Below are 144,179 nucleotides of genomic sequence, written 5' to 3' on the forward strand. Positions count from 1 at the left end.
TTTTATTTCTAAACTTTTTTTGACTGTTTTATTTAGTCCCAGGGTGGGACAGAATCAAGTGATCAATTTATCACTTGTTCAGTATAAGATACTGCAATACTAATGTATTCCAGCATATTACATAGTAAGTCTATGCATTCTGCATAGGCTGACATCAGCACGATCCTAACAGGCTTTAATGAAGGCAGCCCTGGGGTTCTTCATCGACATGACCACAGTGTCTATAGTGTTAAGCAGCCAGGATCACCATAGTCACAATCCCAGATCTTGCTGCGAGAACCCAGCTCTCACATGCTGCTGAGAACCTGAATTGATCACAAAATCTCAGCTTCTCTGCCTGGGTGATCACCATGACATAACTGTACGTCATGGTTCAGCAAGTACCCGCATTTTATGACGTATAGTTACGTCAGGGTGCGAGAAGAGGTTAACACTTATAACCATATTGATACAAAATTTTTAAATAAATAAAAATGATTCCACTTCAATCTTGCACCATATTGATTTGATGGGCCCAAACAAACCATCTGTGTAAACAGGGACTGGTTCTCTAAGCAGTAAATTTATATAAAAGGGTTGTCCAGTTGCTACAAACTAATGTTCTTGCTTGTACAATAAAAATAAGTTCTACAATTTTTCAATTTACTTTTTCATATCAATTTCTTACAGAAATAAACTTGTCCTAATGTGTACTATTATTTATTCTTGCTACTTTGTTATGTGCCATAACTAAATAATGATCCTTTTTTACTTTGTAAATAAAATGCAGTCACAGGTCAATGCTACAGTTCTTATTCAGCATATTTCGCAATAGTTAAAAATAAGCAGTGTCCCAATGAATTCCCTGATCTTCTGTGCTTGATGTGACATGCATGCTGCAGGTATTCACCACCTTGTATTCAGTAGAAAGAATGACGCAAATCTTAAATCAACAATGTTGGCTTAAATATTCCATTATTTACTTTTTTAATGTTTTGAAAGCTAAATCCAATAACTTTTAAGCCTTGCATGCAATATCACTTTGGCTAGACTAATAAATGATGAATACATATGTGAACAGTATATTTATCAATTCAGAGGACTATCACAAAGGACAACAAATATCTTCAAAGAGTAAGACAGTGACTTACAGCAAAATTCTAATGTATATATCAAGAAGATCCGGGAATAATGAATATATGGGGACAACAAGCAATAGAACCTTTATAGTTGTTTAAGAATTTCTATTCACTAAAGCAAAAATAAGCAAGTACAGTTTATTTATGTAAAATATGTTCCACGGGGAATTAAAAAGTAGCAAGAGTAGCCATGCCCATACACTAGGGGCTGTATGCCAAATACCATCCAGGTGTAGGTGGTGTTAACAATACAAGTATCAATAGCCAGCAGATGCTTACTCTTAAAGGAAATCTACCATTTGTTTTCATGCATTGTGAATCAAACATACTTTGAGGATGCTGATGCTACACTGATGCAGAAACATATCTTATTTAATCCTTGAACTGAGTGGTTTTGCTGAAAAAACTATTTTAAAATTCAGGGCCTTGGGAAAGCTGGGTTGCATGCTGGCTGCCTTCATGAAGACATTACATGGAGCTTCCTGAACTATCCAGGCAGGACTAACCAACCTGAGGTTGGTGACTCATACAACAACTGGGGGATGGTGCAGCAATTGATTACTTCTGCCTGTCAGGGACAAAACAGTGATGACGTATTCTCGGCTTATACTGGGCAGGACAAGGCTGAAGCAGTACGGGTAAGAGGAGAGCGCTGGGCAGCCAAAGGAGAGAGAGAGCCTCATTAGCATAATTGTATAATAGTTTTTTCAGCAAAACCACTCAGCATAGTGATTAAACAAGATATGTTTCGGCATCAGTGTAGCTACCGCATTCTCAAGGTCCGTTAGGTTCAGAATGCATAAATGCAAATGGTAGATTTCTTTTAAAGGGATATTCCGGGAATATGAACGTCTGTTACAAAAAAAACCTTAATGCTATAAATAAATAATTACAATAGAACTCAATGGGGACATGTATCATAGTTTTGTCTCTCTGTGGTGAATTTTTGAGACATTTGGCAACTCTTTTTTTGTGCCTTATGTATGATCATGACTTTTTACTTGTGATACATGTTCAGTTTTGCATATCCTGGTATGCGCAAATTTTGGCTTCTTTTTGAGACTTTTTTTTGCAAATGTCTCAAATCCACATGGAGTGGAGACTACTGTTAATTTCAGATTTGAGTCTGTGTCCTGCATTTTTAAGCACTGTAGTCACACCCCAGGAAGATGATGACATATGAGGCTGCGGTCACACGTGGTGTTAAGGGTGCGGTCACACATTGGGGCTCATTTACTAAGGGTCCGCAGCCGCGAATCCGTCGGGTTTTTCCTGAATATTTCCTCTTTACGCTGTATTTCACGGAATTGTGGCGCACGCGATCGATTTTTGGCGCAATCGCGCCGACTTTCGCGCGACAGAAATCGGGGGGGGGGCGTGGCCACCGGACAACCCGAAGGATTCGGAAAAACCGCAGAATTTAAAAAGCCATTTGTGTCGCAAGATCAAGCACTCACATACACCAGAAAAAAGCAGGTGAACTCCAGCGGACCTCGGCGCAGCAGCGACACCTGGTGAATATCGGCGCACGGACCTTAGTGAATCGAGGCAGAACCCGAATCAGCGTCGGAGAACCCGCCGCTGGATCGCGACTGGACCGGGTAAGTAAATGTGCCCCATTGTGTTTTGATTGCGCTTTGAAACCTATTACAACATCTGAGGAGAGGTGATTTGTCTAATTACATTACTGTTAACATTTGCATTTACAAAACGCATAGTAAACGTGATGTTAACACATGCGTTAACGTCATGTTTATATTGTGTTTTGTAAACGCAAATGTGAACAGTAATGTAGTAAGGCAAATCACCTCTCCTCAGATGTTGTAATTGGTTTCAAAATGCAATTAACCCCTTAAGGACGGAGGGTTTTCCGGCTCATTTCTCGCTCTCCAACTTCAAAAATCCATAACTTTTTCATTTTTCCGTGTACAGACGTGTGTGAGGGCTTATTTTGTGCGTAACAAATTTTACTTTCCCGTAATGTTATTTATTTTAACATGCCATGTACTGCGAAGCTGAAAAAAAATTCCAAATGTGGAAAAATTGAAAAAAAACCGCACGTGCGTCACGTTCTTGTGGGCTCAGTTTTTACGACTTTCACTCTTCGCTCCAAATAATACGCCTACTTTATTCTTTGGTTCGGTGCGATCGCGGTGATACCAAATTTATATAGGTTTTATTGTGTTTTAATACATTTTCAAAAATTAAACGAATGTGTACAAAAAAGAAAAAAAATTTTTTGCCATCTTCTGACGCTAATAACTTTTTCATACTTTGGCGCACAGAGATGTGTGAGGTGTCATTTTTTGCGAAATGAGGCGACGTTTTCATTGCTACCATTTTGAGGTCTGTGCGACATTTTGATCATTTTTTATTTCATTTTTTATGTTATGTAAAAAGGTGTAAAAGTCGCATTTCGGACATTTGGGCGCCATTTCCCGCCTCGGAGGTCACCGCCGCCTGTAACCGTTTTTATATTTTGATAGATCGGGCATTTTGGGACGCGGTGATACCTAATATGTTTGTGATTTTTACTGTTTATTATGTTTTATATCCGTTCTAGGGAAAGGGGGGTGATTTGAACTTTTAATATTTTATTAATTTTTTTTATTTTTTAAACTTTTTTTTAAATTTTTTTTTTCACTATCTTTTAGACCATCTAGGGTACATTAACCCTAGATGGTCAGATCGCTGCTACCATATACTGCAATACTTCTGTATTGCAATATATGGCATTTTTGCAGCACATTCATTACAATGAGCCACTGGCTCATTGTAACGAATCTGCAGCTGCCAGATAGCCTTGTGTCAAAAGAAGACACGAGGCTACCATGGCAACCGATCGCCGCCCCCCGATGACGTTCGGGGGCGTGGCGATCAGAAAAAAGATGGCGGCGCCCGCGCGCCGCCGTCTTTTAAACGCCGCCGGCGACTTTGCCGGCGGCGTTGAAGGGGTTAATAGCCGCGATCGGTGCAAGCACCGACCGCGGTTATTAGCGGTGGGGGTTTTGTGCAATATGCAAAAACCCCCACCTTTGTATGAAGAGGACTCAGCCCGTGAGCCCTCTTCATACATCCCTTACACCTCTGCGCCGTAGAGCTACGGCGCAGAGCGTTAAGGGGTTAAAGCACAATTAAAACGCTATGTGTGACCTCACCCTTAGAAGTAACCAATACATTTTAAAAAATATAAATCCAAAAATTTCTGAATTGTCAAAAAACAGGTTACTGTGCAAAATTTTTAACATTTAAAGCATGTGAAACAATTCAAATTTACCGTATATTCCGGCGTATAAGACGACTTTTGAAGACATTAAAATCTTCTGTCTTGTCTGGGGTCGTCTTATACGCCAGTTACCCCGACCGCCCGCCGTGTATTCACGGCGGCGGTCGGATCGCGCTGCATGGAGAGGGCTCACGGGCTGAGCCCTCTCCATAGCCGGTAAGTCTTTGCTAGCACTGATCGCGGGTGTTTTCACAGCGATGGCTGCCGGCAAAGCTGCCGGCAGCCTCAAAAGATAGCAGCGCATGGGCGCATACTCACCCTCCGGTGGACCCGATGTCTGCGCGGCTCGTCTTCAGTCTTCCGCGCCGTCTTCTCTCTTCTGCTGGGCGCCGCCATGTTTTTCCCTGGGGCGGCGCCAGTATGACGTCAGCAGCTGCGCGTCATACTAGGCGCCTGCCGGGGAAGATCAATGGCGGCGCCCAGTAGAAGAAAGAAGACGGCGCGGAACACTGAAGACAAGCCACGCGGACATCGGGGGAGCAGCGCAGCACATCGGGGCCACCGGAGGGTGAGTATATAAGTTTATTTTTTTTTTAATGCTGGGCTGGGCTGTGCTGTATACTACTGGGGGCTGTGCTGTATAGTACTGGGGGCAGTGTTGTATACTACTGGGGCAGTGCTGTATACTACTGGGGGCAGTGCTGTATACTACTGGGGGCAGTGCTGTATACTAATGGGGGCTGTGCTGTAATGGTAATGTTGTTGTTGTATGCCTTATGTTTATGAGCGACAGTTTTCCAGTTTTCCAGTCTTATACGCCGGAATATACGGTACATGTCAAAGTAGGATCCATGAAAAAAATCCTTCCTTTGCACCTGCCCTGGACCAGGTGCAGATTTGCGCCTAAAATGTTGTAAAAATAAGCAAATAAAAAGTGATACATAAGTGAAAAGTTGCACAGAACATCTGGGAAACTAAGATACATAAGGTACACTGTACAAGGTGAAGACCAAGGCGTACTTGAAAAATGACAAGTGAAAAGTCGCAAAAAAGTCCCAAATATGACTAGCATAGACAATTTGACTAGCAGAAATAATGATACATGTCCCCCAATGTCATTAATCACAAAACTGAGCCTAAATAGTTTGCTTTTATGATTGACAAAATATTATGGGCTTTCTAACGTAGGTGGAGTTACCTCCAACATGTCCGCCATCTACAACAACAACTCGCATGATCCTTTAGTTCTCAGTAACTCCTCCTCCCTCCTATACTCTGCTCCCAGTGATGAACTAACAGACTGTCCTGCTCTGTTACCATAGTAATGATGTGTAACTGCCATCACTGCATATTACCTCACTGAGATAATGTCTCACCACAACACTGGCCATACTGGATGCACTGCATCCAACCGACTACAGCCAAACATAGTGGTGATCACATGACCTTCCCAGGCAGGTGCAGGACATGTGATGTGGACATGTGACCAACGGCCATCTTCTGTCCTGTGTCTTCTCCGCGCAGAGGAAATTAACGGACTGATTAAAGGGCCAGTAGCATTTTAATTCTTCATTACAGTGAATGTCCACAACATTTTTCTGCTAAGGGGAGCAAAATTTTAATTAACTACTAATTACACATTAGCTTATATATTAATGAGCCATGAATATGAATTATGCTTATTCCAGGAATACCCCTTTAATCACGGAATTATATCATGTAACAGGAACAATTGTTTGATAGCTAGGATGAAGATATTGACTAAATTGAAAGTACAATTAGACTTCAATACTAACACCAACAGTAAAAACAAAGCACTGTGCATTACTGAGATAAAAGGCTGTCTATCTCAAAATGTAGTCAATAAGTTTGCACTTTATGTATTACTCGATTCGGCACAAATATCAGCATAATAATATTTTACACAGTGATAAAATTTGTAATAATTAATTATTTGTGTGACATGTTTTATGAATTTCCCCTGTATTTTAGTATATTCAATTTTGGCCACACATTCCCAAAATGCAATGCAGCTGTCGGCTTAGCTCCGTACTATTTCTCATTCTACTCCCTCCATGGGGTGTTTTTGGCAAATTCTTAAAACACAAGCAGACACACTTTAAGACTGGTGTTCAAAACTCCAATCTTAATGAGCTACCCTCTACACTCTGATGATATTAGGTTTTATGATATTAAATCATCCTTACCAGCCACTTATCCATAGTGGTCATTTCATTTCCAAAATCATTACCTTGTGAAAATTGTACTAAAATAAATGAAAATTGATTTAAAATAAATGTACAGTAAAGTGATTAGGTTTACATGCTAGCCTTAAAAGAGAGTGTATACCAAATGTACATGACAGTAAATATATTCCATAATTGTAGAAAAGAAAGTTGGAAGCGTGGGTGTAAAACAAGCATGTAGTCACTGAACACGTTAGGACAGTGGCATGTGCTGAGCACATATTGAGGCTTTAGATTTTCTCCACTCCTTTGTTGGTTTAGAAAGCAGCTATTTTGACACATCACGTCTCCTTTTGAAGCTGAATATTTATCGGAGATGAGACACAGACCAACAAGGAGAAGAGTTTTACAAAACTGATGGTTTGCAGAAACCTGAATCACATTGTTTATGGTTTCCTGCATGTACCAAAATGTCAGCAGTAAGGTTGCAGTTCTAGTCTTACAGATTTTTTCAAGGACCTTACAATTGACATAAAGATTCATGCATTTTTTTTTACTGTGAATAGAAACAGGACTTGCACTCCCTTCAGTCCTAAACATTATAATAAGAGCTGAACACATCTCAAAGAAAGAGATGTGCCAAATTGCAAACAATAAAAATATTTAGTTATAACAAAACAAAATAACAAAGATTTTAAAAAAAACTTTAAAAGATACACATTAGTATACACATATGTATGGGATGTATGGGATATACAATGGTGCCACAAAAGACATAAAAAAGAGATCAACTAGTATCATAAACTCATGGCCTTTGATCCCTCCTACTACCTTATATTGCCATGATATTTAGGTTTATCTTCTGTAGGGTTTGTGCCATCTAGAAGCATTATGTACTATTGGCATATACTATTAGGCATTATTATATCTTGCTGTTTATTTTTGCTTGACATTTTGGTTAAATTAATTTTGCTCTATATTTATCCTTTATGGAGCTTATGATACTAGCTCATCTCTATATTGTAATTTGTGGTACCTTTGTATATCCCAGACATCCTTTTGCGTAATATATGTTCTCAGGGGAACAGACTTGAGAACAGTACACAATCTTGTGGAGCTATCTTGATTACAGGTTTATGTGTATCTTTTGTTTTAAAATATTTGTTATGGTATTTTGGTATGACTAAATGTTTTATGAATATGCATATAAATACATAGAACACGTTAGGGCCGCGGAGGAAGCTAGGCTTTTGGATGTGATACACCTGTGGCAGGGTTGTTTTGCAACACAAAGCACATTTTCATATTGAAACTTATGGTGTAACCAGGTACAATGTATCTCTGTTGTAAAGTGCCATATACAAATGTACAGCAGATATACACACATACAGTATATACACACACCATATTTCATATACACACACATCATATACACACATATACAGCATATCTATATCACTTATATGTGATATGTATATTATGCTATACAGTGTCAATTGTCCGCAAGGCAGGAGTACACTACCTTCCTCGCAGATCTGAGAAAAATGACTCCAGGGCGCACACCGATCCCCTGATACCGGAGATCGGTGTGCGCCCTGAAAATAGTCATTTTTCTCGGATGTGCGAGGAAGGTAGTGTACTCCTGCCTTGCGGACAATTGATGCTCTTGTCGCCCGTGGCATATGTCTCTGGTGTGTACTAGGCAGCACCCGATGTGTTCTACAAGAGTGGTGAGCGTGATACCTTATCTATAAAGACGCACTTGCGGTATCCCAAAATTTATTGCACCAGGGAGCGCTTGTTTTTCTTTGTTCTAGTATATGCTATACAGTGTGCAGCATAATATGTATATAATGGTGTGCATCCTCCATTCTTTAGGGCGGCAGGTCGGATTACAGGGCCTCTTGACCCTGCAGGCCCCATATGGCTGCTACCACTGCATTGTAACTTACAATAAGAGTCATATTGGATAGGGCTAAAACAAAATTTAAAATATTTCTTTTTTAGTTTGGAAAGCAGATGATGAGAAGGAATTGGACTCCTATTAAGAAGTGCGTCTTAGTTATTAGCGGACTCAGGGCCACACCCTTACAGAGGACTGACAGCTGTTGATGTTTACCTGTACAAAAGCACATAGTACACACATTAAACATACAGCATGATGGCAAAGGGAACCACAGATCAGCACATTTAGCAATGAGTATACTTACCAGGCATGTTAAATCTTTTACCGTGTGACGAGTTGCGGATTTTCACTTTAAATATTTACACTAGCTGTTCCAGGTGCAGGTAGTGTGGGCTGTTCCATGTTGATTCAAATAACTCACTATAAAAGGAATATATAAAACCAGTGATTCTTTTTGCATGTGTCATGATCCAAGACAAAAATTGGGTAGGGTAAGAATTTCTAATGTTTTTCCCTGTACTAGTCAGATCCTGAACTTAATTAATCAAGTATTTGTATCAATTTTTTTTAGGAAAATGTTCTGAAAAGATCTGATAAGGATAACTTTATCGGTCAAGTGGAAAATAACAAATATCATAGTTATTTGCAGTTTTAAAAGGGTTGTCCAGAATTAGAAAATAGGAAATGGATAAAATAGGAATAGCTGGAAATAGTTTCTGGAAATCTTGTCCACAGGATGAGTGATTATAGGGGTTCATTAAATGAATGTTATTATTTGCATAATGAAAAGTTATACAATTTTCCCACATATTTTCTGTATTAATTGTCCAAAGTTTTTTAGATCTCTGTTTGTTATCATTCACTGGGAAACTTCATTGCTTACTTCCAGTGAATAGAAATCTGTCCATGGTCATGTGATGGATGCAGGTGCACTGCTCGTAATAATCACACTGCTCTCATTAATCTCTGTGCTTAGCTATCCACCTGTGTCACATCACATGGCCACGGGAAGTTTTTTATCCAATGGAAGCAGACAATGAAAAATTAATACAGAAAGAATATTGGAATATTATATGATGTTTCATTATGTGAAAAAAATCTACTTGCTGAAACTGTACAACCCCTATAACCCCATTTTCAGTTTTCTGACCAAGGACCATCATTTTTAAAATGATCGCGTTATGCAGTAACAACTTTGGAAAGTTTTAACATACCCAGTGAATTTGAGATTGTATTTTGTGACAAGGTGTACTTTCTAAAAATTTGGATGGTAAATTTTGCATTTTTTAAAGTATGACAAAAATGTAATTCCTAAAATATCACAAATAGGCAAAATATTAGTCCATGCATATGATATAACTAATATATTATTATAATAACTGTTTAAGAAGGGGCTAACAGACTAAGAAATGGACTGAGAAACTTTCAAGTTAAGTGGAGGAAGCCTGATAATATGGAGTTATTTCAAAGCCAAAGGCCTTGAATACTCGACCAGGAACCCTGGTGCCCTCAATGCTGAGCTATATGTGAGTATCCAACAAGAGGAGATTCTTCATACATTTAAGTTCTACAGGTACAAAAAGGATGACATAGCATTACATCAAGACAAAGACACAAACAATAGATCAAGATTGGCAAAGAAATAGTAAATTTGCAATGACAATGAAGAAGTTTCTGGATTGGACATCACAATCCCCAGACCTTAACCCACTGAACATTGAGTAGAATTGAAAAAAAAACTGTATTCATAACCAAGTGTGTACCTAAATTGGGGTCAGATTTGCTTGAATCTGATCAAGAGTATGTCTAGATGGATTTAGGAAGTGTTGAAAGAGAAAGGTGAATTTACAAAATACTAACAAAATAATACAAAATGAAATTTAGATTTTTAGGAGCAAAACAGTATGACATGTCAGGAATCTGCATAATTAAGCATATGCTAAGTCAATTTTATGTATGAGATGATTGTCTATAAAATGATGGTAGTCTCATTCAAAGCTGTATTAAGAAAAAGAGATTTGTAATCGAAAAATATTTTTACAGGTTTTTTTGTGGATCAGTTCATAGGTTTGATAGGTAATATTCCAGGCATCCCATGTTATGGTTGTCTTCACCCAACTTTTAGTTGTTTACATTGGTTATTGCTATACATTAAATAGTGTCCCTTGAAAAATGCAGCTCAAGCCTTCATATGGCTTCAGGATCTGATTAGAGAAAAATGACATAGCCAGTAAAGTATGCCAATGAAAAAAGAGCAATTAGCAAGTCATATGATAGTTATCTTGTTTTTATCTTTAGGTCACCTGTAAAGGCTTTATGCATTTTTTTTTTCATTTATTTGGCTGCCATCTAGTGTTTACTTGAAAGACTTGTAAGACTTTGAAATTTCTCATGCATTTTATTGGTTTATTTATATTTGGTATATTGGCACTCTCTAGTGGTTTATTAGTGTATCACCATCCAATGTAATAATTGGTAAATAACTACTAATGCTTATTTGACCTGATGCAATGTATATACATGAATATACCATGCAAAATGTAGCTACAGTAAATGTACTGCATACCAGGGCTGATCTCTTACTGTTTTAGTCTTAGCTTCTGCCTCCTCTTTCTATGCTAGCTTTGTCCATCCTGGTGGACTCTTCACAATTCTTCATCTGGTATGGACTAACACAGAGGTCGCATTAACGCCTCACCACGCGTCATAGACGCGTGATGAGGCGCCATTACCCCCCAAAATAATTGCCATGCGTAAAGTTACGCTTGGCAATTATTCCCTGTAGCGCGCAGGCTGAGCGGCCCGCCGCGCGCTGCAAAAGAAGTAAGTGTCGCGCGATCATAGCACGCGCCGGGCCGCTCAGCGTGACACTTGACACAGTGATCTGTGTCAGCAGCGCTCCGGAGCGAGAGCGCAGGCCCCGCGATACCTGTGGACAGCGGGGCTGCTGCTCCCTGTCCTGCTCCATCTCTACCTGCCCGCAGATCCGGACGGGTGAGTGTGCAGTGTAGTGTAGTGTTCTGTGTGTGCAGTGTAGTGTAATGTTCTGTGTGTGCAGTGTAGTGTAGTGTTCTGTGTGTGCAGTGCAGTGTAGTGTTCTGTGTGTGCAGTGCAGTGTAGTGTTCTGTGTGTGCAGTGCAGTGTAGTGTTCTGTGTGTGCAGTGCAGTGTAGTGTAGTGTTCTGTGTGTGCAGTGCAGTGTAGTGTAGTGTTCTGTGTGTGCAGTGTAGTGTAGTGTTCTGTGTGTGCAGTGTAGTGTAGTGTTCTGTGTGTGCAGTGTAGTGTAGTGTTCTGTGTGTGCAGTGCAGTGCAGTGTTCTGTGTGTGCAGTGCAGTGTTCTGTGTGCGCAGTGCAGTGTTCTGTGTGCGCAGTGCAGTGTTCTGTGTGCGCAGTGCAGTGCAGTGTTCTGTGTGCGCAGTGCAGTGCAGTGTTCTGTGTGCGCAGTGCAGTGTAGTGTTCTGTGTGCGCAGTGCAGTGTAGTGTTCTGTGTGCGCAGTGCAGTGTAGTGTTCTGTGTGCGCAGTGCAGTGTAGTGTTCTGTGTGTGCAGTGCAGTGTGAGTGTAGTGTGTGCTGTGTTCTGTGTGTGTGAGTGTAGTGTGTGCTGTGTTCTGTGTGTGTGAGTGTAGTGTGTGCTGTGTTCTGTGTGTGTGAGTGTAGTGTGTGCTGTGTTCTGTGTGTGTGAGTGTAGTGTGTGCTGTGTTCTGTGTGTGTGAGTGTAGTGTGTGCTGTGTTCTGTGTGTGTGAGTGTAGTGTGTGCTGTGTTCTGTGTGTGTGAGTGTAGTGTGTGCTGTGTTCTGTGTGTGTGAGTGTAGTGTGTGCTGTGTTCTGTGTGTGTGAGTGTAGTGTGTGCTGTGTTCTGTGTGTGTGAGTGTAGTGTGTGCTGTGTTCTGTGTGTGTGAGTGTAGTGTGTGCTGTGTTCTGTGTGTGTGAGTGTAGTGTGTGCTGTGTTCTGTGTGTGTGAGTGTAGTGTGTGCTGTGTTCTGTGTGTGTGAGTGTAGTGTGTGCTGTGTTCTGTGTGTGTGAGTGTAGTGTGTGCTGTGTTCTGTGTGTGTGAGTGTAGTGTGTGCTGTGTTCTGTGTGTGTGAGTGTAGTGTGTGCTGTGTTCTGTGTGTGTGAGTGTAGTGTGTGCTGTGTTCTGTGTGTGTGAGTGTAGTGTGTGCTGTGTTCTGTGTGTGTGAGTGTAGTGTGTGCTGTGTTCTGTGTGTGTGAGTGTAGTGTGTGCTGTGTTCTGTGTGTGTGAGTGTAGTGTGTGCTGTGTTCTGTGTGTGTGAGTGTAGTGTGTGCTGTGTTCTGTGTGTGTGAGTGTAGTGTGTGCTGTGTTCTGTGTGTGTGAGTGTAGTGTGTGCTGTGTTCTGTGTGTGTGAGTGTAGTGTGTGCTGTGTTCTGTGTGTGTGAGTGTAGTGTGTGCTGTGTTCTGTGTGTGTGAGTGTAGTGTGTGCTGTGTTCTGTGTGTGTGAGTGTAGTGTGTGCTGTGTTCTGTGTGTGTGAGTGTAGTGTGTGCTGTGTTCTGTGTGTGTGAGTGTAGTGTGTGCTGTGTTCTGTGTGTGTGAGTGTAGTGTGTGCTGTGTTCTGTGTGTGTGAGTGTAGTGTGTGCTGTGTTCTGTGTGTGTGAGTGTAGTGTGTGCTGTGTTCTGTGTGTGTGAGTGTAGTGTGTGCTGTGTTCTGTGTGTGTGAGTGTAGTGTGTGCTGTGTTCTGTGTGTGTGAGTGTAGTGTGTGCTGTGTTCTGTGTGTGTGAGTGTAGTGTGTGCTGTGTTCTGTGTGTGTGAGTGTAGTGTGTGCTGTGTTCTGTGTGTGTGAGTGTAGTGTGTGCTGTGTTCTGTGTGTGTGAGTGTAGTGTGTGCTGTGTTCTGTGTGTGTGAGTGTAGTGTGTGCTGTGTTCTGTGTGTGTGAGTGTAGTGTGTGCTGTGTTCTGTGTGTGTGAGTGTAGTGTGTGCTGTGTTCTGTGTGTGTGAGTGTAGTGTGTGCTGTGTTCTGTGTGTGTGAGTGTAGTGTGTGCTGTGTTCTGTGTGTGTGAGTGTAGTGTGTGCTGTGTTCTGTGTGTGTGAGTGTAGTGTGTGCTGTGTTCTGTGTGTGTGAGTGTAGTGTGTGCTGTGTTCTGTGTGTGTGAGTGTAGTGTGTGCTGTGTTCTGTGTGTGTGAGTGTAGTGTGTGCTGTGTTCTGTGTGTGTGAGTGTAGTGTGTGCTGTGTTCTGTGTGTGTGAGTGTAGTGTGTGCTGTGTTCTGTGTGTGTGAGTGTAGTGTGTGCTGTGTTCTGTGTGTGTGAGTGTAGTGTGTGCTGTGTTCTGTGTGTGTGAGTGTAGTGTGTGCTGTGTTCTGTGTGTGTGAGTGTAGTGTGTGCTGTGTTCTGTGTGTGTGAGTGTAGTGTGTGCTGTGTTCTGTGTGTGTGAGTGTAGTGTGTGCTGTGTTCTGTGTGTGTGAGTGTAGTGTGTGCTGTGTTCTGTGTGTGTGAGTGTAGTGTGTGCTGTGTTCTGTGTGTGTGAGTGTAGTGTGTGCTGTGTTCTGTGTGTGTGAGTGTAGTGTGTGCTGTGTTCTGTGTGTGTGAGTGTAGTGTGTGCTGTGTTCTGTGTGTGTGAGTGTAGTGTGTGCTGTGTTCTGTGTGTGTGAGTGTAGTGTGTGCTGTGTTCTGTGTGTGTGAGTGTAGTGTGTGCTGTGTTCTGTGTGTGTGTGTGTGTGTGTAGTGTGTGCTGTGTTCTGTGTGTGTGTGTGTGTAGTGTGTGCTGTGTTCTGTGTGTGTGTGTGAGTGTAGTGTGTGCTGTGTTCTGTGTGTGTGTGTGAGTGTAGTGTGTGCTGTGTTCTGTGTGTGTGTGTGAGTGTAGTGTGTGTTGTGTTCTGTGTGTGTGTGTGAGTGTAGTGTGTGCTGTGTTCTGTGTGTGTGTGTGTGTAGTGTGTGCTGTGTTCTGTGTGTGTGTGTGAGTGTAGTGTGTGCTGTGTTCTGTGTGTGTGTGTGAGTGTAGTGTGTGCTGTGTTCTGTGTGTGTGTGTGAGTGTAGTGTGTGCTGTGTTCTGTGTGTGTGTGTGAGTGTAGTGTGTGCTGTGTTCTGTGTGTGTGTGTGAGTGTAGTGTGTGTTGTGTTCTGTGTGTGTGTGTGTGAGTGTAGTGTGTGCTGTGTTCTGTGTGTGTGTGTGTGTGAGTGTAGTGTGTGCTGTGTTCTGTGTGTGTGTGTGTGAGTGTAGTGTGTGCTGTGTTCTGTGTGTGTGTGTGTGAGTGTAGTGTGTGCTGTGTTCTGTGTGTGTGAGTGTAGTGTGTGAGTGTAGTGTGTGCTGTGTAGTGTGTGCTGTGTGTGTGGTGTGTGTGAGTGTAGTGTGTGCTGTGTTCTGTGTGTGTGTGTGAGTGTAGTGTGTGCTGTGTTCTGTGTGTGTGTGAGTGTAGTGTGTGCTGTGTTCTGTGAGTGTAGTGTGTGCTGTGTTCTGTGAGTGTAGTGTGTGCTGTGTTCTGTGAGTGTAGTGTGTGCTGTGTTCTGTGTGTGTGTGTGAGTGTAGTGTGTGCTGTGTTCTGTGTGTGTGTGTGAGTGTAGTGTGTGCTGTGTTCTGTGTGTGTGTGTGAGTGTAGTGTGTGCTGTGTGTGAGTGTAGTGTGTGCTGTGTGTGAGTGTAGTGTGTGCTGTGTGTGAGTGTAGTGTGTGCTGTGTGTGAGTGTAGTGTGTGCTGTGTTCTGTGTGTGTGAGTGTAGTGTGTGCTGTGTTCTGTGTGTGTGAGTGTAGTGTGTGCTGTGTTCTGTGTGTGTGAGTGTAGTGTGTGCTGTGTGTGAGTGTAGTGTGTGCTGTGTGTGAGTGTAGTGTGTGCTGTGTTCTGTGTGTGTGAGTGTAGTGTGTGCTGTGTTCTGTGTGTGTGTGCGTGAGTGTAGTGTGTGCTGTGTTCTGTGTGTGTGTGTGTGTGTGTGTGTGTGTGTGTGAGTGTAGTGTGTGTGTGTGTGTGAGTGTAGTGTGTGCTGTGTTCTGTGTGTGTGTGAGTGTAGTGTGTGCTGTGTTCTGTGTGTGTGTGAGTGTAGTGTGTGTTGTGTTCTGTGTGTGTGTGTGAGTGTAGTGTGTGCTGTGTGCGCAGTGTGTGAGTGTAGTGTGCGCAGTGTGCTACCGAAATTTTCATACTCCTCCTCGGGTAAAAATACTCCTCAAAAATGGTGAGAGGAGTATTTTTACCCTTCTGGAAAAATGTTAGTGCGACCTCTGGACTAACATATTATCACTACAGATTTACCACCAGATGCCTTCTTTGAAGCACATTTCCTTACTACACTCCAGGAACTCTGGATAACAACTATGTCCCACACTGCGCTCCTAGATAATAGATAGAGAGGCGAGAAAGGACAGACCGAATAGCGCTCATAGAGTAGTATTACTGGGATACCAAATGAAAGTGTTAGAAAAACAGTCGACAGTTCACAACTCCTTTGTCAAGTGAAATGACTAAAAGGTTGTAAAACATAGAATAATAGAAAATTTTAAAAGTTTGTATATATCTGAAGTGGAGCAATCTGGTATGTGCAAGCTGAGTAGGTATTTATTTGAAGAACTATAACGTTATTGCTATAATTACTAATTACATGGTTAATATATACATGATTAAATAAATAAATGTATGTATGTATATATAAAGATAGTGATAGTAATAATACGCGAGATAGTGATGGTAATTTCAGTAGAAAACACACAAAACCATATGTTAATTAGAAAAACATCAAATCTTTATTGCAGATACATTTATTTATACACACCAAAACAGACTATTAAAAACACTTAAAAATGGGGGAAGAATGCCCCAAATGCAAGATCCTGAGAGGGACTGGGACATATTATAGTGTCCCCAAAGAAGTCCCCTTAAAGACCCACATCCAACTCACTACTGAAGAATATATACCTGAATGGAATGACAACAGGGGGCATGCAGTATTGTAATATAGTATGCGTATGCAAGTAAAGTGCTGCAAACGATATAAACCACAGTGGAACGTATCCGGACCACTGTCAGGATTTGCCAAGCGTGAATCCACTGGACCGCCGCGGGAGGTGGCACTATCCGACACCTGGGACCGGAGTCTAAGTGGCACCTTGTCTTCACAATATGTCTAGGAGCAGGATCCTCCCCAACAACATCCGAGCCTCGATAGAGAGCATCGGCCTTAACATTCTGCAGGACGGAAATGTATCAGGAAATCAAATCGGGAGAAGAAGAGAGACCAACAAGCCTGTCTTCGATTGAGACGCTGTGCAGTCTGCAGGTACAGGAGGTTTTTGTGATCAGTATAGATGCTGACTGGATGACGAGCTCCCTCCAGAAGATAATGCCATTCTTCCAAAGCAAGCTTAATAGCCAGAAGCTCCCGATCACCAATAGAGTAAAATAGAGTGAGAACGGCTCCCGCTCCAACGGATGAGGAATCGACCTCTAGCAGGAATGGTTTCTCAGTATCAGGCCGGGTGAGAATGGAAGCAGACGAAAAGGCAGACTTCAGCTTAGTGAAAGCTTCATCAGCCGCCAGAGGCCATAGCTAAGGATTGGCGTTCTTCTTGGTCAGCGCCACAATGGGAGACACCAGAGAGGAGAAATGTGGGATAAACTGCCGGTAGTAATTGGCAAAGCCCAGGAATCTCTGAATAGCTCAAAGCCCCGCTGGACGTGGCCACTGAAGTACTGCAGACAACTTTGCAGGATCCATCTGTAGTCCCTTGTCCGAGATAATATAGCCTAGGAACGGGAGACTCCTCTGATGGAACTGCACTTCTCGAGCTTGGCATACAAGCAATTGGCCCTTAAGTGTCTGAGAACTTGCCGTACATGGACTTGATGGGACTAAAAGTCTGTGGAGAACACCAGGATATCGTCTGGATAGACCGCGACACAGGTATAAAGCAAGTCCCTGAATATTTCGTTGACAAACTCCTGAAACACCGCCGGTGCATTACAGAGTCCAAAGGGCATAACAAGGTACTCAAAGTGGCCATCTTGAGAATTGATGGCGGTCTTCCATTCATCACCTTCTCGTATGCGGATGAGGTTATATGCCCCTCGCAGGTCCAACTTGGTGAAAACCTTGTCACCACAAAGACGGACAGAGAACCATCCTTCTTGGCCACAAAGAAGAATTCCGCACCGGCAGGGGACGAAGACTTGCATATAAAGCCCTTCTGAAGGTTCTCCTTCATATAGGCCATCATGTCCGCGGTTTCGGGAACAGATAGGGGATACACTCGACCCCCAGGAGGAGATGCGCCCGGCATCAAGTCTATTGGAAAGTCATAGGGTCGTTGTGGGGCAGAGTCTCAGCTTGCCTCACTGAAAAGACTTCAGCAAAGTCCACATATGGAGCAGGAAGACCTACCAAAGGCTCGGAGGACTTCGGAAGTGAGGCAGCAGATGCTGGATGCCTGAATCCACTGGGCCACAGTGGAGGTGGTACTAGCCAACACCTGGGACCGCAGTCTATGTGGCATCTGGTCTTCACCAGAGCCCGCCGCAAAGCGGGTTGGACTTACTGCAGCAGGTTACCACCAGGTCGTTGAACAGGTGCAACTAGCCCGCAGTGGCAGCCGAGGTACCTTAGCAGGAGACAGCATCGGGTCAGGTCCAGGCACAAGGTCAGGGCAGACAACAGAGATGCAACATCAAGTCCAATCCGGGGTCAGCAACGGGAGGTCCAGGCAGATGGAAAAGGGAACACAGGCACACAGGACAAAGGGGAACTCAGGAGCAGAAACACGCGGGAGCAGTAACGCAGGATACACAAGAACGCTGGAGACACAGGAATTCAGGATAATTGCTAGGGAGCTTTTTCTAAGGCTGTGACTGACTGTGCCAGTTTATCTAAAGGCCAGACATAGTCCCAAATTGATCTAGAAGATATACTTCAGTGTATTGCAGTATATGGCATTTCTGCACACTATACGTTACAATGAGCCGCTGGCTATGGCACTGAGCGTTAAGGGGTTAATCTCTGAAGAGTTGCATACTGCCGCTGCCATGGGCTTGATAGCTATTGCAAATAGCAACAGAGACAGGGGGCACCCCTGCCTCGTGCCCCAGAACAATGGAAATGGTTCAGACAATGCACCATTTGCCCTAATTCGCCCTTGGGAGCTGAGTACAATACTTTAACCCAAGAGATAAAGTTAGTTCCGAACCCCATAATCTCCATAGTATGCCACAGAAATACCAATCCTATGCTATAAAATGCTTTGGCAGCGTCCAGCCTTAAAATGGCTCTCTTATCTACATTATCCGACGGGATCAGGCTGAGAAATCTCCTAATATTGATTGAAGTGGAACCGGTTTGGTCTATGTATTATAGACCTTGGGAAGAAGCTTTATATCCACTGTTAACAATGATATGGGCTTCTATGAGTCTGGCAATAGAGAGTTTTTGCCCTCCTTTGGCAGCACCACTATGATGGCTTACTGCATTGACGGAGGAAGCTAGCCTTTTGCAAAGGTATCCTGAAACACCTCCAACAAATGAGGAAGAAGGGCTTCTCCATATTGTTTGTACAGTTCAGCTGGCAGGCCTTCCACCCAGGGGCCTTGTCATTTGCCCTGGCTCCCGTCGCCGAGTACACTCTCATCTGAGGACTGTACCCTTGACTGGTAGAGTGGGCTGTAAAAGCCTTCCAGCACCTCCATTATACCCTCATCACAATGTATTTACGCCTAATGCTGTCTCGCAAGGCTGCTATGTGGGAAACCTCTTGCTGTGCCCTGGTGATCACCGATCACCGATAGGAGGTGCCCCACTTTCTCCCCTTCTTCAAAGAAGCACTGTTTGGCGAACATGCGTTTTCTATTAGCTACCTCTAACACTTGGATCTTTAGAGATGATTGCGCTTCCTGCAACATGTCCTCCGTGTCAGGGCATGGTGCCCCTACAAATTGTCAGGCTTGCGGGTTGTGGATCCTCTGGACCACTGCAGATGATGACTCAAGCCACTACCTGGGACCGGAGTCTAAGTGGTACCTGGTTTTCACCAGAGCCCACCGCAAAGCGGGTTAGACAAGCTGCGGCGTGGTACCACCAGGTTGTTCCTCAGGCGTGACTTGTCTGCAGTGGTGGCCAAGGTTGAGGTACAGAAACAGCAGACAATCTCGAGGTCAGAGTCCAGGCACAGGGTAAGGGCAGGCGGCAAAGATGAAACGTCAGAGTCCAATCCAGCACACAGGACAGCAGTACGGAGGAACACTTGTACACGGGAACACGGATGAGGTCATGTAACACAGGAACACGGAGGGACTCAGGAACGCAGGAGTCACTGGAACGCAGGAGACACTGGAACGCAGGAGACACTGGAACGCAGGAAAATCGCAATAGAGCTTTCTCTTAGGCTGTGAGGCACAAAGATCCGGCAGGGTGAGATGGGAGAGGCAGATATAAATAGCCTCATGGGAAATGGCCAGCGCCAATTAATGGTGCGCTGGCCCTTTAAATTATCTAAGGCTACCGCGCGCGCCCTAAGACACGGGGACACGCGCACACGGAACGAGGCCAGGACTCAGGAGCGGGGAGAGGTATGAAGAGCTGTCGCTGCGCCTGCATGGAGCGAGAGGCATGGGTGAGCCCGCAACCCGGGATATGGGTCGCGGGACCACCCGTGACAGTTCCCCCCCCCCCCTTTGGCTGGAGAAATTTCTGCAGAAGATCACGGGGTCCAGGATATTGTCCTCCGGCTCCCATGACCCCTCTTCCGGTCCGAACCCCTTCCAGTCGACTAAGAAGACACTCTTCCCCTTTACCGTCTTCATATCAAGGATGTCCTTTACCTCATAGGTGTCGTGGAGTCAGCCACAGGGGTGGGAGAAGGTACTTGCCGGGAGAAGTGGTTTAGGATGACAGGCTTTAGCAGGGAGACATGGAAGGAGTTTGGGATGCCCATGGTGGGAGGAAGGCGCAACTTGTAGGATACCGGATTAATATGGGCCAGGAGCTCGAAAGGACCCAAGAATCAAGGACCAAGCTTGTACCCTGGTATCTTCAGCCGTATGTACCAACAAAATAACCAGACCTTGTCCCCAGGAGAGAAGACGGAAGGAGGTCTGCGTCTCTTGTCCGCCTAGATTTTGGTGCGAGCAGACGCCCGAAGTAGAGATAGACGAGTCTGTTTCCAGACAGAACTGAGGTCCTGCACCAATACTTCCACCACAGGAATATCTGAGTGAACTGAGAGAGGGAGTGGTCGGTGTGGAATTCTTCCATAGACAAAGAATGGAGCTGCACCAGCAGATTCGGAACCAGAGAGTTGTAGGAGAACTCTACCCAGGGCAACAAAGTGGACCAGTCGTCCTGACGGGCAGAGACAAAATGGCGAAAGTAGCAGCCCAGAGTCTGGTTGACCCTCTCCACTTGTCCATTGGACTGAGGGTGGTAAGCTGAAGAGAAATCCAACTTCAGCTGCAGTTGGCTGCAGAGAGAGCGCCTGAAGCGGGAAACAAACTGAACTCCACGATCAGAGACGATGTGCAGTGGGAGACCATGTAGCCGGAATATATGTTGGAAGAAGAGGCTGGCAAGACGTGGAGCAGACGGTAGACCTGGAAGAGGGACGAAATGAGACATCTTCGAAAACCGGTCTGTCACCACCCAGATGACGGTATTGCCCGAGGAGGATGGAAGGTCCGTGACAAAGTCCATAGCTAAGTGTGACCACGGGCGACTGGGTATCGGCAACGAAAGCAAGAGACCGGATGGTTTTAGACGAGAAGGCTTATTACGAGCACAGGAGGTGCAGGATCCCACAAAGTCCCGAACATCTTTGACCAATTCAGGCCACCAGTAGTAGCAGGAAATGAGGGCCACGGAGCATTGCACCCCAGAGTGCCCAGCCGGGCGGGAAGAATGTCCCCAAAACAAAATCCTCTTCCGCAGAGCAGGTCTGACATATGTCTTGCCAGGGGGAAGCTGCCGAAGATCCACAGGAGCGGCTGCAACCAACTGTTCCGGAGAGATGATATGCTGAGGAACCGGCTCTTCTCCAACAACATCTGAGGCACGGGAAAGGGCATCAGCCTTGATATTCTTTTCTGCAGGTCGGAAGTGGATCATCAAGTTGAAGCGGGAGAAGAATAGTGACCAACGGGCTTGCCTGGGGTTAAGACGTTGGGCTGTCTGGAGGTACGAGAGGTTCTTATGATCTGTGTAAACACAGACTGGATAGCGAGCCCCCTCCAAAAGATATCGCCATTCTTCCAGGGCAAGTTTGATAGCCAAAAGTTCCTTATCTTCAATAGAGTAGTTCTTCTCCGCAGGAGAAAAAGTTTTGGAAAAGAAGCTGCACGTGAGCGTTCGGCCCCTGGGCCCCTTCTGGGTAAGCACAGCCCCTGCACCGACAGAAGATGCGTCCACCTCCAGGATAAAAGGCTTCTTCTTATCGGGTCTAGAGAGGACCGGAGCTGTGGCAAAGGCGGACTTCAACTTTGCAAAGTCCTCTTCAGTTGCTGGAGGTCAAAGGCGAGTGAGTGCCACGATGGGAGCGACTAGAGTAGAAAAATGTGGAATAAACTGTCGGTAATAGTCTGCGAAGCCCAGGAACCTATGAATGGCGCGAAGACCTTCTGGACGTGGCCACTGCAGAACGGCAGATAATTTGGTAGAATCCATCTGGAGACCTTTGTCAGAGATGATGTAGCCAAGAAAAGGTAGACTCTGTTGATGGAAGAGACACTTCTCGAGCTTGGCGTAGAGACAATTAGCTCAAAGGCGGCCAAGGACTTGCTGTACGTGAGACTGGTGGGTCTTGAGGTCTGGAGAGAACACCAAGATGTCATCTAGGTAGACCACTACACACGTATACAGTAGGTCTCTGAAGATGTCATTGACAAACTCTTGGTAGACAGCTGGAGCGTTGCACAGACCAAATGGCATCAGAAGGTACTCGAAATGACCATCTTGGGTGTTAAATGCTGTCTTCCATTCGTCTCCCTTGTGGAAACGAATGAGATTGTAGGCCCCGGAAGGTCTCCATGGCTGTGGTTTCAGAAACGGAGAGCGGATACACCCAACCGATGCGGTGGCAAAGACTCAGCCTGCTTCTTAGAGAACACGTCGGAGAAGTCCTGGTAGCACGTTGGTAAACCTTCCAAAGGCTTCGTAGACACGGAGGAGGCCAATAAAGGTACAGGTAGAGACGCCATCATACAGCGGGACCGGCACTCTGGACCCCAATGAAGGATCTCCCCTGTCATCCAGTTGAGAACTGGTGCATGGAACTGCAGCCACAGTAGACCCAACAGGATAGAGGAAGTGGACCGAGGTAGCACATAAAAGGACAGTCTCTCCTTGTGCAGCACTCCGACCTGCAAGAACAGAGGCTTGGTGCAGTACAGGACCGGGTTAGAGAGGATTTGGCAGCTTACAGAGGAGATGACCAAGGGCTTCTTCGAGACGAACCACTGGGATGTGATGCCAGGAGACCAGAGTGGCATCCACTAAATTCCCTGAACCAGAGTTCAAGAAAGCGGAGACTTGGATCTGGGGCTGGTGCCAATGCTGAGAAGCACCGGGATCATCAGGCGTGGAGAAGCTTTGCTTACACCTAGGGACGCTTTTCCCAAGAAGCTGGAGTTTCCAGGACGCTGGGGACAGATAGGACAAGACCCGATGAAGTGCTCCGGACTAGCACAATAAAGGCAGAGGTTGCCCTGGGTCTTCTGATGCGTTCCTGGGAAGAGAGTCTAGCTCTGTCCACCTCCATTGGCTCCTCTGCAGAAGGTAGGACCAGAGGCTGGAGTGGTCTTTGGAAGCCCGGGGCCTTGCGAGGCAGGCGTTGAGGATGAACATGAGGTTGCTCGAGGCGTGACTCCTCAGCACGCTCCCTAAATCGTACGTCTATCCAGGTGGCCAAGGAGATGAGACCACTCAGAGTAGATGGCAGATCACGAGCGGCCAGACCCTTTTTGAAAGCTGCGGACAGGGCCGCATCGTTCCAGGAAAGTTCCTAAGCCAAAGTGCGGAACTGGACCGCATACTCTCCCACGGAGTAATTCCCCTGACGTAAATTCAGCAAGGCAGACTCGGCTGAGGAGGCCCGGGCCAGTTCTTCGAACACGGACCGGAATTAAGACCGCAAAAGGCCGCAAGAGAAGCCGTAACTGGGTCGTTTCTGTCCCAAAGGGGAGTAGCCCAGGCCAGGGCTTTTCCAGAGAGAAGGCTGATTATGAAGGCCACCATAGATCACTCCGTGATGAACTGGGACGGCATAAGTTCTATGTGCAGGGAGCACTGAGTAATAAAGCTCCTGCACATCTTGGAGTCACCATTGTACTTGCTGGGCATGGACAGCCGTAGTCTTGGTTCAGCAGGGGGAAGACAAGCCAGAGCAATAGAAGCTGCAGGGACAGTCTCAGGAATCTGTTGCTGTTGCTGGTTAGCTAGTAGTTGCTGCAGCATGGTGGTGACTTGTTCCAACTGATCACGTTGTGCAGCAATCTGTCAAGATTGGTGGATCACGATGGTAGCGAGATCAGGCTTACTGGGAGGCGGAACCTCAGCGGGATCCATGGCCGCATCTTACTGTCAAGGCTTGCGGGTTGTGGATCCTCTGGACCACTGCAGACGATGACTCAAGCCACTATCTGGGACCGGAGTCTAAGTGGTACCCGGTTTTCACCAGAGCCCGCCGCAAAGCAGGTTTGGCAAGCTGCGGTGTGGTACCACCAGGTCATTCCTCAGGCGTGACTTGTCTGCAGTGGCTGCCAAGGTTGAGGTACAGAAACGGCAGACAATCTCAAGGTCCCAGTCCAGGCACAGGGTCAGGGCAGGCGGCAAAGATGCAATGTCAGAGTCCAATTCGGGGTCAGCAACAGGAGGTCCAGGCAGAGGGGTACGGGAACACAGCACACAGGACAGCAGCATGGAGGAACACTGGTACACGGGAACACGGAGGAGGTCTGGTAACACAGGAACAGGAGACACTGGAACGCAGGAGACACAGGAACAGGAGACACTGGAACGCAGCAGACACTGGAAAGCAGGAAAATCGCAATAGAGCTTTCTCTTAGGCTGTGAGGCACAAAGATCCGGCAGGGTGAGATGGGAGAGGCAGATATAAATAGCCTCATGGGAAATGGCCAGCACCAATTAATGACGTGCTGGCCCTTTAAATTCTCTTAGGCTGCCGAGCGCGCGCCCTGAGACACGGGGATGCGTGCACACGGAGCAAGGCCGGGACTTGGGAGCGGAGAGAGGTATGAAGCACTGGCGCTGTGCCTGCAGGGAGTGAGAGGCAGGGGTGAGCGCGCAAGGCGCAAAATGATATCCCTGTCTTTGAAATGTAGAACTTTGGCTAAGATGTGCCCTTTCTATAGCATATAGTGCATAGTGGCACTAGTGCATCCGCACCAAATTTTTGTATGTACTAATATTGATATTGTATGTACTCTAAGATGGAAAGTATTTCCCGCATACCTCCAATCTGTTGCACCAGAAAAGCCATGGCCGTGTTGCCTTTTGCCACTGCTCACAGCACATCACTGAGGGTCAGCTCCCCAGTCTGAGGGGGTGAGCAGTGTTTAGACCAGTGGTGGCGAACCTATGGCACGGGTGCCAGAGGTGGCACTCAGAGCCCTTTCTGTGGGCACCCAGGCCTTCACCCCAGCACAGAATTTGCTAGATGTGACTCAAGGCTTCCTCCTGCGGTCCAAGACAACCATAGACATGCCATGCTCAGCGCTATTTTAAAGCAACACCTCCTTGGCTGTCAGGACTACACGAGAAGCGAGAAGGTGTGGACAGAGATGGATTATCCCTGGAGCTCCTGCTCTAGGTCCCCTAATTCTTCCTTTTCAGGGGACCCTGGAAGGAAGCAATAATCCAAATGTCTCCATCATCTTTCTATTGTATTGGTGTCCTCAGGACGCCATCACGATTGATACAGCTGGGATCAATAGGTTACTGCATAAATTGTCATGTTGGCACTTTGAGACATAAAAGTAGGTTTTGGTTGAAGATTGGGCACTCTGTCTCTCAAAGGTTCGCCATCACTGGTTTAGACCATTGCTGCTTTGGTGGTGAAGGCTCCTGGTCATCTGAGGCATGACTGAAAAATACCACTACCAATACCACTGCATCATGACTGAACAATACCACCACACCACTGCCATTACCACTACATCATGACTGAATAATACCTCCACGCCGCTATCAATACCACTGCATCAGAACAGAATAACACCGCCCCACCACTACCATTACCACTGCATCTTGACTGAATAAGCCTACCACACCACTACCATTACCACTGCAACATGACTGAATAATAATACCACACCACTACAAGTACCATTGCATCATGACTGAACAATACCACAACCCCACTACCATTACCAATGCAAAATAATACCACCTACACACATACTGAATAAAAGACAATACCAAAAAATTAATCCAAATTAAAAATTAAATAATCCATTTATATAAAGCTGCCCATTATACAGCAATCCTCCTATACAACTCCCCCAAAAACAATGGCCCATTTCATTTATACAGTGACCTTCACTATCCTAGGCCGCTCCACTAGCACCCTAAATAAAGGACCCACATCAACTAAACAGTGGCTCTATACATAAATAGTACCCCCTCAACCTCTATACATGACTTACACTCCACCTTCCTCTATCCAGTGTCTCTATAAGTAAATTACAACCCCCTGTCCTATATACACTGTAGGAATACATGAGCTACACCCACTGTCCTCTATACATGAATTACATGCCCCTGTCCACTATACAGTGCCTCTATATATGAATTAAAACTCCTCCTCTATACAGTGCATCTATACATAAATTTCACCACCTGTTCCCTCTACACTTCCTCTATATATGAATTACACCCCTTTTCCACTATACAATGGTTATATACATTAACCCCTTAAGGACGGAGGGTTTTCCGGCTCATTTCTCGCTCTCCAACTTCAAAAATCCATAACTTTTTCATTTTTCCGTGTACAGACCTGTGTGAGGGCTTATTTTGTGCGTAACAAATTTTACTTTCCCGTAATGTTATTTATTTTAACATGCCGTGTACTGCGAAGCTGAAAAAAAATTCCAAATGTGGAAAAATTGAAAAAAAACCGCACGTGCGTCACGTTCTTGTGGGCTCAGTTTTTACGACTTTCACTCTTCGCTCCAAATAATACGCCTACTTTATTCTTTGGTTCGGTGCGATCGCGGTGATACCAAATTTATATAGGTTTTATTGTGTTTTAATACATTTTAAAAAATTAAACGAATGTGTACAAAAAAGAAAAAAATTTTTTTGCCATCTTCTGACGCTAATAACTTTTTCATACTTTGGCGCACGGAGCTGGGGGAGGGGTCATTTTTTGCGAAATGAGGCGACGTTTTCATTGCTACCATTTTGAGGTCTGTGCGACATTTTGATCATTTTTTATTTCATTTTTTATGTTATGTAAAAAGGTGTAAAAGTCGCATTTCGGACATTTGGGCGCCATTTCCCGCCTCGGAGGTCACCGCCGGCCGTAACCGTTTTTATATTTTGATAGATCGGGCATTTTGGGACGCGGTGATACCTAATATGTTTGTGATTTTTACTGTTTATTATGTTTTATATCCGTTCTAGGGAAAGGGGGGTGATTTGAACTTTTAATATTTTATTAATTTTTTTTATTTTTTAAACTTTTTTTTTTATTTTTTTTTTCACTATCTTTTAGACCATCTAGGGTACATTAACCCTAGATAGTCAGATCGCTCCTACCATATACTGCAATACTTCTGTATTGCAATATATGGCATTTTTGCAGCACATTCATTACAATGAGCCACTGGCTCATTGTAACGAATCTGCAGCTGCCAGATAGCCTCGTGTCAAAAGAAGACACGAGGCTACCATAGCAACCGATCGCCGCCCCCCGATGACGTTCGGGGGCGTGGCGATCGAAAAAAAGATGGCGGCGCCCACGCGCCGCCGTCTTTTAAACGCCGCCCGCGACTTTGCGGGCGGCGTTTAGAGGGTTAATAGCCGCGATCGGTGCAAGCACCGACCGCGGTTATTAGCGGTGGGGGTTTTGTGCAATATGCAAAAACCCCCACCTCTGTATGAAGAGGACTCAGCCCGTGAGCCCTCTTCATACAGCCCTTATACCTCTGCGCCGTAGAGCTACGGCGCAGAGCGTTAAGGGGTTAATTAAACCCCAATCCTCTATAAACTGCCCCCTCTCCTATAAGGTGCCAGCTTGTCACGGCACCCCCGTCCCTCTCCGCGGCGCCGGCCCCGCTCCTCCAGACTTACCTCTCCATGTTCCTGCTCCCATCCAGACTAGGCCCCGCTCCCTAGGGCAGAGCTCTGAGATTTAAAGGGCCAACGCACAGGTGATTGGCGCTGGCCACTTCTGGGTCTGCATTTAATCCGGCTGCTCCCATCATTCCTCGGCGGATTCTCAAGCCATTCCTGTGAAGAGAAAGCCCTCCTCTGTCTCCAGCATTCCTGCATGTTCCCGTGTATCCTGCATTCCAGTTCCTCTTGCTGTGTTCCCGTGATCCTGCTCCTGCATTACTGTCCTGTGTGCCAGTCCGTTCCTGTTCCGTTTGGCAGCTCCTGAGTGCCTAGTGTTCCTTCCTGTGCTGTTCTCCTGCTGTCTCCTGCATTGCTACCTTGGCTACCACCGCTGGGTAGTCGCACCTGTGGAAGGACCCGATGGTACCCCACCGTGACAAGACCATCCCGCTTTGTGGCGGGATCTGATGAAGACCAGGTGCCACTTAGACTCCGGTCCCAGGTGTTGGCTAGTACCATCTCCCGCAGTGGTCCAGAGTGTCCACAGACTCTGAATCCTGACAAAGCTCTATATAAAAATTACACACACACACTGTCCCCTATGCAGTGTTTCCTCTATATGTAAATCCTACACTTAAGTAAAATATGCACTTTGTAATTTACTCCAATTAGCTATCTATAAAGGTTTCCCCACTATATCTCTCTCTCTCTATCTTTAATAACATCCAACCAAAGGAGTGTATGTATATAGTAGATGAGATAAATTAAATGTCACCTCTTTAACTCATATTGGATGTCCCCCAAGGTCAAAACTGGGATGAATACCCCTAAGGATTTGGAAGATGGGGCCCTCTGCCAATGGGTTTTAGATTTGTAACTTTACAGGTGGAAGAGACCGCTTGTGCAGCTGGATCCAATAGAGAGAATATTGAAATCTTGCACAAAATATTAAATGCCGTTAAAAATTGTAACAGGTCTATTGCTGAGCTTACTATGAAACTTCATGCGGTATGTTCAGATATCCTTTTGATTCTAGATTATTTTAATAAAATTAGGGAGAAATTAAAAGAGAATGAAACTAGAATCTTGAAAGTAGAGATAGACTTGAGTGCCTCTAAAAAAGTCCTGGATCTGCCCATTTAAAAAATTAAGGATTTGGGAAAAAAAAAATTATAGATCTGGAAGACAGATCCAGAAGGAACAATGTATGAATCATAGGCCTGATGGAAGGAGGGGAGGACTTTATTTCCTTCCTGTAGAAATGGTTGTAGGAATTAGTTGTGTGTGAGAATTTGGCTCCGTCATTTGGTATTGAACGGGCTCATAGGGTCCCAAATCATAAACCAGCACCAGCTCTCCAAGGCAGTGAATCTTTAAAACTATTTGCTCAAGGCACAGGGACAAGATTGTCTTTTTCCCTGACTCTTCTAAAGCCACTCAGTAAAAGAGGCATAGTTTTAATGACAAAAGGCACCTGAGGCAGGCCAACGTTAATTAATCTATGTTGTATCCTGTTAGATTGAGAGTTGTTTTTCAGGAGCAAGTTTTCTTTTCTACAACATCTGAATCTGCATTAAAATTGCTTGATGAGAAAGATATACACTCACCGGCCACTTTATTAGATACACCATGCTAGTAACGGGTTGGAACCCTTTTGCCTTCAGAACTGCCTCAATACTTCGTGGCATAGATTCAACAAGGTGCTGGAAGCATTCCTCAGAGATTTTGGTCCATATTGACATGATGGCATCACACAGTTGCCGCAGATTTGTCGGCTGCACATCCATGATGCGAATCTCCCGTTCCACCACATCCCAAAGATGCTCTATTGGATTGAGATCTGGTGACTGTGGAGGCCATTTGAGTACAGTGAACTCATTGTCATGTTCAAGAAACCAGTCTGAGATGATTCCAGCTTTATGACATGGCGCATTATCCTGCTGAAAGTAGCCATCAGATGTTGGGTAAAATTATGGTCATAAAGGGATGGACATGGTCAGCAACTATACTCAGGTAGGCTGTGTCGTTGCAACGATGCTCAATTGGTACCAAGGGGCCCAAAGATTGCCAAGAAAATATTCGCCACACCATGACACCCCCACCACCACCAGCCTGAACCGTTGATACAAGACAGGATGGATCCATGCTTTCATGTTGTTGACGCCAAATTCTGACCCTACCATCCGAATGTCCCAGCAGAAATCGAGACTCATCAGACCAGGCAACGTTTTTCCAATCTTCTACTGTCCAATTTCGATGAGCTTGTGCAAATTGTAGCCTCAGTTTCCTGTTCTTAGCTGAAAGGAGTGGCACCCGGTGTGGTCTTCTGCTGCTGTAGCCCATCTGCCTCAAAGTTCGTGCATTTAGAGTTGCTCTTCTGCCTACCTTGGTTGTAACAGGTGGCGATTTGAGTCACTGTTGCCTCGAACCAGTCTGCCCATTCTCCTCTGACCTCTGGCATCAACAAGGCATTTCTGCTCACAGAACTGCCGCTCACTGGATGTTTTTTCTTTTTCGGACCATTCTCTGTAAACCCTATAGATGGTTGTGCGTGAAAATCCCAGTAGATCAGCAGTTTCTGAAATACTCAGACCAGCCCTTCTGGCACCAACAACCATGCCACGTTCAAAGGCACTCAAATCACCTTTCTTCCCCATACTGATGCTCGGTTTGAACTGCAGGAGATTGTCTTGACCATGTCTACATGCCTAAATGCACTGAGTTGCCGCCATGTTATTGGCTGATTAGAAATTAAGTGTTAACAAGCAGTTTGACAGATGTACCTAATAAAGTGGCCGGTGCGTGTAGATTAATAATTACTTGGATAATTTAAATTAGATTTAGTAAATTATATTGTGATCAATATGTCATAGTACCAGGCTTGTTATTGGCTTGGAGGGGAGGGTGGTTGGCCAAAATGGTAGAGGACCTTATATTGGTTGGGTTGACTGTTGTATGAGGGGAGGGTTGGTTTCTTGGGCCTAGAGGAGGGGGCAGGGGGGCTGGGTTTTTTTTGTTCATTTTCTATGTCTATTAGATATTTCATGTGGAATGTGAGGGTATTTGGAGATAAAGTAAAGAGAAAGGTAGCTTTTAATTTAATACAAAGACATATTCCAGAGATAGTTGTATTAGTCAAGACTCATCTGTCTATAGATATGTTGTCTCTAGTAATGAGAAGATGGATGAGAGAAGTAATTCACTCTACATTTACATCCTGTTCAAGAGGTGTCAGCATTTTTTTTTCATTAAAAATTAAATGTTAAGATATTTGATAGATCAATTGATAAGGATGGTAGATTTATTATTATGCATCTTTCTCTTAAAGGTATTTTGATGCTTTTGCTGCAGTATGTATCCCTCCTCCATTCTCTCTGTTTGTTTTGAACAGATTACTAGAATTTATAGAGAACAGAAATAGATGCCCTATTCTGATCACTGGTGATTTTAACTGTTGTATGAATACTGCCGAGGACATGTTTAGATCCATCACGGTCGGTAGACCTTTTCTGGATTCACCTCTGAACAGATTTAGTAAGGAAATTGGACTTTTAGATCTTTGGAGAGTCAGACATCATGATAAGAAGGCTTATTCTTGTTAAAATAAAAAACAACGAATCATATAAATGTCAAGAATTGACCTGGCTTTGGGGAATTAATTTTTTTCTCACTTCGGATCAAAAAGGTGGAATATGAGACATTATTGGTCTCTGATCATGTTCCCTTGGTAGTGGAATTAGAATGTGGTATTTCAACTCCTTAGTTACCTTTGCGTCTCAACCCTGACTGGTTATGTATTTTGAAAGATTTTGACTTTTTGATTATATTTTGATTTGAAGGCTTTTGGCTTCAGAATAAAGGTTCAGTGAATTTGTGTGTAGCATGGGATGCCTTTAGGTCATTTGTTAGGGGTTGTTTTTTTCAAAAAATATGCTGTGGTAGGAAAGAATTTAGGGCAGAAGAAATTAGACTGAACAGAAATACTCAAATTAGTTATGAAAAAAAGGATGAGATGATTAGATGAGAAATTATTTTCTGAGGCTCAAGCTGAATACAAGTGTGTTATCATATGAGAAAAGCTCAAAGTCAAATTTTTTTTCTGGTCAAAACTTTTATGTGGAGGAAGGGAAATCTTCTAAGCTTTTGGTTAGGAATACACAGAATCAACAAGGTACTTGCTCTATCTAAGTTGCAAGGGATAAAGAAGGGAGAATTGTGCATGATAATATTAGTATACAAAAACAATTTTTGGATAATTATAAAGAAATTTTTAGTCCTAGGCCAATTGGGCAGGATGAGGAGATTACGGCTAACTTGGGGGATTTATATCTCCCAAGGATTGAAGGGGCACAAAGGGAGAGGTTGGACTTACCTATTACTTTGGAAGATCAGCAGATGCTCTGAACTCCCAGCTGGAGCAAGTGGAAGTGGCGCCCAAACAAATTTCAATCCGTAATACAGTATAAGAATAAATACTGATTTATTAATAGGTACGCGTTTTGGTCCGGGACGCGGACCTTCGTCAGGCATAAAAAACAACTGTATTCCAGCAAGGGAGAAAAGAATCGCAGTAGAACAGGCACAACCCCCGCTGCTTCTCGCTGGTTAACCCCCGAAAAAGAAAGAAGGTGCAGTACCTGCTGGGGTCTTCAGATGTAATTGGATTACTTGTGGTGCTCAAGTCCCAAAGTTAAATAGATGTAATAGTTCAGATCCAAGGATAGGACAGCACTCACTGATACGATCCACAAACTTTATTTAGCGTACAGGCAAGCAGACGTGTGAGGAAGCCGAGGTCCAAAAGCTAACAGGCTGTTTCGTGCTACTAGCGCTTTGTCAAACCTCCTTTGTCAAACCTCGTATCAGCGAGTGCCGTCCTATCCTTGGATCTGAATAAAAAACAACTGTGATACAGATACTTATATACATACTTACCATATATACTCGTGTATAAGCCAAGTTGTAGCACAAAAAATGTGCTGAAAAACGTCCCCTCGGCTTATACACAAGTCTATTATAAAACCCACTTAAAAAAAATAAACTTCTATACTCATCCTCCGGCGGCCCAATGCTCCACAAGGCTCCCCGATGTCGGCGCCTCCCGTCTTCTTTCTTCCCTGCGGCTCTTCTTCCTTCTTCTATGAAAGAAGGAAGAAGTTTTATTCCTGGACGGCGCATATTATGACGTGTTATAGTATGCGGCCGTGTTCTAGTATGCGCCTGCTGGAAGAAAACATGGCCGCGGAAAAGAAAGAAGACAGGGTGCGTCGACATAGGGGAGCCGTGCCGACATCGGAGGGTGAGTATATAAGTTTTTTTTTTTTAAGTGCTGGAGGGGCAGGCTGTATACTACTGGGGGCTGGCTATATACTGCAGGGGGCTGGTAGGTTGTATACTATATGGGGGCTGGCACGCTGTATACTGCTGGGAGGGAATGCTACAGAGGGCTGGCATTTCCCACCCTCCCCTTATACTCAAGTCAATAGTTTTTCCCAGTTTTTGGTGGTAAAATTAGGGGTCTCGGCTTTTACTCGGTTCGGCTAATACTTGAGTGTATACGGTATGCGGTGAGTTCCGGCCATGTGATGATCAGACGCCGTTATGTTACTGGGCTTTCATCTACACATAAATCAATTCAACATATTTGTTCATCTCCGGTATAAAAATTTTTTGAGATGAACAAATATGTTGAATTGATTTATGCGTTGATGAAAGCCCAGTAACATAACGGCGTTGGAAATTAAGTGGTAAAAGTCCAGTCTGCTCCCTCTTAAGCCTTTCGAGTTTCAATTAAATGTAGGAATAAAAACTCTGCTTCCTCATCAGTTTTTTTAATAATTGGAAATTGGAATAGTTGTATAACTAATTGTAAACAAAGAGTGTAAGCATAGTGTAAGCACGTAGTTAAACAAAATTGTATACAAAATGTAAAAAAAAAGAATAGACTTGTGTCCTTTTACGTATTAACCAATTGTCATATATTTGTCCATAAAGCTTTTGACCATAAAGCTTTTGATCCTCCCGATCAGTACATCACAATGTGCTTTGTTTAGGATAAATGAAATGAGATGAAATTTATGAAAATTTTATTGCAAAGTATCCATATGGTGTATTGTCCAGAACTCACATTGCTGTTCCCAAAGAAAGGTACCTGATTAATATAGTGACATGTCTTAGTAAATCATGGACAAGTATAGAACTGTGCACATAAAAAGATCCTCAAAAAATACCTTGTACAAGTTATTAAAAAAAACCAAAAACATAAACTTGTTTGGTCTTGTGTACTCACGGACCATCTGGCACTGTATCCTCTCCTTCGATACTCCACGTGTATGGTCTCCTACGGCATCTGGATTTCTCCATGCGTGTGCATGGTCCCAATATGTTTTTTTATTATATTGCTCCGGAGCTTCGTTTGTACATTTGGTTGCCTTAACCCCCAAGGATGCAGGGTATTTTCGCTCATTTCTCGCTCTCCATCTTCAAAAATCCATAACTTTTTTATTTTTCCGTGTACAGAGCTGTGTGAGGGCTTATTTTGTGCGTAACAAATTTTACTTTCCCTTGATGTTATTTATTATTCCCTGCCACGTAGTGGGAAGCTGGAAAAGAATTCCAAATTTGGAAAAATTGAAAAAAAACGTGTGTGCGTCATGTTCTTGTGGGCTCAGTTTTTACGACTTTCACTCTGTGCTCCAAATAACACCTCTACTTTATTCTTTGGTTCGGTGCGATTACGGTGATTCAAAATTTATACAGGTTTTTTGCATTTTAATACATTTTCAAAAATTAAATGAATGTGTACAAAAAAGAAAAAAAAATGTTGCCATCTTCTGACGCTAATAACTTTTTCATACTTTGGTGCACGGAGCTGTGTGTAATTTTTTGTGAAATGAGCCAACATTTTCATTGCTACCATTTCGAGGTACGTGCGACATTTTGATCACTTTTCATTACATTTTTTGATGTCATGTAAAAAGCTGTAAAAGTCGCATTTCGGACATTTGGGCGCCATTTCCTGTCTCTGAGGTCACCACCGGCTGTAACCGTTTTTATATTTTCATAGATCGGGCATTTTGGGACACGGCGATACCTAATTTGTCTGTGATTTTTACTGTTTATTTTGTTTTATATGACTTCTAGGGAAAGGGGGGTGATTTGAACTTTTAACGTTTTATAAATTTTTTACATTTTTTAAACTTTTTTTTCTTTTTTTTCCCACTATTTCTTAGACCATCTAGGGTACATTAACCCTGATCGTTCCTACCATATACTGCAATTCAACTGTATTGCAGTATATGCCACTGGCTTATTGTAATGGATAGGCAGAAGCCATCCAGCCTCGGGTCAAACAAAGACCCGAGGCTACCAAAGGAACCGATTGCCGCCCCCCCAATGTCGTTGGGGGAGCGACGATTGGAGGCAAGATGACCGTAAACAACAGGTTAACACCCGCGATCGGCACAAGCACCAACCGCGGGTGTTAGCGATGGGTCTTTGCCGCGATATGCAGCAAAGCCCAGCTCTGTATGAAGAGGGCTCAGCCCGTGAGCCCTCTTCATACACCCTTCATAGCTCCGTGGCGGATATATCCATCACGGAGCGTGAAGGGGTTAATGCATGTAGTGAGTCATCTCTTTGATTTCTGACAGAGGTGTCATCTTATTTCTTTTTGTTGATCACCTTTAAAAATATATAAGTTTCTTCCTGCCGAGGATGAAGTACAGTGGAGAGGTGTAGTCAGTACCACTGTTTGCGTGTGCCAAATGGAAAGACGCAGTCACTAAACACGTTTCGAAGGTTATACCCTTTTTTTCAATAGCTGACTTGTCTTGCCATTTTTTTATATTGTCCCCTGGTGAGAAAGACTGGAAAACCGGCAGGCGTCAAACTCCGTACCGGTTTTGTATTTCCCATCAATGTGCTTTGAGTGTATAACCTTCCCCAAGACATGGGATAGGGAGTCTGGGTTTCAAAGTTGGTAAGTATTACACATTTGTGATGATTTTCTGAAATATATAGTCTTATAGTTCATTTTTACAGCATTTTTATGGCAAGCATGTTCTAATTTTTTTATGACAAACAATGCATAATTTGTGTAATATACTTTTGTAGCAATGTTTCAGACCAACAAATTAATGAGTATGAATTCTTAAGAATTATGCATTGGTAGGGGCTTTCTGACGGGGGTTAATATATAACATCATCGCTCAGTTGTCATGTGGCTTCTAACACATAATATTCACAGGTCTATTAGAACCAAGTTACCTTGTCAGCTGGCTTCATAATGATATCTTTTCTAGTGCGTAACCAACCAATCTAATGCTCTCTTCTTGCCACTAGTAATATTGTCAGGAGTTTGCAGATAAACCATTGCTTTTACATTGTTTTGTTTCAACAATACGTTTCTTCTTATGGTGATTTTAGTGACTGTTTCCTTCTGAAGTGGGAGCATGCGGATAACTGGGACTTGCACTATACACTAGCGACTATACAGATGGAGACTAGCAGCAAAACCAGTGGTATGGAGGCAGTTATTTGTGAGCGGAGGGAGGACGCCGACACGTTTTTTTAAATTATGTAACCACAAGAATGCGTTACAACAGTAGTCATGGTTCTTAGATACCAAAATTCTAAACCTTGATAATCACCGAGATCATGGCTCAGTTGGTTGGGGCGCTGTGTCATTTTTGTTCATGGACACTGCAGGTTCTAGGTTCAATTCCCATTGAGGATAAATTATTTTTTTTTTTTTTTATTGAGATGATTTTTATTATTATAATATGGCTAAAATTTGGGGCGTGGCCAGGGAGTGATTGGGGGTGTGGCTTAGGAGGATCGCCGCGCTACGCGTGCCACCATTTTGTCCCTCTTTCCCTTTCACAAATGTTGGGAGGTATGCTCTTAGTAAATGACCCCCAATGTCTTCTTACGTCAAATGTATGCCACGCAGACTCTTTAGTGTTATTCGGGTTCTGGCAAAAGATAAAATAATTTCCTGATTACGATGAAAATTTGAGGACACTTTTGGTGTGAAGGTTTTATCTAATGTTAGGACCACTCTCTCTGATGGAAAGAGCTTGAATTTCTCCCAGTTGCCTAGCTGAGGTTCTGGCTGTACGGAAAGTTAGTTTGAGTGTCATCTTTTTAATTTTTACACTCTAAGGGTTCAAATGGTATCCCAGTTTGGAACATTCTGTCTTAAGTGTTGTCTTAATCTAGAGGTGGCTTTGACAAACCTCTGAATCCACTTATGGTCTGCCAGCGAGGTGATAAAAAAGGCACCGAGGGCCAGTGTTTGGAGCTTGAGAGAACTTGTTTTTAAGCCCTTATCAAATCCCGTTTGCAGGAAGTCCAGAACCTGCGAAATGTTAGGGGACAATTGGTTAGGAGGAACCGTGTCACAAAAGTATACAATTTTCTTCCATATCCTGGAATAAATTCTATGAGTGACTGGTTTACGGCTTGCTTTCATCTTGGATATTATCTGATAATCCCCGAGATGTTAACAGCATCTTTTCAGGATCCACGCAGAGAGCCTGTGGGATGGTGTACTGGACCGTAGAACAGGAGATTGGATTGAGGTGGAAACAGGAGAGGTTCAGCTAAAGCCATCTTCCTTAACCACAGAAACCAGTTCTTTTTTGCCCACCAGGGTACAATGAGAATTACCTTTTCTTGATCTTCTCAGATTCTTTTGGATAACTCGTGCTACGAGTGGCATAGGAGGGAAGGCATACATCGGCGGCCTGCTCCAAGACTGGCTGGAAGCAAACAGATCTATTGCTGGTCGTCCCCATTTTTGTGTTAGTTGTAGGAATAAGTCTTCGTTCAGACACCACTCGTTTTGATTATCTGTCGACTGAAGTAATATGCTACTTGGTTTTCTTCTCCCTTTAGATAAGTAGATGAGAGAGACATTGTTCTCTGCCCATGCAAATATCTTTTTTGAAAGATTCAGGAGATCGGGGGTTCCTTGTTCCCCCTTGATGGCGGAGATATACCCCAGTGGTGATATTGTCTGAATAAATTCGGACATCCTGGTCTTTCAATCTTCGAATACTGGCCTTTAAAGTCTCTAATACTGCTTTATTTATTTGTTGTTTCAGATTTGTCTTCTTCTCTAGTGGAAGAAAGGACATTTGTTGTATTGAATTTATTAAAACCCTCAAAAAAATCACCTTCAAACTGAGTTAAATTGTTTTTTTCCATATTGACTATCCACCCTAACTGCTGAAGAGTCACTATAGTGATGTCTCTGTGGTGAATTAATTCCTGTTTTGAGCCGGCCACCACTAACAGATCATCCAAGTATGGAATAATTAATATTACTTTTCTCTTTAGAAATGTCACTACTTCGATCGTGAGTTTCGAGAAGGTTCTTGGAGCCGATGATATTCCAATGGGAAGGGCCCTGTACTGGAAGTCCTCCCCTTCTGGTGTTAACACCGCAAATCTGAGAAATTTCTGTGAAGTTGGATATATCTGCAAATGGTAGTATGCATCTTTTAAATCTATTGTACACATGAACGCCCCTGGTTGAATAAGGACAGTCGCAGAGTTTAGTGTCTCCATTTTGAACCTCCTATAGAGAACATACAGCATCTGTTTAGGTTCCTTAGGTTGCAGATCATTCTGAACGTTCCGTTAATTTTTTAAAGAATTGAGGAGAGTAGTGTCCTTTCCATCGCTGTTCCTGGGCTACAGGAATGATCACATCCAAATCTAGCAGCTTCTGTACTTCTGACCACAGCTGGATGGAGAGATCTTTCGATGGTTGTTTGGTTAAGACAAAACTTTTGGAAGGAAGAAAGGTCTATTCTTTAACCATCTTGAAGAATAGATAATATCCAGGGATTCGTTGCGATTCCACTGTTGGTAGAATTTTTACAACCTTCCTCCCCCTGCTTACCTTTCCCTCTGTAGGACTGTCTCCTATCCTTAGGGTCTCGAAAGGGCTGTTTCCTTTGACTGGTTTTGGATTCTGGAAACCCTTTTTTCTTGTCAGCATTTTTTTCTAAAATTGTATCCAATTCCGGTCTGAATACATGTTCACCCTCAAAGGGGATACCACACAGCTTAGATTTCGATTTAAAGTTCCCACTCCATTGGCAAAGCCAGAGCGATCTTCTCACAGAATTAGACAATGCTCCCTCATTTGCACTAATTCTAACTCCTTTCGCTGAAGTGTCTGCAATAAACGCTGTGGCCGATTTTAACGTAGAGAAGGTGCTTATTAACACTTCTCTAGGAGTTCCATCTCTAATATGGTTTTCCAGCTCAGCTACCCAATGGAAGAGGGTTTGGCCATAGATATTGTGGCAATATTAAACTTTAAATAAAGCAAGTCACATTCCCAGGTCTTTTTCAATAAGCTATCAGCCTTCCTGTCCAGTGGATCTTTCAGCTGAATAGTGTGCTTAAATGGTAGATTTTTTTTGGTCATTTTTGTGACTTGAATATCTACCATAGGGGTAGAGTTCCACAACTTGGCTTCGGTTTTGTCAAAGGATAGTCTGTTTTTAAATTCTTTGGCTATGGAGATCCTATTTTCACTCCATTCCTCCAATATTAACTCTTTAAGAGTATTATTTATTGGAAACACACACACTTTTCTTAATTTTAAGAAGGCCGAAAAGCTCATCCTGAATAGTCTGTCTCTCTTCTACCTGTTCTATCTTTAGGGTATCATAGCCTTTAGGAGTGGTTCCAGATCTTCAGATGCCAGAAGGTATCTGGATTCCATTTTGTTTGCTGAGATGGAAGAAGATGGATCCAGATCTATAGATTATCTTCCTCCAGTTCCCTGATAATGCACAATAGACCTGATAAATAGGCAGTATGGTTAATAAGCGGTAAAGTACTACCTGAAACAGAAGAACAAGTAGTTCTTTTTTCTTTTTAGTAGGGTTAAAAAGAAACCATATATATATAAAGATATATGAAGATAACCGCATATAGTATATACAGTAAAATACTCATAGGAAGGCATGCAACCGACCTTAATAGACTGGAATGCCTAAAAACAGAAAACTCTCTCAGAATCACCTGGGTAAGGACTCTCGTAGCACTCGATATTACACTTCAGATCAACAGGAGCACCTCTCTCCTTAGATTATTAAACTTGCCGCTCCACGTTCCAGCTTCCAGAGCGCGCTTGCCATGACATCACATCCGCCACCATCACTCTGGCGGAAACTGTCACCTGGGTTAGATGAAAGTCGGCACGGATATCCCATACGCCATCAAGCGTGCTCCGGTGCTCCCGTGGCCGTGGACAAAGCGGGAGAAAAACACAGTCTCCCGAAGGCAGAGGAAAGGGCCGGAACCCGATCGAGGCCTCGGCGGATTCGGGTAGATGATGAGTCCCTGCGCCTTTTCGCAATCCCCCGTCACCATCCCAACTATCGGTGATGAGGAGAGATCTTTCTCTCAACTCCCTGCCCTGTGTAGGGACAGGGGGCCACTGGAGTGTGGATGCAGGAGTGGGGCATTTAACCTCTCTGCTTCGTGTCCCTACAGAGGTCAAGGGCCATAATGGGGGATGCTATGGAAACTGTAGAATATTGCCAATATTGCCAATTTTGAATACCAGGAGGTAGAAAACTTTAGTGGTGGTCTAATGCCTACAGGTTGAAAATCACTGTTTTAGACTATCTACAGCTACAAATTTGTTGCTACATTATGAAAACTTTCCAACCGACACATACAAAAAATGGCAAACCTAAAAGTCAATTTTTAGGTCTCAGGAGGCTAAACAGTGACGGTAGTTTATTTGCCACTAAAGCAGAAAATCTTAAGATGAGACTCTCTAATCGTGGTTATTGATAGAGCCTTGAAAATAGCCATGGAGCAAAAAATAGAGAGGGGTGTAGGCGGATCTAAAAATAGCTCCTCTGGAATAGCTTCTCTGGGCATTTAGCCCATATGAGGAGGTTATCAAGGCAGCAATACACAAAAATTGGCAACTTTTACAGGAGGAAGCACTTTTGGGAGATGCAGTGTGAAACGGACCTTTGATTTCTTTTAGGCGAGTACCACGGTTAAGAAATCAACTAGTGAGTAGTAGATATTTGGTACCTGATGGTAACTGGCAAAAAAATAAAAAATAAAAATGATGTGTCCCTGGGGATAACTTTAAATGTGACCAGTGTAAGTTCTGCAAGTTCAATATAAGAACGAGGAATATCCAGATTGGATTGAAAACTTTTACTCTTTCTCCACTGGAAACAATCGTTCCAAATTAGCCCATGTTAAAGAATGCTGCAGCGTCAATTCAGATGTACTACAGTTTGGAGGCTTGGAAAAAGTGGAGTTGTCTCCAACTGGAGGAGACAGTTTACGTGCCCTTTTGCGTCAGGAGGCTAAATATATTATTAGTCATGATGCTCTAGGAAATATGGGTCTGAAAGATCGGAATGATCCGTCTGTGATTATATATTCCAGCCCATGTAGGTACTTTCCATTATCGTTTGTCTCAGTATTATGATAAGTATGGCCACATAAGATATCATGAGAGACTCCAGCTAGCGAAGTATTATGTGCTTACTAGTTGGTTTCATGTGCTTGTTACCCTTGCTTTTAAATAATGTGTTGTAAGTATTTTAGGTCCTTTGAAGTCACTATGTCTGCACTTCTGATTGTTATGCAGGACGCTGACACATTCGCATTGTGGTTACTATGGTGACACTCCTCCTGGAGGCCTTATATCCGTTGGTTCGGGGACATTAGAGGCTTGAGAAAGCGCACATTGCGAAATACGACCCTTTGCCTACCATGGGTCCTGGGGTCCTCCCTGCAAAAATTCAGTACATTTCTTTCATCTGACTGGCGAGTGCCACTGCCTTTTCTTATTCCACGCTATACAGACTCACTCGTCAACTGAGCACCACTCTGGATACTACATATACTACAATACAATGTTTTGTATAGATACTACAATACCGATCATTGCTTGTCTCTTTTTTTGTCTTTTTATCCCCCTTTTATTTTTGTTCATTTATCCCTAATATTATTGTTGTCATAGTTTGTGCTTCACTCTCTGTACCCTCTCTGCTGCTGTAACGCTGTGAATTTCCCCCTGTGGGACTAATAAAGGATTATCTTATCTTATATACTGAAGCAGTGTTGATATCTCCTACCTAGCTACGTTTGTTGTGTGAACCCAAACATATTGTCTTGTGGTGCCTCAATACGTTTCTTATGGCGATTTTAAAAATATGTAACTGTTAAACTTTGCATAAGTTAGAAGAATCCAATAACAACAATAATATGACTGAAGGATGAGTGTTAACCAACAGGCCTGGATATCAGGGTTGGCGGCTTGGCACATATGGTGTTAAAGTCACCAAGCGAGGTTTTGGACCACACCCATTGGATATCTTTTAGCATTTAAACTATTGTTGTAATACATATACATGGTTATTCTAAAACTAAGAGCAAGGGTTGCTCATGTTAGCCATTCTAAACCTTGAAGAGGTTTCAAAATGAACACTAATAAAGAATAAAATTTACCACAGTGCCAGGATCGCTTTTTTCTGTGAAATAAAGCAGAAGTGGTGGGACACACACCTGAAATCTTCATGTATTTTCCTCCCATCATAGCGCTACAAAGCTGACAGGTCAGTTCTAGATGGAGACCGTGCTAGAATGTTAACTTCTTCTAGGAATCTATACCAAACACTAGCGGGTCCTTTTTTTCACCCAATCAGACGGGTATATTTCCCAATATATTATATAATTTCTACGGTCCAGCAGCTGTCTCAGGTCCAGCAGCTGTCTCAGGTCCAGCAGCTGTCTCAGGTCCAGCAGCTGTCTCGGCTCTTTCCATTCACTTTAATGGGATCTCTGAAAAGCTTCGGACACGGTTCTTAGGACGGGTATAATTATATACCCTACTTCCTAATGTATCATATACATTTCTCACACCCTGAAAGCCTGAAAAGTACCAAGTAATGTACAATTATCTTTGCAAATGACCAATAAGTTAACACAAATTCATAACCATTTCCATATTTTATTGTGGATCATCTTGGACACAATTACAGCAGCGTTTGCAGTACCTTTTCTCTGCCCTCTTCAAGAAATGTGAATAGCAAATTTAACACATACAGATTGAAAACTTCAAGAATCACCAAACATGAATCTGGATAGAAGATATTCTACATGCGGATATATTCAAGGACAAGGTTGGGGTAAAAAAGTAAGTTATATTTGACAGAATTTATAAGATATATTTGATGTCTGAAACCAGGAAATATGATGGGGAAGACCTGGACATACAACACACCAAGAGCAGTGCAAAAGGGTTGCACATGTAACAAGGAGAATTTCACAAATATATTATGTGGTAGATAAAAGTAAAGTAAACCTACAAATAAACTGTAGGAAATATCTATTCTATTACACGACAGAGAACATTATAATTGTCTCTGGTGTATACACTCTAGAAAGCTGAGAACTTAATTTTGACCTGGGCAAAAAGACTTTTTATTGAGGCTCTATTCTTGTATTTTTGGGTAAACAATACTAAATGCGGCACAAAAATATATCCAATAAAGTTGTTACTATGTTCCCATCATATCACGCACAGTACAGAGAGCGGGTTTAGTGTTTCTAATGGTGCAATAATGTGTCTGATTCCTATTCATATGCTTAGGAGATTTTAAAAAAACGTATATCTTGAAAAAGGAAATGTGCCACTTGGAGATTACACCAGGGTTCCAGATTAGAAGACATATGGCCTTGCAGGACCCACAAGTCATACCAAACTAAAGGTTGAAAGCTCCATAGGCAACAATAAGCAATACTTCAATTCTAACCGTCACATAAATACAATTTTATACAGAATAGTGGTACTGTATCTCGATAATGTTTCAGTCAGTTCCAGTAGAAGCATCAGCTATATGTTCTTTTAAATTAGACATTTTAAGAACTTGCAGGGACTTATATTAAGGCACCACCAGTTATTTGTCAAGGTCCTAACATTACTCCAGAATCTGAACATCTTTAACTTTCACAATTCTGCAAAATGATATAAAGGTTTCGATGAAGGTAAAAGTGGTCACTGATTTGTAATATATTTAGGCAGACTGTACAGAACACATAATTGACCAGGTGAAAAGGATAACCTCTTGTCATAACCAAAATTAGTGAAAACACAACAGAGCAAAAAAAAAAAAAGGGAAACAAAAACACACAAACACACATATAAGACACTCTAGATAATCAAAATTGGGAATTTCCAGTTACAGTTCATAATTTATGTGTAGGAATGTGTTGCTGACCCCCCCCCCCCCCCCCAAAAAAAAAATTATGAACTCATGATAAAAAGTAGGTCAAGAAAGCAAGGCTGAATGTTTTACTATTCCTATAGACAGTTCATGCAAAACTGCAAACAATGTCTACGATCATGTTTTATGCTGGACAGCAACTCTATAGTTCTCAGTACTGATTCTTATTTAATGCAAATACTTAGTCATTCGTTCAATAATCTGCTGCATAGATACTTTAAAAGCCACAGCAATCGCTGAAAATCTAGTCAGAGGTATATGCCCATTCTTAGCAAATATAAGCCACAATTTCAGTAATGGCATAGAAATCACACTGGATTCATTGGATACTTATCCACCATTCTGACAGTATATCTTTTCAACTGCTACAGTGGGATTTCAACAAAGTTGTTTTCTAAGAACAAAAAAAAAAATACAAAAAGCAAAAAAAAAAAAAAAAACATGGGCCAGCATTTAATAAAATGAAGCACAATAATGATAAAAAAGAAAAAAAAAAAGTTTATACTTCCAGATGACAGTAAAATTGGGCCTCCTGCAACAATAAGGGACTTGAACATGCGGTCGTGCACCAGTTTTTGACTTTCAGTTTCGATCTGAGTGCGCCTTGCAGGAGGAGCAGAGAGGAGGTGGGGTTAAAACAACAGGAAAGGTTTGATAACTATTCAAGATTCTGAAAGTGTTGCTTTGAGCTCACTGAGAAGGCTGCTGAGGAGAGTTGCTTCACTGCATTTCCCATCAATTGATATAGACTGGTCACCCTTTGGTAAAAATAAAATATAAATTTAGACATGCTCAAGCCCACAAAGTCATTATATATAAAAACATAAAGGGAAAAGATATAACAATCTGTATCCATTTATAGTAGTGTGGACTGATAGATGATATTGCCATTGTGCTTATTTCCTATGTATTTGTATATACGGTGGTACTTGCATGTACCGTTTAATTGTTTATATCCAGTTTTTTTTTTCCTGGATAAAGGCTAGATTATAAACCGTTTATAAACATACAATAATATACATGTTTTTTACTTGATGTTGAATCTCTTCACTTTGTGCAGCAATAATTTGCATCTCGTCATCAGATTAAAGTGGATACCAATTCAGATAAAAGTTTTACTTTGCCGCATTACCTAATAAATGTAGGATCAGTGGATGCAACAGACCACAGGAAACAATTGAGGTGAAATAAGGAAAGCCACTAACCAAATTGGAATACAGATTTGTTAAGTAAATAACAAAGATGTTTTATTATCTGCATGTTACCTTTTTCACCAGTAGACAAGTGTGGTGTCCCTGGATAGACCGGCTGTACATAGATGCACAAGAATCAACTCGTTCAACCACTGGAATGAAAAACAGAAATAAAACTTTGCTACAGGCTTAAATGACACCTACCATCAGTTTGATGGAAGAAGCAGTGACACATTAAATGCTTGTTTCTTAATGGACTAATTGAAACGGTTTTAATAAAATAAATGCATATAAGCTACAAAATTACAAAAATATAGAAATGGAGCCAAGTGCCTCTCGGCATCCCCGTATTAAGGAAGCGTGCATAAATGAAAACCAGGTGATGCCGAGAGGTGCTCAGGCAGCGCCTCCGGCTCATTTACATACAAGTCATTTTCGTAGCAAATATGCCCCATCTTTATACACTTAAAACAGTCACAATGAGTGTATAAAAAAAGCAAGAGTGTCATGCTGGACATTTACCATCAATGAAACTTTGACCTGACATATGTAATGGTTTATAATGTTGTGTTTACTCACCTGTGAAGTGATGATAAAAGCAAATTTTTGCTAACAGATGATGAAATGAAAGACTTGTATTTTCCACTTTGAGGGAACTCATTTTAAGGTCTCCAGATTCCAATAGCTTAGCAAAAGCATCACTAATGGCATAAAAAAAAAATATATATGGTATATATGGTAAAAAGACAGCTTCACAAGTCAAAATAAATCATCTAAAGTTAAGCATCCTATAACAGACATAAGTATAAATATATATTTCCCACACAATAAATACTAATGATAATTTTCCATAGTAGTAGAGTCAGAATCAGAAGTAACAGGGCTATTGGTTGCCAGTATCAAAAACAGCCTCCCTCAAAAAAAAACCCTTTTACATCATATCCAGATCATCATAAACCTCAGACATTTCTGGGAGTATCAACACACAATAAATAGGTGATATATATAATACACATCACTGCTTATATTATTAGTATTATAATTATTAACAACATACAAGTGTTTCTCTATATTTGGAGTCAATACAGAGTGATTTTTTTCAAATGTTTATTTTTGTTAATGTTGAGGATTAGGTCTTACAGCCAAGGAAACCCTAGAAGTGTCATTATCTCAGAATAATAGAATAATTAACCCAAAACACCTGGAAAGGCTTTTCAATCATTTTAAAGGTCCCTTAGTCTGATTCAGTAGGCAACATGAGGAAGACTGCTGACTTGACAGATGTCCAGTAGACAGTCGGTGACACCCTTCACAGGAAGGGTGAGCCACAAAAGGTCATTGTTAAAGAAGCTGGCTGTTCACTGGGTGCTGTATCAAAGCATATTAATTGGAAGAAAAAAAAAGTGTGGTAGCATTGATGGGACATTGATACAAAGACGTATCCAGGACATGGGCTACAAGTGCCGCATTCCATGTGTCATCTACTCCTCACCAACAGACAACGGCAGAAGCGCCTTACCTGGGCCAAGGAGAAAAAGAACTGGACTACTGATCTGTGGTCCATGGTGTTGTTTTCAGAAGACAGACAATTTTACATTTTATTTGAAAATAAAGGTCCCAGAGTCTGGAGGAACATTGGAGAGGTAAAATCCAATCTGTTTGAGGACCAGCCATGTAACCCATGTCATCAGTTGGCCTTCCTTGGCTGTAAGCCATTATCATCATTAAAAGAAATAAACAGTTTGTAATAACTCTATATAATATATACTATTTGCCAATATTCTAATTTATTTATTTAGAAGCACTTGTAGAACAGTTTACAAAAGAGAAATTAGCTTTCACTGCTCGGTCATTAGATCTAATCTATAGCCTTTGTATGCATTAGAATAGTAGTGTGGAGCAGGTATTGTGTAGCATCTTTGTTGTGTTATTCTTTTAAGGAGAGAATTAGTAAAGGGAGTCTACCAGTAGTGTAGATAACAGGTCTGAAGATCTATGTTACTATACTTTGAGTTAACTCGGAATTAGTAGAAGCAGGACAATAAAGGGTATTATATTCCAGGATTGCAGCTAGACTTGGTGCACTCCTGTGTGAGATCTCGACACTGAGCACAGCACAGCCCCTGCTCAGAGTAAGAGCAGTAACAGGATTCTGGTTAGATATTACAGCAGAGGGGACGAGTTGGGTAGCAGTTTGAAAGCAGAGATCTGAGAACGCAGCAGTGTAAGGAGACTTCCCAAGTGCACAAAGTCCTGCTTAAATCCTGGAACATCAGGACTGCAGTACTGCTACCAACATACAATACATACAATACTCAGAGCTATTATTAAACAATATATGCAGTCTTATATGGCCAAAGCTGCTGGTTGACCACCTTTAAAATTTTAAACTGTATAAAAAGAAGTTACCTGTAGCATGGGGTCATAATTAAATAAGAGGAGCAGCTGAAATTGATTTTGAAATCTAATTTCTCATGGGAAGATCCTTCATCATCCTGAGATTAAAACAGAATTAGAAAATTAAATGAATGCAATCAGTGCTTGGGAGAAAACCTACTCATTAGAAATTAATATAGTGTTTTCTGAAAAAAGACCAGGATATTCAGACAGCTTGATAAATCTGCTCCAAAGTCAGAATATTTCTAGGTGCCCATGGCAACCAATCACAGCTTAGCTTTCATTTTACCAGTGCTCACGAATATTTTAAAGGGGAGCTGTAATTGGTTGCCATGGGCAACTAGAAATATTCTGACTTTCAGACAGTTTGATAAAACTTCCCCATAATCTCCACAGAAAAAACAATGTATATTCAGTCATACTTAAACTGCAGTTTAAGTATTTACATTGCAGTGGTGTATTTAAGATGTTTAAGGCTAAACATTCATCATATAAAGCTACATTCACATAAGCACAGGACCAAGTAGAGAATGGAGGGGGACTGATTGCTCCTCACCCCTCCCACCCCCTCAATGAAAGACAAGTGGCCATACTTCAAACCTGCCCAAATAAAAAGGCACCGTGTGCTCACCACGATCGGGTGCCATAGCCCTCAATAATGGCCATGATTTCAAATTGTGTGGCCAGAGCACAGCCCCCATTTTGGTCGTGTGAATGAGGCCTAACCCCCATGCATGAAACATTATCTTGTGGATAGTGTAGAAATGTTTTGTCACTGGAGGTTTCAATTCTGGGACCCCGATCAACAAGAATTAATACAGTTTAAACTCCTTAAAGAGAACCTGTCACCTATAAAAAAAAGCACTAGGAGATGCTTACTAATCTGAGCAGCTCCTAGAACTACCCATTTTTAGCAGTGATAAACTGCTAGCTTTATTGGAACCCTATGATAAAGCTAGCAGACTCTGCCACATAGTACAATAGAAACACAGCGCTTAAAGCAGTCCGGGGGTTTTCATGAGGGGGCGGTACTAGTAAATGGTGACTGCTGCATGAAGCTTGGCAGTCACCGCCGGCCTATGGAGCTTTGAGCTTGGCCCGGTGTTTCTACAGTGCTATGCGGCAGAGTCTGCTAGCTTTATCGGAGGGTTCAGATAAAGCTAGCAGTTTATGACTGCTAAAAATGGCCAAGCGCTAGCTACTAAAGTAAGCAGCTCCTAGTGCCTTTTTTATAGGTGACAGGTCCTCTTTAAAGGGGTTTTCCCATCTCAGCAAATAGATTTAATTGTTTGTATAATGTAAAGTTATACAATTTTCCAATATACTTTCTGTATCAATTCCTCATGGATTTCTAGAGCTCTGCTTGCTGTCATTCTATAGAAAGCTTCATTGTTTATTTCCAGTGGACAGAAATCTCACCACGATGACACAGCTGCACAGCTCACTACATCACACAGCTCTCATTACACTCTCTCTCATGAAATTTGTGCCTTGTTTTGTTAAAAAGATAAATTAGTTTAAAAAAAAGTTTACTTGACTCCCTGCCTGAGATCAACAGGTTAGGCCTGATCCTCTAATTTGTTTCATGGGAAAACCCCTTTAATACACCTTTACTTGACCAAGGCAAGCAAAAAAGGCCCAATAATGGTTACAGTCAAATCTTACAGAACTTACCTTTACTATGAACGCCAATGTTCCTTTCAGTTTCTGGGGCATCACAATACTTTGAACCGTAAACACAAACTGAGCTTCATTGGAGACACCTGCATAAAACATCAATCTGACCAATCATTTTCAAAATGACACGTGACAGCTTGACAGGTGGTTGTAAACATTATATCAGCCACAGGACCACAATCAAGACTGGACAATTATTGACAACCCTGCTGCAGCCACTGGGTATTTGATATATTTTACTATAAGAGTAACTATCATTTGAGATCATTTTAGTATTGTAGCAGGGGGAGTTTTGTAAACATTGTTTTCTTAAAATTTTAAAGGGAACCTGTCACCAACGCACTATTTTACGCTAATAACATGTGCCAAAAGCCCACAACATGACAAATGCATATGTGCTTTTGTCATGTTTGTGGCATGTATACATCAGATAATATCTTCATTATGCCAACGCTCCCTGCCAAGTGCACCCTGACGTCCTGGGGGCTGGGATACAAATTCAAACTGAGATACAGCTCTCCCCACAAGCGTCGGCAATACATGCAGCGGTGAGCTGACGTCACAGAAGGGCGGGAGCTTAGAATCAGGCGTCCCTCCTATGGTTCCTAGTGGCTGCCAGTCCACGACGTCACATGGAGGGATGCTTTCTGTGTGTGGGCACCGCTCAAGGGTAATGAGCAGACAATGGTTTGAATTTGAATACCAGCCCTCAGGACTTCAGGGGGTCGTTGGCAGGGGAGCCAGGTACTTTGGTATAATGGCGATATTAGCTGATGTACACATGCCACAAAGCACACATGCATTTGTCATGTTATGGGCTTTTGGCACAAGTTATTAGTGTAAAATAGTGTGTTGGTGACAGGTTCCCTTTAAGAAACTCAGCTTGGCGTATGTGTCCATGGAGATCAAATAAGGCCTAAAACTTACAGTTCTGAGCAGTGAGGATTAACTCTTTCTGGTTAGGGAATTTTATAGGAAATATTGTTTAACAGATCCTATTTATCCTGCTGAGATCGGCAGACTGTGTCAGACGAACGGAGCTCTGCCCGCTGTGTGCTCCCTGCATCATCTCTCTGCACTGCACTAAGTGATGCTATGTTCACTTTGTGATATTTGGGGTGGTGAAAGGTCCTCTTTAAGTACTAACTTTGAGCCCCTACCCAACATAGTGTTAGGTATATGATGCATCCACTTATCATGTGTGGGTGGAGGGACTGTAGATGTCGATAGAACTGGGGCACGTTCAACAGCAGAGTGTCCCCATATTCAAATAGTCATTTGAATATAGATTCGAAAATTGGGACTGCAATGGGAGAGTAAGTTTTAGAAACCTAAAATAAGAACTGTCGGGCAGGTCAAACTTACTGTGGAATAGCTTATATGTGAACTTAACACTCTTCCCTCCCCTCACCCCAAGGTGTGGATTCCCATGGTCTTCCTGCAGCTGGCCCTTAGGTAGCCTGACTACTTACAGATTATAGCAACACAGTCTATCTTCTAGGTCTACAACACTTACATACCCCCTCCAACATTATTCTTAATTGGTTCAAACTTTTCAATAAATACACCATTTATAAAACATATGTGAGAAACGGTAAAATTTATATGTTATCTAAAAATAAAAAGCACGTTTGAACATGCAATTGCTTGTCCTTTATGCAACATACCGAATACTTTTGTAGGCATAACTGACATTACAGGGGATACATTTAAAAAGTGTAACACCATTAGTCAGACTGTAAACTCACCTGGAGGCAACTGGAAAGGTATAGGTATCCCATCATGAACAGAGGATCCTTCAGGCCTTTGCATTTTGGTATTTAAGGAGTCTAAAACATTAAGCTCCATACTCTTAAGAAAACATTGACTCTGGTTTTCTAAGATGATGGAGACTGTGACCTGACTCTCCTTCTGCAAATCTCCTTGAATGTCATACATCTGTTATAAAAACAAAGTATAGTTTCTAAACAAGGCAATAAGAAAAATATTTGTTTGATTCTAAAAGGTAAATTGTCAGGGCAATTTGGGAGACCAAATCACCCACAGGTCCGGAGGTTTAGTGTCCCAAATCACTTTGGCACCTGTGCGTTGCAAATAATAGTGAAGCCGGCATAGTACACCCTGGCTTAGCTGCACAAGCACTGTAGATAAAGTGCATGCACAGTGAAGTTGGGACATTATCGTGGCCTCATTGAAAGGGAATGCAGCGCAGTGGGATCTTGAGATGCAAGTCCGATGTGTGTCTCATCAGTCTCACATCTAAGTGTAAAAGTTATTTTTCTCAACGTTCAGCCCTAATAAAGGACAATTTGTGATCCTAAACAACTCCATAAGGACCTATAGTTGGTTTAGGGTGCCAAATCAACCCAACAGGCCCTCATATAACGTATTATATTAACATTTAAAAATGATAACCATTTATTTTTAAGATAGAAAATCTGCTTTGAATTCTACAGATTCTGTGGCGAAATCCATATGTAGGTCTATGGATATTGACCTACATATGAATATTGAACTACACTATTTTCAGCAAAATTTCCACACACGCAGAAAACACAGGTGATGGATTTTGGCACAGATTTCTCCAGTGAAGTTCTGTGCCAAAATAAGCTTAGCGTTTCTCAAGCAGCACAACATTGGCATCTACTTTTAGATGTTTGAAAACTTCAAATTGTATTAATCTTAGATTATTAGACTGTACATTTCACACTGACAAGAAACCTGTGCCTCAAAACAAATGTGTGTTTTCACTTACCATCTTGATATACTTGTTTTCAGCCAAAAGCTTGTAACTGGACATTGGCTGTACAAATAAATAGGGAGAAAACATAAAATACATATTTCTAACCTCCTAGCACCATGCAACAAGTAAACATTATTTACAGCCTATTATGTTAATCTAAAGGTCTCATTTTCTTACTGGAAGAGGTTCTTCGTCATCTAACGTCCCATTATGAACAGATTCAGAATGATCATCCGCATGAGATTCATGGCGATGGTGATGATGGTGATGTTTCTTCTTTCGAGATTTCTTATCCTCCTTTGGCTCATCCTTATCTTTCTTGTGCTTTTTTTTGTGTCGATGAGATTTCTGCTAAAACAAGAAAATAGTGTAGTAGCAACTTTATTAGTTTATGAATATTAAACGTTTCTACTAATACTAGGCCAAAAGACTTCTGGTGACACAAATTGCTCAGTAAACTAGAGTCACAACTACAAAGATGCTAAAAAAAAGAATACATGTACCAGGGTGTACACCACCCTGATCAAAAAGTGATACAGTCCATATGTCAAATATATGTATTTAGCCATGATCAAGTTGAGATTAGTTGGACAACAGGCTTCAAGAATGGATTACAGGCAGTCCCCGGGTTAGAGTGATGCCACAAGTGGCGTTTTGAACGCGTTTTTGGCCTGCTATTAAGCAGTCCATCAAAAACGCAACGTTTTTGAAAAACACATGCATTTTTGACCAGTTTGAATTAAGATAATTGGTCAAAACTATCAAAAACGGGCCAAAAATGCGTTCCGATCGCAGCCCCGGGACTGCGCGATCCTCCTCCGGCTGCCGGGTCCTGCCTTCTGACAGGACCCGGCTGCGCATGCTCAGTGTGTTACATTACACAGCATTATACATCTGTATTACAATGTGTAATGTGAAGAAGAGCTTGAACGAGCTAACCTGTAAAAGTAAATAAAAAAGTTAAACATTACATAAAAACATTTTTTTAATAAAAACAATTAAAGTTAAAGTCCCCTAAACACAAATATTCCCTATACACATGCAATAAAGTGAAAAAAACACAAAATTGTCAAAAAACCCCACATATTTGGTATCGCTGCATCCGTAACAATCCGTACAATAACTCAAACATTATTAGACCCGCTCGGTGAACGCGTAAAAACAAAACCCGAAAAACACACCAAAAATGTACATTTTTCATAAAATCTCTACACAAAAATGTCCTAAAAAGTGATCAAAAAAAGTTATGTGCACCAACATGGTACCACTGAAAAGAACTCAACACGTAAAAAATAAGCCCTAAACTAGCTCTGTCAACCAAAAAATATTAAAGTAACATCTCCGAAAAGATGGTGATGCAAAAACAAATGAGATTTCCTCTATATTAGTTTTTATCCAGTAAAATTGTACAAATAAATGAATGAAAAACTATATAAATGAGGTATCACCGTAATCGTGGTGATCTGTAGAATAAAGATAATATAGTTTTTTAGTGTATGGTGTACTACCCCCAAAAAATACCAAAAGAAAGTAAACCAAAATTGACAACTTTCTTTTCACCCATACATTCAAGAATTAATAAAATCTCATCAATAAGCTAATGACCCACTAAAATGAAGTATTTGTAAAGTGTGTCTCATGTCGCACAAAATAAGCCCTTATATGTCCAAATTGCCAAAAAAATAAACATTGTATAGCCAATAAAAAGTGACGATGCATAATCTGCTCTGAATGGGGCAGCTCCCCCCTCAATGCCCTGGCATGTGCCCATACAGCAGGTTATCACCACATATGGGGTATTGTTATATGCGGGAGGGATTGGGTATTAAATTTTGTGGAGCGTTTTGGTATTTTATCCACTGAAAAATTGTACATTTTTTGAAAAACACATTCATTTCGCCAAAAAATTTTTATCTGATTTTGTTTTAACCCCTGTAAAACAATTAAAGGGTTAACAAACTTCATAAAAGTTGTTTCACGTACGTTGAGGGGCGTAGTTTCTATAATGGGGTAATTTATGGGGTTTACTTTTATTTAGGTCTCTCAAAGTGACCTAAAAACCTGAGCAGGTCCCTCAATAGCAGGATTTTGTGTTTTTTATGAAAACGTTCAATGCCCCTTAACATCTTACAAAAATAAGAGTATGCATAAAAAACCATGTCCACATAAAATAGACATTCGGTGAATGTTAGTTATTAAGTATTTTTGTGGTTATGACTATGTATGGAAAAATTAGAACATTTTGAAGTTCGAAAATCAAGAATTTTTCCAAATTTTCACCAAATATTTGATTTTCTCATAAATAAACGCAACACATAACACCAAAATTTTTCAACTAACATGAGGTACAAAGTGTCACGAGAAAACAATTTTAAAAACACTTGGATATGTTAAAGCGTTCCGAAGTTATAACCACTTAGCACTAACCACAAGGCAGATTTGAAAAAAATGTGAAGTGTCAGGAAGGTGAAAAGTGGCTTCGGCGTTAAGGAGTTAAAAAGTCGGGTTGTCATAAGAACCAGGATTATCAATAAAGTTTAATTGCAGACACCTTTGTTAACTGTTACAGCTGATCATTGTAGCCTGGGGCCAAAGTAGAGTAAATTACCAATTACCAGAGGTCCGTTTGTAAATAGGGGTCGTCTGTAAGTCGGGTGTTTTTAAGTAGGGGACCGTCTGTATCCCCTTCATCAGGTACAATAGATTATGCATAACAACCAGGGCAAGGTTCTCCACTTGTGTCATAGATCCCAGTGTCATATGGATACATATCGCGAAGAGAAACTAACAAGAGTTTCTCTCATACGTTGGGGATGCCAGGAAAGCCAGATTGGGATGTATCCTTGGGTAACCTTAGCGTCTGACAACAGGCATGCAAAAGCCCGATTATTCCGCATACCATTATTTGGTGCATACCATTATTTGGTGCACAGGTTCCCCCCTTTCAAGGTAAATTCCCATTGATAACCCTTCTAACTTTTATCTACAACTACAAAGAATAAAGAACATATAGCAATGACCACCTTTTCTGGTTCTTCCTCATTTCTTTCTTCTTGTACTTCTGTTTTTGTGAGCTCTTCGGGTTCTTGCTCAGTTGTAATGACTTCTGGTAGGCTTTGGGCGGCAGGGTCCTGTAAGGAAACTAGATGCTCTTAACGCCTTCCAATATTATAAACATTGTCACATAAAATGACAGATAAGTAATCTGTTTGAATTATATTGCCTGTTGTAACCCCTCATATGAAGGGAGAGCATTTCATCCCATTATAGATATATAAAAATATATACAAAATAAAATGATATACAAAAATCTATAACTTTTAAATTTTTCCATGTAAAGAGTTGTGCGATGGCTTGTTTTCTGCATAACAAATAGCACTACATAGTGATGGTATTTAATATTCTGTTAAGGTAAACCTGCTGATAGATCAAATCCTGTCATTTCTACTTGTTCTATTTTCCTAAAATCATTGTAACAGAGACTTCATTATAAGATGGCGCCGGCCTCGTGATCATAATGAAAACAATTAAGGCTAAAGAATGTCAACAAGACAGCCAACGCACACTAAAAGAGGATGTCTTGAATCCTACCCTAACAATTCTATGCCGTATACTGGGAAGCGGTAAAAAAAATTCTGAATGCAGTGAAAATGATGAAAAAACAGATTTGAGCCATTTCTTATGGGCTTGGATCTTACGTCTTTCACTGTGCGCCCTAAATGGACAGGTCTACTTCATTCATTTGGTCAATATGATCACATGGATACCAAATTTGTATAGGTTGTACAATGTTTTCATACATAGATAGATCGGGCTTTTTCGGACGTGGCAATACCTAATTTGTTTATGATTTTTACTGTTTATTTCTATGACTTCTAGGGAAAGGGGGGTGATTTTAATTGTTAGTTTTTTTTAATATAAATTTTCTATTTTTTATTTTTTGCTATTTTTCAGACTCCCTAGGGTACTTTAACCTTAGGTTGTCTGCTTGATGCTACCATATATTGCCATACTATAGTATGGCAGTATATGGGGATTTTGCACACCATCTATTGCAATGTGCAAATCGCCTAAAACATGATAGCCTCGGATCTTTGAGTGATCAGAGGCTGACATGGCAACGGATCACCGCTCCCCGATGCAGTCAAAGCTTGTTAATGCTTTGCAAGCACCGATCACGGGTGTTAACTTCATTGTGAAGCAAGCACCCAGTGAGTATGAAGAGGGCTGAGCCCGTGAGCCCTTTTCATACTCCCCCATGCGTAATAAAACCTAGAACCACGGATCTACTTTATAAAGGTAGATCTGGTGGGTATGTGCCTCTATTTTAAGGGCTAATCCGCACATCCCCTGTATCTCTTTATAACTTTTATTTCCCTAATATGCTAATTTTTTAAAGAGGCTACTGGGGCGTGGAGAAGGCAAAGCTCAGGCTACACCGCGCGGCTACTCCACGCCCCAGTAGCCTCTTTGATCCTCCTACCAGATATCTTCGGCACACAGCTACGAGGAGCAGTAGGACTGGAGCAGTGACCATGCAGTCGCGGGCCTGTTCTGCGCATGCTCACACCACCAGGGAGGTCCGCGTAGCTGCGCACCAAAAGATATCTGGTAGGAGGATCAAAGAGGCTACTTGGGCGTGGAGTAGCCACACCGTGTAGCCTCAAGCTCCAGCTACTCCACGCCCCAGTAGCCTCTTTAGAAAATTAGCATATTAGGGAAATAAAAGTTATAAAAAGATACAGGGGACGTGAGGATTAGCCCTTAAAAGGGCTATTCTCACATACAATAGAGGCACCTACTACCCGTTCTACCTTAATAGGCACATCCGTGGTGGTAGGTTTCCTTTAAAAGTTTTCAGGCCAGAGAAAAGAAAGTATACTGACCCTTAATACTGCTGGTTTCCTGATCTTCAGCACTTTTTTTTTTGTTTTTATTTTATTTTTTGGGGCGGGGGGGTTGATATGTGACCTTTGGCTTTCATTATCAGACAGTTTTTTTTCCGCAATTCACCCTGCCCTGTTGCAAAAGTTCAATAGTAATAGGTTTCCCATTTGCAAGACGCCATTCACCCCATTTATAGGGGACAGGTGTACTGCTGAGAGCAAGAAGCATTATTTTTCATACCTTTATATGTAACTAGATCAGTGGTGTGAACAAGCAAGACAGCATTTTAATAGGTTTCCCCATATTACCAACTGGGTACTTTCTGTGCAAACTGAATAATTGTAAGGATGAAAAAGAATTATTTTAGTGTTTACAGACCTGTTCCTCTGGAGGCATCTGCGAGCCAGCAAGCCAAAAATCCATGTCCTGACAAGAAAGTAAACAATGGGTAACCACTATAAGGAACTGTACTCAGTACAAAGGCTAGATTTAAAGAGATGATGTTTAATTACTCACATCTGCAGGAGTCTTTTCCTGTGACTTTCCGGCCTCATCCTTTCCTTCGGCTTCATCTTCCCTGGCTTCCTTGGTAGTAGACTTCTTACGTTTTGTCTTCTCTTCTTTCTCTTTACTTTTCTGTTACAAAAAGGTAAAAATAGAACCAAGCATAATTAAATGATGTGTGATATGGGTTATAAAAATCAGAGTACTTGAAATAAGACAACAAAGGGCACATCATGTGTTTTGGTTACTGAGCATCATCTGTGGACCAGCTCTTGGTATGTGTGTTGAAATAGACAGCATGAGTAAGGCCTAGCAGCCTAATTGATTAACCCCTTGTCACCGATTTCTGTTAGAAGTGCTTGGCAGAAGTTTATTCTATTCTCTCTTTTGAACATTAAAATGTGCATGCGTAGGGAGATCATGAATACCATGAATGTGCTGCGGTCAGCAATCTCCATCATCTCCATAGAGATTAATGGAGAAGAACGGTCATGTGCTGCAGTCTGCTCCATTACTCTGACAGAGCGACGAAGGGTCCGACAGACCATTCTTTCGTGATCTGTAGGGGTCGTAGCACTGAGACCGCCACTGATCAGCAAGCTAGGCCGTGTCTCTTGGATAGGGCCTAATTTTACTTTATGAGAAAAACCCTTTAAGGGAAGTGGAAGGAAGTCATGCGCTGGTAAAGTGAACTACCTTCTTTTCTTTCTTCTTCACTCTTTCAGACTCGGGTTGTCTTTTCTCCTTCTTGCTAGGCTTTTTAACCTTTTGATCCAATGTGGAGGCATCATTATCAGGAGATTTGAGGCCATCTGTATTTCGGTGCCTCTGAACTGGAAGTTTTTCAGTGTCTGCCAAAGGCCTAGAAAAGAAGGACTGTATTGTTGGTGCATGTATTTTGTTCTGCATGTTAAATAAAAAGATGTTAATCTGTAGCAAAGAATCGAAAAACAGGCCTCCTGAATTTTATGAGGACCTCTCCATCAATGCCAAAACGGTCACAAACTAAGCCAACAGTGTACCTCTACAAAAACAGTTATATACAACAAAAAATTGTCATGGGATTACATACTTGTCTAAATCTATATCCAGGGCTCTGTAGGGATCATTTGGGTCTTTGTCATCATCATCACTAGGAAGGGCATTCTAGGATAAATAGAAAAGTGGAGTAAATAACAAACATACAGTATATTGTTTGCTAGGACTTAATAGTTAAGGTATTACAGATTAAAGAGAGCATTTCAGGATTTTTTTACTGATAGCGCATCTGAAACTGATCTCCTAACCTGAGAGGAAAAGGACACACTTGGCATTAGGTCATTTAAGAAAATCCTGAAATACAATGGCAATTCGATCTTTGGAATTATAATGCTACATTGAGTCTCAATGATAAAAGTTTCATTTAAAACTACAGTGGAAATAAAGATGTCCCCACCATGGCAAGAGAAAAAAGCATGTAAAAAGCACACTAAACTCTTCCTGCAACCACCACTAGTGTATACCCCCGCATGACTAATGATTAAGATACAGGTAATTTCACAAAATACATTTCTTCGCACTTTAGTCCCAAAACTTATAAACGTCACATATGTTCTAAATTTAAATTTTTTAACTAGCAACCTCAGGCATCTCCTCCGTAATTATGTCTACATGATGAGCAGGGGCAATGTCCTCATCACTTTCTGTGTGAACAGATTTGTGCCGACGAGTCTTTCCACTTTTCTTGTCTTTATCTTTCTTTTTCTTTTTATCCTTTTCTTGGCGCTGTTTGGTCCTGCGTTCCTCTTCTAGCTTCACATATTGGTCAGAATTGGGGAGCCCTAATAAAGCAATTGTATAATGTCAGACATTTTTCTACACCTCACAAAACAACAGGCAAAATAAACAAAATATTAAATAAAAATAAATCAATGAAAAATAAAAAGTGAATACAGGCAGTCCCCGGTTACATACAAGATAGGGTCTGTAGGTTTGTTCTTAAGTTGAATTTGTATGCAAGTTGGAACTGTATACTTTATCATTGTAACCCCCAGCCAAATTTTTTTTTGGTCTTGGTGACAATTGGATTTTAAAAATGTTGGATTCTCATAAGAATCAGGATTAACACTAAAGCTTCATTACAGACACCTGTCATTACTGTTATAGCTGTTTATTGTAGCCTAAGGATAAAGTACAGTAAATTACCAACATCCAGAGGTCCGTTTGTAACTATGGGTCGTATGTAGGTCAGGTGTCCTTAAGTAGGGGACCGCCTGTACATGTTTCTGTATTGTAACGAGAAAGTTTACACACCGGATCAAAACAGCTAATCCAATTTGAATATCACTAAAGCATTTTTGACAGATCTCCAAAATAAATCACACCCAAGGTGAGTGACAAAGTTACAGGACAACTCAAACTGGATAGTAAAGTTTAAAAAGATGGCTCTGCCATCAATAGCCAATAAGTGGGAATCAGTCACTTTCTGTCATCTCTCCGGACTCCACTACAAAAACACTGCTTTCATCTTCAGTACCAGTCACTTGTAACCTAGATCATTATATAGTATACATGGCACTTATACTTATTTAGGGTAACAATATACTAACCAAGAAACAGAGGTGCACCTGTGAAATATGGCTAGCACACACACCTACATTTTGTATTATAGATGGTTCATAGTGTGGAACTCCCTCATCACTTCACCACATTCCTTAAAAAGGACCCCATCAGGCACATCTAGCCTCCCAAACCGAAGGTTCAACCTCATTTTCTGAAGAGAGAGTATCTTGGCAAAATGATATCAAAATCAGCGGCTTCTGTGAATTACAAAATGACCCCCACTCTGGATTGAAATCCTGTGAATTGGGTCAGACTGTGTTTTCCTGAGCTAAGCCAAGTCAGGTGACAACACCCATTTCTTGAAAACACACCCCATTGCATGTTTACAAGAGGACAGAGGAGAAAGGGGTGTTGTAGCCTGACTCAGGACAGCTGAAGAACAGCTGTCTGACTCAATTCACAGGATTATTATGCTGTGGGGTGGGTCATTTTACTCATTTCAATATCCCTCACGCAGAGCAATTCATTAGAGAAAATGTGGAATGACCTTTGGTTTGGGGGCTAGATGTACCTGACAGGGTCCCTTTAATCACAACCTGTTCAGTGTGTGTTCTTAAGACCATTAGTTCATGAAGATTTTTTATTTGAAAAGGGAGAAAGGAGAAATGAGCGTTTCATACCTGGGACTTTCAGAGGCACAGAAAGATCAATCTGCACAACAGGTATATGGTCAACACCAGGCGAGTCTTGGTAAAGCTGTGGCAAAGAAATACACTTTAAAGATTGTGAAAAAGTACATAACTATAAGAAATTAAAACAAGGAATGAAGAACTTGCATATAAATGATAATTAACTTAAAAGAAACTTACCATGAACCTACCATCATAAGTAGACCTGGTGCTAGATCCCTGCTGCCTGCCTCTGCCCTAATCTTTATTTTACTAATCCTAGAACCTAACCAAGCTTTTTAATATGTAAATTACCTGCCGAAGATAGTGGGGTGTGGAGTAGCAAGACCAGCAGAATCTACTCCACGCTGCCATAGCCTTTACATTACCACCTTCTAGCGTGTCCACTTCATGCTTGCCAATGCACACAAGCAGCAAACTCACTGCCGGCTTCTATAGTGCTCCTGTGCTGGGCTTAGGAAAGCGGTGTGCGTCTGCACTGCACTATGCACATGTGCATTAGCTCCAAGGAAGTAACCCTCCAGCAAAGCTGCTCTCGGATTTGATCGCCTTGAAGTCTTGGGGAGGGGGGGGGGGGGTTTGCTGGGGGGACAGTGATTGGTTACCATGACAGCCTTGCGTCATACAAAGACCCGAATTTTAACTCATCAGTTACAATGTGCGATTTGCACGTTAGTTTATTTTCTCTGAATGCCTTCTACAACAAGCTATAACTAACATTTTTCCAGCTGTATGGGGTCTTGTTTTATTCGGGTCGAAATGTAGCTTTTGAGAGCACCATTTCGGGTGTCATATGTCCTACTGATGAACTTTTAATAACCCTTTCTTTAAATATACTTGAACGCAAATATGAGAAAAATTATTATATTAAAATTTATAATTTTAGAAACAAAAAACAAAAACACACCCTTCATTTACATAATCAATGAGGAGGAAAAAATACACCACCACTTTTGAATGCATTTGTCAATGTAGCTGAAAGAGGGCTCATATAAGAGGCCTTTTACCCAGTAAATAGCAACAGTGGGATACCTTGTGCGGTGATGGAGAGCTTTTTATGTAGAACGGGTTATTGGCTTGTTCTTCCTTCCGTGCAGCACGTCTCTGGGGACGAAAAAAAAACACTGAGGTACAGTTATAGTGTAACAGCAAATCTGTGGTCAACACATCATCAATACATGGAAAACTTTAACAATTAGGTACAGTGAAATTTCTCCAGAAGTCCACCCCTTTGCAATACCCCCACCATAAAAGATTGATTTTTACCCCCTATTATACTTTATGGAAGCTCTCCCCCTTTGAGCAGCGCATCCCTTTAACCCTTTATCTCCCAAGGATGGATAATTTTTTTCTCCTGAAAGATAAGAAACTCCTCTTTCATGCAAATCTAAAATTGGGCTTCTAGGTGCCAATGTATGGCAATCTTCCAGGCCATCAGCGGCGCCAATCACTCAGAATAGTTCCTTTTCATAAATGAATATCTTTATTCATAGGCTGAATAATACGCGTTTCGAGCCCGGACCGGGCTCTTCCTCAGTTATATACAGCATATAACTGCTGAGCAGATTACCAATAATATATTTTTTTTTTTTTACCAAGCCAGAAACTGCTTTCACACATGTGGCGCTTTTCTTTCTTCTCTTTCTAATTCTGCTTCTAGGTGCCAGGGATATAGAGATATTCACGTCTAAAGTGAGAATTTCGGGTGCAATTTTATATAAGATGTATATATCCATAGCTATATCACTCCCAGCTGCACTTTAAATAGCCACTTTAAATCAAAGGCTGCAGGGAGAATCTTGGAAGAAGGATGCACATAGGAGCTTCAGAAAGCTCACATATAAAGTAAATATAGACTATTGCTTAAAAATTTTTTGCAACCGGTGTTTACATGTTCATGTTATTCATATTATCATAGTTTATACGGTTAAAAAAGACACATTTCCATCAAGTTCAACCTAGGAAGGAAAGGGACTGGATAAGGAAGGGATTTAGGGTAAACAATTCTATATAACAAAACCATCAATGATATTTAGGTGTAAAAAGGCATCTAGGCCCTTCTTGAAAATCTCTTCTGACCCTGCTGTGACCAGCGCCTGAGGCAGGCTATTCCACAGATTGATAGCCTCTGGTGATTAAACCTTGTTTTCTCCAGATGGAGACAGTGTCCCCTTGTCTTTTTATTTGATTTAATCTGGAACAACTTATCACCATATTTTTTGTATGGACAATTCATATATTTATATAAATTAATCATGTCCCCTCGTAGTCGTCTCTAAATAAATCTAGTTGTTTTAATCTTTCCTCATAACTGAGACCCTCCATACCCCTTATCATGTTTGTGCCTCTTTGTTGAACCCTCTCCAGCTCCATGGCATCCTTTTTATGGACCGGTACCCAGAACTGGACAGAATATTCCAGGTGAGGCCGAACCAATGCCTTGTACAGTGGTAATATTACATCCCTATCCCTAGAGTCCATACCACTTTTGATACATGATAAGATCATCTTGGCTTTAGAGGCAGCTTGCATGTTGTTATTTAATTTATGATCTACTAGTACACCCAGGTCCTTCTCAACAAGAAGAGTAAATCTGGGAGATTCCCAAGGACATATGTTGCTTGTTGATTATTAGCCCCCAGGTGCATAACGTGCATAATCATATTGTGGGATTGTTCTTTTTTATTTTACGGACATTGAGTGAGAATAAAACTTGGATGTTCTTGCTTAATGTGGCAACATATTATCAACGTGACCCAGAAATTGTCCAAAAGTCGTATGTTACATGAAAAACACGGACACAGCCCTGAATAAAGTTAAGTACGTTATTGTTCTGCTAATACAATAGCATATATTACATCAATCAAAGTGATCTTTGTTATCTCATTAGTTTGGTTTATGGATATATAGTTTCTTATTTAGGTTAACGTTGTGTTAGAGAGTGTAGAATAAAAGATCTGTGTGAAACTCCTTGCAATTTCTGCAAAAAATGTTTAGGGCATCCCGTGAAATTAACGTTCCCTTTGCTGCATATTTTGGTGAATATACACATGTGGGGAATGTATGAACTCTTCACATTTTCTTTAACAAGGTAGGTTGGATTTGCATAGATTTTAGTGGAAATGTTGAATGTCATTTTATCACAGTTTCCTGCAAAGTAGCATAAAGGTGGTTGTGTGGATCACTTTTTTTTGTATACATGATGGTCTGTGTTTTCCAACAAAAAAAAATATAAATCTACTATTCTGTAAAAATGTTGTGTATTGTGGTGCACATAAATCTGGTTCACTTAAACTTAATTTTATAGCCCTATTTGTGCGTAAACCTCTGCTGAGTTTTATATAGAAATGAATGTTTTCATGCTTTTTAACAAAAATCATTTTTGTCACAAATTGCATGCCAGGTTGTCTGCTTTCAAAAATATAAAGGTTTTATTGGCGACTCTACTTTTAAATCAGTTTAGCTATATTTTGCAGGCTCTGACTAAAAATAATGTTCTTTTAAATTTGTAGCTGAAAAGCAGATTTTTGTTATTTCATTTTAGCGATTTTATGAGGATTTATGTAAATATATGACTAGGAGGTATCTATGAGCTCTACACATGTTCAACTATTACATTTAGGAGGTGTGAAGAGAGTTATTTTCGGTTTGTGGCAGATTTTTTGCCACTTTGAATCAAAATTCCACAAAGGCATTTGTAATTGGCAATGTAATTTTGAGAATGTGGCAAGTGTCTGCTTTCAGAAAATATGTTTTGTTGGGGTCTAGTATAATTCTCTTAAAATTGTTCTTTCCACATAACACCTGGCAAAGAAAGGGTTAAAATGGCATTCATCTATGCAAAACTATGTGGTCTACTCAAAGAGGTTTCACTGTATATCATTGTTCATGGAACTGTATATGGTTTTATAGCAGTTTAAAAATGTTTTCCCATCTACTAACCCTTGCTAATTCTTCTTCATCTATCTCAGGACGAGATGACTTTCCATGTGTCTGTTTTTCATCATGAAAGATAGCCTTAGGTTTTTCATCTTCTGATTCACTATCTGATGGAGGCTCATTGATCCAGGCATCCAGGTCTAAACTAAAGAAATATTGGAAGACATTGTAGGTGCCAATTGTATCAGGAACAATGTTGTGTTGCAAATAGTTCAAACAGTAACAAAGAATAGTAAAAAAAAGAAAAAAAAAAAACAAAAAACACACAAAAACTGCATTATACCCACATAAAAAGGAGCGTCGCCTATACACACCTGAAGACATTATTGGCTAGCAGCTCCAACCATCAGATTATTCATACCTTCTACAGGGCCGAAACCCAACACTGCGTTAAAGACTTATCACCAGAATTTTGTCCCCCCAAACCAACAATGCCTGCTGGTAAAGGGTTACAAGCCCTCCCTATATCCCCTAAAATTAGCTGACAGTGAGGCACTGTACCTGAATTACAGCCACTTACTGTATTCTGATCTGCAAATTTGCCTTCTTGACTAATCTCATGTGTGACTCTTCTCTTCTCCCACAGTCTGCCAGTGACCCCACCCCCCCCCCCCCCACTCATTTTGACAGCTATGTGTCTCTTCAAATCACTGCTCTGCCTCCAGGTACTTATGGACAATCTACCAAAATTCAATTACAGCAATAAAAAGCTCTATTAACTTATAGGAACTAGTTTTTATACATGGTGCCTTGTGTTCCATTCACATCTTGTGACCAGGGCAATGTCACCCAAGGTCCTTTACCCTTTACATTTTTGCAAAATGTACCCTATGCATGCATATGATAACATGAAATCACAGCAGCCTCTCTGGAGAGAAGTACGAGTCCTTTGAAGAATGCTGTGATTTCATGTGATCATACATGGGATAGATATTGCAAATTTAAAGGACCTTAGATGAAACTGCTCTGGTCACATGAGATGAGGTGCTGAATAGTAAGGAGGCATAAGGCATGGGGAGGAGTAGATTGGAGGGGCCAGAAAAGCAGGACATGGCCCACTGATGCCATGGAATATAAGGTAAAGACTATTTTATGGTGATATAAAGGAAACCATTTTTTGCTAAACAGAGGATGTCAGTTTGTTACTAGAGCGGTCACTAGCTGTATTTCTCAAAATGTGGTGACAGATTCCCTTTAAGTTTGATATAGTCAAAACTTATTAAAATCCCTTTAAGTGAAATTAAACCATGAAACATCAAAACATGTTGTATTGCAAAACTGTGATAGCCTCAGAGGCTATACTTCCTTAAGCTTTCCTTAAAAGGTAATCTACCTCCTATGCATGCTCATTACCTCTAGGGGATGATGGCACCATTTCCAGCTAACTCCAGGGCTCTGGTATTGCTAAGAAATCAGACTTCACAAAAAATATGCAAATTAGCCTGGGGGCACTCACATCATCTGAGTGACTCATGGCTCCGTGACTCTATAATTATGCTCGTCACACAGCTACTTATTATTCGCCCCTCCAACTCCATGAGCAGCAGCACTAGTAACCAGTGGCTGCGCGTGCATGACACTTCCACCTTGAGAGCTAGGAGGTGTTCAAGTGATGTGAGCCTGAGCGCCTCAAGCTAATTTACATATTTTATAAAGTGGTTTTCTTACCAATATCGGAGCCCTGGAGTAAGCTGGAAATGGTGCAATCATATCCTAGAGGTAATGAGCATGCATAAAAGGACATTTGATATTTTGTAAATCAATAGTGCAGATGATAATAGTGAACTTAATATACACTTTAAAGAAATCTGTTACTGAGTGTTTCTTCGGTGCGTACCAACGTTCAGTTTTTCAGATACCGTTTTTGATGTCCAAACCAGAAAGGGAGTTAAAAACAACAAGGTGGTAATATCACCTCTTATAGGTTCTCACCCACTATGATCCATACCTGCTTTTGACTTCATAAACTGCAACAGAAAAACTGAATGGGGAAGATTTAACAACCAGTCTCTGAATTCCAGAATTCATAATTCTGAAGTAATTTCCTACTGAAATGCCAATTTTTGTGCAGTTTTCCGACTAGTCTCAAAAGATAGTGTGCATCTAAAAACTCTGAGGCTGCATTCATACATTCCGTCTGGATACACAATACAAATGCCCAGAAGTGTGTCTTGCATTGTGCTGGTTAACAATCACATGCGTTCACATGGAAATACACATGGAATTGCGCGGAGACCCCCATTGTGTGGCCGTACCCTCGATGGGGCAATACAGTGTCCAGCTGATCAGATAAGAATCTGATAATGTTCCTAATGACTTGACTCTTTATAGATAATCTGTGGATAGACCAATCACTTCAGAGAGCTGAATCATCAAGGTAGATATTTTCTAAGGTGAAAGAGAATCATTAGTATTTTCTAATAGAGCAACTCCTGTATTGTTCACTGCAGCAAAAAAAAAAAAAAAAAAAACGGCACTTAGAAGCTGCTATACTTATTGATTTATATTACAAAGTTAACTATTATCATCTGCTCTAGTAATTTCTGAAATAAAACATTTGTTAGGTTAAGTTATTCTTATTTACAACATACCCCTCAGGAACAGGAACTTTCTTCTGAGCTTTTGGTGCAACAGGGTTTAATTCACCAGCAAATAGGGCCATAACTTCCTCAGCAACAGGAACCTCTTTAGCCTGCAGTTTTTGTATATATTTCACCAGCTGTAATATACAGGAAGCCTGCAACACAAAGAAAATGGATAAGTAACAAACAAATATTTAAACTAAGAAAACTGAAAAACAGTCTGCGTATACAAAGAATTCTGTTACCAGTGGAATAATCCACTCTGTACACATGTGATCTCAGTGTGTGATTACCCAAACCAAGCATGTAGTGAGTACAGCCCTCAGGAGAAATATCTGTAAGCCAAATTAGGGGTTGGGATAACATTGATTATGTATGGGAAATGTTTAGAAGGGTCTAATGAAGAAGAGCTGTTCATAGGAGGTCTACATGCTATCCTATGCTATTGTACAATACATTTCTAATTCTTCTGTGGTGGCTCTGCAAGGTAAGTTGTAGAATATGCCTTTTGAAAGGCTGGCCAAGTAATACATGTAAGTGTTGGGTCCTCCATGAAAAGATTTTAAAGGGGAACCTGTCACCACATTTGCACATAGACAGCCAGTGGCAGATTCCTATTGAGCCCTATGAACTTACTGCTACCCTTCTTTTAACTAAAAATTGTTTTCCTTACATCCCCATAAATCACCTTTTATTTAATATTACCTGGCATAAGATGGGTGTTGCCTGCTCAGTTGGCTCCTCCCATCTAATCCTCCCCATGCCTTATGCTTCCTTACTGGTCACTGTTCAAGTCATGTGACCAGAGTGACATAATCTTGGGTACTTTAGCCTCTTAACAATAGCAAACCAGATACATGCATGGAGTACGATCTCATGTAATCACATTCAGTGTACAGTTTGCTATTCTTAGAAAGCCTAAGGACCTGCCATTATCTCCACACAGGCCAATAGATAAGATCAAAAATGATATATTTAAAATAATAATAATAATAATAATAATAATAATAATAATAATAATATTATTATATTATATTATATATATATATAAAAAGACAATCCCTTAAAGAGAACCCGTTATGCAAAATAACCCCCCTAAACTAAATATATTTTCATAAACTGCCATTAGAGAGCATTGCCTCTATCCCTTCATGCCTGTAAACCTAAGCAATGAGGTCCAAAAGCTGTATGCAAATGACCTGTGAAATGTCCAATGAAGCATTAGCATATTCAAGCTGTCCACTCTATTCATGAGTGGGAGGCACAGCCACACCCCCAGTGCTTGACTGACAGTCTGTATAATGATGTGAGGCTGTATAATGATGTGCTTCCTGGTGCTGGTGGCCACGCCCCCTGCAGCCTGTGTGTGCATGTGTGTGTGTGTGTTTAGGAGAGATACAGCAGCTCCAGGCAGCCATGTTACAGCAGAACATGTCAGATTCATGTGTAGCTGATGTCTGTGTCTCTCACCTGTATATTAGGAGGATGCAGCACACACTAGCCAAGCTTTACTATACATTACACACAGACATGAGCAGGGGGAGGAGAGGGGAGGGGTAACAGGGGTGACATCACTGCCTCTGACCATGTGACCAGCCTCATTTATATGATAAAGAATAGATGATTTTACAATGAACAATGTATGAATTGACTAGATAAAGGCTGGGATGGGATCCTTGTGAGCTGCTCCAACAGGTAGTAGTGACAGGACTAGTGGCAGAGACCTAATGACAGGTGTCCTTTAAATTATTAGAATTGTGTTTTTTCTTCATTTCAGGTATGTGTTCTAATAATTCTGAACTTGGGGAAAAACAACATATATTTATATACATAACAAAGTATTTAGGAGCACCTGTTAGCTTTTTATTTTTACATTAAAAAAAATAAATAAATGTCATTATTTGTCAACGAATACTCTGTCCTCAACTCCTAAAATACATAACTTTTAAGTTTCCACCGTCTACATCCTGACATCTAAAATCACAAGAACTCGTAAACTAATGAAGCCATAAAGAATGAGCATCATCCAACAAACTGAATAAGAGATGAGAAAACCTCTGACTGATTAATTTCTGAACGGCTGTAATGTTACTCTTACCGATGAAAATTGTATGTCTGCATAGATGTATATTTTAAAGAAGAAATAAAACAAAGTTTTTTACCACACCAGGAGTTTGTATGCCTATATAGCATATTCCAGTGATTTTCAACCTGTGTGCCGCGACACATGGTTGAGTGTGCCGCGGGGAAAGTTCCCCGAACTATGGTGCCCCCTGTGTAGCGCTGCCGTGTTTCGGCTCCCATACTTACCTACAAGCCCCGCGTTGGCGATCCACCCATCTTCTGTAGCTCCTGCACCGCGTGGCCCATGTCACGCGACTGACGGGACCTGACGGATCGCCATTAGGAGTGAAAGTACGCGGAAGAAGATATCAAGGGTAAGTATATATGGTTATTATTTGTAGAATCATAGGTAGGGAAGGGCGGCACAGTGAGATAGCGGATTGAGATCCTAAGTGGGTGCAGGCTTGATGGGTCTGACTCCAAGACCCAAAAGGTCCAAATGAAAAAGGCAAGCAGGCAGCCCGCTGCCTTTTTCCTTTAGGTTATTATTAGTATAGGGAAGGCCGCTAGGGCCTTTTAATTAGTAAAGGGAAGGCCGCTAGGGCCTTTTAATTAGTAAAGGGAAGGCCGCTAGGGCCTTTTAATTAGTAATGGGAAGGCTGCTAGGGCCTTTTAATTAGTAAAGGGAAGGCTGCTAGGGCCTTTTAATTAGTAAAGGGAAGGCTGCTAGGGCCTTTTAATTAGTAAAGGGAAGGCTGCTAGGGCCTTTTAATTAATAAAGGGGGGCCGCTAGGGGTTTTTTTATTAGTAAAGGGAGGCCTTTTATGACTGTTTTAGTGTCATTTTGTGCTATTTTGGTTGGTGGTGTGCCCCAGGATTTTCTAAGTGTAAAAAGTGTGCCGCGGCTCAAAAAAGGTTGAAAATCACTGGCATATTCAGTCATTACTTACCCTCTCCTGAACTTCCAAGTCTGCACTTTGTACAAATTGAGGAAGCCTGTCAATCATAAGCTGAGTAATCTCCTGTGCAGCATCTTTCTCTCCATCCTGTTCTTTCCGTTGCAGCATACAAGAATATAACTTAACCACATTTTGTACATAAACTGCCTGGATATGCCCTGGCAGAGTGGTAACTTTGGGCCGCAACATAGCCTCCAGTGTTTGCTGTGGTTCTGGGAGGTGCCTTAAAGGGAAAATACAAAAATTAAGTGGTGACATTAAAATAAATGACAACTGCTTTGAAAAATGTATGTAAATTTCACTCATGAAATAAATGACATTGAAAAAGATTAATGTTTGAGTTGGCTGAAGACGCTTGGACAACGTGCACAGTGGCTACATTTTCCTCATGTTTGAAATGCCGTGTCAGCTTATTTTATCTGCTGATGTCCACGTTTGTGTCTATGATATCACTCGCACATTTCATATCGCCGTTCAATTTCTACTTGGCAAATAACCATGTAGAGATAAAAATGTACACCTCCATGTTGTTGCTGGAAAATGACGGTGGCTACACAAACTTTTAACATTAAGGTTAAATAGGAAATCACGGCTTTCAAAAACACACGCTCTTGTCATGCAAGATTCCTTACTAAGCACAATGCAAGGATTTCTTACTCAGAAAACTCGCCACAGATCCAGGCAGCTGCATATAAAACTTCACAGATTCCATTGCGCTGTGTGTTGCTGGCCAATAGGTGAGCATTGTCAAGTAATGTGGCCATTTGTGAGACTGCAAACTTTCGAATAGCTTTTACCCGGATAGCAACATCAAGCATCTGAGCAGCTATGAGGTGGCCATGACGTGTCCCTTCTAGACGAGTAAGTTCTACCAGAATGCTAATATACCTACAAGGATGGGGAAGGGGGAGGAAAAATAAACAAAATTAATTGACAAGTTAATTCTACATATGTATAGTGGACATAGATTTACATTTTCTGATCTGATCAGATCTAAAGCAGGAATTTTGACTTCTTCCTTCTGGCTTTTCAAAACACCAATGACATTTTCCCTAGCCTGTGTAAAAGTACAGTAAATAAACTGACGCTACAGCATACAGTTAGTGTCAGACTGGTGTGCTCTTTATTAGATTTAGCAAAAATCTCAGGCAAATTAACCAGTATATTTTCATAAACTGCCATTAGAAAGCATTGCCCCTATCCCATCAATGTCCCTCTACACGCCTGTAAACTTAAGCAATGAGGTCCTAAAGATGTATGCAAATGAGATGTCCAATAAGTCATTATCATATTCAAGCTGTTCAGCTTATTCACGAGTGGGAGGTACAGCCACTTCCCCAGTGCTTGACTGACAGCCTGTATAATGGAGTGATGTATAATGGTGTAATGTCTCCTCCATGTGCTTCCTGGTGCTGGCGCTCCCTGCAGCCTGTGTATATGAGATACCCCTATACACATGACTGACAGCCAGTATAATGATGTGAGGTATAGTGGTGTATTGGCTCCTCCATGTGCTTCCTGGTGCTGGCGCTCCCTGCAGCCTGTGTATATGAGATACCCCTATACACATGACTGACAGCCAGTATAATGATGTGAGGGATAGTGGTGTATTGGCTCCTCCATGTGCTTCCTGGTGCTGGCGCTCCCTGCATTGTGTGTGTGTATAGGAGAGATACAACAGCTCCAGGCAGCCATATTATAGCAGAACATGTCGGGTACTTGTGTAGCTGATGTCTGTGTCTCTCATATTTGTATTAGGAGGATGCAGCATGTCAGCAGATGCAGCACACACACCAGCAATGTTTTACTATACATTACACAAAGACATGAGCAGGGGGAGGAGAGGGGAGGGGTAGCTGGGGTGACATCACTTTCTTCACGTGCCCAGCCTAAGTTACAAAAAAAAAAAAAGATGATTTAAAATGATTAATTTATGAAATAACTAGATAAAAGGCTGGGATGGGATACATTTAAGCTGCTCTAAAAGGTAGTGGTGATAGAATTAGTTACAGAGACCTGATGACAGGTGTCCTTTAAAATCAGTAGCACCTAAACATTCAGCAGCTTTGTTACATCAAATACAGAGGAAAGTAGCTGCATGTCTGTTCAAGTTGGTCACAGGTGGATTTATTGGAACTAGGCTTATATGGAACAAAAAAAAAAAAAAACACAACAAGCATGCAGCCCTCTAGGCCAAAAAGGATACCCCTCCCCCCCCAAAAGAACGTACCTCTCCCATGTCATAATTTTGATTTATTTCTCTGTTATGTTATCTTACATAGGTTTGCATGAAGTGTTAGAAGAATTCTTTTTTAGACAATTGACAGCATCAGCCGTTTCTGTAACCATAGAAAGACCTGCCCTTTTCTGACTCGAAGGTCACCAGCTTTATATTCTGTTCACTTAATGGGCAGGCAACAAACATATTTCTTAAAATACACTGGCATACCTATATAATGCGGAAAAGCCGATGAATAACAGCCTAACTGAGCCTTAAAGAATATCCAGCAAGCGAGACAGAGATCTTAGGTTTCAAACTATTATAAAGACTAATGTAAGTACTGTATGTACTCGAGTATAAGCTGAGTTTTCCACCACTAAAAAAATGTGCTGAAAAACCCCAACTTGGCTTACACTAGAGTCTATTATTTAAAAAAAAAAAAAAAGTACTCACCTTCCAACACACCCCACCCTCCCGCCGGGAGGTCCTCTTCTGTCCATCAATGTTCTGGCTCCGGCTCCCTCTCTCCGTACGGTGCGGTCCCTCTAGTCATGACGCCAGCGACTCGCTGACATTCTAGTGTGTGCGCCGCCATCGGCACACACTATCATCTCAGCGGGCCGCAGGCGTCACAGTTCGAGCAACGACACAGCACTGAGACAATGCATCGATGGACAGAAGAGGACCTCCCGGGGAGGATAGGGGGAAGGCAAGTACACTTTTATTTTCTTATAGGCTTGGCAGGGGCTGTATAGTGGGGGAGCAAGGGGCATGCACTGGCTGGCTGTATACTGGGGCAGGTTGGGACCAATTTCCTACCTTTGGCTTATACTCAAGTTAATAGTTTTTTCCAGTTTTTTGTGTTAAAATTAGGTGTCTCAGCTTATACACGTTTAGCTTATACTCGAGTATATTTATTCTCAATAAAGTAAAAACAATATATATAGTACTTACCACTCAAAGTTGGTAATGTACTGATAGTTAGACTGGCTACATATATCAATAATTTTGGTCAGTAATTCATCCCTGTAGGCAGTTCCTTCTGCTTTGTCAACATGAATCATTAGCTTCTTAACAATCTCCATCAAGTTCTTTTTAGAAACCTGTAAAGGCATTAAACAAGTTTTTTTATGATTTTCAAAAAAATTACTCAAGATAAGTGCACCTGCAAGCTCTTGTGTCTCACCATTCCATAAAGAAGATCCAGGGCTCGTAATCTAATGGACTCATCCTTGTCATCCAGACACTGGAGGATGAGATCTTTGTGGGACTGAACAGACTTGGGGTGAGTCTTCAAAATCTTGGACATAGCAAGAAGTCCCAAATACTTCACTGCAAAAGAATTTTTATTACCTTCTGTAATAATACAGAGAAGGGATATGGAGTAGACATTCTGCTGACATTTTACTTACAATTCTGGTCTGAATCTTCAATAAGAATCCGCAGCTTTTGAACACATAACTACCACAAAAGCAAAAAAAAAAGGAAAAATAATTTAATTTAGTTCTATAACAATAGCATACTGCTGCAAAGTTTAATATGCAACTGCAGAATAAAGTTTGAAACAAAACTCCAGTGTATGTTTCCCATTTTGTTATATCCTTAGACCCCCAGTATACACAAGTCAGTGAATATTATCCTATTTAGTTATCGCTTCCTATATGAAAATCCCTGGTCACTTGGGTCATTGTGAGCTGAGAAACTTTACATGGATTATGTGACAGGAGGTCTTTCTCACTTTCCTGGTGATACCTTTACCACACAGACTCCACAGGAGGGGGCACAGAACCCTAATATAACCGATGAGAGGCTCTGTCATACAATAATAATAATAATGACATGACAATGTAGCCTCATGACTTCTAGTCTCTGGACATTTTGCAGGTGAATATAGTCTTCATGGAACGTGTTGGTTATTAACCCTGTTCATCCGGACATACAGCATAAAACTTTTCAACGCCAACATATTGTAAGAAGAGAATGGAATAAAATTGATTACACTAGAAGTTCCGTTGACAGTAAAGGATTAAAGGGACTCTTTCTCTAAGGCATTCACACGACCATAGGGGGACATATGTACGGCTGCAGGCTTGTGGCCGTGTGTAGGTCCCCCATAGACTGGCAATGGCCGCACGGAGCGATATGGTACTGCTCTGTACACGGGAAAAACATAGGAGATGTCATATTGTTTTCGGTGTTACAGGTCATCCCTCCCCCTCATGGCTCCCCCGTAGCCATAGGCAGATATATTAACAATGGTTACTAACACTGCCTCCAACAAGAGGCAGAACAGTAAGTAGCTGATCATGTAATGCTTAATGGTTGAACCGTGGATAATAGAAAAGCCATCATTTAGAGAACTATAACAGGCATGTTAGCATTTGCTGCACTGCAGGAAAATAAGTATATGTACTCGGCAATCACGAATAAAATGTTAACATTTTTCTAAACAGAAAATATATCAGTTATTATTTGCAAGTTTTTGTAACATTCCATAAAGTTTATATACATCTATGTTTACATGCAATCCGATTTTTGTTTCCCTTATGCATTCCTAAAATACAGTTTAACCCAAACCCCCGATGGAGATGTGAACTGGGGCTTTAGGCTGCAGCCACACATGGCGGTTTGAGCTAATTTTTGGCCCATTTTTAACCAGTCCATTAAAAACCGATGCATTTTCAAAAACGCATGCGATTAAACGGACTCCTTAAAAACGGGCTCAAAACGCCACATGTTACCGCACCCTTAGGAAATGAAGAAAAACCAAAGGGAAAAGTAAGGGACACAAGATTTATTTGATGCCAATTTGTTTTAAAACATACAAACAACTGAAAATTAATGAAGCCATATTTGTAGTTTTTTTTTTTTAACTTTCAGAAACAGCCAAAGACTGTTCACCTACCTGAATGCTAGCACTGTGGTTGGGCATCCCTGATGACAGCGATATCAAAACTGTGAACACAGATGACAATTTAATTACATGATCTGCACCGAGAGATAACATTTTAACAATTAAAAAATAACAGGAAGCCATAGAACACCAGCAGCTCCCAAACCTGGCAATATCATACAAATTAGTCCCCAGTTTTCAGATATAAAAATTTCCCATTAAAAACCCATTTTTGTGCAAATGAAGCATAGGACTGTACAGTTCGGTTCACTGCCAAGGTAAACTTGTGGTGCGAGGCATCAAACCTCATGACAAGTCCCCAGTAATACCTTTTCAAGACTAGACAACAGGAAAACGAAAAAAACTGAATGTTTGTATGAGATTTTAAATTTCAGTGCCACAGCCAACCATTTCTTGCGGGACTTTCTATATACTGAGAGTGTTCGGAAACAAATAGATCCACTTGAAAGCCATCATCATCTTCAGGAATAAATAGGAATGCCAGCCAATTAATTGTATTTAAAATCGCATAAAGCAAAATAAAAAGCAGTACAAATCTCATTAAACCTTCCCGACTTCACCGCAAGCCGGGTCCCGGAACATGGAGAGGGCTGATCCCTCTCTATAGCCGGTAAGTCTTTGCTGCATATTGCAGCAAAGGCTTACCGGTAAGACCCGTCGCAATGACAGCCTCGGGTCTTCCGAAGACCCGAGGCTGTCTCGTTTTAACCTATGGCGATCAGGGAAAGGAAAAAACGGGGTCAAATAGATAGACGCACTACATCCAAATAAGAGTCATAAGGGTTTTTATTAGTATCAAGACAACGCGGTTCGACACCGTAACAGCGTCTTCATCAGGTCTAAATGCTGCGGGGGGAGTGGGGGGGGGGTTTGTCCGGGTGGGTGGCAGAGCTGTGCTGCCTAATGTCCAGCCTTAGCGTCCAGGTGCCGCGGATGAGGAGCGCTGCGTGATAGCACAGGCTCGGGAGATAGAGGCGCAGGTGGTGTGGAGCTGCGTGCTGGCACAGACGCGGGAGGACAGCATATCCCGAGCATGTGCTATCACGCAGCGCTCCTCATCCGCGGCACCTGGACGCTAGGGCTGGACATTAGGCAGCACAGCTCTGCCACCCACCCGGACAAACACCCCCCCTCCCCCCGCAGCTTTTAGACCTGATGAAGACGCCGTTACGGTGTCGAAACGCGTTGTCTTATTTGGATGTAGTGCGTCTATCTCTTTGACCCCGTTTTTTCCTTTCCCTGATCGCCATGTCTCACCTGGACCACGGTCCAGCTCCTGGGCCTGACGCTGCAACTCCACCTCAATACTTCCAAAGTGACAACAAACCTACAGACCCTATCTTGTATATAACCCGGGGACTGCCTGTACAGTAAACAGCACCGACACAAAGAATAAAGTAGACCTGTCATTTGGGACACAGTGAAAGCTGTAAAATGCATTTGCAACGTTTTCTTGTGGGCTTGTGTTTTTTCACCATTTTCACTGCATTTGGAAATTTTTGTCCTGCTTCCCGGTACACGGCATGAAATATTAAATACCGTCACTATGAAGTGCAATTTGTTGCGCAAAAAATAAGCCATCACAGAGTTCTTTAAGTGGAAACATTTTAAAAAGTTAGTTTTTTGAAGGTGGGGAGTAAAAAATGGAAGTGAAAAAACTAAAAAGGGCCAAGTCGTTAAGGGGTTAATCTCCCATGGCTACCATTGTTGGCCATGGGTTCCCAGCAGTACACATGACATTACTAGATGATTTATTTTGCTTTATTCATGAAAAGTACAGGCAGTCCCTGGGTTACGTACAAGATAGGGTCCGGAGGTTTGTTCTTAAGTTGAATTTGTATGTAAGTCGAAACTGTATATTTTATAATTGTAGATCGAGACAAAAAAAATTTTGGCCCCAGTGACAATTGGAGTTTAAACATTTTTTTTGCTGTAATGGGACCAAGGATTATCAATAAAGCTTCATTTCAGACACTTTACAGCTGATCATTGCGGCCTGGGACTATAGTAAAGCATCCAGAGAGCTTCCCCAGAGGTCAGAGGGGTCTGTCTGTAACTATGGGTTGTCTGTAAGTCGGGTGTCCTTAAGTAGGGGACCGCCTGTACTTATTTTTTAATGAACAAGTTAAAAATGCTCAGACTGCTTTTATGGGACAATAAAATAAATGGGTAAACCACATCTACAGCATGTCCAGTACAGTACAAGTGGGTTTCACTTTTCAATAGTCAACAGGTCAGATGTCACCAAGATGCTAAATGCAAATTGGTATCAAAAATTCTAATCATGAAAAGAAATAGTTTGGAGCATAGAAGTATTAGCACAATGTATAGAAACTCTACACTGTAGAAGTTGCCCAAGAAAAAAAAATGTGGATTTCATTGTCTAGTATTTAATAGTTTCACAACTCAGAAGCAATTCCAAAACTATGAAGTATAAATGCTGCTGGTAGCATAAAATATATGAGTTAGTTACTACAAGCAAGTAATGGGTATATGAATCATTGAGTTCACCATTTTAGCTGAAAGCTGTCAGATTACAATTTATATTCAAAGCACCGATATCAAGAGGACAAATGGCTTACATAAAACTCACAGCACACTTGCAGCGCTCATTTACTCTGTCCAGTTGTCATCGTTGCCTAAAGGTATGTTTCGGACATTTAAAATTATAAATGTTAAGCTACCAATAGATCAGACTGTCTCACTTACCAGCGATTACAGTATTCACACATTCGTAGAGGAGAGACATTGCAGACGTACTGTAAGGTAAAAATATAACCAATTAAAAAGTGTGATAACACATAAAGGTGAGAGAAGTGGAGGCAGCACAAAATCCATTCTCATAGTACACAGTCACGTACAGTGCAAGAAGGTATTGCTGCACTAGACTTGTGCCTGCCATACAATTTTCCAGAAGCCTCTGCCACATTATCCCCCCACTCCTCAATACAGGCAGTTACATACAAGATAGGGTCTGTAGGTTTGTTAAAGGACACCTGTGATCAGGTCTGTGTCACTTTTCCTGTCACTACTACCTGTTGGAGCAGCTCACAAGGATCCATCACAGCCTTTATCTAGTCAATTCATACATTAATCATTGTAAAATCATCTATTCTTTATCATGTAAATGAGGCTGGTCACATGGTCAGAGGCAGTGATGTCACCCCTGTTACCCCTCCCCTCTCCTCCCCCTGCTCATGTCTGTGTGTAATGTATAGTAAAGCATGGCTAGTGTGTGTGCTGCATCTGCTGACATGCTGCATCCTAATACACAGGTCAGAGACACAGACATCAGCTACACATGAATCTGACATGTTCTGCTGTAACATGGCTGCATGGAGCTGCTGAATCTCTCCTATACACACACACAGGCTGCAGGGGGCGTGGCCACCAGCACCAGGAAGCGCATCATTATTCAGCCTCACACCATTATACAGGCTGTCAGTCAAGCACTGGGGGTGTGGCTGTGCCTCCCACTCATGAATAGAGTGGACAGCTTGAATATGCTAATGCTTCATTGGACATTTCACAGGTCATTTGCATACAGCTTTAGGACCTCATTGCTTAGGTTTACAGGCATGTAGAGGGACAATGAAGGGATAGAGGCAATGCTCTCTAATGGCAGTTTATGAAAATATATTTAGTTTAGGGGGGTTATTTTGCATGACGGGTTCTCTTTAAGTTGAATTTGTATGCAAGTCAGAACTGTATATTTTATCATTGTAACTGCAGACAAATTTTTTTTGGTCTCTGTGACAATTGGATTTTAAAAATGTTGGATTGTCATAAGAACCAGCAATAAAGCTTCATTACAGACACCTTTTATTCCTGTTATAGCCGTTTATTGGAGCCCTAGGGCTAAGGTACAGTAAATTACTAATTACCAGAGGTCTGTTTATAACTAGGGGTCGTCTGTAAGTTGCATGTTCTTTAGTAGGGGACCGCCTCTACACATGTAAAATTTGGAAACAAAAGGATTGAATACAGCCACCGCTGTTGGGAGGAAGCTTCTACATGTTAGATGGTCATACATCTGTCTGTAGTAAGCTTAATATATCTCAGTCAGTTATATAAATTGCAATGGATATAAAAGTGCACAATGCAGGTAAAATCCAATCCAACAAAAATACTAAACTATTTAAAGTAAAACACAGCAAAAATAAATCAGTACACAACTGAAAATTATGGCATACCTGTGGATAAGGTTGGTGAGAGGCTCAATCAGTTTTTTCCCCAGCCTTGGTTCCAATGGAGTAAGTGCTCCAAACTATAGTCAAGGCATGAAAAGCAAAGAAATTATAAGACAACCTACCATATACAGTACAGACCTAAAGTTTGGACACACTTCATTCAAAGTTTTCTGTATTTTCATGACTACAAAAAAATAGATTCACACTATAGCATTAAAACTGAACACAAATGGAATTATGTACTTAACAAAAAAGCGTGGAACAACTGAAAATATGTCTTATATTCTAGGTTCTTCAAAGTAGCCACCTTTGCTTTGATTACTGCTTTGAACACTCTTGGCATTATATTGATGAGCTTCAAGAGGTAGTCACCAGAAAAGGTTTTCACATCACAGGTGTGCCCTGTCAGGTATAAGTGGGATTTCTTGCCTTATAAATGGGGTTGGGACCATCAGTTGTGTTGTGCAGAAGTCAGGTGTATACACAGCTGATAGTCCTACTCAATAGATTATTAGAATTTTTATTATGGCTAGAAAAAAGCAGCTAAAGAAAAACTAAAGAAAACTGAGTGGCCCACATTGCTTTAAGAAATGAAGGGCAGTCAGTCTGAAAAATTGGGAAAACTTTGAAAGTGTCTCCAAGGAATGGACATTAGACCAGTGGAAATCTGTGCTTTGGTCTGATAAGTACAAATTTGAGATCTTCGGTTCCAACCACTGCGTCTTTGTGCAACACAGAAAAGGGGAAGGAATGGACTCTACATGCCTGGTGCCCACCTTGAAGCATGGAGGAGGAGGTGTGATGGTGTGGGGGTGCTTTGCTGGTGACACTGTTGGGGATTTATTCAGAATTGAAGGTATACTGAACCAGCATGGTTACCACAGAATCTTGCAACGGCATGCTATTCCATCTCATTTGCGTTTAGTAGGACCATCATTTATTTTTCAACAGGACAATGTCTTCAAAGACACCTCCAGGCTGTGTAAGGGCTATTTGACCAAGAAGGAGAGTGATGGGGTGCTACGACAGATGACTTGGGTTCAGGTCTGGTGACTGGAGGCCAAGGGAGATGGTTTGGGGTGAGCTGGACCACAGAGTAAATGCAAAAGGGCCAACAAGTGCTAAGCATCTCTGGAAACTCCTTCAAGACTGTTGGTAGACCATTTCAGCTGACTACAACTTGAAGCTCATCAAGAGAATGCCAAGAGCGTGCAAAGCAGTAATCAAAGTAAAAAGGTGGCTACTTTGAAGAACCTAGAAAGACATATTTTCAATTGTTTCACACTTTTTTGTTAAGAATATCATTCCACATGTAGTAATTTATAGTTTTGATGCCTTCATGAAAATACAAAAAACTCTTCGATTTAGCAAAAAAACGGCTGAAAAATCCAAACTCGGCTTATACTCTATTCCAGGGGCGTCGCTAGGTCAAAATTGACCTGTGCCCCGAATGTCCCAGGCAATTTTCCTCACTATCATCGCTATCTATGTCCTCAGGACGTAGATAGCGACGAGGCGTGAAGAGCGGATGAACGGAGCCGGCGGCACTGATGAGCACTGTAGTGGGGAAGGAGCTGGCACTACAGCTGCCGGGAGCAGGAGACGCTGGGTGATGACGTTACCGCGCCTCATCGCTGCAGTGAAAGGTGAGAAGCCGGAAGAGAGACTGAGGTGAGAATAAGTGTTTTTTTTTTTTTTTTTTTAATTATGCAAGGGGGGGGGGGGGCACATTTAGGTGACTTGTCATTACAGATGGCTATGGGAAACATAACATTACAGGGGGCTTTGTTGGATATTACTGGGGGCTGTGGAGACATTACTGGGGTCTGTGGGGAATATTACAGGGGGTTGTGGGCACATTACTTGGAGCAGTAAAGACATTGGGGGTGTGCAGTAAAGGACATTACAGGGGGCTATAAAGACATTGGAGGGAGCTGTGGGGGACATTTTACAGGGGACTCTAGGGGACTGTGAAGAAATTGAGGGGGGCGTTGAGGACGTTGGGGGGCTGTAGGGGATATTACTGGGGCTGTAGGGGACTTTTTTTAGTGTGGCTGTGGGGGATATTGGGGGCTGTGACAACATTGGGGGCCTGTGTGGGATTTTGCTGGGGTTGTAGGGGACATTACTGGGGCTGTAGGGGACTTCCCCGTAGGGCTGTGGGGGGCATTAGGGGCTGCGACAACTATTAGGTGAGTTGATTCTTTATGTGGGCACGATTAGGCTCGGCATTATTTAGTTTAGGGTCACATTGAGTGTTAGGGCCACAGTAATTAAGTGTAGATTGTATTCTTACTTGTTAGTTCACGATTAGGGAACATTATTAGGTGGGTGGCACAATGAGGAGGTGTAATGTAAATTATGGGGCTTTATTATAAAACCAGATTGTATGTATGTGTATATATATATGTGTTTATATATGACTTATAGGTTTTAATATGTTATGTTAGGAAGCATTTATTATTTTTGTATTAACAGTATTTTCAGGAGGACTTTCTGTGTATTTTTATTAGGGTCCCTTTCACATGGTCGTCCATATGCTATCTGTACAAACAGCGGCTAGTATACGGAACGGCCCAGCTGCAGGACTTCTTATGAAGAGGGGAGGTGAAGAGCTGTCACCCTTCCAACTCCCCAGTCAAGCAGTCCTGGCCTGCGATAGGGGCCTTAAAATACAGGTAGCAGAGTATTAGGGGTAGCAGCAGGATAACACCATTAGGGGACCAAGATGATGGGGACAATAAAGAACATAAGATGTCTGTGTGGTGAACTCCACAGGGAGGACTCGTGGCTGAAGAGGAGATGTGGTGATGCTGGCCCTAACAGAGAAGATAGAGGACAACTACACTTGGCCTCCTGACACTGGATGTAACAGGTAGGGATTTCTCTTGTGTTTTCTGTATCTGTATGTGTCGTGTATAGGTTGTGTACAGGGGTGGGCATTAATAAAAGTCTGATACATATGCATTGGGGCCCGTGCCCCGTATCTTTTTCCACCCTAGCAACGCCCCTGCTCTATTCAAAAAATAAATAAATAAAAATACACATCTTTCCAAAGCACCCCCCAGGTCCTCCTCATAGGTCCGGCAGGGTCAGGTCTGTGTGACGTTGAGACACACAGGCTATAAGGTCAGCTGCATCTGACGTCACATGGACCTTCCACTGCCGGACCTAAGAGGAGGACCTGGGGAGGGAGTTTTGGAAAGGTGTGCATTTTTTTTTAATAGAGTATAAGTTGAGCTTAGGTTTTTCAGCTGTTTTTTTTTCCCCACTACAGGTGAGTATTGACTTTCTATTTGTACATGCTAGGCAGGGGCTTACTATATAATGGGGGAAAGGAGCTGACTTGCTATGAACTGGGGCTAGGGGGCTGGCTATATATTGGAGGGCAAGGTGCTAGCATATACTGGAGCTTAGGGGGTTGATTAGCTATATACTGGGGGGTGGCTGTGCCCAATGAATTTCCCACCCTAGGTTTATACTTGGATCAATAATTTTCCAGTTTTTTGGGGTAAAATTAGGTGCCACGGCTTACATTTGGGATGGCTTAGACTCAAATTTATACAGTATTAATGTCATCTTTATATTACACACATGACAACAAGAACCTCCTAGTTTGTGTGCATTTGCTTTGCATTTCAGAATGTCTGGAAATTATTTTGAACTAAATTTCTGCCATTTGTAAAAAAAGAAAGTTGCCACAGCAAGAGTGTTAAAAATAAATGAATCTCACACATGTAGATCTTATCCAACAGAGTCTTCTTATTCCTGAGAGGAGGTGTGAGTTTTGAAGGCAGTTTATAGAAGATATTAATTAGATGTGATGAGAGACATGATGAGCTTACCAATTTGATAATTTTAATTAGGACCCAATTGTTAGTAGAAGAAGTCATTAGCTTGAAGAAGAGCGGAGCCAATGACAGGTAGTTTTTGGGGTTTCTGCGAGCAAGTTCACAAATCACATTCACCGCAGCAGACTGAACCCCTATGACAAAACATAAAAGTCACTTTTATCCAGTTTTATTAATAAATTAAATATATTTGAATGATGCCACAGAGTAGTAGTAAAACACTTACCTGGATCAGGGTCCTCTAGCTTTTCTTTTAGTCTGGGGAATGCAGGACGCAGAGACTCTGGATACTTGAGAAAAACTTTATACATGATCAGAACAGCCTTTTTTCTAATGTATGGCTTTGTGTGGGACATCTACAAGGAATGGGAAAATGCTCTAATGTATAGTTTAAAAACATCACTGAGCATAAGTTCCCCCCATAAACTCTGGTGGCAGTTTTTTCCATTCGCTAGTTAATTTTACAGCGATTCAGACAGCTTTCCCTACTCCCTTAGGGCTCTTTCACATCGGCGTGTGCCATCCCCTTCCGTTGTGTGTCCGTTTTGCTTTAGTTTCGTCTTTGTAAATTTAACTGAAGGTTTAACTTTGCTTTGAAAACACCTGGTTTCCTGGCCTCATCATTAATTAAAAAAACAGGACTCAGTTTTGAGGAATCAGACTTCTATACTGGCTTCCATGATCTGCATCAGTAAAATCAATGGACACGTCCATGGAAAAATTATTGAAACATCGGATCAGTGAAAAAATAAGCCAATGTGAATACACCCATGGAAAACAATGGCTTTGTTAAGCATCCATTAAAATCACTGACACAAATGTGAAAAAAAAACTAATGTAAAAGAGTCCTTATACACAGGCCAAATTGACTCAGCCATAAGTTAGAGAAAAATTGGCAGGTCCCATAAACTAGAACATTGATTTTCAACCAGTTCCCCAAACTATGGTGCCCCCTGTGTTTTGTTTCCTGGCAATGCGCAGTCACGGCTTCTTACAATGTAGGAGACGTGTACAATAACACATGCGCAAGCTTTGAACCTTGCGCGACAAAATGACGTCACCGAGGCCGGCGCATCATCCTGAGAGCGGAGAGACTCTTGCATTTGCCCACCGCCAAGGTAATGCCCACTAATAATGCTGACTATATGAGCTTTTGGCTTTTGAACTGTTGGCAGAATACTCAGCATATGAGCTGGTACTTTTAGTACTCCAGCAGTATACTGCATATAACAATGAGAAATGTAAAATGAGAAATACTATAGTCATGAGGCTGGAGTACTACAAGTACCAGCTCATATGCTGAGTATATGAGCTGGCACTTGTACTCTGGCCTCATGGCCATAGTACTTCTCATTGAACCCCTTTATTTTGCAGTATATGAGCCACATAATAATCAGCACCATATACTAAAAACAGGGAGAAACTGAGAACTGTTGAGGAAGAGCTTCGTGTGTGTCTTTCCACCATTCCTGCCAGGATATCCCTTTTGTGTTTAATATGTATAATATGACTGTTTTAGTGTCATTTTGTGCTATTTTGGTTGGTGCTGTGCCCCAGGATTTTCTAAGTATAAAAAGTGTGCCGCGGCTCAAAAAAGGTTGAAAATCACTGCACTAGATGGTCAACCAAATTCTTGAAATCAGGAGATTTTGACAATGTTATTGGGGAAATGCGGGTTCTGCTCTGCTCAGGTCAGTATCGTAATAAAATGTCTGATCTCGAGGGAAGACCCCAGTGTCTGTCAGGTGGTTTAAAACACGCATATAAACAATTTTAATCTAAGGAAAAGTATTATTATGAGGGGAAAAAAAAATCCTTTTACTTTTTATTTAAATTGCTCCCTCTCCTGATTTTTCTCAGATTTCAAAATTGTGCAAGCAAAGTAGGAAGTGAATCTACAGGACACATGAAACAATTTCCAGCATACAGATTTTGGTGGAACAATTTAGTTCACAAGTAATAAGTTTGGCGCCACATGACTGCTCAGTCCATGAAAAACAAGCCTTGCCCTGGCTGGAGCACAGTGGCGGATGGGACTCCATAGATCATAGTCATAAGTGATGCAGGAAGTCCCTGCTTCCCTTCATGCAATCGTGATTACAGTGTCGAGTGCGCTGCTGTTCTGCCGGCAAGCAGTGACTTAGCACATCATATCACTACAAAGTAAGGAGTCCCACAGAGCTTGGTCTATTAAATCACATCAGCAATCAGTCTAGCTACAGTTATAGCACAGAAGTGCACATATTAGCCAATGATGTGTAAAAGATTAAGCAGAGATTAGCTGCCCAAATCATCATCTGCAGTACAGTCCTATTCAAGAGGTTGTTGTAGAGTAAATCATGCTTTACACAAATAACTAGCACTTAGCAATAGAACAAGAGGTTGGGGCAAATGTTAGGCAGCAGTTGTCTTCATGAGTCAACAACTATAATGAATATTATTTGTTTTCAGTGTGGAATTACATCTATTGCACTTACAAGCGTCATGATGTCATTAGCCAGATCTCTGGCCAAGTCTGGAGTGACAAAACAAGACAGTCCGGTCAGGGCTACTCCAGTATCATACTGATTAGGACTGCTTAGATCCTGAAGAAAAAAAAAATACATGTCATTTCTAATAATATTATACCATCTTCAGCAATATTTCTACAATTTGAAGGCGTTAATACACAGATTCCTCTGGCTACTAAAAAGCTAGGCAAGTAAAGAAAAGCAGATGGTACAAGTCAAGGGTCCTTGCAGCACTTACCTTCCTTATCTGATTTGTGGTCAGCATTATAACATCTGTGCCCTCGTGAAAGCATTGTGAAGCGGCCAAGTACCCGATTCTCTGGATAACATAGAGGAGAAAAGAGCTCTTAAATGCATAAAATAGTCAAGTATTTTTCTACTCTTAAATTATAATTGTTTCAGATATTTTACCTTGAATGTAAACTTTGAGGCACTCATCACCTCAATAATATTGAAAGCAGCCCAGGAGATGTCATATCCAAGCATCTGCAACTGTAAATCGAATAAAAAAGGCAACAGAGTATCAATTGAAGGCTTACACACACATATTACACAAATGCTGCCAATAACAGACATACAAAGGAACTGTTGAGGAACACCATGCCAGACGACAAACCATTCTGAATTATTAGGTTATGATAATGCATTTGCTGAGGGGGGGGGGGGGGATGTCCATTGATTTTACTGATGCAGATCATGGAAGCCAGTATAGAAGTCTGATTCCTCTACACACAAGTGAGGCTATGTTGACATGACACTGCAGGATAGAAAAGCATCCTGCCCACCAACATAGGAGACTGATCCATGTCTAAATTTTGGGGTAATATGAAAACATGTAATATGGTTTCCAGCACTTTTCAGGGAGATGCTACCCATAATGCCTTTCATTGCCACATAACTGTAAGTAGATTATCTCTGATTCCTGGAAGGCTGCCAGAAGTATGACAGCTTACCTGGGCAGGCTATACAAAGATCTACACAGTGGAACAGAAAAAACCACCATCATAAGATGATATTCGGCATTACTTATACTGTACTACATGATCAGTTCTACAAGCCCTGTTGCAGACAAGAAGATCACAAGACTGGAAGAATTTCTAATTCACAAGAATCTCGTGATGAAGCATCTTCTGCTACTGCTTATCCTTGAATGATGTAAGAATGGTCTGCCAAGTATTAGATACAGTTAGTATATGGGAACTATACAGATGACGTGACATATCTTTACATGAGGAAATTTTGTGGTTTTCGCTGTGATTTGTAACATCAAAATTGAGGTTTTGTTGTTAACTTGCAAAAAACAAACAAACAGGCCCATAGAGCTAGAACAGAATACTGCTGTCAACTTATTTTCTTGGGATTAACCCATTAACGACTTGGCCTTTTTTAGTTTTTTCGCTTCCATTTTTCACTCACCAACTTCAAAAATCTGTAACTTTTTTTTATTTTTCCACATAAAGAGCTGTGTTATGGCTTATTTTCTGCGTAACAAATTGCACCTCATAGTGACGGTATTTAATATTCCATGGCGTGTACTGGGAAGCGGGAAAAAAATTCCAAATGCAGTGAAAATGGTGAAAAAAAACACATTTGCGACGTTTTCTTGTGGGCTTGGATTTTACAGCTTTCACTCTGCGTCCCAAATGACATGTCTAGTTTATTGACCTCATCTTTTTGAGGCCGCCGGCAGCATTGCCAGCGGCGATCGAGGTGAAGACACCCGCAATCGGTGCTAACACCGAGTGCGGGTGTTACCGGTAAGCCTTTGCTGCAATATGCAGCAAAGACTTACCGGCTATGGAGAGGGCTCGGCCGCGAGTCCTCTCCATGCACCGGGACCCGGCGCGCGTCGTACTATATGGGGGTTAAACTATATGGTGGAAACCTGACAAGGGCCATACATATTATCCAAACACTTCTCATTCCAGCTCCTCTCTCAGATCAGGGGAATGTGCCTGTAATTCCAATCGTTGCCAGACGCCTGTGCAGCAGCCCTTCTACCCTACCAAGGTCTCCCAATCCCACCAAAATAGACATTAGCTGCATATAAGCTTGTCCTCAGCCCTCCCTCTGCCTGATGCAATCTCACTGCAGCAGGGGAAGTTTAACCATTTCCCGTCAAGGACCTTTTTTGTTTTTGGGTTTTCATTTTTTCACACCACACCTTCAAAAATCTATACCGTATTTTTCGAACTGCAAGACACTTCTTACTATAGAACGCATCCCGGATTTAGGCTTCCAAAAAAAAAGGAAAAATATATTTTACACCAATTAAAATATCCCTGTTGGTCGCACTAAAGCACAGCACACACAGCTCAGCTTCATCCATACAGTTATGCACACAGCTCAGCTATACACACTGAACCCCCCCCCCCACACACACACACACACACACTTCCCCCATTTCCCTCTTCCCTTCTTCTTACCCTGTCCCAGGGCAGCATCTCCCCATTCTCAGCAGTATGTGGCGATGTAAAAAGCATGTGATCAGTCACATTATTCTGACATCACCGCAGGTCCTGTAGGACATCTGGGAGAGGGGAGAGCAGTGGGGAGGCTCTCCTCTCTGGTAGATCGGCTGCAGCGCTGTATCAGGGCATCACCCGATCTACATTACAGCGGTCAGGAGAGTCTGGCAGTGCTGGATCCTCCAAAACGTTTGGTCTTTAAGACACAAGCGCTTTTTAGCTAAAAAGTGCGTTTTATAGTTAAAAAAATACGGTAACTTTTTTCATGTACAGAGCTGTGTGACAGCTTGTTGTCTGCGTAACAAATTGCATTTCATAGTGTTGGTATTTAATATTCCATGCTGTGTACTGGGAAGCGGCAAAAAGAAAAAAAACAAATGCAGTGAAATAATGCATTTGCTCCATTTTCTTGTAGGTTTTATGGTTTTAAATGTGCGCCCCAATGACATGTTTACTTTATACGTTGGGTCGGGGCGATCACAGGGATAACAAATTTGTATAGGTTTTATAATTTTTTTTCACACATTTACAAGATTTAAAACCTCCAGTTCCAAAAAAAAAAAAAAAAAAAATGTATTTTGCCATTTCTGGTGCAAATAACTTTTTCATACTTCGGTGGACAGAGCTGTGGGTGGTTCATTTTTTTTATATTTTTCAAAACTGCAAAAGAGCCATTTTTGACTTTGGGTGCTATTTTCCGTTACAGGGTTAAACACAGTAAAAGAACGTTATTATATTTTGATAGATCAGGCATTTTGGGACACAACTAAACCTAACTTGTTTATGATTTTTACTGTTTATTTATATTTGTATGACTTCAAGGGAAACGGGGGTGATTTTAATCTTTAGGTTTTTTTTAATACAATTTATTTTATTTTATATTTTTTCCTAATTTTCAAACCTCCTAGGGTACTTTAATCTGATAGATCCTACCATATACTGCCATACTACAGCATGGCAGCATATAAAGATTTTCCTCCTCATTCATTACAATGTGCTAATCGAACATAGTAATCAATGAGTTAAAACTAGAGAGCCTCAGCGACCGATCGCCGCCCCCCTCGATGATGTCACGGGGTGCAACGGTCTCCGCCAAGATTGGGGCACCCATGCACTATATTTTTTGAAGAAGTCGCTAGTAGCTTTGTTGGTGGCGATGGACGGCTTAACACCTGTATGCTAGCACGGATCGAGGGTGTTACCTGTGAGACCTCTCCATGCACCCGACGTGTGACGTACTATTACGTCACATGTTGGGAAGGGGTTAACTACACAATAAGAGGCGGGAGAGCTCCTGCACAGTGTCACAACCTGTGAAGCTGCAGAATAGAGGGCCTCAAGGCATTAGCATCGTTATTAAATTTGATTTTAGAAGGAAGGAGGTCATGAATAATAAATGTAAGAAGATTTCCACAGTCACAGTGCCTGTATCTGTAAGTGGCCCGAGTTTATCCATGTTAGATTTTCTTTAAAGAGATTCCCAATGAATTCTAACCCAAAAGAAAATAACTAGTGCCTGTAACGTATGAGAAAATATGAAGGATTGCAGCAAACTAAAAAAGTACTAAAATATAAAAAACAAACATAAATTTAGGGGACTATAATGAAACTCTTTAGAAAAAAAAGCCACATAATAAAAAGGAAAGTTACTCACATAAGTCAACTTGCAGACGGCATTTGCTTTCACAGCAATATTATCTTGCTTCAGCTCTTGTTTGATCTCATCGATACAGTGAGAAATATATTTTGCCTAGTGGGAGAAAAAATAATAATGAACACTGTAAATAGTTGAATGATGCCAACAACCATTAGCCCAAGAATTGCCAGGATGCCTGCACTGCTACAGATTTCTGAATAAACACTCTAGATCAGTGGTTCTCAACCTGTGGGTCGGGACCCCAGTGGGGGTCGAACGACCAAAGCCGGGGGTCGCCTAAAGCCATCGGAACCGCAATTTTACTGTTTTTACTGCGAGTTGCATGGTTTGGGGTCACCACAGCATGAAGAACTGTATTGCGGGGTCACAGCATTAGAAAGGTTGAGAACCACTGCTCTAGATCATAGGCTTTTTTGTTATCAGCGCTGCTTTGTTTGAGAAGGTTACTGCAAGTCAAAAATAAATGATTTTTTCTTCTCAGTGCATGTTATATTAGGTGAGCATATAAATACTACAGCGGAGGGCGGGTATGGTTTTATATCATGGACAATGGATACACATTGGTTTCTGTAAACAGTGTAATACAACAGGAGCACAAAGATGGCATATGGCAGGTAATCGGTTGGCATGATTAATGAGCCCAAACACTGGTGGCACCATTAAGGGAGGATACTGTAAGGACACTTAATATCTATTGAGAAAACCCTATGTAACTTACGGAGTACTGTCCAAGCAACATTAAACGAAAATGGGCAAATAAATTTTCCTGAATGGGATAAGGAAAACACCGGCTTTATAGCTACTTTGTAAGGCAGCTCCCTTACTATCAAGAATGACCAGTGTCCCATGCCGCCGTCTCTCCGGCCCGTGCCCCTGTTTGTTTTCATCATGCACAGACCAGAAACTGAACTCAGGGCAGCTTCCGCGACCCTGTAAACAAACAGAGAGAGATGGCAGCGCAGGACACTGGGAGGAACCCCGCAGGTAACTACAGGTTTTTGGTTTTTTACGTAACCCCTCCCAGGAGTGAGGAAATTGAAGTCCCAGGTCAACATCTGCAAAGAAAATGTATGTTCTCTCCGTGTTTGCGTGGGTTTCCTCCCACACTCAAAAAAATACTGGTAGATTGATTAGATTGTAAGCCCCATGGGGACAGGGACCGATCTGGCAAGCTCTGCGCAATCTGGGTGCACTATATAAATTATAATAATTATTATTGTGGCTAAAGCCACTAGGAAGCTTAGTTTACACATCCTCACTGCAGCCTGATGTTTGATTGCACAAAATTGGAATAGGCAGACTCCTCCTACACATACGCACGTACTGGCCATGATGAGAGGGCCGTAGCATGGAAACAAATGACAGCCTCCATGAATAATCAGGCAGACCTCTTTGCCAGAGTTTGGGGTCCATGGGATGTATATTGGTCAGCAGTTTTGCAGGGTAATGGAACTTGACTGACGGAAAAAATAGTGTCTCCCCAGGTATACCTCAAATTGCCCCCCCTTCTCTCCTTTTCATGTATGTCTTGTGTCTTAGATGTATTTAATCGTCACACAGTGTGGAAATCACATTTGTGCGTTCCTGCATTCTAACTATGTCATATAGGAATTGCATACTGTTATTTTCTGTATAAATGTGAAGATTAAGTTCATCAAGAAAGAACCTCTCTTTTGAACAGGCCAGATTAGTTGGCCAAGGTTAATTTAATTGTTTCAAAATTACCATAGGTTTGTAAAATATATGAAAAGCTATGAAAAATGTATAACATACAGATGAGGGGGGGGGGGGATAAAAAAACAAAAACAAAACAAGAATCGTCTCGGAAAACCCGTTTAAGACACAATTTGGACTACCAAACGGGGACAAAGTCTAAATTCTACAAAAAAAGGGCATCAAAGAAGTGCTATAACTCACTCTAAAGGTTCTTATTCCAGCCCTGCAGGAAACCTGACAACATCCAGAATTCCCATTGGGCAGGCAATGTGCAACAGTTTTAGACTGTCAGAAGATACGCAAACTCCGTGGAGAGTTGCGTATCCGTGAGGTGCATGCACAGATGAATGTGGAGATCAGTTGCTGGGCTACACTAAAACCGTGCATGCCCGTCCGCATTTGGAACTTTGTGCTGTAAATACTCAAGTATATACGATAACTTATCTGTTTTTCAGAAAAAGACAGTTCTACTTATAAAAACACTTGTACACACTGTTCTCTATGGGGTCGTGGGGAAGCCAGAAAAAGGGCTTCTGATGACAGGTTCCCTTCAATCAAACTAAATATCCATATACTTAGCATCACTACTGTTATCCTATCATGACCTTAAGTAGGGTTGTGGAAGAAACCTGAGGGATACACGTCAATAGTAAAAATTTGAGTAACGCTTTGTATGAGCAGTAGGAAATTAGATCTGCGTGTGCAATATTGGATAACAGTTGTTCTTTGAATGGTAAGCAGTCATAAAATATTTAAAGAAAACCTGTGTCTATTTAACCAGAGGCTCAGAGAGAAAGCAACTTGGAGAAACAGGTAATGTGCCAATAGCAGTTCTGAAGGCTCTGACCAACACTCATTCAAGAGGTCCAAGTTATCACGATTATAACAATGCATGATACACCAGCTTAATGTTGGCAGTAATCCATGCACATTAATGAGGTTCCAGCTAAATACTCTTATCACTAATACAACTTGACTGACACAAGCCGCTGGGAAACCAGCAAAGGCCAAGAATTGAGATCAGCTTCATGTTTGTGTCATAGCATATTATTTTAGCAGGTTCAATGCCCCTGCCATTGTAATGAAACCCAGAGTACTGCTTATATTCATCCTATGACAAATCTTTCACTTTAGTAAGAACAGAAAATCAAAATACTAAATAATATTTAAGATATACAGTATATCTAGCCTAAGGTTCAAAAGTTCTCATTATTACTCACTTACATTGCTTTTAATAGTAAGAAAAGTAAGAAGTTTAGTTTATGCTACACAGGTTAAAGGAAACCTACCACCACGAATGGGAGTGGTAGGTGGATCTAGAGGTCGTGAGGATAGCCCTTTTAAGGGCTAATCCTCACGTCCCTGCACTTTTTTTGATAACTTTTATTATAAGAGTATGTAAATTTTCTAAAGCGGCTACTGGGGCGCGGAGTAGCCGGAGCTGAGGCTACACGGTGCGGCTACTCTACAACCCAGTAGCCTTTTTGTTCCTCCCACCCAAAATCTTCAGAGCGCAGCTCCTCGTAGCTGCGCGCCCTCGTCCTACAAACCGTTTTGAAATTTGAAATTCTCTTTAACCCCCTTAATGACTGTCCTATCAGGTTTTTAAGAGTACTTCTTCTGAAGCACAGCCTTTCTAGGTTGGAGCATCAGAAGATGATTGCAGCTCAGCTCCAGCACTAACATCAGCGGTTTTCCGATCCTGGGTGTTTAACCCCTTACACACCATGGTCAAGCATGACTATGCCATGTAAGGAAATTTACCCTGGATCGAAAAACCCTGGCTGCCAGGTCCCCTGCACGCAGCGGGCTCAGTTACTTACATTACACACTGCAAAACATTTGTATTGCAGTGTGTAAAGACTTGAACAAGCAATCAGATGAACGCTTGCTTAAGCCCAATTCTGAAAAAATGTAAAAAGTAAAAATCATTTTTACATTAAAAAAAAACCACAGAACACCACAGATGAACGGTGTTTATAAAGACCATCCCATAATAAATAATTATGCCCGATCATGTGCCCATATAGCAGTTCCCCAATACATGTGGGGTATCGGCACTCGGGAGAGAGGTTCGTTAGCAAACTTTGCATAGCATTTCCTCATTGTGAATGTATAATGTGAATTGTGGCCTAAATTTTCCAATTTTCCAAAACAATTACAGTTTCTAATTTGCACTTCCATTTAGTTTTAACCCAAATAAACACTTAAAGGGTTAAAAGACTTCTTACAAGTTGTTTTACATACGTTGAAGACTGTAGTTGCTATAATGGGGTAATTTATAGGGTTTTACTATTGTTTAGGCCTCTCAAAATCACTTGAAAGCTGAGTTGTCCCTCAAAAGTCTTGGTGATTTTCATAAAAAAAAAAATAGAAAAATTAGATGTTATCTAATTCTAATAACATCCGTGAAAAATGAGAGGACGCACAAATGCCATGTTATCATAAAGCAGACATTCCGTAAAATGTTAGTTATCAAGCTATTTTGGTGGGCTGACTATCCATCTGGAAAGCAGAACATTTCAAAGTTTTAAGAATTTGTCTGAATGCAAAACTTATCACTTTCATTTTACAACTAACAAAGTACACAAGCGTCAGTGCTAAGGGGTTAGTATGATACAGTCATGACTGTAGATTCCAAGATGTAGGCATCTAAAGTAAAGCTTCACCCTCTAGCCACTCATCTACAGGAAAAGATGCCAGTTTTCTGCTCATTACCATAAGCCTCTGGAGGTGATATTTTGTAGGTAAATGGGCAAGATCTCACATAAAAGAAGGAATTCTATCCGAAAGTTCTATAGTGGGGTAAAAGTAGACGATAGGTTCCCTAACATTAATAAGACTTGGCTGCCAATTCATCATGCCTTGGACCACTTTAGGTGGGTAGTAACTGCAGTACTTTGACCAGGAAAAATTATTTGTACGGTACTTAACTTACAGAAGGTACTGTACTGTTACCTTGCTATGCTGTGCAAAACGGCATTATTTTGTTGCTTCTTTTTGGTGAACAATTTGAGGCAAAGCTAGATATGGATACAAAATATTTGGGAAATTAAAGACAAAGAAATTACAACTCTCCCTCCTGTACTATAGTGATTTTATCGAAAAAAGATAAAAGATGTCTCCAATCTAAGGGCCTCTGCAGAGGGCTGTTAGTCCAAGGGCTCCTGCACATGAATGTGTGCGGCCCATGTAAATGTGCTGTTGGGGGCACTATCCTACATGCTGCAGTGGAGAGGAGTCTGCATTATAGAGAAATATAACGAAAAGATGTTCCCTCTGCCAGCCGAACAGACCCGCTGGAGCTGTAACAATATATTAATATAGTACGTCATTACATTATATTTCTCTATAACACAGGGACTCCCATCCACTGTAATGTGTGCAAGTGCCCTCGCTGTGTGTTAGCCAGATTTAGTGGCTCCGAACCATACAGATGTACTGTTGTGCCCTAAAAAACAACTAACAGAGTTAGCGAAGGGCCCTTATACACAAGGTATAAGGCTCACTACATACCATATACACTGGTAACAAGTACCATACATATAAAATGTTAGTGAACAAAGAAATTTTAAGTTTAGAAACATGGATCAGTGGAAGTAACACACCTTTGTTGACTTTTCAACACTTTAAATATACAGGTACTCCACCCTGTGAAAAGTAATGTGGAAAAACACTACCGCAGAGGTCTTTTCACATGCACCCATCGTAGCATTACTGATCAAAGGAAAGACCTTTCAACGTCCACTACTGTTCACACTGAAGAAGAGTTTACTGCAACTTCAATAAAAGTCCTCTGAAGAGCAAAATTAAGGTTTTAATTCTTGCAGATTATTTGGGACACTTTAGTAGCTTAGTTCCAGGGCATTTTGAGCCTTTGTGGCTCAGAAACCATTTAGGATGCGGTTACACATTGCGCTAGCATCAGGTTTCCAAAAACAACACACAATGGGCCTGGGGTCGATCACATGCGCGTTTCCAGTTAGGTGTATGTGCCAACGGAGTGGCCGTAGATGAGAGTAGAAAAGACTGCCACAGCAGTGTGTGAGAGATATAGTAGAGCATTTGTCTCTGTGCCATCCACTGAATAAACAAACAGCACATAGACAAATTCTACATTCATGTGCATGTAGCCTTAAACCATAACTTTTTATTGAGTTATTGATGTGATTTTTTTTAATCATATGTCTCTTATAAAAATTATTATTTTATAAGTTATTAAAATATAATGATGAAGAGGCAGGGATGAACTTCAGACTGTTTAAAAAAAAAAAAAAAGGTCTCACAAGGACACTGTTGGTCATTTCCTCTTGTTAAATTAAAAACAAGAAGTAAATGGCAAAAAGAGATCCCTGCAGAAATAATTTTTGGAGTAAAAAAAAAAAACAACAAAACATGCAATTATAAAAGGGGTAGTTTAAGGATTACCTGGAAAACAGGCTACATTATAATAGAAATTTTAGGATGGGTACTAAAAGATGGATAAGGGCTTAAAGATGTAGTTATTAAAACCATTTGTCACCTCTATAACTGATATGGGGACGTAAAAAAAAAAGTTACAAATTAGTTTTAAATGGAGATGGACACATTCACACGAAAGTAAAGTGGACTAAAATGATGCCACACATCGGTCCCCATTGATGTTTATGGCGCCCAGTCACTATTGAGCACACGCGGTCTCACCGCAATGCGGCCGTGCACGGAAGACTTTAGGACATGTCCTATACTTCGCCGTGTTACCGCGAAATCCATATGCTTCTCTATGGAGAGGGGAGGGGTGAGCAGTGCTTAACCCTCTTTGTCTCCAGTGCGCTGCTGTATGTTCACCCAGGCATACGTACGTTGTGTGATTATACCCTAAGGGTGCTTTCACACATTACAATTAATGCACGTGTTTCAAAAGTGTAAATAGCTGTGTCTCAGTTTTAAAATAGTTGACTGATGCAAATGCTTTGAGGGTGTGTTCACACGTAGCGCTTCGGTTGCATCTGGATGTGTGCGTTTTCAAATGACACCATGCGTTTGGCTACTTTGAAAGTGTTTTTCTTCATTGCTGTTGGTGGAAGCAGTTGTGAAAATGTTTACACAGATGCTTACACTTCCAGCAATGAAGAAAAACACTTTCAAAGCAAACGCATTGTAACATTTGAAAAAATATGCATTCTGATGCAACCAAAACGCCATGGGTGAACGCACCGCGATGGATGCTGGAAGGGATAATATACCACTATGGATCACTAATTCCCTATACATATAGTGTTCCAAGAGATCGGAGTATGGAGTTCAATGAATACTACTAATATGTAGAGGTTTATTAGAAAAGGCATTACCTTTGCCCTATTATCATCATGAGGGATCAATAGACTATAGTTAGTGATGAAATGTGGCTTTAAAGAACTAAAGGTGCTTTAAAATACCAGCCTGAAATGAGAGGTTCCTTAATTACAGGCCTAAGCAATGCTATTAAGTGGTGCCTCCAAGTAAGACCTCAGCAGTGCAACAGACGGACTGAGCAAGTGACGTGTCCCACACATAAACACTTAAAGAGTAACCGTCATTTCAGATGATTTTTGATATTATGGGGAGGGGGAAGTTGTGAACATTTTCCAAATATACTTCATTTACAACTTCTCCTTAGTTTGTAAAGTAACAGGTTGTAAAGTGCCCCCTAGTTACAATGTTACTAGGGCAAATCTCTCTACAGGATTGAAGACAGATCTCTCTCTTCTCCCCTGTTTTCTACACAACTGTGAGTGTTAACCCTTTCTTCTTTCTCCCAGGCTGCATTATGCTTTGAGCATTATTTTCAAACATCAAGTTGAAAGTGAAGGGGATAAACCTCCCTTCTCAGAGCTGTTTAACCAAACACAGCGAGATTAGATGTGAGCACATGCAGCCTCCATAGACACACACTTTTACATGGTGATATACGCATCTCTATAAGTGTATTAGAAAAATCTTCACTACATCCTCCCATACACAATATAAAAAATTATTTCAAATGATGGTTACGCTTTAAAGGTAATCTATCATTTGCTTTTATGCATTATGAACTAAACATACATTGAGAATGCTGTAGCTACAAAGATGCAGAAACATATCTTGTTTAATCCCTGAGCCAAGTAGTTTTGCTGAAAAAACAATTATGATAAGGCAGCTCTGTCGCTCCTTTGGCTGTCTCTGTGCTTCTCCTCAGCCTAATTTTGTACTGCTTCAGCCTTGTCCCACCCAACATAAGCTGAAAATATGTTATCGCTGTGCTGTCCCTGACAGTCTGAAGTAAACAATCGCTGCACCTTCCCCCATCTGCTGTGTATGAGTCATCCAGCTCAGGTTGATTAGTCCTGTCTGGACAGTTCAACAAGCTCCTGTGTATGTGGAAACAATGAGTTTATGCAAGACAGCCAGCACCCAGCTTTTCCAATGTCCTGATTTTTATAATTGTAATTGTTTTTGAGCAAAACCACTCAATACAGGGATTAAACAAGATAGGTTTCTGCATCAGTGTAGCTACAGCATTCTCAAGGTATGTTTGGTTCTCATTGCATAAAAACAAATGGTAGATTTTCTTTAATTACTCTACACATCGTATGATGCCCAGTAGTTGCCATAGGAGCAGGATAACAAAAAATGACTGCTGAGCTGGATGCTTGTCCTTGACATCCACATGATGGCTATGATGGTTGTCTGTCAGTTTTCCATTATGGCATTAATACAAGTCCTGCTATCCAGCAATGTTAACAGCTTTTACTTCCAACCCAATATAAATAAGTTTTTTGTTGTTTTTCTCCATGTCAGTTTTCAAGTCATTGACATCCTAAATATAATCTGATTTAATGGCAGTTTAACCCCGTAGTAAAACAATCAACATCAGAATCCTACAGCAGTTGTCTAAATCACATGTCTGAAATTCATGTCACCTGACTTCTGGCATCACAGTCCAACCCTTCAACAGAGCAAGTATAATCCAACTCATTCATTCAAACCAAATATTCAATCGTGTGGAACTGAAAGGATCCTCTTCTAAGAATAAGTTTATAAGAAGACCTTCATTCTAAGTTTTATAGTCCAAATTCATAAAAGCCCACAAGTTACATTTGAAAAAAAAACTGTACTTTCATAACCAATGCTTTTATTTATTGCTGTCGGGCTGTGAGAAATAGAGCATATTTGGGGCCTTTACTGTTCTGTACTGAGGCATCAATATATGTAGTCCTGTGGGGAGAACTCACAGCTCCATTGATTATGAGAGCCTCCCCCCAAAGTGTTCAGTTTGGGATATATGGCATGTATTACATGGACCTGTTTTTATGAAAACAACTAGAAAACTTACTTTGTTATTTAAGGCCCAGATCACACCTGCTTTCAGACCTTCATTATCATCTTTGGCCCCCGAAATGATAACAGAAGTGTTCAAATATGGATTTTAAATGGCTTCTGTCAGTGTCCGCTTGCAACCGCTTCGGTCATTTCAGTTGAAATCAGTGGACGTTTTGACGCATCCGTTAACATAATTTCGGCGAGGGAAGATAGTATTGGAGGTCCAGACAGATGCAACAATGGATTCACTGGAATCTATAGGCTGATATAGTTTACTGTTTTTCCCTATGAGATCTGAATGAATAGAATATTTGGAAGCGCTTTCCATGAGATCACATTAGTGATCTGCCAGTAGTGGAAGGCTTTCCTCATGACCTACATGTATACAGGTAAGTAGATGTGAGGCGGTTTCTAATGCAATGTTCATGCACCAGATAAGGGGCTTCCTTATGAATGAACAAGACAGCTGTGGTACTGAGCACTGTAACCCCTTCATCTCTTCAATGGGACTACACCCCACACTGACCAAAGAGCAATATAGAGGCAGCACGTACTAGCCCACACATGTATATACATAGTATAACGGCTGCCACATCATCCACAGCAGATGCCAGGTGTGCCCACCCCCCAGCACAGTGCCCCACTTCCCTGCACACCCCATCATCTCCGCTCACCCCACCTGGCAGCCTCTTACCTCATCCTCTTTATGATTGCGGATTCCTCGCACTAGGTCCTGCAGGTTTTTGTCGAACATACGGTCAATGCTACCCTTGACCATACGGAGCGCCATATCCGTGCACTGGTTCGGGCCCCACCGGACTCTTCTGTCACCGGACACAGACACACAAAATGGCCGCGGCTCAGCTGACTCTACTCCCCGCCCATCGAGCCCACGTGACTGACAGCGAGAAAGGGCGTGGTTATCAGCTGGGTAGCCGGCTGTTGTCCCGCCCCTGGCTGGAGATTGGCGAGGCGGTTTGTGCCCCTCTATACCTACACGAGGTGAGGGGAGGGGCACATATGGCGGTGATGGGCAATTTGCCGCGTCACACATTAGACTATTTGTCTCTCTCCACGTACATAGAGTGGATAGTAGTAGTTGTCCCAATGGTTAGATGGCCTCTGCTCATGAGGGGACAACAAGTCTGCCACCATATGCCTCACACATGTAAGTGGTAGCAGTAGTGGAGCGAAGGAAGGCGCACATAGCAGGTAGAGTTGTGTGTGAAACACCCACTAGTTAGGGGCTAGTACCCTCAGCAGACATTGATATGGGCTTCCACCTGAAGAGCTGTGCCTCCTGTTAACCCCTTATCGCCGACACTAGTTTTCAGCTTAGTGACCAGACTCGTTTTGTAGAATCTGCCCTGTGCCCCAATAATTGGTTATGACTTCGGAACGCTTTAACATATCCAGGTGACTGAATACATTGTTCATGTAAGTTAAAAAATCTTAGTGTCTTTGCGTTACATTCTGAAAAATTTGGAAATGATGTGAAAATTCAGAAAAATTCTCAATTTCCAAAGTTTGAAATGTTCTTCTTTTCTGGCAGGGTGTAATGAGGCTTAGAACTTTAGGTGCAATTTTTCACGTTTGTACAAAAATTGCCACCACTTGGATTTTGAGGGACAAGTCAGCTTTCAAGTGCCTTTGAAAAACCTAAATAATAGTAAAACCCCATAAATGACCCCACCAGGGCAGCCATCAGGAAATTCGGGGCCCCATACAGCAAAAGTGTCTGGGCCCCAACACACCCCAAAACCGAACAAGCCTCCTGCCCCCCGCAGTGACCTTTCACAAACAGGGTTTGAGGCCTGTTGCTACGACAAGGCACACTCTTCTGGCCCCAGCCACAAAATATATTTACAAAAAGGAAAAGGCTGCTCCGGTCTTCTTCTCGTTCTCTTGCGCGCGCCTTCTTCTCCTGCAGACAGTGTGTGATCCCGCGAGACCTGTGACCCAGCACTGGATCTCGCGGGATCACACAGCCAGCCCAGGAGGAAGCGCGCAGAGACCGACGCGACGCTGGCGGCAGGGTAAGCATGAAAGAACTGTACGCAGCGCACTGCGCACTTAACCCCTTCACGACTTGGCCTTTTTTTAGTTTTTTCACTTCCATTTTTCACTCCCCACCTTCAAAAATCTATAACTTTTTTATTTTTCCACATAAAGAGCTGTGTTATGGCTTATTTTCTGCGTAACAAATTGCACTTTGCAGTGACGGTATTCAATATTCCATGGCGCGTACTGGGAAGCGGGAAAAAAATTACAAATGCAGTGAAAATGGTGAAAAAACACATTTGCAACACTTTCATGTGGGCTTGGATTTTACAGCTTTCACTGTGTGCCACAAATGACATGTCTAATTTATTCTTTGGGTCGGTACGATCACGTGGATACCAAATTTGTATAGGTTTTATAATGTTTTCATACATTTAAAAAAATTAAAACCTCCTGTACAAAATTTTTTTTTTGATTTTGCCAACTTCTGGCGGCAATAACTTTTTCATACTTTGGTGTACGGAGCTGTGGGTGGTGTCATTTTTTGCGACTTTTGATGTCGTTTTCATTGCTATCATTTTTAGGACTGTGCAACCTTTGGATCACTTTTTATTAATTTTTTTATATTTTCCAAAATGGCAAAAAAATGTCATTTTTGACTTTGGACGCTATTTTCCGTTACGAGGTTAAACGCAGTGAAAAACCGTAATTATATTTTGATAGATCGGACATTTTCGGACGCGGCGATACCTAATGTGTTTATGATTTTTACTGTTTATTAATATTAATATCAGTTCTAGGGAAAGGGGGGTGATTTGAATTTTTAGGTTTTTTTATTATAATTTTTTTTTTTTAAACTTTTTTTTACTTTTACTTTTACTATTTTTCAGACTCCCTAGGGTACTTTAACCCTAAGTTGTCTGATCGATCCTACCATATGCTGCCATACTGCAATATGGCAGTATATGGGGATTTTACTCCTCATTCATTACAATGTGCTGATAGCACATTGTAATGAATGGGTTAAAACGAGACTGCTTCGGGCCTTCGTGAGACCCGAAGCTGTCATGGCAACGGATCACCGCTCCCCGTGACGTCATCGGGGAGCGGCGATCCACGGCAAGATGGCGGCGCCCATGCCTCCGTGAAAGCACCCGCGATCGGTGCTAGCACCGATCGCGGGTGTTGTGCAGCACAGACCGCACAGTCTGCGGCCCACCGGCCGGGCCCCCCCCCCCCCCTAGTGTCTTAGAGTCCGGGCCCCATAGGGCAGTACCAGTTGTACTGCCCTATCGGCGGCCCTGGACCCCACTTCACCCCTCAACATATATAAAACAACAATTATGACATCTGTTAACCCTTTCGGCGTTTTGTGGGTTTAAAACAAAATGGAAGTACTCCAGTATAAGCAGAGGGTGGAAAATGCATTGGTCCCAGGCCCCCCCCCCCTGTAGTGTATAGCCTGCCAGCCCCCCCTCACCCCCCCCCCTTGATTCTTGATTCGAGTATAAGCCGAGTTAGGGTTTTTCAGCACATTTTTTTGGTGATGAAAAACTTGGCTTGTATTCGAGTATATACGGTATGTTATTTTTATTCTTTGGCTTTATACGGTTATGGTGTTTGTTTTATCTTTGCCCAATTTTACAATCAAAAACAATAGTAGAGAAATTCACATAGTTTTTAGTATTGTCAAGCGTTCTAAGTCATAACTTCTGTATTTTTAAGTTAACAGAGGTGGTTGAGGGCTGATTTCTTCTTTTTTTTTTATGGGAAAAGTTTATTTTTTTCAGCGATATCATTTTTGGTTCTTTGATCCTTTTTAAGAACCTTTTTTGTGAGGGTACTTTATGAAAAATCATATTATGGGATTTTTAAATTTATTTATTTTTATTTTTTTTACAGTGTTCACCCTGCGAGTCTAACAATGATTTTATTTATACAGACTTACCAACAGTACCAAATATGTGTGAGGTGTGTGTGTATTTGTGTCTTTTATACATTTATTAGGTTTTTTCCACGGTAATTTGGGGCTTTATGGATTAAATTGGATTGGATTTTTTTATTAAAAATGTTTTTCACTTTTTTTTTTTAACTTAATTTTACTTTATATAGACTGGGACTGGAATTAGCGGTGCTCTGATCGCTGGTTCAAATCCAAGACAATGCACTACAATACTAATGTATAGATACGCATGTGTACAGACAGTGTAGGGTCTGACTGGAAGAGACATCGGGCAGCCCCAGGGCACTTGGCAGAACTCTGGGCCGCCCTGCAGAGGAACGGATCCTCCCAGTATTACAGGGGTCCGATCTGCAGAGAATGCGCAGGTATCCCCTTACACACTGTGGTCATGCTTGACTGTGCCATGAAAGGAGTTAACACCAGTGATCAGAGTTATCTCCGATCGTGGGTGTTACAGCAGGGGTGCCAGCTGTGTACCCGGGCTGCAATATGAAGCCATCGGCAACCCGTGATAATTTCTGCAGGGTGCTGATGAGTGTCAGAGGGAGCGCATACCTTTGTATCTGCTTAGACAGCGCAGTCCATGTTTGACTGTGAGGTCTAAGGGGTTAAACACCCAGGATCTGAGTTTTTCCAATCCCGGGGGTTAATGCCGGGTCTGGGCTGTGGTAGTGCCATCACTAGCAGGACCCCATGTCCTGAAATCATCTTCTGACGCGCCACCGTAGAAAGGCATCGCATGAGAAGAAGTATCCTTAAAGACAGCCGGAAAAACCTGATAGGGCACTCATTAAGAGGTTAATGGAGGTAAGAGTTGGATACCTGTAATGAAATGAATGGATACATTTATTCCTTTACAGAACAGAAAAGTTGTTCTTCCCCAGGGGTAGGGAACCTATGGCTCGGTAGCCAGATGTGGCTCTTTTGATGGCTTCACCTGACAAATCATTGATAAATAGCGATCAGCAGTGTGTACATCTAAGGCTACATTCACACACATATATGGGGGACATATATATGCTCATCCCCTGCTCCTCTCCGCAGCGCCAATGTATGCCCGCCGTACTACACATCGTGTGCATGTAGCCTAAGACAAACAGCGCTGATAACTGGATGCAGGCAGGGATGTTACCACTGCCTGCCATCCTTTGTGTGACCCAAGCGCCATTGACGTGCCGTTGCTTGGGTGATAGCACCGGTGTCATGGAGTAGAGCGGCTTCACTCCTCTCTACGACCCAGGCGACATTGCCTAAGCAGCGTTGGCAGCGGCGCCTGGATCATAGAGAATAGAGCGGGAATGATGGGAAGCCACTGAAGGGAGAGCAGATAGGTGAGTATTCCCTTTTTTTTTTCTGTGACTACCAACCTTCTGGGGCCTGAGGGCATGTGGCTACCTATCTAATGTGCCTTGACTACCTATTTACTAGCAGGCATGTGATGGTGCTACCTATCTACTGGGGGGCATGTGCATATGGTACGGCTCTCACAGAATTACATTTTAAAGTATGTGGCGTTCATGGCCCTCTCAGCAAAAAGGCTCCCGACCCCTGTCGTACCCTATACATGGGGGAATCACTGCTGTAACCACAGTTAGTTTGCTGGCAACCAACACCCATCCCAGGCAGACATTACGTTTTACCATTGTGCCATGTACACACGAGGGTTAGTCAAGGACTACTAACACTAGCAATGGTATTTAACCCATTATTACCGACGCTCGTTTTCAGCATAACCCTTTAGGACGTAGGCTATTTGTACATTAAAGGGAACCTGTCACCAGGAGACCCATTTTTAGCACTCCCCCAGTCCCCACAGAGCATAGTACATACACTGCCAAAGTGTTTTTGTATACAAAATTGGTTTTACAGAAAAAAAGATATGGTATATTGTACCTTTCATTAGCATCTGCTGTGTGACTAGGCAGTTGCCCAATAGGAGGGTCTGGAAAGGAGGAGTTCCCCCCCCCCCACCCTTGGGAAACATGTGACCCTTTTCAAATATATGAAGGACTCCCCTCACTCGGGATTGGCTGTAGAGGAGCAGGGGGAGTCGCTAAGCCCAGTGATGGGTGTTTTCATATATTTGAAAAGGTCACATGGAGTAGCTGTTCCCCAAGGGTGGGTGGGGACTGCTCCTTTCCAGACCCTACCATTTGGCAACTGCCTAGTCACACAGCACATGCTAATGAAAGGTACAATATAACATCTCTTTTTTTTCTGTAAAACCAATTTTTAATACAAAAACACTTTGGCAGTGTATGCACTATGCTCTGTGGGGACTGGGGGAGTACTAAAAATGGGTCTCCTGGTGACAGGTTCAATTTAAGGCTCGGCTGTTTTGTTTTGTTTTTTTGTAATCTGGTTTGTGTCACTTTATATAGTTATAACTTTGAACACTTTAACTTACCAAAATGATTTTGTGATTTGACACATTGTACTTCTTGTCAGTGGTCATTTTTGGTTGATATGTTTTGCTTTTATTTAAATTAAAAAAAACTTGTCCTTTTTAAAAATGTTTAATTATCTGCTTTTGAGACTGATAGTAAGTAACTCATTTCAATGGTAAAACTAAACTGTCCCATATTTCAACTTGTTTTCATCTTTTTTTAGAAGTCTTTTTATTCGTGTATGGCAGTAGACAACTTATAATTTGAACAGATTTTCAATTCTTTCCCAAAATTTCTAAATTGACATTTTTGTTTTTTCTTAAATGAGTTTCAAATATAAATTACAGGCAGTCCCCGGGTTACGTACAAGATAGGGTCTGTAGGTTTGTTCTTAAGTTGAGTTTGTATGTAAGTCGGAACTGTATACTTTATTATTGTAACCCCAGTCAAACTTTTTTTGGTCTCTGTGACAATTGGATTTTAAAAATGTCTGGTTGTCATAAGAACCAGGATTAACAATAAAGCTTCATTACAGACACCTGTGATAACTGTTATAGCTGTTTATTGTAGCCTAGGACTAAAGTACAGCAAATTACCAATATCCAGAGGTCCGTTTGTAACTAGGGGTCGTATGTAAGTCAGGTGTTCTTAAGTAGGGGACCGCCTGTACAATGAATTGCTATGAATCCCACCCATTTTCAAAAGTACTGTATATCTACAAGCTTTTAGGGAGAATTTTAACCCTTTGAGTGCTGCATAGTACCGTATAGTATCGTGTATGAGGTGAGTTTTTCAGCCCGTACTACTGGGTGCTGGCTGGCTGTATACTACAGTGGGCAGGCTGGCTATAGACTACTGGGGGGTGGCTATATACTGGGAGGCTGTGACCAATGCATTTTCCACCCGCGGCTTATACTCAAGTCAATAAGTTTTCCCAGTTTTTGGTGGTAAAATTACGGGTCTCTGCTTATACTATACAGTAATTAAAACAAAATGGAGGTGAAATTTAGAGTGGTCTACTTTTGTCAGTAATGCATTCATTTAGCCCGAAAATGTACACATTTCCAGAGACACCTCTCCTGTGGACATTTCTCATTAGTCCCTTTTGTAGGCTATAAAATTTTAGTTTTTTCATTAGTAGGGCCATGTGTGGGCATTTTTTTGCGGAATGACCTGTATTTTCCAGTGATACCATTTTGGCATTGCTATGCCCTATTGTTGAAAATTTATTTTACAACTTTTTGGGGGGCAGAGGAGTAGAAAAGCATGAAATCTGTAATGGCTTTTTTTTGTTTGTTTGTTCACCGTATAGCCTAATAAACATGTTATCTTTATTCTATGGGTCAATACGATTACGGGAATACCATACTTTTTTTTTTTTTTGGAGGACATGTTGTACTTTGTACCAGTACCATTCTGTAGTAGATATGTTTTTTTGATTACTATTTATTGCAATTTTTGTGGGATGAAATGGGTAAAAATCATAGTGTATGGTGGGTTTTTAACTGCATTGCGTATTGCAGTGTGTAATGTAAGTAACTGAGCATTCTGGTGTTCAGTTAGTTAAAGCTGATTCCTGCCAGCTCACACAGCTCTGATCACTCTGACAACTTTTGCACCTGCGTGTCCATCACAAGATCATGTACAGATTTCTATGTAGTGAAAGTAAAGCTTTCTATAGAAGGACAACTAGCAGATATCTAGAAAGACGTGCAGAATTTATACAGAAAGTATAGTAGAAAATGTGATAACTTTTCCTTAAACAATATCAATTATTTGGTGAAAGTGGACAACCCCTTAACATCTCAAAATATTCGAATCAAATAAAAATGGAGTGAACATTTTATTATTTAACCCCTTACTGACATGCCGGCTCCGGGTGCATGGAGAGGGCTTATGGGCTTCTCTGGAAGTGTGCTTCTTCATTGTTCAAGTGTAAGCGGATGTGAAAATGTTTACCCAGCTACTTACAGCAATGAAGAAAAACGCTTCCAGAGTAGCCAAATGCAACATTTAAAAACGCATGCGTTCTGACGCATCCAAAAAGCCACATTTGAAATTACCCCCAAGGAAAGGGGGAAAAGTATTATCTGAATGTTTAGGGTGCAGTCACATGGGCATCAGCCCAATCACATATGCATTTACATTGAAACACATGCAATCAGTAAAGCTCACCCAGTGATTTGCCAGGAGGTTTTAGTGCTTTATGACAGTGTAGTGTATGTATTGTAAAGGTTATCCTGGCAATGTTGATATAAAATAATATCCCAAATAGTATAATTTAGGGCTCATTTAGACAGGCATTTTTGTGTCCGTATGCTATCCTTTTTATTCGGATGGCTAACGGACTGTTTGTTTCCTAGGCCACATGTCAGTTTTTTGTGTTTTTTTTTTGACTGTGCAGACAGTGAGAAAAAAAAATGCAGCATACGTTATTTTGTCTCGTGTGTGGACCATATACATCCATAGTAGTCATTGGATCCACAAAACAAAATGGACGGCACATGCATATGCATCCTTCAAATGCTTTTAGGCATTTGGACAGGGCAAGAAGTAGATCAGAAATCCATTTTTTTAAAAAAAATTTTTTTTGCATAAGTGAAAAAGACAGATGGTGTACGGACGTGAAAAAAAAAGGATACAGACACAGGTATCACGTCCACATTTTTTCTTATATACTTTTATATATTTCATTTAACTGTATTATATGCTTTAAAAATAACGATAATGTGATGATGTAAAGAGAGATCCCGGAGAAGATCCATCTCTATATATCAGTGTATTAAAGGGGTATTCCACGAATTGGCATAATTTATATACAAATGGGTCATTAAAATATAAGCTAATATGTAATTAGTTGCAATTTAAAACATTGCTTCCCTTAGCAGAAATCTGCTGTTGACATTACTGTAATGAAGAATTAAAATGCTACTGGCCCTTTAATCAGTCCGTTAATTTCCACCACGCAGAGAAGACACAGGACAGAAGATGGCCGCTGGTCACATGTCCACATCACATGTCCTGTACCTACCTGGGCAGATCATGTGATCACCACTAGTTTGTCTGTAGTCTGTTGGTTGCAGTGCAGCCATGCGACCAGTCTTTTGGTGATGTGCCATGATGGCAGTTACACATTATTACTATGGTAACAAAGCAGGAAAGTAGGTTACATCATAAGTGAGGGCAGAACATAAGAAGTTGAAGGAGTTACTGAGAACTAAAGAGAACTAAAGGATCTTGGGACTTTTAGTTTCCAGTGGCGGCCATCTTGGTGATAACTGTGCCTACTTTAGAGAGGCCATGAAATTTTGTGAATCATATAATCAAACTATTTAATATCCATTTTGTGATTAATGACATTGAGTTTTGTTATATTCATTTATTTATAGCACGATAGGTTTTCGTATCAGACTTTCATATTCCCGGAATACCCCTTTAAGGCTGTGTCACAGTGTAACGCTGAAGCTCTTAGTTACATAAAAGAGGCTCTGTCTCTCTTTGGCAGGTGGAGTGTGGAGGTTGTGGGTTCAAATCCTGGGCTGGGCAAACAATTATTTAATTGCATAATTTAGAGCCTTGTTTCTGGGGAAGCCCTGGGAGATGTGTAGACACCATATATGGATAGATGGTGATATTTCCTAATGACTTATCCCTTCTCTGCCACTAACCTGACACATCTATTAAAAGGATTCCTTGCTTGATGTCTGCTCTATGGGAATCCCCTGCAGACAGATACTAGGAGTCTGTAGAACAGTGGAAGTCTTTCAGTACTGCAATTAACAGAAACCCAGTATTGAACTGTCCTGACTTTGAAAGTATCGCACTTTCGATGCATCATGCAACCCTAGCACCCACGACTCTATACACTGAAGTATGAAAAAGTTATTAGCACCAGAAGATGACAAAATTAAGATTTTATTTTTTGTACAGGAGGTTTTTGTGGGACAGATTTTTTTTTTCCCCTGAGGCCACATTCACACGTGGCGTTTTGATTGCATTTGGAAATGCAATCCAAAGGATCTACTTGAGATCACAGGTAAAATTGCATTTCCTTCGCTTTTAGTTAACGCATTAGAAGCGCAATGTTACCACAACATGTGATCACGGGTGGAGCCTTTGTATTGCATTTCAAAACAAAGCCTCACAAAAGCTTATCCCAGCGAATGACTTCCCACTTCATAAAAAGTTTCGAAAATGCAAATAGACATTTTAACCTCTTGCCACTGAGGAGCTTTTTCCATTTTACTTTCTGTTTATTGCTCCCTACTTTCAGCAATACACAACTTTTATTATTTTTCTGTGTACAGAGCTGTATGAGGGCTTGTTTTCTGAGTAAAAAATTGTACTTCCTAGTGACGGTGTTTTATATTCCATGCTGTGCACTGGGAAAATTTCAAAATCTTGTAAAATTGACGACAAACTGCATTTGTACCATTTGTTGTGGGCTCTGTTTTTTTTGTGTTTCACTGTACACTCCAAATGGCATCTCTAAATTATTCTTTGGTTTGGTATGATCACAGGAATACCAAATTTACTTAAAGAGAACCCGTCATGCAAAATAACCCCCCTAAACTAAATATATTTTCATAAACTGCCATTAGAGAGCATTGCCTCTATCCCTTCATTGTCCCTCTACATGCCTGTAAACCTAAGCAATGAGGTCCTAAAGCTGTATGCAAATGACCTGTGAAATGTCCAATGAAGCATTAGCATATTCAAGCTGTCCTCTCTATTCATGAGTGGGAGGTACAGCCACACCCCCAGTGCTTGACTGACAGCCTGTATAATGATGTGCTTCCTGGTGCTGGTGGCCACGCCCCCTGCAGCCTGTGTGTGCATGTGTGTGTGTTTAGGAGAGATACAGCAGCTCCAGGCAGCCATGTTACAGCAGAACATGTCAGATTCATGTGTAGCTGATGTCTGTGTCTCTCACCTGTGTATTAGGAGGGTGCAGCATGTCAGCAGATGCAGCAAACACACTAGCCATGCTTTACTATACATTACACACAGACATGAGCAGGGGGAGGAGAGGGGAGGGGTAACAGGGGTGACATCACTGCCTCTGGCCATGTGACCAGCCTCATTTATATGATAAAAAATAGATGATTTTACAATGAATAATGTATGAAATAACTAGATAAAGGCTGGGATGGGATCCTTGTGAGCTGCTCCAACAGGTAGTGGTGGCAGGACTAGTGGCAGAGACCTGATGACAGGTGTCCTTTAAGGTTTTAATAAATGTTAATAGATTTAAAAATATGAAAACCCTTTCTGTACAAAAGAAAGTCGTCATTTTGACGTATTCTGCCTTAACCTTTTCATACTGGGTAAGGAGCTGGGACAGGCGGAGGTGTTATTTGCTACCATTTTGGGGACTGTGCGACCTTTTGATCTCTTTTATTCAAATTTTTATGTATTGCAAAAAAGCGGCAAATCAGTCATTTGGGTAAATTTTCTGTTATGGGGTTCATTGTCAGGAGTAACTATGTGTGTGTGTGTATATATATATATATATATATATGTATATATGTATGTATGTATGTATGTATAAGCCTAGTTTTTCAGCACAAAAAATGTGCTGAAAACCCAAACTCGCTTATACTCGAGTAAAAAAAAATATAGATTTTACCAGGTTTTTGTGGTAAAATAAGGGGCCTTGGCTAATACTTCGGTCGCCTTATACTCGAGTATATACGGTATATAAATTTTTTTATATACAATACCTAAAAAAACACAACATATTTTTGGAGCCATTTTGGACTTTTTTTTTTTTTTAATTTGTACTGTGAACAAGAGTTCATCAGCAATGGAAAAGATGCATTCAGGGATCATAGCAATGCTTTTAAATCAGTTTTTAATTAAATATTTATTTTGGGTGGGTTAATTAAATTTTTCTTTTAATTTTAATTCTCTTAACCCCTAGGGGACTCAGCATCTTTTGGCCTAAAGGACGCGGCCCCATTTTTCAAATCTGGCCTGTGTCACTATAAGTGGTTATAGCGTGGGAACGCTATGAGATATCCAGGGGATTTTGAGATTGTTTTCTCGTGACACATTGTACTTCAAATTAGTTTAAAAATTTGGATGAAATATTTTGCGTTTAGTTATGAAAAAAAACAAAATTTGGCAAAAATTTTGAAAAATTCTTTATTTTCAACGTTCTAAATTCTCTACTTTTGATGCAGATAGTCATAGCACCCAAATAAATTCATAACTTACATTTCCCAAATGTCTGCTTTATGTTGGCATGGTTTTTTAAGATTCCACATATTTTACTAGAATGAGGCTCAGAATTTGGGTGCCATTTTTCACATTTTTTGTAAAATCGCCAAAACCTGTACTTAGATGGACCTGCTCAACTTCTAATTGACACTGAGAGGCCTAAATAATAGTGAGACTCATAAATTACCCCATTGTGGAAACTACACCCCTCAACGTATGAAAAACTACTTTTAAGAAGTTTGTTAACCCTTTACGTGTTTTATAGGGGTTAAAACAAAACGGAGGTGGAGTCTGCAGATTGTAATATTTTTTCACAATACACTCATTTTGGGTGGAAAATTAAACATTTAAAATGGATTAAATTAAAAAAGGCTCCACAAAGTTTGATACCCAATTTCTCCCGAGTACACGGATACCCCATATGTGCTGGTAACCTGCTGTATGGGCGCACGGCCGGGCATAGAAGGGAAGGAGGCGCCATCCAAATCAGATTTGCTATGTCACATTGTACAGGCTATAATTTTTTTCTTTTTTTTTAATGAGGACCTATAGGGGCTTATTTCTTTTGCCACATGAGATGCACTTTTCTGGTATGTAATTTTGGGGCATCTACAGCTAATTGGTGAGATTTAATTAACTCTTTGTTGGTGGAGGAAATGAAAATCATCAATTTTTAGGAAAATTTTTATGTGTTTTTTTTTTGGGCCGTTAACCATACCATAAAAATAGTATATTATTTTTATTCTATGGGTCGCCACGATTATGAAAATACTTCATTTATATATATTTTTTCTTTTTTACCATTTTTACTGAATAAAAAGTAATTTGGCAAAATTGTTGTTAATTTTAGCATCGCCGTCTTTCATATGTATAACTTTTTTATTTTTCACCTCACAAATCTGTTTAACCCCTTCCCGACATTTGACGTAATAATACTGCATGGCGGGAGGTGCGTTCCGGCAAAATGCAGTATTATTATGTCATGCTTCTGGCGCCGGCTCCTGCCTCTAACACCCGCGATCGGAGATTTCTCCGATCGCGGGTGTTAACCCCTAACACGCCGCGGTCGCGCTGACCGCGGCGTGTCAGAGGCATTTAAATGCAATCTGAAGGGAATCGGACCCCCCCGCGGCGCTTACCGGGGGGTCCGCTGCTCCGATCGCAGCCCCGGGACTGCCGGTGCCCGGGGCTGCGAGATCTTCATCCGGAAGCCGGGTCCTGCCTTCTGGCAGGACCCGGCTGTAAGACACTGGGCATGCGCAGTATTGCACTGTGTAACCTGTAAAATAGCTTGAACAAGTGATCAGAAGATCACTTGTTCAAGCTTAGATGTCATTAACTGTAAAAAAAAGTTAAAACAATAAATAAAGGTTTTTAAAAATAAAAATAAATAATAAAAGAAAGTGAAAGTCCCCCCAAACACCACATTTCCCTTTACACAAGTAATAAAGTATAAAATACACTAAATCACAAAAAAAAACCCACTTATTTGGTATCGCCGCCTCCGTAACAATCTGTACAATAAATCCTAATCATAATTGGACCCGCTCGGTGAACGTGGTAAAAAAAAAAACCCCAAAACTTGCCAAAAATTTAAACTTTTTATCAAATTGCTTTACAAAAAATGTTCTAAAAAGTGATCCGAAAAAGTTACAAGCGCCAAAATGATACCACTGAAAAGAACAACTTGCCACGCAAAAAATAAGCTCACGACCAGCTCCGTCAACCAAAAAATACTATAGTTATGCCGCTATAAAGATGGCAATACTAAAACAAATTCAATTTTTTCTATTCTAGTTTTCCTTCAATAAAATTGGACAAATATAAATAAAACTATATAAATGAGGTATCACCGTAATCGTAGTGATCCGTAGAATAAAGATAATATATTATTGTTATGCTACAGCGAACCCCCCCCCTCAAAAATGCTAAAAATCCAAAACAAGAATTGATGATTTTATTTTCCTCCACACGAAAAAAGTTAATAAAATTGCTTCAATAAGCTAAACACCCTCTAAAATAAAGTTTTTTTTACAGTGCATCGCGTCTCGCAAAAAATAAGCCCTTATTTGTCTAAATTGCTTAAAAAATAAAGATTGTATAGCCTATTCCCAACGCGCGTTGTAATAGAACGGTGCGGCGGGTAGTGACTTGCCAACACGGTTCAGACACAGTGATCGGGGCAAGATGGCAGCTGATCCTAACAGCCATCCATCCTGCCCCATGGACCAGAAGGGTTACGTCCCCCCCACACACCCCAGTTTATTATCGCTGCTATTGGCTCATCAATTCAGACGAGCCAATAGCAGCAAATTTACTTATGACGTCAGTTATACCAGTCACCATGTTTGTAGACACGGTGATCGGGGCAGAGTGGCGGCTGTTCCTGACAGCCACCAATTGTGCCTTGTGGTTCAGAGGGGTTTTGTTGCCCCCCTCTGTCCATGTTTGCCGCTATTGGCTGGTCGATTTGGTCCAGCTAAAAGCAGCAATATTCGTCACAATGGGCATCGCTAGGGTGAATAAGAGCAACACTTGGCGATAATTTCCCTACTAAAACGAAGATATGGTACAAAAGCGCTGGCCGTGTACATTGTACAGACTACGCTGTACAACTCTTACGAGCTGTTCCAATGTGCACGCCCTGCTGTATCATTTCTCCGTTTTCAAGAGGAAGATATTAGGAAACTAATATTGGGACAAGAAGGACGGGGCCCCTGTACCTCTGGTTTAGATGTTCCTGTATTTTGCCAGGACAGCATTTTCCCGGTGAATTCTGCTGCTTCTAATGGTAGGACTCAATAAAGAGTCTGTTCCAAAAGAGGAGTTAGGATGGACACTATATACTAAGGATGGACACTATATACTAAGGATGGACACTATATACTACTAAGAGACCTGCGACAACTCCAAGTGTGACAAAAGTTTAGATGGTCCCCTGGTCTATTCTACCTCCTTATACGCAACACATTCAAAATTCACGCCCAACCTGTTGTGAATTCAGTAAAATGAATAATTGTAACAACTGGTAGGTCACGTTGCTCCCTATACCCCTCCACATTATTTCATAAGGGGCGCCACATAACGGGCACTGAACGTTCCAGAAATAATTGCAATTTCCATCTTGGACTCCATCGCACATCGTATTTGGAAACCACCTGTATGTTCAAATGCTCATTTCACCACTTGTATTACACTACACCACATATTACACCTTGCTTGTTTTGGTACCACTACGGCTCTCCAAATGTATCCTGACACATGTGAAGGATTTCTTGCAAATTTGGCCTCTAAAAGACAAACACCCCTCTTTTCCTCTACTGTGCGCCCATAAAGCATTTTATATGCACATGTGGGGTACTTCTACACTCGGGAGAAATAGTTTTACACCTTTTTTGGGGTTATTTAATATATTATCCCTTGTGGCTTACATAAATTAGGGGTAAAGTGACATTTATAGGAAAATTTTCACCTTTTTAATGTTTAGGGCCTAATTGGATCATTCACCTGTAGGGGCAAATACATATATTACACATTGCAAAATTCTCTAAGGGGTGTGTGTTCAAAAATTAGGGTCACTTTTTGGATTCTTATCTGTTTTATACCACTAGGGCTCTCCAAATGCATGTCAAACATTTCTGTCAAATTTGGCTTCTAAAAGGCAAACCTCCCCCTTTCCTTTTACTGTGCGCCCATACAACATTTTATATACACATGTGGGGTACTTCTACACTCAAGAGAAATAGGTTTACACATTTTGGGGGGTTATTACATTTTTTTTATCCCTTGTGGCTACAAAAAATTAGGGGTAAAATGACCTTTATAAGAAAATGTTCACCTTTGTCCTATTTAAGCCCTAATTAAATCAAACACCTTTATGGACAAATACTCATATTACACCTTACTAAATTCTCTAAGGGGTGTACTTTCCAAAATGGTGATAAATGTTGGGGTTCCCCTCTGTTTTGGTACCACTACGGCTCTCTAAATGCATCCTGACACATGTAAAGGATGTTTGTCAAATTTGGCTTCTAAAAGGCCAAAGCCCCTCTTTCCCTTCTGAGCTTCACTGCGTACCCATACAACATTTTATTTGCATGTGTGGGGCAATTTTATACTCGGGAGAAATGCTAGTACACATTTTTTGGGGTTGTTTCATCTTTAATGCCTTATGGGATACAAAAATTAGCCGTAAAAGTGACTTTTTTGGGAAAATGTCCATCTTTTTCCTTTTAGGGACCTAATTGAAGAAAACACCTGTGGGGGAAAATACACATATTACACCTTGCTAAATTCTCCAAAGGGTGCACTTTCCAAAATGGTGACACTTGTTGGGGTTCCCCTCTGTTTTGGTACCACTAGGGCTCTCCAAATGCATCCTGACACATGTAAAGGATGATTGTCAAATCTGGCTTCTAAAAGGCCAAAGCCCCACTTTCCCTTCTGAGCCCTACTGTGTACCCATACAACACTTTATATGCAAAAGTGGTGCAGTTCTGTGCTTAGGAGAAATAGTTTTACACATTTATGGGAGTTGTTTCATCTTTTATCCCTTGTGGCTTACAAAAATTTGGGGTAAAAGTGACTTTTTTGAGAACATTTTCACCTTTTTTCCCTTTTGGGGCCTAATTGAATCAAACACCTGTTTGGGCAAATACACAAATTACACCTTGCTAAACTCTCCAAGGGGTGTACTTTCCAGAATGGTGTCTCATGTTGGGGCTTTCCTCTGTTTTGGTACCACTATGGCTCTCCAAATGCATCCTGACACATGAAAACTTTTTCAGCCATATTTGCCCTGCAAAAACGAAACAACGCTCTTTCCATTCCAAGTGCCCCCCTGTGCCCGTACAGCAGGGTACAGTGACAAAATGGGTATTGGCATACTCAGGAGGAATTGCCTTAAACATGGTAAAATGCATTTTCCTTTTTAACCCATTGTGAAGGTGCAAATTTTAGTGTTCAATGAATCTATTGTAAGATAAAATTACATTTCTGTAATTTCACTTTCATTTATCTTTCACCCTCATGAAACGCTCAAAGGGTTAACAAAATTCCCAAAGGTTGTTTTGAATATTTTGAGGGGTGTAGTTTCTGAAATGGTGTCATTTGTGGGGGTTTTCTATCATGTAGGCCTTATAAAGTCACTTCTAACTAAACTGACCCTCCAAAAGTAGGTTTTGATGATTTTCGTGAAAATCAGAAAAATTGCACCTAAAGTTATAAGCCTCCTAACATCCTAAAAAAAAGGAAAAGATGTTTGAAAAATGATGCCAAGTTAAAGCAGACATATGGAAAATGTTAGTTATCAAGTTATTTTAGTGATATGACTAACTTTCCAAAAAGTAGAAAATTTTGAATTTTGAAAACATTGTTTTTTTCCATTTCCATTTATTTCATAAATAAATACCAAACATATTGATTAAATTTCTCGACCAACATGAAGTACAATCTCAAAATCAACTGGATATGTTAAAGTGTTCCAAAGTTATAACCACTTAAATAGACACATGTCAGATTTTAAAAAATGGGCCGTGTCAGGAAGGTGAAAAGTGGCTTCAGCGTTAAGGGGTTAAGGGCTTATTTTTTGCAAGAATGATAGCTCTTTTTAGTGGTCTTATTTTAGATTGCGTAACTTTTTAAAATCCCTTTTTTTAGAGCATTTTTAAAGGGCATTAATAAAAAATCATCTTTTTCAGAGAGAGTTTTTTTAGGTTGTTTTTTACGGGGTTCACTTTGCGGATCTAATAACAATTCTGTTTTATTATACAGATTGTTACGGACGCAGGGATACCAAATATGTGGGGGTTTTGTGTATTTTATTCAATTGTACTGAATAAAAACTAATTTGGAGAAAATCTTATTCATTTTAGCATCACCATCTTTTTATATGCATAACTTTTTTAATTTTTGGCTGACAAATCTTGTTAGGGGCTTATTTTTTGCGAGAACAGTTGTTCTTTTTAGTGGGCTTATTTTAGAGTGCATAAAATTTTTTAAATCACTTTTTAGAGCTTTTTTTTATAGGGTATTAATTAAAAATTATCTTTTTTCAGAACGTTTTTTGCGTTTTTTTCCCGTGTTTACCGTGCGGGTCCAGTAACAATTCTGTTTTATTATGCAGATTGTTACGGACGCGGCAATACCAAATATGCAGGGTTTTTTGGTTTTTTTATGTTTTTTATACTTTATTAAGTTTTTTATGGGAAAGTGACATTTTAGGGGCTTATATTTTATGTATTTATTTTTTATTTATTATAATGTGTAGTGTTAACTGTTTTTGCATTTTTTTTACTTATACATACTTGAACTTAAACTAGTGATGCTCTGATTACTGGTTTAAGTCCAATACACTGCTCTACAATACTATTTTATTGTAGAGCAGTGTAAACTGTCTGAGCAAGCTTGCGCATGCTCAGACAGTTTGCAGTCAGACCCGGAAGGGGTCTGGCTGCCATGGAGACCGGGCAGCTCCGGGGCACATGCCAGTCCTCGGAGCTGCCCGGAAGAGGATCGGATCCCCCGGTAAGCGGCGCGGGGGATCCGATCCACAGCAGGAACACCCTTACACTCCGCGGTCATGCTTGACCGTGGCGTGTAAGGGGTTCACACCCGCGATCGGAGTTGGCTCCGATCGCGGGTGTTACAGCGCGGTGTCAGCTGTGATAGACAGCTGACAGCCGCTGCTTCTGGTACCGGCTCCGTTCGTGAGCCGGTCCCAGAAGCTGGACGTTATACTACGTCCCGGTGCGCTAAACATCTAGCCCCGTGGACGTAGTATAACGTCGTGGTGCGCCTAGGGATTAATATGCAAGGCACCTGGTGTTTTGTAAACACAGTGCAAGCGCTATGTGTAGGGTGCGTTCACATGTTGGGTTACATTCACACATACCCTTTGCCTATACAAGTTGTGTAATAGTATGACTGAGAAGCATAACAAGAACTAGTTGTATGGTTAATTGACCACAAGAGGCTGCTATAAGACAGGCTTTACAATATTGTTCCCGATTAGGAAATAGTGCAACTTCATTGTATGAAGAAGTGCAACTGATGATGGTAAATTGAAACAATGGAGTGAGTGTTAACTCTCAACTTTTTTGTCACACCAGCTTAAAGTAAAAGGGTTAATCCTCACTGCTCACAGTTCTGTAAACGAGCACAGCAAAATGCATAGTCAGCCTCCATAGTTACACACTATACAAACTGAAAGAAGGATCCTTTTTTTTTTACAATCTAAGCAAAACTTCTTTATAAAGTGTATTAAAAAAAAATAGGGTTGGAGATTGACTGCTACTGGCACTGGACGCTTAGTTCTCTGCTCCTTTGTCGACTTGCCACTGAACCCAGCTATATTCAGCTGTGCAGCTTATAAATGGGCATACCCAGTAAACAGAGGCTTTAGAACACCGCTGGAACACAAGGGGGGTCAAAAAATCAAGCAGACCTAGAGAAATTCCTAAGGAGAAAAATTGCTGCTTCAACTACTTGAGCTCCCAAGATTGTGTTGGACCCTGCACCTGACATCGTGACTGAGGAGGAATCTGAGGTCGGGAGCACATGTAACTTCTCAGACACTGGAGGCTCATCGCAGGTACCAGCGTCTTGGGGATTTATTAAGAAAGTATTGTTTCAAGCTCGGTGATGTTTGATATCTGTTTTTATCTCAGCTAAGTCTTTAGCCAGTAGATTCAGACACAGGTTGGAGCAAGTTGAGCCTGCATAAACTCATAGGCTGCAATTTCATACCAAAGTCAGAGACTCGCTGCCCATGCAGCCAACTAAGCAATATAAGAATGAGGGTTCTCCCTAAATCTATATCCCATGAAGATCTCCCAGAAACAGTAAAGGTCTACCACCCTTCTAGGCCTAGAGAGATCAGATCTCATATGGATTGAGCAAATCCGCAGCATGTTAAGGCCGAAACTGAAGGCTGGACCGTCTAGGGAGGTGGTATGCAGCTTCCTTAGCTATATAGATGCAGCAGCAGTACTGTTCTCCGTTCCAGTTTTTTTAAATATGCAGATTAGCCAGAGGTGTCACCTGAGCGCCTCTGCACAGCTGTATTTTAATTTACACACACAGGCACACACAGTCATAGTCCCTTGTGCTCCGGCCTGAAGAGCTTGGAGAGGGAGCCAGGGCACAGAGAGCCAGGGCACAGAGTTCGGGGCATGAGTTCTCTCCAGGTGACATGAGCTGTGACCTTAAAGAGGACCTGTAGCTCTAAAAAAAAACACTAGTGCTTACTAAAGTAAGCAGCTCCTAACCCCACTTCGTTTTTTGTAGTGTTAAACAGCTAGCTATATCAGAACCTTTGATAGAGCTTGCAGACACTGCCCTTCTTCACCAGACCAGGCCTCCCACACCATAGGTTGGCAGTGACTGTTGGGCTTCATGCCGCCTCCTCGAACCGCTTCCTCATGAATACTCGGGACCGTTGTAGGCTCGTTCTGAAGGCTTGGCAGTATCTGCTAGCTTTATTGGAGGTTTCCGATAAAGCTAGCAGTTTAACACTGCTAAAAATTGGGTTGAGCTATGTGGTTTTTTTTTTTGTTTTTTAGGTTGTCAGGCTCTCTAAGGGGTTAATCATTCCACCACCCCCACTCGGTCGTCTCTTTTCAAGACTAAATAACTGGGACCCTCCAAACCTATTATTATTTTTGTGGCTCTAGGTCAGTGGTGGCGAACATATGGCACGCGTGCCAGACAGGGCACGCAGAGCGCTCTCTGCTGGCACGCATGCCATCATCCTCCACCGTGTGCAGAGGCCCGCAGATCCACAGTTTAGAAGAACAGCATCTGCACCTTGCGCTCAGATACAGAGCAGGCAGGTCACACTGCACGGGGTAGATGCAGTTCTTCTAAACTGAGGACCTGCGGGCTCCTCAGATGCAGCCCACAGCTGGGTGCAGGATGTCTGTGCTCCTGTCAGAGGAGCGCTGCTCTATAAGAAGATCCCAGTGCAGCGCTGGGAGCAGGAAGCAGCATGGAGAGCTTGTACCTACCCCTTCTAGCAGGAGACCTGAAGTGGAGCCAGGACAGAGAGAGAGGGGGAGGGGGATGACCCGGAACATCCAGAGGCTGCTGTGTGCCTTCCTCATAGATAACTGTAAGTTGTACAGTGTCTACAATTTGTTTGTACAGTACACATACATATATACCTGTGCTATGCATATATGTGTGTGTATATGTGACATTTACACACATATGCATAACACAGATATATAATATGTCTTTGTTATGCACGTGTGTGTGTTTATGTCTGTGTTATGTGTATATAAGTAGCTGTGTGTGTCTGTATATGTGCTGTGCATATTTTATACTGTATGTCTGTGTTATGCATACTGTATATATGTGTGCACTGTATATGTCTGTGTATGCATACTGTATATATGTGTGCACTGTATATGTCTGTGTTATGCATACTGTATATATGTGTGCACTGTATATGTCTGTGTTATGCATACTGTATATATGTGTGCACTGTATATGTCTGTGTTATGCATACTGTATATATGTGTGCACTGTATATGTCTGTGTTATGCATACTGTATATATGTGTGCACTGTATATGTCTGTGTTATGCATACTGTATATATGTGTGCACTGTATATGTCTGTGTTATGCATACTGTATATATGTGTGCACTGTATATGTCTGTGTTATGCATATTGTATATATGTGTGCACTGTATATGTCTGTGTTATGCATACTGTATATATGTGTGCACTGTATATGTCTGTGTTATGCATACTGTATATATGTGTGCACTGTATATGTATGTGTTATGTATACTGTATATATGTGTGTACTGTATGTCTGTTTTATGCATACTGTATATATATGTGCACTGTATATGTCTGTGTTATGCATAATGTATATATGTGTGCACTGTATATGTCTGTGTTATGCATACTGTATATATGTGTGCACTGTATATTTCTGTGTTATGCATACTGTATATATATGTGCACTGTATATGTCTGTGTTATGCATACTGTATATATATGTGCACTGTATATGTCTGTGTTATGCATACTGTATATATATGTGCAATGTATATGTCTGTTATGCATACTGTATATATGTGTGCAATGTATATGTCTGTGTTATGCATACTGTATATATGTGTGCACTATATATGTCTGTGTATGCATACTGTATATATGTGTGCACTGTATATGTCTGTGTTATGCATACTGTATATATGTGTGCACTGTATATGTCTGTGTTATGCATACTGTATATATGTGTGCACTGTATATGTCTGTGTTATGCATACTGTATATATGTGTGCACTGTATATGTCTGTGTTATGCATACTGTATATATGTGTGCACTGTATATGTCTGTGTTATGCATACTGTATATATGTGTGCACTGTATATGTCTGTGTTATGCATACTGTATATATGTGTGCACTGTATATGTCTGTGTTATGCATACTGTATATATGTGTGCACTGTATATGTCTGTGTTATGCATACTGTATATATGTGTGCACTGTATATGTATGTGTTATGTATACTGTATATATGTGTGTACTGTATGTCTGTGTTATGCATACTGTATATATGTGTGCACTGTATATGTCTGTGTTATGCATACTGTATATATGTGTGCACTGTATATGTCTGTGTTATGCATACTGTATATATATGTGCACTGTATATGTCTGTGTTATGCATACTGTATATATATGTGCACTGTATATGTCTGTGTTATGCATACTGTATATATATGTGCACTGTATATGTCTGTGTTATGCATAATGTATATATATGTGCACTGTATATGTCTGTGTTATGCATAATGTATATATGTGTGCACTGTATATGTCTGTGTTATGCATAATGTATATATGTATGCACTGTATATGTCTGTGTTATGCTTACTGTATATATGTGTGCACTGTATATGACTGTGTTATGCATACTAATAGTGGTGGTAAACATGTGGCAGTATTATTTGGCCCTTATGTAGGTTATATTGCTCTAAATTACCATGTTGGCACTTCGTGGTAGATAAGTGGGTTTTGGCTTGCAGTTTGGGCACTCGATCGCTAAAAGGTTCGCCATCACTGCTCTAGGTTGAGCCCTCTCCAGCTCCAGGGCATCCTTTTTATGGACCTGAGCCCAGAACTGGAAGCATATTCCAGTTGAGGCCGAAACCAATGGCTTCTACAGTGGTAATATTACATCCCTATCCCAAGAGTAGATAGCACTTTGATACATGACGAGATCTTGCTGCCTTTAGAGGCATTGCATGCTGTTATTTAACCCCTTTGCTACCACTGGTTATTGGTACCTAAATGTCCAGGTTAATTTTTGACATTCTGCTATGTACTTCATTAAATGATGATCTTTCCGGAATTGCTTCACATAACATAACAACATTTCCTTTGTTTTTTTTCATTACATATGAGACTTTCTTCATAGTTTTATTAATTACATTTTTTTTTTATATAAAATTTATAAGGGTTTTTTTTTTTTTTTTTGTGATTTCTTTCCTGCATCCTTTTTTTATATTAAGCCTTCAGCTGACAGGCTGGAGGGGGGCACACTTGATACACTTCATTGTTTGTGGATGCTTAATAGAACTGGAGATATCCACTCTCCAATTACAATTGGAAATAGAAAGATGTTAAGAAAAAAAAAATTGTACTTCATTAAGGGTGGTTCTGTTAAGCATCCATACACTATCCATGTATCATATTAAAGGAGAGATTCAGGAGATAAAGCTGTTTGAAGTTGGACACTGTCAGGAGATTTTATAAATGCCCTTTCTGCATGGGGAATATGCAAATAGGACATGTATAGATATGTGGCAGTCGTAAGGGGTTAATGTATTATGTAGTAGTCCACCCAGGTCCTTCTCAACAAGGGACTCTCCAAGATTTACTCCCCCAAGGACATATGTTGAATGTGGATTATTATCCACATTAACTTACATTTATCCACATTAAACCCCATTTGCCAAGTGGATGACCAAACTGTGTCACGGGTGCCCCCGCGATCCATGCCCCTCCCTGTGGCGCGGGGGCCGGGGCCCTCACTTACCTCTCCACAATCCTCCTCCCGTCCTGGCTACGGTGCACACGCCCCGGCACTCTGAGATTTAAAGGGCCAGCGCACCGCTGATTGGAGCTGGCCACTTCCGGGTTTTCCTTAAAGGCCGGCTGTTCCCACCATTCTCCGCCGGATCTTTGTGCTCATTGCCTTAATGAAAGTCTCCCTGCATTGTTCTTTTTCTGTTCCTGTTCCTATGTTGATCTCCAGTTGTGACCTCGGACTAGACCTTTGACTTCTCCGCCGCCTGCCCTGACTGTCTGTTTGTGCCTGACATCGAGCCTGGACTCTGATTCTGTACCACGACCTTGGCTGCCACTGCAGGCTAGCCTCACCTGTGGAACAACCTGGTTGCAGCAAGACCGTCCCGCTTTGTGGCGGGCTCTGGTGAAGACCGGGTGCCAATTAGACTCTGGTCCCAGGTGTCTGCTAGTACCATCTCCTGCAGTAGTCCAGGGGGTCCACTGACCCCGAACCCTACAACACTGTTTGTCCAAGTCACCCTGCAGCCTATGAATATCCTCCATAGACTGTCAGATAACAGGAAGCTGTGTAGTGTGATACAAAGTAGACACAGTGCTATTAACCCCTTACTGTGTCACGATAAGTGGTTATAACCTCGAATGCTATAACATATCCAAGTGATTTTAAAAATTGTTTTCTCATGACAAGTTAGTGTCAACGGTAGTTGAAAAATTTAGTGGTATGTTTTGCATTTGAGAAAATCAGATATTTGGTGAAAATTTGGAAAAATTCTTGATTTCCGAAATTCAAAATGTTCTATTTTTCCTACACGTACTTATAACAGCAAAAAAAAGCTTAATAACTTACATTCACCGAATATCTACTTTATATGGACATGGTTTTTCTTTACACATCCTCTCGTTTTTGTAGGATGTTATGAGGCTTAGAATTTTAGGCGTGATTTTCTTTCCCTATTTTCATAAACGCAAAATCATGCTTTTCAGGGACCTGCTCAGGTTTCAAGTACTTTTTGAGAGGCTTAGATAAAAGTAAAACCCCATAAATTACCCCATTATAGAAATTACACACCTCAACGTATGTAAATCAACTTTTGATGTGATCACTAGTTCATACTAATGCACTGCAATAACCTTGTCAATTATTCCTACTCGGTATGGACACCAATTAAATGTGCTGCACCCCAGGGATCAGCCTTGGGCATACTATTATTTAGCTTATTATTGATATGGAGGTCAAAATTAACCCCCTACCTGACATTTGACGTAATACATATTACATCAAGCGGAGCCAGAAGCTACGGGTGTCGGCTATATATTATAGATTTCTCCGATCACAGGTTTTGATTCTTACACGCCACGGTCACGCTTCTGCATCTGTCACTTCCCTGCTGAAGTCCGCCGGAGTTCACCTTCTTCCCAGTGTATGTGAGTGCATTGTCTTGCAACACAATTTGAATTGTAAATCCTGCACTTTGTCCGAATCAGTCGGATTGCCCGCCGATTTGTGTCGCATGCAAGTCTGCACGTTTGCACCAAAATCCGATCACATGCGCCAAAAACCCCACTTAAATACGAAAATGCGTAGTGCCGACCCTTAGTAAATGTACCCCATTGTGTCCATCCATCTCATAGATCTCAATCTCCAATTTACGATCAGTCTCCTCTCTCTGTTTCTGTGTCAGATACTAGTGAATCTTCAGAAGCTTAATGAAGGTGTAGAGAAATCTGGATCCTGATAATGTAACCAGATTGTCAGCACACAGGGATCATAATGTTAGAGAGTATTAGAATGTTTCTAATGAGTCTCCGCCCACACTCTGGAAGTTTACACTGACCTTCACTGAGTTATAGTAGCTCAAACGACAACAAAACTGAGTAAAATTGTAAAATGGCTAAAAATGCTTACAGTTTAAACATCACTAGGGGTATTAAAACTTGAACTTTCTTTCATAGGTAAACCCCTTAACGTTATGTTTTACATTGAAGTCAATGGGGAAGGATAGCGTCAGTTTTCAAGGTTTTTTTTTGTTTTGTTTTTTTGTTTTGTTTTTTTGCGAAAGAGATTATATTGATAGACAGAAATAGTTAATATATAGATAGAAGATAGATTATGGATAATTGTGAGGTTTTGAGAGAAAGATAGGTAGGCAGATTAATGACCTACCTATCTATTGATCTCTTATTTGTTATCTTTAAATAAATTTGGTGTGGCTAGATGTACAGATATAGAAGCTATAAATGTTGTGAAAGTAAAGTGTTTGTACTGTTAATGGACATTGTCATCCATTTATGTTCAGTTGTTTTACCGTTTATTAACCATCCGTTATCTTTTTGTACCGGAGGTAAATAAACAGAAATCCTGACAGTAGTGTGAACTTATCCTAAGCCACGCAGGGTGTAGTCTTGAACATCTATACTTGTTGCCTACAAGAATAAATTTAGAAGTATAATGTCCCAGTATAGAATTGAATGTCTCCCATTTAACATTACCATCATCATGAGACAGCACTAAGCCCTACATTTACTTTGTATAGTTTAGGAGAAAAATAATTATGTTGTGAACACTGATCCTGAGGGGTTCCTGGACACGGATATTTTGTGCAGTTTACGCATTGTTAGAAATGACAAGATAAAAAAAAAAAAAGCATTCGTTCTTGTAGCATTTTCTGCAAACTGTCCCATAAAATAATCCTGCAAAAGTTTTGCAGATGAATAACAACCCAAATATCAATTGGGTCAAAGTTTAAAGGGGTATTCCTATCTGGGCATTTACATTTAAGTGAAATCATTTGCCTTAAATAAACATTTCCTCAATTGGATGTTATTCAAAAAAATGTTCCTTTGTGAAGATAATTTCTCATAAATGTAGTCATTCTGTCCCTTAAAAACGAGATGGCTATTGAGCCCTGCCTGTCCACCAGGATTCAGCAATCATTACAACAGGACGGCTGTGGGACATATAGTAACTCCTGGACATTTTATATACAATAACCTTTTGTTTCTTTGTGGCCGTATCCGAGGAAGCCATCTCGTTTCTAAGGGACTATATCACTACATTTATGAGAAATTATCTTCACACAAGAACATTTTTTTGAATAACAACCAATTGAAGAAATGTTTTTATATATGGCAAATGAATTCAATTAAATGTAAATGCCCAGATAGGAAAACCCCTTTAAGTCTCTTATGATCACCACAACCCCCTCCTGTGCAGCCCGCTCCATCTGTTTGAATAGTTGCCCTCTATTGATATTGAGAGAATTTTTTTCAACGCTCTCCTGGCTTTGAATCTCAAGCCACAAAGTTTTACTCTCTTCTCACTCTTCTTTGACTACTGTGTCATTCACACTGTCTTTCAAGTCTCTTCTGATATATAAACCACTTCCTCTCCTAGTTGCTGTGTCTTTCCGAAAGAGAATAAAACTCCTTTAATAGCATGGCCTCAGCCTTAAGCCTTAAACACTTTTTTTCATTTTTATAAATTTTATGGACTATCCACTGGGCTACCTGCCAGCATAGGCTGCTCCCTCTCTAACCTGTCCATCCCTTTCCAATCCTAGTTTAAATACTCTGCCACCCCCAGCTAGGATCTTCTTCCACAGCACTATTTAGGTGCAAGTATTATGTAGAAAACAGCTTGTAATCCAATAAAGTCAGCCCAGTGCTCTAGGAACCCAAATCCTTCTGCTTACACCAGGATCTGAGCCATGCATTTAACTCCCTCAGCTCCCGCTGTCTTCTATGTGTAGCGCATGGCACATTAATCAAAATTTGATGGATTTTTGTAAAATACCACAAGAAAATTTTTTCTACAAAATGACCAAAGTATATCAACGTAAAACCTTTATTTTACAAAAAACATGATGATAATTATTAGAGAACAGCAATGACTGTAGCACAGAGAACTATTATAATTACAGTACACGGTAAGAAGTGTACAGGCCTTTGCTTGAATGACTTCAGTACATCTGCGGCGGCAGGACATCTGGTGTGATTTTGATCCACTCTTATTCCAGTCTCTTCCACGATTTTGTGACTGACTGTGGGTTTCTTGGTCGCAACCAAGGATCCCCAAGAATTTTAGATCTGGACTCTGTGCTGGCCATTTCATTGCTTCATTGTTTTCTTTTTCAAGTAACTACTTTACCCATTTTACTGTGTGAACAGGGGCATTGTCTTGCATTAAAATTTCTGGCTGTAAATAAAGGAGGTGAAAGGTTTCTTCCAAAAATGGAAAACTTTTATTACTACACATATGACTAGGGTGGAAATAGTGGAATTAGTTACACCATTTCATCTGACTGAGTGCAATACACAATTCCTCAAAGATACATTTTGAGCTTTGTAATTATGAAAGTCAGAACAGTCACATCTTACAGGAGGGTCACCAAGAAGTAATGTCCTACCCACGGTGGAACAAGCAGCGGGTCCTAGAAACAGATACTTATGCGAACATAATGACACGCCCTCCCCAGGGCATCCTCATTTAATTTTCATATTATCTTATGTCATTTCATGTTTTATTCTATACGGATCTCTTACTTGCTGTATCAGGATCTGCATTGTGATTAACTATACGTGCATATTGACAATGTACCTAGCAAAATGTGTTTGTTCTCGCTTTTGAAAACCAAATAAAATGTTTAAAGAAAAAAAAAATAGCTGGCTGATTGAGTGATGAACACAAGGAAAGAACCATGTGTTTTAGAAGGTTCTGATACACACTTGCATTCACTCTGCCATGTAGATCTGGGGCGCAAACTGTTGGGGCCCTTCCCACCATTATTTTTTCAATAAAGTAAACGTTGCTTCTGGGAAAGATTAACTCCCAATTAACGGAATTGCCCTTAAACTGAGTGAATTGGTTTACCTTTATATTTCAAACTTTCTAATTAAGTAGTGTTTAGAACAAGAAAAGTCTAGGCCATAGTTTGTACTTGCTGACCTGACAAACATCCTGACTCCCATGACAGTAATCTGTTGCTCACTATTCAGAGAACACTTGGTTGGCAGGGAGAGGCCGGCTAAATGATCTGTGAGTAAACCATTCTATCCTATTTTCTACCTGAGGCAAAAATTTAGATGACAATCCCCGACCCCCACCCCACTGCTAGATACATATATCCCCTGCTATATACTGCTCAATGAAGTAACAGAAACATAGTTAAAACTGGATTAAAAAATACTGACAATGTTACCAATTATTGATGACATCCTCATACAGCACCATTGGGTCACAATCAGAAGGTGAAGGCTCACTGACACTACACAGGCAGGGGGGAACCTAGCCTTTCTGCTGCCTGAGGCGAGCTATAAAAAGACGCCCCCCCCCCATACATGTAATATATCAAGGAGTTTCAAGACCAGACACAATCATATTGGTTTAATTTGAAAATAAAGCAATGCAAAATACATAGAGCATCCCACCGTGTACTATATAATAATCACAGCGAGCTACTACAAAGAACAAAATACATACAACAATCCGCCATATAATATAAAATCGATCCATCATGCCACCATATATTATAAAATACATCCGGTGCCCCCCTATGTAATATATAATAGGTCCAGTGTGCCGCCATATACCATATAATACATACAGCATGCCACCATATAATACATACAGCGTACCCCCATATACCATATAATACATACAGCGTGCTGCCATATACCATATTATACATACAGCGTGCCGCCATATAATACATACAGCGTGCCACCATATAATACATACAGCGTGCCACCATATAATACATACAGCGTGCCCCCATATACCATATAATACATACAGTGCCTACAAGTAGTATTCAACCCCCCTGCAGATTTAGCAGGTTTGATAAGAAGCAAATAAGTTAGAGCCTTCAAACTTCAAACAAGAGCAGGATTTATTAACAGATACATAAATATTACAAACCAAAAAGTTATGTTGCTTAGTTATATTTTAATAAATTTTAAACATAAAAGTGTGGGTCAATTATTATTCAACCCCTCAAACCACCAGAATTCTATTTGGTTCCCCTAAAGTATTAAGAAGTTGTTCAGGTACAAAGAACAATGAGCTTCACATGTTTGGATTAATAATCTGTTCTTCCAGCCTTTTCTGACTATTTAAGACCCTCCCCAAACTTGTGAACAGCACTCATACATGGTCAACATGGGAAAGACAAAGGAGCATTCCAATGCCATTAGAGACAAGATCGTGGAGGGTCACAAGGCTGGCGAGGGGAACAAAAACCTTTCCAAGGAGTTGGGCCTACCTGTCTCCACTGTTGGGAGCATCATCCGGAAGTGGAAGGCTTATGGAACTACTGTTAGCCTTCCACGGCCTGGCCAGCCTTTGAAAGTTTCCTCCCGTGCCAAGGCCAGGCTTGTCCGAAGAGTCACGGCTAACCCAAGGACAGCAAGGAAAGAGCTCCGGGAAGATCTCATGGCAGTGGGGACATTGGTTTCAGTTAATACCATAAGTAACGTACTCCACCGCTATGGTCTCCGTTCCAGACGAGCACGTAAGGTACCTTTACTTTCAAAGTGTCATGTCAAGGCTCGTTTACAGTTTGCTCATGATCACTTGGAGGACTCTGAGACAGACTGGTTCAAGGTTCTCTGGTCTGATGAGACCAAGATCGAGATCTTTGGTGCCAACCACACACGTGACGTTTGGAGACTGGATGGCACTGCATACGACCCCAAGAATACCATCCCTACAGTCAAGCATGGTGGTGGCAGCATCGTGCTGTGGGGCTGTTTCTCAGCCAAGGGGCATGGCCATCTGGTCTGCATCCATGGGAACATGGATAGCACGGCCTACTTGGAGATTTTGGCCAAGAACCTCCGCTCCTCCATCAAGGATCTTAAGATGCGTCGTCTTTTCATCTTACAACAAGACTACGACCCAAAAAACCAAGGCCTGATTCAAGAGGGAAAAAATCAAGGTGTTTCAGTGGCCTAGTCAGTCTCCTGACCTTAACCCAATTGAAAACTTGTGGAAGGAGCTCAAGATTAAAGTCCACATGAGACACCCAAAGAACCTAGATAACTTGAAGAAGATCTGCGTGGAGGAGTGGGCCAAGATAACTCCAGAGACCTGTGCCAGCCTGATTAGGTCTTATAAAAGACGATTATTAGCTGTAATTGCAAACAAGGGTTATTCCACAAAATATTTAAACCTAGGGGTTGAATAATAATTGACCCATACTTTTATGTTTAAAATTTATTAAAATATAACTAAGCAACATAACTTTTTGGTTTGTAATATTTATGCATCTGTTAATAAATCCTGCTCTTGTTTAAAGTTTGAAGGCTCTAACTTATTTGCTTCTTATCAAACCTGCTAAATCTGCAGGGGGTTGAATACTACTTGTAGGCACTGTACAGTGTGCCCCCATATACCATATAATACATACAGTGTGCCACCATATACCATATAATACATACAGTGTGCTGCCATATACTATATAATACATACAGTGTGCCGCCATATACCATATAATACATACAGTGTGCCGCCATATACCATATAGTACATACAGCGTGCCGCCATATAATACATACAGTGTGCCGCCATATGCCATATAATACATACAGCGTGCCACCATATACCATATAATATATACAGTGTGCCGCCATATACCATATAATACATACAGCGTGCTGCCATATGCCATATAATACATACAGCATGCCGCCATATGCCATATAATACATACAGTGTGCCGCCATATACCATATAATACATACAGTGTGCTGCCATATGCCATATAATACATACAGCCTGCCCCCATATACTATCTAATCCATACAGCGTGCCGCCATATACCATATAATACATACAGCGTGCCGCCACATACCATATCATACAAACAGCGTGCCACCATATACCATATAATACATACAGCGTGCCGCCATATGATACATACAGCGTGCCGCCATATACCATATAATACATACAGCGTGCCGCCATATGCCATATAATACATACAGCGTGCCCCCATATACCATATAATACATACAGCATGCCACCATATAATACATACAGCGTGCCGCCATGTAAAATATACTATATGGAGGCAAGCCGTGTGTATTATATACTAAATGGAGGCATGCTGTATGTATAATATGGTATATGGCGACACGCTGTGTGTATTGTATATTAAATATATATATACAGTATACACACTCATACAGAGTCGGGGGGGGGGGTGAGGTCGGTGTTTCGGTGTTCGGAGTTGGGAGCGAGGGTTGAGGGGGGAGAGCTGGGACCGCGGGGGCAGGAGGGGTCGACGTCGGCGCCTACAACTTTTGGAGCAGAGAGCGGCGGGGTGGGGGGAGCGGAAGTGAGCTGAGGTATGCGGAGGGCGGGAGTGTCGGCCGGTGGCCGGAACCAGGTGCTGGACGGAGCTCTGGAGTGCTGGTGGACCGGAAGCACGGTGCCGGCGGGGAGCATGGTGCCACACGGAGGGCTGCAACAGCCCCGTTCGGCGGGTGGGAGTTTGATGCAGGCGGGGGTTGGATGCACGGTGCCTGTGCCGCCGGGGAACTCTATGCCAGCCGGCAGGGAGTGGGGGCACGGTGCCGCCCCCTCGTCGCGCAGGAGGTTTGCCGCCTGAGGCGAGATGCTCAACTCGCCTCATGGCAGGTGCGCCCCTGTACACAGGCTAAGTTATTGACTGATACGAGTGTGTGAGACAGCATTAGGGTGGCCACACATGGCATTTTTGGTCCGTTTTTAAGCATGCGTTTAAAAATGCTTCCATTTTTGAAAACTCATCCATTTGTCAGTTTTTCCCAATTATCTTAATAGATAAACAGGTTGTTAATAGCCAAACACATGGTAAACGTTCAAAAACGGTTGCGGTTTCAAAAACTGATGGATGTGTTTTAAAAATGGACCGAAACGCATGCTTAAAACGGACCAAAAACTCCATGTGTGGCCACACTAATGCTGTCTCACACACTAGGTTCAGTCAATAACAGACATTATTGGCATCTAGTACGTTACAGCTGACAATCTACTCCATCAGATGGTTTATCTGCCTCTAGATTCGCCAGATGTCTTTAGCTCCTGGCAGCACATCTCTCACACTGCACTCATTGAAAACACAACAGTCACTTACACTGCTAATTCTTATAAATTCTATATAACCCTCACATCACATTTGACCACAGTGTGACCCTCCAAATGTATTATTTACTAGATCCATGACAGTACTTCCACTAAATTGATTATTAGTAATAATGCCCCACTTTGCATTTGCATTGAACACAAAGCAAACGCATCATGTGACTGCAGCCTCAATAATATAAAGTCCTTTTATTAATATACCGTACGCCCATATTCGTAATTTTGTAATTTACATACAACACCCTGGTATACAATGCAACCCTGACTTGTGTGTGTACACACGCATAGTATATGCAGACACCTATTTTAATTACATAGAGCCCCATTTTTTAACTTCATTTTACTGTATACAGATCCCCTAATTTCATAATATACAGCCCACCCAGATTAATCCTGCCCCCATATACAGAGCCCCCCTCCAGTCTAATTATATCAAGCAGCCCATATACTGCCCACATATGCAGACCCTCCCGGTACAATTTTATAAAAATTCCCATATAAACTGCTTCCCTAGTCTAATTATATGTAGATCTACAACCCCCTCCAGTTTAATAAAAAGTTTGCCCCATATGAAGATTTACCCCCATGTAAAGTTGTACACAGCCCCTTATACACTGATCATGCTCAAGTTTAATTAAAATTCTGCCCTCTGCACCTATAGATCCCAAATAAGTTTGTGGCCAATTGTAGCAAAATAATAAAACTGTATACTCGCCTCACTTTGTTGCCAAGCCGCTGCATATTTACTCGCCTCGCAGGCAGCAGCCACTGGACGCTGTGAAGGGAAGCGGGCGGCGTGACATCATCGCATGTCGCCAGCAACCTGTGGAAGCATGCTTCAGAGAGGTGGAAACGTGTGTCTAAAACTGGTGGTGGTGGGTACGGGCCCTCCTTATAACACAGGCTGTATGGAAGGTCCAATTGCTGCTGCAGAATACATTCCCCAAACCATGACACTTCCTCCACCATCTTACAGTAAATTCTACAAACCTTGGGTTCAGTCTCTCCACAGTTTGTCACGAACATCATGGTTTCCATCTGATCAAAATAAATTAAACTTGAAATTGAACTGTGGACCATTTCTCCTCTGTCTACACAACAGCGGACTCAGCAAAGTAGAGTCTAGTTTTTTGATTCTTCCTGATAATTAGAGGTTAGGTCACTGCAGAGTAGGCTTTCATTCCAAATGCTATAAATAAACTTTATAACTTTATATTACCTGGCATCAGAGGGGTCATGTCCTGCTAAGCCAGGCCCTCCCATCTACTCTTCCCTGTCACGGGCACCCCGCTGCCGTATGCAGTATGGATCGCGGGTGCACCTGTGCGTCTCTCTGCTACCCCGCTGCCATGGACTTGCCTCTCCAAGCTCCTGCAAGGACTTGGCCCCGAGCGTGGCCCCGCTCCCTAGGGTGCGCGGAGGCGGTACTTCAAGATTTAAAGGGCCAGCACACAGGTGATTGGTGCTGGCCACTTCCGGGAATGCATTTAATTCAGCGGCTCCCATCATTCCCTGCTGGATCTTCAAGCATTCCTGTGAAGAGAAAGCCCTCCGTGTTTATGTGTTTGCAGTGTTACCAGTGTTCGTCTGTGTACCCGTGTTTGAAGTGTTCCTGTGTCTCCAGGGTTATCTGTGTTCCTCCGTGTTCCTGTGTCTCCAGCGTTACCAGTGTTCATGTCCCGTGTGCAAGCTCCGGTTTCCTGATGTAGATCCTACTGTCTCCTGTATCTACCTTGGCTGCCATCGCGGGCTAGGCTCACCTGTGGAACGACCTGGTGGTACCCTGCCACAGCAAGACCATCCTGCTTTGCGGCAGGCTCTGGTGAAGACCAGGTGCGGCTAGTACCAACTTCCGTGGTGCTCCAGAAGGTCCACAGACTCACAGCCCTGACACTCCCCATGTCTCTTCTCAGCATGTCATGTGACCAAGGTGATAACATCTAAGCTGCAGTGTTGAAATGAATACCCCTGGAGATGATCTGCATTAGGCTACATTCACACGACCGTGTGATTTCTCCAGTACCGTATTTACGGGCCGTATGAGCCCGTATATACGTGACGGTTTTCATCCGTATGCAACACGTATGTAACCCGTATTTTATACATCCCCATAGACTTCTAGGGCATACGGAACTGAAATACGGGAGAAAATAGGACATGCTCTATATTTTTATACGGCTAGTATACGGTACAGTACGCTCCAGTGTAAAAAACGTTAATATAAATGGTTGGACGTATTGTCCATTGAAATGAATGTGGCTGTATGTAACCCGTAAAAAAAAACGGTACGGATACGGACGTTTTCATACGTTCGTGTGAATGTAGCCTTATCCTGCCCTTTCTTGCATTTGTCTTTCGAAGGCGAGCAGCCTTCTTGGGGGACTTAAATGAGTTTGTGATGTTGTAAAGATGCAATATTCTATAAATCACAGATTTGGCACAACCAACCTCTCTTACTATGGCTGATAGTGTCACTCCTTTGCCCCTTACCTAGACAACCTGATACCAGAGGGTTAAAGGGGTATTCTCGCCTGGGCACTCACATTCAGTTTCACTAATCTTCCATATATAAACATTTCTTCAATTATATGTTATTAAAAAAAATGTTCCTGTGTGAAGATAATTTCACATAAATAAAGTCATGTTGTCCCTTAGAAACCAGATAGCTTCCTCGGATACGACCACGTCACACTCTAGCAGTGGTGGCAAGACATGGGCTATATAGTCCTGCCGGACCACCAGGATTCAGCAATCATTACCACAGTACGGCTGTGGGACATGCAGTAACTCCCGGACATTTCATATACAAAACCTTTTTGTTTATTTGTGCAATCTCTCGTGCAGAGGTGGCCGTATCCGAGGAAGCCATCTCGTTTCTAAGGGACAAAATGACTACATTTATGAGAAATTATCTTCACACAGGAACATTTTTTTTAATAACATCTAATTGAAGAAATGTTTATATATGGCAGATTAATGAAACTGAATGTGAATGCTCAGACGAGAACACCCCTTTAAGTCACTTTGGAACAGCGCACTATATTTGCAAAGTTAGTTAAAACTGGAAAGTTAGGCTGCCAGTTAAATACCATTTCTCAGATTATAAACAAGATTAGCACCAGGTGCCAGATTAACACCAATAACTGGCAAGTATCTGAAAGTGTTATCTAATTTTGATCAGTGTTCTTTTACAGTGTTCCCACTTACATTTTTATTGTGTGATTTAAAATTTATACAATTTATTAAATCTTTAAATACTGGTAATTTACCCACGTTATGATGTATTCAAACAGAACTCCACAATGGGGCTCATTTACTAAGGGGCCGAATCGCCGGGTTTCCCGAATATTACCGATTTGTGCCGTTTTTCACTGAATTGCCCCCAGTTTTTGCCACACTCGATTGGATTGTGTCGCATCGACGCCGGCTTGCACGCGACGGAAATCAGGGGCGTGGCCATCGAAAACCCAACGGATTAGGAAAAAACGCGGTATTTAAAAAAAGAATTTGTGTCGCTTGACACGCACTTCCATACACCAAAGAGAAGAAGGTGAACTCTGGCGGACCTCGGCGCAGCAGCGACACCTGGTCGACATCGGTCACATGGACCTTAGTGAATCCGGGCAGAACCCGAATCCTCGTCGGAGAACGCGCTGCCGGATCGCAACAGGACTGGTTTAGTAAATGAGCCCCAATGACCTTCACATTTAGGAAATTGTGTGTTCTCTAATTTTGATCTTCAGTTGTAGTTCTTTAAATTTATTTTTTAAGTAAATCTATTGTCAAAATCAAACATAATAATAAACTAAGGTGTGACTAGTATGCCCTGACGGGTATGCAAGGTCAATTAATTATTTATATATATTTTATAGACATTTCCTGAACGCACGGGTTCTAGGAGGTGCAGGAAGTGAGTTAGGTAAACTAGCCAGAGTCACAACGAGAGGGTATGTCAAGAACAAAGTCAGTAAGCAAAGAGTCAATGTCAAAAACTAGCCGAGGTCACAACAATTCAGATACAGATACAGAGCAAGACAACCTAATGCAGCGAGCGAGTGATGAAGGGATTTCAAACACTGGCACAGGTGACTAGTCAATTTATGCAGCCAGAACCCCACCTCCAGAACCTGTTAGGAGCTGGACAACTTCTGGGAATTAACCCCGCGTGGTGCAGAATAACCAGGCACCATGCAGAGGTACCACATGTCCCAGCAGTTCCGACCACAACTCCTAGACAGTGCGAGACCTTAGCAGCCGCTACCCGGGACGAGAGGTGGAGTTTGCGCGGATACGCGCCGGGGGTCAGAGAACGCTGCTAGCACCACCAGAAGAACCAGAAGTCCCAGAATTCTCCCTAGCGAACCTGACATGGGGATTCATGGATTGAGATAAAAGACAACTCAGGTTAAATTGTATATTTAATTGCCTTACAGGCACACAGTACACACACATATGTATGTCAATGTGTGTGTGATATATATTTTTGTGGGGAATTGGCCCAGTAGAGATTTGTGGTACAGTTCAAGACAGTGACACCAAAGTTCAGTACAAAACAGGTCTCGCCTGCAGTTATTCAAACAGCAGGTACAAAATAATAGCTTTCTCTTTCAGGCACAAAACAAACAAAAGTTCCACCCATCTGGGCGCTAGTTACAAAGGGTTCCCTATACTCACCACTAAGACATGTAGTCACTTTGCAGGGATATCACCGTCCCAGGTATGGAAGTTAGGGCTATAGCACACCTTGTCGGCATCCTTTCAGTCTCACCCTCTGCTGCCTTGCTCAGCAGCTTTATGTAGCCTAATTAGGCTGCTACCACCTCCTGTGTCCAAAGAGCTGGACAACACAAAACCTGATCTAACCCACTACCAGCCTGCGAATCAATTCCATATAAACCTGAACCAGGAGAGCTTTAACCCCTTAATGACCGCCCTATCGGGTTTTTACGGCAGTCATTAAGGGTACTTCTTCTGACGCGTACGCCTTTCTACAGCGGCGCGTCAGAAGAAGATTTCGGGACACCGGGTCTCGCTGGTGCCGGTGTCGGGCTGTGATATCACAGCCCAGACCCGGCACTAACACCCGGGATTGGAAAAACTCCGATCCCGGATGTTTAACCCCATACACGCCGCGGTCAAGCATGACCGCGGCGTGCAAGTGTGTCCCCCATGGACCGGACCCCCCATTGTGCTTACCGGGGGATCCGATCCCTCCTGCCGCTGCCCCGGGTCCCAACGAGTGACCCGAGGATGCAGGCTCCTCTCCCCGCCGGGTTCTGCCTTCCTGGCAGGACCCGGCTGTAAGTAACTGAGCATGCGCGGCATGCTAAGTTACTTACACTATACACTGCAATACAAGTGTATTGCAGTGTAAAGGCTTGAATAAGCGATCGGATGACTGCTTATTCAAGCCAAGAATTAGAAAATGTAAGAAAGTAAAAAAAAAAAAAAAAATTAAATCTTTTTATAATATAATTAAATAAATAAATAAATAAAATAAAAGTCCCATAATCTCCCCAGTAACACATAAAATGCAAATAAAGTAAATAAAACACAAAAACACGTACATATTTGGTATCACCGCATCCGTATTAATCTGTACAATAAATCTAAATCAATATTGAACCCGCTCGGTGAACTACGTAAAAAAAAACTCAAAAAACTTCCCATAATATACAATTTTTCATCAAACACCATCACAAAAAATGATCTAAAAAGTGATCAAAAAAAGTTACGTTACCTAATATGATACGACTGAAAAGAACAACTGTTTTCGCAAAAAATAAGCCCTCAACCAGATCTGACAACAGAAAAATACAGAAGTTATGGCCCTGAAAAGTTGTCAATAGTAAAAACAATGCGATTTTCTCCAATATTGGTTTTGTTCAGGACAATTGAGCAAAAATAAGAAAAACTATATAAATGAGGTATCACCGCAATCGTAGTGAACCAGAGAATAAAGATAAAATATTATTTTTACGTTACGGGGGGGGGAATGCTAAAAATCCAAAATAAAAATTGATGATTTTGTTTGTGTCCCCCTTGAAATAGTTAATAAAATCTCATGAATAAGCTTTAGACTCCCAAAATAAATTATCTATACATTGTATCTCATCCCATAAAAAATAAGCCCTCATATGTTCGCATTACCAAAAAAATTAAAAATGTATAGGTAGTACAATGTGACAATACAAATCTGCTGTGAATGGCGCCTCCATTCATTCTATACTCGGCCGTGTGCCCGTACAGCAGTTTACCACCACATATGTGGTATCAGTACACTCGGGAGGAATTGGGCATCAAACGTTGCAGTGCGTTTCATCATTTAATTTATTCTGAAAATGTCAGTTTTGGCCTAAATGAATGTATTTTCAAAAAAAATTCTATAGTTTCTAAATCGCAAGTCCATATTTTTTAACCCATGTGAAACACTTAAAGGGTTAATAGACTTAATAGAAGTTGTTTTACATATGTTGAGGGGTGAAATTTCTAAAGTGGGGTAATTTATGTGGTTTTACTATTATTTAGGCCTCTCAAAGTCACTTGGAAGCTGAGTTGTCCCTCAAAATGTGAGTTTTGACAATTTTCATGAAAATAAGAAAATTGGCACCTAAAGTTCTGCACCTCATAACATCCTAGAAAAATGACTGGAAGCATAAAATATCATCCCAACATAAAGCAGATATTCTGTAAATGTTAATTATCAAGCTTTTTGGGTAGTTTTACATCTTGTCTGGAAACCAGAACATTTCAAACTTGGAAAATGAAGAATTTTTACAAACTTTTGCCAAATTTTCACTTTTTTTCAGAACGAAACGCAAAACTTATCACTTAAATTTTATAACTAACATGAAGTACAATGTGTCACGAGAAAACATTCTCAAAATCACCCGGATATGTTAAAGCATTCCGAAGTTATAACCAATTATCGTGAGACATGTCAGATTTGAAAAATCGAGTCTGGTCATTGAGCTGAAAACTAGTGTCGGTGATAAGGGGTTAAACAACTGCTCCAACAAATGGCTTGATGGAGCCGTACTTCCCAGAATTACAGTGTTTGCAGCTGGACAAACAAATCATCTGCATTAAGGCCTTGCATAATTAGAAAACCCAGGGGAAAGATATCACCCATCCACCATTAACCCCTTCAGTGCCTCACGATACTCTTGGTGTGTAATATATGTATGTATATACAGTACAGACCAATAGTTTGGACATGCTTTCTCATTCAAAGAGATTTCTGTATTTTATTGAATGAAGGCAGCAAAACTATGAATTGATACATGTGCAATTATATACTTAACAAGAAAAGTGTGAAAAGACTGAAAATATGTCTTGTATTCTAGGTTCTTTGAAGTAACCACCTTTGCTTTGATTACTGCTTTGCACACTCTTGGCATTCTCTAGAAGCTTCAATAGGTAGTCACCTGAAATAGTCTTGAAGGAGTTCCCAGAAATGCCCAGCACTTGTTGACCATTTTGCCTCCACTCTACGGTCCAGCTCACCCCAAACCATCTCAATTGGGTTCAGGTCCGGTGACTGTGAAGGCCAGTTCATCTGGTGTGGCACCCCATTACTCTCCTTCTTGGTCAAATAGCCCTTACACGGCCTGGAAGTGCGTTTGGGGTCATTGTCCTGTTAAAAAATAAATGATGGTCCAGCTAAACACAAACCGGATGGAATAGCATGTCACTGCAGGATGCTGTTTCAGTATACCTTCATTTTTTAATACCTCCCCAACAGTGTCACTAGCACAGCGCCCCCACACTATCACGCTTCCTCCTCCAGGCGTCACGTGGCAACCAGGCATGTAGAATCCATTTGTTCACCTTTTCTGCGCTGGTGGTTGGAACCAAAGATCTCAAATTTGTACTTATCAGACCAAAGTACAAATTTCCACTGGTCTAATGTCCATTCCTTGTTTTCTTTAGCCCAAACAAGTCTCTTGTGCTTGTTGCCAGTCCTTAGCAGTGGTTTACTAGCAGCTATTTTACCATGAAGGCTGCTGCACACTGTCTCCTCTTACCAGTTGTTGTAGAGATGTGACTTCTAGAACTCTGTGTGGCATTGACCTGGTCTCTTATCTGAGCTGCTGTTAACATGCAATTTCTGAGGCTGGTGCCTAGGAACATGAACTTATCCTCCACAGCAGATGTGACTCTTGATCTTCCTGTCCTGCGGCGGTCCTCATGTGAGCCAGTTTCTTTGTTGAGCTGGATGGTTTTTGCAACTGCACTTAGGGGCACATTCAAAGTTTTCCCAATTTTTTTGGACATGTAGTACTTTGCACCAGTATCATTCTGGAGTAGCACTTTTTATTGCATTTTTTTGTGGGATGAAATAATTAAAAATCATAACCTTTGGTGGGTTTTAAACAGTCTTTTTTATGCTGTTCATTATGTGGCACATTTACGCTGCACTTTTGACAGACTGTGCACGTTCTTCATGGTTAAAAGGGCTTTAGATGGATCTGCTGAACTTTTAATTGACTGTCAGAGGCCTAAATAATAGCTAGAATTGAAAACGTATGAAAAAGCACCCTTTAGGTGTTTTATAGGGGGTTAAAACAAAATGGAGGTGTGGTGTACAAATTGTAATATTTTTTGACAATACATTCATTTTGGGTGAAAAATTAAACATTTGTAATGGATTAAATGAAAAAAGGTTCCCCAAAGTTTGATACCCAATTTCTCCTGAGTACACTGATACCCCATATGTGGTGGTGTCCTGCTGTATTGGCGCACTGCCGGGCATAGAAGGGAAGGAGGCGCCATGCAGATCAGATTTGCTATGTCTCATTGTACAGGCTATAATTATTATTATTATTTTTTTTTTTTTTATTGTGGACCTATAGGGGCTTATTTTTTGCCCCATGAGATGCACTTTTTTGGTACATAATTTTGGGGAATCTATAGCTAATTGGTGAGATTTTATTAACTCTTTGTTGGTGGAGGAAATGAAAATCATCAATTTTTAGGAACATTTTTTTGTTTTGTTTTTTTGGCCGTTTACCATACCGTAAAAATAGTATATTATTTTTATTCTATGGGTCACCACGATTATGAAAATACCTCATTTATATAGGTTTTTTTATTTTTTTTTTCCCATTTTTACTGAATAGAAAGTAATTTAGCAAAAATGTTAATTTTAGCATCGCCTACTTTCATATGCATAACTTTTTTATTTTTCGGCTTACAAATCTGGTTAAGGGCTTATTTTTTGCGAGAAGGATTGTTCTTTTTAGTGGTCTCATTTTAGAGTGCGTAACTTTTTTAATCACTTTTTAGAGCATTTTTATTAAAGGTATTAATTAAAAATTATCTTTTTTCGGAACGTTTTTGTGTTTTTTTCACTGGCGTTTACCATGCAGGTCCAGTTACAATTCTGTTTTATTATATAGATTGTTACGGACGCGGCAATACCAAATATGTGGCCTTCTTTGTGTGTTTGTGTTTTTTATAGTTTATTAAGTGTTTTTATGGGAAAGTGACATTTTAAGGGCTTATATTTTAATGTATTTATTTTTTATTTATTCTAATGTGTTAACTTTTGTGTTTTTTCACTTTTTTTTTTACTTATACATAGTTGAACTTGCATTAGGCAGACTTCAGGGCTGCCCAGAAGAGGATCGGATCCCCCAGTAAGCGGCACGGGGGATCCGATCCATAGCAGAAACACCCATACACGCCGCAGTCATGCAGTTTTCAAAGTTTCAAATGTTTTACTTTTTAGACAAAAAGTTATACTACAAATATTTTTTTTTGTATAAACCTTTTGCCATTGGTCTTCTTTTTATTTCAATAATTTGTTTTACATTTCCATTTTTTTATTTTTACGGATGTGAGAAGGTTTCAAGTTTTAGTAGCAACTTCTCAGATTTTCAAGATTTTAAAAATGCTAATTTTTTTGCGGCCAATTCAGTAACACCATTTTATGAACCTAATCAGCATTTGAGAAGTCTGTTAACCCTTTAATTCTTTCTCTGGAAGCAAACAAAAATTGATTGGAAATTTTGAAATTTCAAATAAGATCATTCTCATTTTGCCCAACAATGGAAGGATTATGAGGTAAATATACATCCCCAAATTCTTTTACTACTCCTTTATCTGTCCATTCCCTATTTTTACACCCCTGACATCTCTTACAACTATAGAAGCCTGTATCCTTATTCTCTTCTTCTCTCACATAACTAGATGTGATGATGTTCACCCTCTTAAATATTGTTGGTTTATCTATGACAACCTTATTTAGAATCGGATCATTGGTTAGAAGGTGCCAATGTTTCTCAATGGTTCTTTTTACCTCCAATGCTTCCTTACAATAACTGGTGACAAAGATCGGGTTCATAGAGCTTCTCTCTTTTTTACTATTGTGTTTCTCATCCTGAGTACCCTCTCCAACCTCTTTGAGAGCCCTATCTAAAAGGTTTTCCGTATAATTTCTTTCTTTAAATCTATCCACCATGACTTTAGCTTGAACTTCAAAGTCCTCCTGCTTACTACAATTTTTTTGAATTCTTTTAAATTGTCCCTTCGGTATGTCCTCTATCCACGGATGATGACAGCTATTAAATTCTATAAAACTATTAATGTCTGTAGCTTTGAAATAGTTCTTAATAAAAACTTGATCTCTGTCAGGAGTCTAGGTAGCAGATCCTATGTACCACTGCGAGCGATGGCGTAAGCCGACACCTGGGAGCAGAGTCTAAGTGGCCCCTGGTTTTCACCAGAGCCTGCCCCAAAGCAAGGTACCACCAGGCCTCATCACAGGCGCGACTTTACCCGCGGTGGTGGCCAAGGCGAAGTACAGAATCGAAAGACAGGTTCGCGGTCAGGGACAGGCAGCACAGGATCAACGTCAGGAACAAAGGAGAAGGTCAGGGCAGGCAGCACTGAGTCAAAGTCAGGAATGGAACCAAGTCACAATAGGGAATCTGCGGACTGGCACAAGGCAACAAAACAGTGCAGAATCCTGGAAATGCCCAGCGCCAATCAGCGGTGCGCTTGCCCTTTAAATCTTCAAGTGTCGGTGCACGCACCCTGGAACCGGGGACATGCATGCTGGGCTGCTGCTTCTAAAGCAGGATTGTGAATAGGGAAGGAAGCAGGGAGGGGAGCTGGGGACCGGAGCAAGGCACGGGTGTGCCCGTGACCCTGGACTCCTTTTAATGTAGATTTCCAAATCTAAAAAATTTATTTTTTTACCGTCGCTCTCGTATGCCAAAGACAAATTGAATATGTTTTTGTTTAGATACTCTCTGAATCTCATAAATTCTTGAGCTGAATCAAGACAAAGGATGATACAGTCATCAATGTACCTTTGATAGGGGTGGATATGCTTTCTAAATGGCTTGCTAGTGGAATAGATATATTTGCAATATTTGAATAGATATATGCTTCCATATAAAGGTTAGCGAAACTTGCTGGCAGCACCTGCTGGCAATTCCAGAAAATTGTATAAAAGCCAGCCTCTCCCT

General features: G+C 41.3%; 1 protein-coding gene across 2 annotated transcripts; it reads right to left on the bottom strand.

Moving 5' to 3' along the window:
• Window positions 1–42,635: 42,635 nt before the first annotated feature.
• Window positions 42,636–99,860, bottom strand: AP3D1 (adaptor related protein complex 3 subunit delta 1). Of its 2 annotated transcripts, none has more exons than XM_072112650.1 (33): window positions 99,648–99,860; window positions 89,915–90,010; window positions 86,204–86,284; window positions 86,031–86,111; window positions 85,760–85,867; window positions 83,509–83,638; window positions 83,277–83,416; window positions 79,435–79,508; window positions 77,951–78,000; window positions 75,233–75,282; window positions 73,740–73,788; window positions 73,514–73,659; window positions 73,282–73,430; window positions 70,764–70,994; window positions 70,098–70,329; window positions 67,093–67,238; window positions 64,505–64,646; window positions 61,595–61,666; window positions 60,554–60,629; window positions 58,953–59,152; window positions 58,405–58,478; window positions 58,029–58,194; window positions 57,345–57,464; window positions 57,207–57,254; window positions 54,965–55,072; window positions 52,119–52,289; window positions 51,954–52,001; window positions 50,947–51,136; window positions 49,196–49,284; window positions 47,534–47,619; window positions 45,704–45,825; window positions 45,197–45,276; window positions 42,636–44,689 (listed from the first exon to the last, which is right to left on the bottom strand). In XM_072112650.1, the coding sequence occupies exons 1-33, from the start codon at window positions 99,741–99,743 to the stop codon at window positions 44,594–44,596; spliced, it is 3,747 nt and encodes a 1,248-aa protein (XP_071968751.1). In that variant the 5' UTR covers window positions 99,744–99,860; the 3' UTR covers window positions 42,636–44,593. The 2 variants fall into 2 exon arrangements, with proteins under 2 accessions (XP_071968751.1, XP_071968743.1); XM_072112642.1 differs by having other exon boundaries at window positions 52,119–52,292.
• Between the last annotated feature and the right edge of the window lie 44,319 nt (window positions 99,861–144,179).

The sequence above is a fragment of the Engystomops pustulosus genome, chromosome 1, assembly GCF_040894005.1.
Source record: "Engystomops pustulosus chromosome 1, aEngPut4.maternal, whole genome shotgun sequence".
Classification (NCBI taxonomy): Eukaryota; Metazoa; Chordata; class Amphibia; order Anura; family Leptodactylidae; genus Engystomops; species Engystomops pustulosus.

Excerpts from the sequence above, each read along its gene's own strand:
- AP3D1 (XM_072112642.1), bottom strand. The coding sequence starts at position 99,743 with ATGGCGCTCCGTATGGTCAAGGGTAGCATTGACCGTATGTTCGACAAA. Across the intron at positions 73,431-73,513 it reads TGGATCTTCTTTATGGAATG|GTTTCTAAAAAGAACTTGAT; the intron begins GTGAGACACAAG and ends ATGCCTTTACAG. Across the intron at positions 47,620-49,195 it reads CATTGGCGTTCATAGTAAAG|GATGATGAAGGATCTTCCCA; the intron begins GTAAGTTCTGTA and ends TTTTAATCTCAG.